Source organism: Furipterus horrens, unplaced genomic scaffold, assembly GCF_987537825.1.
Source record: "Furipterus horrens unplaced genomic scaffold, mFurHor1.1.pri manual_scaffold_17, whole genome shotgun sequence".
Classification (NCBI taxonomy): domain Eukaryota; kingdom Metazoa; phylum Chordata; class Mammalia; order Chiroptera; family Furipteridae; genus Furipterus; species Furipterus horrens.
Genome location: NW_028327187.1, coordinates 111,672,388 through 111,815,037, shown reverse-complemented (window position 1 = coordinate 111,815,037; position 142,650 = coordinate 111,672,388). Strand labels below are relative to the sequence as shown.

General features: G+C 40.0%; 3 protein-coding genes and 2 pseudogenes across 7 annotated transcripts; 3 read left to right on the top strand and 2 right to left on the bottom strand.

Annotated features, from left to right (window-relative positions):
* Positions 1-29,112: 29,112 nt before the first annotated feature.
* On the top strand, positions 29,113-68,209 carry CA5B (carbonic anhydrase 5B). The gene is made up of 9 exons (XM_090263914.1): positions 29,113-29,388; positions 40,881-41,067; positions 51,014-51,211; positions 56,960-57,078; positions 58,107-58,202; positions 58,728-58,790; positions 59,771-59,926; positions 66,060-66,254; positions 67,701-68,209. Exons 2-8 carry the CDS (start codon positions 40,926-40,928, stop codon positions 66,237-66,239), a joined length of 954 nt encoding a protein of 317 aa, XP_090120040.1. The 5' UTR covers positions 29,113-29,388; positions 40,881-40,925; the 3' UTR covers positions 66,240-66,254; positions 67,701-68,209.
* LOC149991843 (serine palmitoyltransferase small subunit A pseudogene) lies at positions 36,267-36,473 on the bottom strand (annotated as a pseudogene).
* Positions 68,210-71,550: 3,341 nt separating the features above from the next.
* Positions 71,551-89,880, top strand: ZRSR2 (zinc finger CCCH-type, RNA binding motif and serine/arginine rich 2). Its single transcript, XM_090264844.1, has 12 exons — positions 71,551-71,601; positions 71,748-71,913; positions 72,213-72,292; positions 74,228-74,312; positions 77,522-77,630; positions 77,839-77,925; positions 80,929-80,967; positions 81,553-81,671; positions 84,802-85,015; positions 87,276-87,331; positions 88,079-88,188; positions 89,365-89,880. Exons 2-12 carry the CDS (start codon positions 71,873-71,875, stop codon positions 89,859-89,861), a joined length of 1,437 nt encoding a protein of 478 aa, XP_090120970.1. The 5' UTR covers positions 71,551-71,601; positions 71,748-71,872; the 3' UTR covers positions 89,862-89,880.
* A 3,049-nt stretch (positions 89,881-92,929) lies between these two features.
* On the bottom strand, positions 92,930-120,850 carry AP1S2 (adaptor related protein complex 1 subunit sigma 2). Of its 5 annotated transcripts, XM_090264660.1 has the most exons (6): positions 120,635-120,848; positions 118,270-118,448; positions 111,475-111,583; positions 110,366-110,503; positions 105,575-105,667; positions 94,076-94,137 (listed from the first exon to the last, which is right to left on the bottom strand). In XM_090264660.1, the coding sequence occupies exons 2-5, from the start codon at positions 118,446-118,448 to the stop codon at positions 105,623-105,625; spliced, it is 471 nt and encodes a 156-aa protein (XP_090120786.1). In that variant the 5' UTR covers positions 120,635-120,848; the 3' UTR covers positions 94,076-94,137; positions 105,575-105,622. The 5 variants fall into 5 exon arrangements, with proteins under 5 accessions (XP_090120785.1, XP_090120786.1, XP_090120787.1 ...); XM_090264659.1 differs by lacking the exon at positions 105,575-105,667 and having other exon boundaries at positions 92,930-94,137; positions 120,635-120,844; XM_090264661.1 differs by lacking the exons at positions 94,076-94,137; positions 105,575-105,667 and adding an exon at positions 96,699-98,109 and having other exon boundaries at positions 120,635-120,849.
* A 7,404-nt stretch (positions 120,851-128,254) lies between these two features.
* On the top strand, positions 128,255-128,665 carry LOC149991839 (glia maturation factor gamma pseudogene; annotated as a pseudogene).
* Positions 128,666-142,650: the final 13,985 nt, after the last annotated feature.

The window sequence follows — 142,650 nt, the reverse complement described above, 5'->3', positions numbered from 1 at the left end:
AATCAAAGCTGATGATATAGAGCAGTGCTATCCGATGGAACATTCTGTGATGATGGAAATGATCTATAGCTGCCCTATGTGATAGGGTAACCAGTAGGCATGGGTGGCTGTTGAGCACTTGCAATGGGGCTAGCTAGTGCTGCTGGGAAATGGGATATTTTATTAACTTAAGTAGCCACATGTGGCTAGTGAGTACATTGGTCAGTGAAGCCATAGAGCAGTAATTAAGAGCTCCCTACCGTGAACTAGGACTGCTGGGTGCTTTCTGTATCCTCCAAGGAGCAACTCACAGGTGCTGTTGTTATCATTACCTTACAATGAGGAAATCAAGGAGATGCTGTTCAAGGAATTGGTGGCAACGGGAGGAGTGGAATAGGTGTCACGTGAACCCTCTCTCCACCACACTGAGCCTCAACTGCTTGTTGGGTCATCATTGGTAAAAATGTAAATTGCAGCAAAACCTCTGAGCTGCTCTGGGTAAGACAAACAGTGGAAAAGAATCTTTGCCTAGTGGGTACTTTCTCTAGAGGCCAACAGAAGCCCCCATAATGGGTCGATGTCAGGGCATTCCTCTCTACTATGCAGCCTCTTTGTGAATCTGGTCCCCAAATTGTGTCTGGCTGCTTGAGAACCATGAGTGCAAAAATTAGGTTGGGTGACCCTGATGTTAAACAGAAAATTTGGAGTTTTAAAGCAACAATGAGAAAAATGTCCACAACGATACTTCTGCAACACTTGAACATCATATCATTTTCCCCTCCTAGTTTGGTTGCTATTTTATCATGTTCACTAACAGCACCTGAGGAAGCTTTTCCACCTCTCCTTCACCTTGGTTGCAAGCACACAGTCAGGGAAAGTTGTATTAGTGGGAAAGGCAGCCAAAAGTTAGCCAATTGGTGGGAACGAGCGCAGTGGAATAGTTGTCACTTGAACCCTCTAGAAATTTCACTATTAAGTAAAATGGACATTTCCTAGGAGGAAGAGCTCACATTACAAACCCCTGCAAACGAAGTTAGACTAGATGAAATTATCCTGGGAAATGTTAGACAAGATAAAATTATCAGGGAAGGAAAAGCCAGTAGATGGATTGTAACAAGGCTGATTATTGGCATCGAAGACCAAAGCCATGTTAGAGACAGAAATTGAATCAGCTTTCCCTTAGCCTTAAACTTCATAAAAATATCAAATGTCTCCCTTTTGCTTTTACTTAATCATCTATGTGAGTAGGATTGAAAGCAGTAAAATGCTGAATTGCAGTGTGAGCCATTCATTTGAAAAGAGAAGAAAATCTTTTACCTTTTGAGTTATGATTTTCCAATGTTTGTTATCTCATTTTAAAAACAATATAAAGGAGCAACAGAAGTTCTGTACAGAAAATACAAAGAAGCAAAACAGAGAAGTACAATATACCCATTATGCTACTGGCATAGATGACCAATGTTAATATATTTAAATAGTTGAAACACACCTTTCTTAGCCTTGGATCTTCTTGTGTGATGCTGCTGTCGTTTTGTCTCATTGTAGCAGCACTAGCAGAACAGGGTGATGTAATGACAATAACGTGGACCTTGTCATCTTTCTTACCCTAATGGGAATGCTGCTGTTCCACAGGACTGGCGAGTCACACTAAATTTGAGGTGTCCTAAGCTAAGTCTCCTTTTATTTCTAGTTTACTAAAAATTTCTTTTATCAATAATTGATGTTGAATTTTTATCAACTGTCTTTTCAGCATCTCTTAATATGATCCTAGAGTTTTTACCACTTAGTACATTATATTAATAAATTTATTTACATTAATCCCTTAGATAGTTATTTTTATGATTTTTATCATGCTTCAAGACTTAATTGCTGCATTTTTCCTTAGGTTTTTAGACTTATTCTCATAGAAGAATATCATGTAGGTCCTTTTCAAGTGCTGATTCTTAAAGTTTATTTTTTCCTGCTCTTATATTACCATCTTGAAAAATGTTATAGAGAATTTCTAACATTGTCTGTTTACAAATACTTAAAAATGCAGAGAAAATACAAAACTCAGAGTTGAAGAATGTGGACCATACACATTTTGGAGGAAGAGTTCTTTCAAAATTTTCATATCCTATATTGTCATTTATTGCAGGTTTCATATTACTTTCTGAGTCCATTTTGGCTATTGACAATTTCCAAGAAAACCACTCATTTCATTAAGATTTTCAGCTATTTTCGTGGACTTTATATATTATTTTCCATAAAATATCTACATTCAGTGCTTATATTCCTTTTATATTTTCTAGTTTGCATGTTTTTTCTCATTTTCCATTATCTTGCCAGAGGTTAATCTAGTTTTGTTGTTTAATCAAAGAACAAGATCTTGACTTTAATTTTCAATTCTTTTTCTTCTGCTTTGTGATTCATCAATCTTATTTACATTTATTAAGCCCTTACCCCTGTTGTCATCATAGTGGTTTTCTTGTTCTTTTCATAACTCTTGAGCTGGCTAATAGGGTTATTTATTTTTAATGTTTCTCAGTTAATAATGGAAAATCCATGACTATTAATTTTCTTTGGAGTACTCTTCAAGCACATGATGTAAGAAGTATAGATGTACAGTGATCTCATTCTTCTTTTCTAAACAATCTATAATTACAGTTTTAATTTTTCTACATTCCAGTATTTGCTTAGGAAAGTATTTGACAATCACAAAAGAAACAGCAGCCCAAAAATGAAATGATTAAAAATACAATTTTTTATAGGTCTGTCAGGTAAATGCAAAGAGAAAAAGCATAACTATAAAGTAAGACATTAACTTAAAATATGAAGACTCTTCTTGAAACACCAATTCAAAAGAACCTATGCACCCCTATGTTCATAGCAGCACTATTTACAGTAGCCAAGTGCTGGAAATGGCCTAAGTGCCCATCAGTGGATGAGTGGGTCAAAAACTGTGGTACATTTACACAATGGAATACTATGCAGCAGAGAGAAAGAAGGAACTCCTGCCATTTGCAACAACATGGATGGAACTGGAGAGAACTGTGCTTAGCGAAATAAGCCAGGCAAAGAAAGAAAAATACCATATGATATCACCTAATACAGGAGAGTAATGAACAACACAAACAAACGAGCAAAATAGAACCAGAGGCATGTAAACAAGGAGCAGACTAACAGTAACAGGGGGAGGGGGGAGGGGAAGGGAGAGAAGGGGGAAAGAAGGGGAAGAGTCTAGTCAAAGGACTGATATGAATGATCCATGGACATGGACAACTAAATGGGGACTGACTATGGGAGAGGGGGGAGGTGGGTTGAGCAGGGGAGAGCAAAGGGGGAAAATGGGACAATTGTAATAGAAAAACAATAAAAAATAAATTTAAAATTAAAAAAATATGAAGACCCTTACACGGTATGGATCACTTCAAACATGCTAAAAATAATTTAACAAAGAACTTGATTGCTCAATAAAATAGGTGGAACACAGAACTAGATACTGTTGTTCTTGCCTCTTCACATACTGTCTTTACTTTCCTATACTTTTCAAAATATTGTATCAATTTAGTCTATTTTCATGCACAATTTTAAGTATTAAACCTCCAGAGAATTTATGTCAAACTTGTTTCATACAATGCTCATTTTAGCAATTCCATGTATTGGAGCCTAATAACATTAGTAACAGTGGTAATGATGGCAAATAAAGCAATTCTCAATCATTCTGAATATGTTATTATCGATTTCCAATGTTCCAAGTTGACAGAACATAAATAAAAGGTTGAGATTACTGTTGCCCTGAGCAATAGGAAACACACCCAGTCTCCTGAGACAGGAAAAAGGAATTGATTTTTCCATGTTTTTTCATACTCCACAATAGTACTGAAAAGCAGTTTCTTGGCATATAACTATTGATTTACTGCTCTGGAGGGTAAGTATGAGATCACCTGAAAACATGTGGGTCATTCTTTTGATTCATGTGAGATGCCTTTTAAACTTCACCAGAGCTGTAAAAGCATGTGGGGATATGTATGCTCCATTTACCATCAATAAAACAAGATGTAGGAAGAACCAATGTTACTTTTAAATTTTAAATTTTGACCCTGATTATTATTTTATTGTTACGTATAGGTATTTCATAAACCTATTAACACCTAAAACTAGTAAATTGTAAAACCATTTCAAATATAAGTTTACTTTGTAAATTTTTTATTGCGTTTCAAGAAATGTATCTAGCTGTGACATTAAAAGAAATCAACTTTCTGCTCAGCAAAAGAAAACATCAGCAAGATGAAAAGGAAACCAACCATATGGGAAAACATATTTGCCAATGATATCACAGACAGGGGACTGATCTCCAAAATATATAAAGAGCTTATACGACTCAACATCAAGAAAACAGACAACCCAATTAAAAAATGGGCAAAGGACCTGAACAAACACTTCTCCAAAGAGGACATACAGAAGGTCCATAGACACATGAAAAAATGCTCCACATCATTAGCCATCAGGGAGATGCAAATAAAAACCACAATGAGATACCACCTTACACCTGTCAGAATGGCCATCATCAACAAATGAACAAGCAACAAGTGCTGGCAAGGATGTGGAGAAACGGGAACCCTACTGCACTGCTGGTGGGAATGCAGACTGGTGCAGCCACTGTGGAGAACAGTATGGAATTACCTCAAAAAACTAAAAATGGAACTGCCTTTTGAACCAGCGATTCCACTGCTAGGATTATACCCGAAAAATCCTAAAACCCTAATTCAAAAGAACTTATGCACCCCTATGTCCATAGCAGCCCTGTTTACAATAGCCAAGTGCTGGAAACAGCCTAAGTGCCCATCTGTAGATGAGTGGATCAAACACTGTGGTACATTTACACAATGGAATACTATGTAGCAGAAAGAAAGAAGGAACTCCTGCCATTTGCGACAACATGGATGGAACTAGAGAGAATTATGCTTAGTGAAATAAGCCAGGCAAAGAAAGAAAAATACCATATGATATCACCTAATACAGGAAACTAAAGAACAACACAAACAAAAGAACTAATAGAACAAAGAGTAGAATAGTAGTCAGTAGGGGGGAGCGGGGAGCGAGAGAAGGGGGATAAGTAAGGGAAGGGTTTAGTCAAAGAACGTATATAAATGACTCATGGACATGGACAACGGGGAGGGATATGATTGCGGGAGAAGGGGTGGGCTGGGTGGGGGGAGCAATGGGGATAAAATGGGACAACTGTAATTGAAAAACTAAAAAATAAAATTAAAAAAATAAAAGAAATCAAACCTTTAATAGCTGAACATGTAAATTTTGTAAGATAAATCTTTGTACTTTTTAAACTAATGCCTCTATTCATTTATTTTCTAAAATAGAGGTTGTAAAATTTTAGATAAATGTTACTCTTCATCATTTAAACTGAAATGAAATTGATATACTATAAAATAAGCAATATCAAGATGTTTATAGTAATTAGTCTAGTACTTTCAGCATAATTAGTAGGTAAAAACATTATTTTACTATCTCTAAATTGTCAGTGTTAAGATTCATGACAAGATAAAATATTGTGTCTATTGTGAAAAATAACTATATTTTAACTCAGTGGTTCTCAATGGGGTTGGGGAAGTGGATTTTTTCTTCCAGAAGACATCTTGGCAACGTCTGGAGACATTTTTGGTTGTCACAAATGGGTGAGGTATGCTACTAGCATCTAATGAATAGAGGCCAGAGTTGCTGCCAAATGGCCTACAAACTTTAGAATCATTTAGGCCTTTGTATGGTACCTTTTTCCTCCTTGTATTTGAGTTAATGGAAATAGCTCATAAAAGGCAGAGCAGGAGATAACAGGGAACCAAATGTATATGTGTGTAAAGTCAAGCATACTGTAAGATTTTAACATCATTTGTTCCATATTCTTATATTAGTAAAATAAACTCATTTATCTTTTTATTAAGATGGCTGTAAGAAAGAATAATTGCCTGGTTGCTGGACTGTCTAACAGCCCATTATTAATAAGCATAAACACATCTAAAACTCACTGTCATTGAATGTTTCTACATTCCTTTGTCCTTCTCCTTGTCATTTACACTGAAGTCATGTCCACATTAAAATCTTCATTACCACCCCAGTGTCTGTGTCAGAGAATTCAAACTCTTGAACCTGTAAGAACTGAAGCTAATTTAGGCTTTTCAGATGCATCCATACTAATGCTGCTGCTCCATCTTCCTCTAAGTCATTCTGCCAGCTAATCCCTGTAAGTGGGCCAGGTCCTACTTACATTCTTTGTGTGTGTTTGTTTTCATACTATTTCCTTAACTTCAGTACTGTGAACTTTTCCCTTTTTTTTTACCTTTAAACATATTAGCCATTGTTACAGGTCTATCTCAATATCACCTCCTTTGAGAAAACTTTCTTTTCTTTTCTTTTTATTATAGATTTGTGTTCGTTTTAAACTTGTCCAATTTACTAACTTTCTATTCTCTCTTTCGCCTGAGTTCCCATAGCATTTTGTTCACATTCATACAAGCATCTGCCCAGGCTCTGTAGCTTCAGCTCCACTGGAGAGGACACTCCAGCGTCATCGCAAGATGTCAATTCAACACGGGAGGAGACAGATGCCGTGTCACTCCCGAGTCGGACTGCACAGCCATTCTCGGCGGTGCAGATGGACACTTAAGAAGCTACACCATCGTCTCTCGAGACGGACGGCTGCCGACGACATACAAGCATGTATTGCTAACATGACTTACTTTTGTATCCTACAAATTTTAAGTTCCTGGAGGGCAGGGACTATATATGGTTCAACTCTGCATTTCTCATGGCCCATGAATATTTGATAATTTAATAAAACTGAATTGACTTATATGAATTATAAACTGGCATTCTAAGAAGCTTAAGACTGGAAATGAAGTATCATGAGGTACATTGCAATTCTTTTTTTACATTCCTAGCCATTATCTTTGATAAACAAGGAATAAGGCTTTGAAATATTTTTGTCTTTACTTTCATACCGTATGCCCTTTTTAAGATGGGGGGGGAAATCTGAAGATACAATATTCAGATGGCTCATCAAATTTTGTAGGTTAATCAAAAGCCGTAACCATTGTGGACTTTGTCTCTTTTTTTCACAAGGTAACATTTTTCTAGTTCAGAGAAAGTTAATCACTACTGTGTGGAAATAAAGATTAATTCACACAAACTGAGTGAGTGTAATCCTGCCAACTTAACATTCCTAAGGTAGGAATTTAAAGGACACTTTCTTAAACAGAATACATGGGTGCTTGTCTGCATGCTTCATCTGGTGCGTGAAGACCAGTACATTAAAATTAGCCCCGTCTAATAAAAGCAAGAGTTTACTGACATTTATTCCTAGACATTTAACTCTCTCCAATGTTGCTTGGTTGTTATACAAAGAGTTTTCTCACAGTTTTGGTAAGACATGATTTTCTTCTAGGCTAAAATTACTGCAATCATGCTCTGTGGAGCAGCATTTGCCATCCTTAATATTCTATTTGGCTGACAGTATCACCCAGTCACGTTTAGCCTCGTCTATAGGTACTTCCCTTGCCAACCTCTATAAAGTGGTGCAGGGGCCATTGGGTCATTATCTTTTACATTAGATGCTGTTGTTTTCATAACAGAATCTTAAACTAACCCTGTTCTGGTCGATATACAAAGCATATGAATTAATCAACATATGAAAGTTATGGCCAGCAATTATGACCTTGATCTTTCTATTGTCTGAAAACCATCAAAAGCTTATAGTAAGAAATGTTTTTGAGGACTGCCTAGAAGACGTGCATGCTTGACCTACATTACTACAAATCTGAAATGTCAGAGAGGTTATTGCAGCCACTCATCCATCCTGCACCCACGACAGACATTGTTACTCTAGTACAGAACTTTCTCTTTCTCAGAGTCCACCACAAAACTTCCACAGGCAGTTATTAAGCCAGTTGACATGTGAGTTGAAACTTAGTTGCTCTCATGGGGAACGGTGATCTAAATGCTGTCCCAAATAAAGCCTGTAATCTCCAAAGAAAAGGAATTTTGGGTGTGCTTTGTGATTGTGGCAATAGTTTGCAGTGAGGGGATCTATATAAAACTCCTAAGGATACTTTGTTTCCTATTTAGTTCACATGTCCCTGGCTGGTTTGGCTCAGTGGATTGAGCGTCGGCCTGCGAGCTAAGTGTCGCTGGTTCGATCTTCCAGTCAGGGCACATCAGAGAAGGAAAACTCTGATTCCAAAAAACCTCCGCTGCCTTGCGGCATACCTCTTCAGGGGAAAGGCTAAGGGAGTAAACCCTGACAGAAAATCAGGAGCCGGAGTCCCTAAGGCGGTTTGACGTTGTAGTCAACACCGGCAACTCCTGCGGCGCACCTGAAGCCAAGCTGTATTGACTCCGTCTTTCCCTTGGACCCTTCAGCTGCGAAGAGAGGGGGGGTCTGCTGCATGGGCAACAGCAGACCCTCCATATCACCCTGCCCAGGCTCTGTAGCTTCAGCTTCACTGGAGAGGACACTCCAGCGTCATCACAAGATGTCGATTCAACACGGGAGGAGACAGATACCGTGTCACTCCCGAGTCGGACTGCACAACCATTCTCGGCGGTGCAGATAGACTCTTAAGAAGCTACACCATCGTCTCTCGAGACGGACGGCTGCCGACCGATTTAGTTCACAGTCTCATGATGGGGAATCAGGATGTGACTAAAAGTCACAAAGGAACTGTGTTTCTCAAAAACAAACGCAGACCTGGTGCGGGGGTATCATGCTAAGTGAAGTAAGTCAGACAGACACAGACAAATAATACAGGATCTCACTTATATGTGGAATCTAAAATAAACTAACAAAAGAAGAAAAAAAAAGAAAACGAATTCATAGACACAGAACAGATTGGTAGGTTGCCAGAGGTAGGGTGAGGGGTGGGGGTGAAATGGGTGAAGGGGGTCAAAAGGTACTTAATTCTAGTTATAAAATAAATGTCATGGGGTGTAACGTACAGCACGGCAACTATAGTTAATTATTCTGTATTATAGATTTGAAAGTTGCTAAGGAATTTAAGCTTACAAATTCCCATCACAAGAAAAAAGAATCTGTAACTATAAATACTGATATATGTTAACTATATTTCACGTGGCGATCATTTTGATATACATACAAGTACTGAATCACTATGGTGTACACCTGAAACTAATGTTACATGTCTATTATACCTCAATTAAAAAAAAAGACTAGCACTTACCGAATCCTTTTCTACCATTAACCAACCCTTCCATACCAACTTCTTTAACTTTCTCATCAATTCTGGTCCCATCCAAACTCAAGTGGGGGGAACTTTAGGCTGTAAGCTCCTTGTGGTTTTCTTTTGTCACTGGGACATAGTACCCCATAAACACAGTTTAAATGAATGAATAGCTAAATGGCTAATGGAACGTGCCCTGCCCCCCCCACCCCGGAGTGCTGGTTCAGAAATTTCTGGACAGAAAAAGAAAAAAAGAGCTGCTAATAACCGCTTCACTTTTTTCTTGTGGACCCAAAATTATAAATGAAGCAAGTAAAGATTAATCTCGGAGCAGGGCGCCATAGACAGAGGTCTAAGTATGGTATTGTTGCCACAGGGCCTAGACAATAGAAGGGCACTAGGTACCTAGGAAGTCATCTTAAGAACACATTAAAAAGTATTGGATGTCGAATGTCTTGCAACTGGATGTCTTTCCAATAAGACAGTCTTGCAGATTTAGAGACTGGTTTGTCAGTTATATTGCATCAATTAACATGTGTTTTCTGTTTTCAAAGGGCATAAGCCTAGGATCACATTACCTGAGTGATTGTACGTATAGGCCTCACTTAATCCTGTCTGCAGCGCTGCCTCCTGAGATTCAGCAGTTTGGCTGAACTAAATGGCTGGGTTGGGGAGAATGGGGTGGTCTGTGGGCTTCACCTTAAAACGGTTTCTCTTTTCAATCCTAGTGGCTTGGACAGAAAGGATCCAGAGGTCTGACAGGGGGGAAACCTGAAATATTTCCCTCAGCCCAAGCTAAGTATAGTGGGCAAAAGGGTTTTGGACAGGTGAGATGTGCCTGGCACACCTTCCTCCAAAGAAGCCCTTTTTTTTTCCCTAATGGGGGACATTGAAAAATTAATACCTGCTTTTTGTCATCTAGTGGTTATGGATTGAATGATGCCTTCTAACCCTGTTGCAAAATCTGTTGCCCCCAGAATACAACAAGGACGCCAGCCTGTTAAACCAAGCACACCGTTGTCCGGAGACCGCCAACTGACCTGGAGTCTGCACGATCCTTCCCCATGTGGGAAGGCCACCCTCCCCTCCACACCCCCACTCTTATTAGGGATTCCTGGACCCAAGGGTAGGTAGGACGACGACCATGTCCAGCTTGAAGCAGCTAGAGGAGCACGAGACCTCCGCCCATTGTCCTTTAGAAGGGGGAATTGTTATTTTTTATTGTTATAAAAAATCTATTAATTCATTTAAAAAAATAATAATATAGGAAAGGGTGAAGCCAGAGAACTTGTATGCATGACCCATGGACATGAACTAAGAGGGGGTGGGATTGCTGCGGGAAGGGGGTTACTGGGCAGAGGGGAGCAAAGGGGGGGGGGAATTGGAACTATTGTAACAATAGAACCAATAAAATATACTTAAAAAAAAAAGGCATTGGAGCGTGCCTACTCCGTGCAACTGCCTAGTACTAAAGGTCAGCTGCACGGTAGGAACACAGTTCCAGTACGTTCCCCGTTATGCTTCCTATCCAGATTCTGCTCATAGCTGTGGTGTTTGGAGATGGTAGAAATATGAAGAAAAGTGAGTTATTAGACGAAGATGTAGGATCCGCAGGCTTGTTCCATTATATAATGGCCGCTGACGTCTAGCTCTGAAACCCGGATGGAAACTCGTGGGCCCTGCCCACTCCTCCGCGGCTTTCCGGGACGAAGCTTCACCAGGGGAGGGAGAGCTAAAGGCGTGGACTTCGTCAGTACGGAACCGAAAGTGAGTGGCCTGAGAACCCAGGGCGGGGCCACAACCAGATGCAGAAAAACGCGCGGGAGCTGAGCTGGTGAGCCTCTGGCCAATGGGTCTTGCCGCGTTATCAGTCGGGATTGGCCAGGACAGAGGAGCATGGAATGCAGGAGCGAAGGAACGCCTTCCGGACCGGACCGGAGGGGCGGGGCCTGGAACCGTGGGAAAGGAGCTCCGGCGACGGCCCTGTCGGTAGGGGCGTGGCCTAGACGTAGCCCGGGGCCGGGACCGGAAAACGTGGGACTAGAAACCTGAAGGGTGTGGCGGCTAATAAAGGCTTGGCAAGGATTGTAGAGATGGTGGGAGGGGTGAACTCCCGAGGGAATAACAAAGTTGTGAAAAGGTTCAGATGAGGGACTTGAACACCGATAGAGAGGCGGTGCTACGGAGTAGCGTACGGGACAAATGACGTAACAGGGAGGGGCGTGGCTGTAGGCGGAAAGGAAGGACGTATCTCGAATGTGAGGGCGCGCCCGTTCCGTGGGGCGTAGCTTTTTCGCTCTCAACGGCGTCACAAGGCTGGTCCAGCTGTAAGGAGAGTTGGACCTAGGCAAAGGGCAGAGGCTTGGAACGACGTAAACAGAGATGTCATTAGGGAGCGCGGCTGGTGCAGGGGGGCTGCGTAACGTGAACCAGCGAAGTGACGTATCCCGGCGTGAGGTGCGTAGCGAGACGCAAAGGGGCGGAGTCAAGATGGCTGCGCGCGTGGGTCTCTTAGTCCGTTAACAAATGCAGGGGTTTGCGCTCCGAGAAAGATTCAGGTAAGGTTTCACGGGGATGTGCAGCGTGGGCAGCAAGGGGGCATGGCCTACCAGAGAGGACAGGGACCTTCTCATATACATGACGACGCTCTGCGATACGCCCCGGAGCCGGGACAGCTGCTGCCGCGTGCTGGTGGGACTTCTGAGTAATAGTGGGGAGGGAGCAGCGATTCGTCTCTTCCCTACTCTCACGCTGTTCTTCCGTTCCTGAGTGTCATCGGACAGCTACACCCCCTTTGTGATCTGTCCATTTAAAAATAGAACATCTGTCCCAAAGAATTTCGGAACTGAGGGGGTTCCAGTTCCAGAAGCGGAGGCATCTCAAGCTGGGACTCCTTCAAACCTGCATTGTTGATCTTTCCCCTGACTGCTAGGGACTATGGAGAGATTCACAGCCACCACCAGGGCGGAAGGTCAGCAGCATAGCTGTGTCATTTGGACAACTCTGAGCCTTCTCTACTTCTCAATTCTTTTTTTCTTTCCTTTTTCTTTTGTACCCCGTCCCGGGAACTGGAGGGGAAGAACCTACAAAATACACACTTTTGTTGGTGCCTATGATTCTTTATGGAGTGAGCTAAAAGCAACTGCTCTGAGGCTACTGGAAATACAGTCAGTGTAGTTCCCGCTTGTTTAATTTTACTAGGAAAGTTTGAGAAATATGGGGAGATATTGAAGTTGTGTACACTTTAATTTGGGTAGGACAGTGAAAAACCACATTGCTTTCTGCTTTCCCTTTTTCCTTTACTTACAATCTGGTCATCTTCACTTTGCTATTTAAAAGTCTTGTTGGAATATGAAGAAAAGTCAGAAATCTCTGATGGAACGCTGGTCCCTATCACAGAATCTGCCCCTGCACATCCCTCAGAAGGGTTACTGTTCTGAGCCTACCTTGGCATATACAGTGAACCGGAGTTCACCCCACCCACCCTCCCTTTCCGGCCCTGCTAAAAAGCTGCACTGTTCTTGAATATTTTGGAAATGAAAACCTTTCAGCTTTCTAGGGCCTTCTCCTTTACTCAAATTGTAAACTCAGTACCAGGACTGAAATTCACCTAAAGGCCAAAATGTGGCAAGGGCTCCATTTCTGTGCCTATGTATACCTACCACACAAAAGGTTACCGCCACTTACAGTTAAAACACAGTAAAAGTTAGGTGAATTTTGGCTGAAGGTGAATATTGGGTAATTCTGATGGAAAGAGGGAAGTGCATTTCATATCATTGGCGACACTGGGGAAGCACACGAACCAGGTTAAGAAATGTATTTTGAAATCACTGGCAACACCAGATTAAGGAACATGCTATCAGAAGAGACGTGGGTGAGATGAAGAAGCTAAGCTTTTCTCAGTCAAGACATGGAAACAACCTCTAGTTTAAACTTGAGAGAATTGCAAGAGGCTGAGTTCCTTAGTATATCATGAGGTCAATGAAGGGTCAATCTCATAAGAATCAAAGAGTTTTTTTTCCAATGTAATTGTAAACTTTAGTCAGTCCTTTTGTTTTTTGCCCTTATATTTGCACGCATATGCCAATTCAAGCACTGAGGCATTTAATAAAAACATGACATGAATTATTTTAAAAAGCTGTTAGAATCTTTTCTGTTTTCACACATTTCTAAGTCTGCAAAACAAATGAGAAATGTGTAAGTAAAATCTAAAGGCATTCATAAATAATCAGTGATAGCAAAGGGCATATAGCACAGAAAGCTCACCTTCCCTGGGATCCATCCAGCCTATGGTCCCGTCTTTATGGACAGATTTAAGGACAGATAGATTGTCCATGAAATTCAGAAATGTAGGCTAGTAGTTCATTGTGTGCTATGTTTGAGGATTAACATTATTTGTGGTTTCACAAGCTTGGGTTATGAGATCCATAGGTAAGTGACCACCTTTTGATAAATTATTACTTTTAAGAATCGTGATTGACTTTAGGCAACAATCCTGACCTTATACAATATAAAACTGTTTTCTAAAGTATCTCTTTTTATGTTCTGGTGTATAATTTTCTTTTTTGAACATTTTTTCTTATTTTAAGAGAGAGGGGAAGGGAGGGAGAAAGAGGGAGAGAAACATCAACGTGTTGTTGCCTCTTGCACACCTCCAACTGGGGACCTGAAGAGGAAAGCCAGATGGCATCTGCCAGGGGGCTTGCATACAAGCCCTACCGTCCGGGTGGCTTGTGACTCAGCCTGCAAGAACTTGCAAACAAGTCTTGCGGATGCCAGCAGCTGCATGCAGCTCCTGGTGGCCAGGTCACAGGCTCCTGAGAACAAAGGGGTCCTAAGGGACAGTGTCTTCTTTCCCATAGTGATTACATCTGAGGTGGAACGGACCCTTGTCACTTATTACCTTGCTTTGTAGTTTTTAGATAAAACGTAGTTTAGTATTGTAGACATAGTAGTTTAAAGTTTAATCTATCCGCAGAAGCTATGTTGCTCCATAATCACGTAAGGAATGTATTCTATACACATACATTCTATTGATTCTATTTTTAGTAACTTTTGTAACCCAATAAAAGGAACGGTTGGACTGCTAGTCTTCGCTGATAGCCTGAGCGAGCTATAGCCCTCCGTTCGTTGCTGATCACTCATTCTGCCTGCTGGAATTGGCTCAGCATCCTCGTTCCACAACTTCACGCAACATCCTGGCGCCCCGAACTGTGACCAGAAGGTAAGAACCGGGAACGGGCGGAACCGAAAAAGGGATTGGCTGCACAGTGGTTCACAAACCTTTCGGGAAAACACAGTGGAGCTATGGGGAACTCCCCATCAGTGAGTGAACAGTAGGTAACCCTTTTGAAATCTCTACTTAAAAGTTCAGGGTTACAGGTAAAGGAGAATGCATTGAAAGACTTGCTTTTGCAGGTCGGGAAGCATTGTTATTGGTTCACTCCTGAGAAGAAGAATCAACTTAATTTAAAGGTGTGGAAGCAAGTTGGGAAAGCGCTCCGGCAAGCACATCAAACTGGAAACCCTATTTCGGCTGACACTTGGGCTGCATTTAATTTAGTCGCTCTTGCCCTGCAGCCTTTCCTATCAGACTCTGAGGCTGGTTCAGAGAGGGGCCATAAGAATCGACCCTCCTCTCAGATCTGCTATCAGCCTACAATGGAAAATAGGAATGAGCAGGGTGTGGCAGCAGCTTCTCCTCTCCCTCTAGAGGGAAATCAGGATGATAGCTCTGTCTCGCTCCTTGATTTTGAAACTGAAAACGAAACTCAACATTTGTATCCTACTTTAAAATTTCCCGATAAAATTCCTGACAAGAATACTCAAATTTTAGCTACCCTTAACAAAATCCTTGAAAAATTATCAGTAGATACTGAGACCAAAAATCCCTCGGGTCCCGTTAATTCTGCGAAGTCCGGGACCCCCACTATTTTCGTTGCACAAGGAGCTCCGTCACCGGCACATACAGCCGTGCCTTCAGCTCCTACTATGGTGTCTTTTACTACCGACAGTCCTTCTGCTTATAGTAACCCATCAGTTGTTTGTTTTTCAAAACCCCCAAATTTAACTAATGTAATGCTTGAAGCGGGGGATAAAACCCTCCCTAGTGGAGTACATGTTGAAGATGCTTCCAATTTCCTATTTCCCATTATTCGGACTCATCATCCCCCAGATCCACAAAGTCCGCAAAGGCTTATTATGGTTGCCCATCAAAATATTGAATTTCGTTTTCTAAAATTACTAAAATCATCTGTTAGCAGTTTTGGACCTAATTCTCCTTATGTTTATGGCTTAATTTCTTCATTCGCTAATGATAATTCGTTATTTCCAGATGATTGGGAAGTTCTTTCTGAATCCTCTCTGGAACCTGCTCAGTATTTACAATTTAAATCATGGTGGTGGGAGGAGGCTGAACGAGTCAGTCGCATTAATGCAGCTCGCCAGCCTCCAGGAGCCACCTTTGAACAGCTAACAGGCACCGGTGCAACTTCTATGGTCACCGATCAGTGCCAATTACCTAATGAAGCCATCATTCAAATAAAAGAAATCTGTCTTTTTGCCTGGCAAAAGCTCCAAAATCCTGGGGAAGTTACTAAATCCTTTGTAAAGATATTTCAAGGGGCTAATGAGCCTTATACTGAATTCCTTGCTAAACTTCATGACGCTATCCGTAAAGCCACTCGTGATATTGATACCCAAAATGTATTACTTCTAACCCTTGGGTATGAGAATGCAAATGAAGACTGTAAATGGTCGCTAGCTCCCGTAAAACAGCAGGGTGGAAAAATTGAGGATTATATTAGGGCGTGCCGGGAAGTCAGCTCTCAGTCCTATAGCATTAACCTGTTAGCTTCGGCTTTAACAGGAAGGTTTCAGAATTCTAAACTTAAATGTTACAGTTGTGGAAAAATTGGTCATATAAGAAAAGAATGCAAAAAAGGGAAAAATGGACAGGGAAAGCAGCCTTCTTTGCCTCCAAGTGTTTGCCAAAGGTGTTATAAGGGACAGCATTGGACTAATGAATGCCGTTCAAAGAAGGATAAACAGGGCAACCCCCTGCCACCCCCCCCTACTTCCGGGTCGGGAAACTGGCAGCCGGGCCCAGCTCGGGGCCCAACACCAAACAATACGAGCCTAATTACTCAGGTCCCTGTCAGCTCGGGACAAACCCATCAGCAGTTGAATTCAAACCCAAATCCAAATTATTAGTTTCTGAGTTACATCATGCTACTAGTTCTAGCGCAGCTTTAAATATACCGGCTCCAGCCACATTTTCCTTGTCTCCTGAGAGAGGAGTTCAGAGAATTCCCACCGGTATTTATGGCCCTATGCCGGCTGGCAGTGTTGGTTTATTAATAGGAAGAAGCAGTCTTACTAGTAAAGGAGTTATAGTTCATCTAGGGGTATTTGATGCTGATTTTACGGGCGAAATTGAGGTTATGATGACAACAGACAAGCCTATTTCCTTTGAGCAAGGCCAGCGCATTGCTCAGTTACTAATCCTTCCTTATATCCCTGGAAAATCAGTGCCTGCCAAACGCACTGGGGGGTTTGGGAGCACTAACAAACAAGCCTTTTGGCACACTCTGATTAATGATCAGAGGCCTCAACTAACTGTGCAGTTTGAAGATGGAACTTCTATTACTGGGTTAGCAGATACTGGAGCTGACGTGTCCATCATAGCTTTAGAACATTGGCCTAAGCACTGGAACACTAATATTATAGAGGCTACCTTTGTGGGTTTGGGCGCTCTTAACAAAATACATCAGAGCACCAAACCTCATTCTTGCTATGGGCCTGAGGGTCAAACGGCAGTTTTGCAGCCTTATATGGCCCCAATAGCTGTTACTTTATGGGGAAGAGATTTATTACAGCAATGGGGTGCTATGTTATCAATACCTACAATCTCTCCCATGACTAAAAATATTATGCTCAATATGGGCTGTAATCCAGTTCTTCCTCAACCGCAGTTACCAGAATTTGACACCAGAACAGGACAGGATCGTTGAGGCTTGGGACATCCTTCCTCTGATACAAATTTATTTTAGGGGCCACTGTTAAGTGTTTCACCCTTCCCCTAAAATGGTTAACAAACAAGCCGGTTTGGGTAGAAAAGTGGCCTCTTACAAGTTTTAAATTAGAAGCACTTCATCAATTAATACGAAAACAGTTAGAACAAAGGCATATTGAGCCAAGCACTAGTCCATGGAACTCTCCTGTCTTTGAATTAAAGAAAAAATCTGGAAAGTGGAGAATGTTAACTGATTTACGAAAAATTAATGAAGTAATTCAGCCTACGGGACCCTTACAGCCAGGATTACCTAATCCTGCCTTGATTCCACAACATTGGCATATTATTGTAATTGATTTGAAAAATTGTTTCTTTACTATTCCTTTACAACCTGAGGATTGTGAGAAGTTTGCTTTTACTATACCTTCTTTGAATAATCAACAGCTTAGTCAAAAATATCAGTGGAAAGTACTTCCTCAAGTAATGCTGAATAGCCCTACAATGTGCTAATATTTTGTTAATCAACCTTTAGAAGAACTCCGAGGTCAATTTCCAGAAGGAATTTGTGTACATTATATGGATGATATTTTATTGGCGCACCCTTCTGAGGCACAATTATTACAAATGTTTAACTTGACTTCTGATTTGTGTGCTAAGTATGGCCTTCAAATTGCTCCAGGAAAAATACAAAAGGAGGAGCCATGGAACTATTTAGGACATCAAATAACTAAAAGTCATACAATACCCCCAAAGGTTAAAATTTGTAAAGACTCTCTTCAAATACTGAATGATTTTCAAAAATTACTGGGCGACATTAGTTGGCTCCGACCTTCTTTAGGAATTCCCACGTATGCTCTTGAAAATCTTTTTTGTACCCTTGAAGGTAATTCTGACCTAAACAGCCTCAGATCATTAACTAAAGAGGCTGAAAAGGAGCTTGAATTAATTGAACAATATTTCCAAGACAGTCAGTTAGATCGTATTCAGCAATTAACTAATCTAAAACTTATTGTTATTCATAGTGCTCATTCCCCTACTGGAGTACTGTGTCAAGAAGAAAATATTATTGAATGGCTATTCTTACTGCACAAATCAACCAAAAGATTGGAAACCTATCTTAATAAAATTGTTCTGTAGGGGCACCAAATATTCCCTGTAAAAAGTTTCAAAGGTTTGCTAAACATGTAAATGTATAGGGGCTTCAGATGTAAAGTAGCACTTGCCAAAAAGCCTTGAAGAAAGGAATGTAGGAAGGAGTGTAGCAACTGGTGATTTACAAGCTAAAAGGACCTCAGCCTCTACCACCTTCCATTTACTTGTGTCTGGTTTATAACATTGGTGAAGGTTGTGCTTTGCAGAATGTCTAGCCCTTGGAAGATAAATTGCTTCACAGGGAGTTCGTCCCTGGCTGAAGAGCTATGCTGCCGTCGAAGATAACCTTTAGCCTTGCGAATTTCTGTTCCTGTTACTGCCAAGACATTCCTGCAGTCCTGCCCAGCCCTCTCTTCCTAAGGCTGTTTCCCGCCGAAGAAGAAACAAAGAGACTGCACCAGTATAAAAACCCAGCGTTTAGACTCCATTGGAGGTTGGAGCATGTTAGAGACCAGCTCAGGGTCTGCCCAACTCCTGGCCATTATTAAAAATCCTTTGCTTAACTTTATACACCGCTGCAGAGTGTTCCATCTCGCCTATGTAGCCGTAACATTTTGGAGGCCCCAGCGAGATGCCTCTGTAAAGCGGTGCTGCGTTCGGTGAGCCCCCGGGGCTTCGTGCGGTCCCGTGTGTCTAGCTGACGTGTGGCAGGACAGCGGCCGCAAGCTCCGGTTGGGAGCAATTCCCTGCGCCTTCAGGAGACGCTCGGGAGCTGCTGGAAGCCCTGACGGCCCAGTCTAGAGTAAGCAAAGGACACCAGACAGCCTCGGCGACAGGTGAGCGGCAACCCATTTGGGCAGCGGACTTGGGCCACTGCCATTGAGACTTGGTCTCTTTTGTCCTCTGGACGCAGAGGTACATATTCCCGAGCAGGGAATTTGTTGAAGCCGGCTCGGCTAGCTTCGTTTGGATTGTATAGAGCTCTTTTGGTTTCGGGTTGTGCTGCCTGTAGCCGACGCTGTTCATCTAATCTCAGAAGCCTAGGCGGGGTTTGGGTGGGTTTGTTTAACCTCTGAGTGAATGTGTGAGTGAATGTTAAGGTTAAAGTTAAAAAGTCATCTCCTCCTTTTGCATGACTCCAAGGACAAGCTCTAGCCTCGCAGGAGGAGAGGCTGAGCTGGCATTTGTTTGGCTTCCTTTGGGAGCTCCCAGCTTGTGTTTGTCTGCGCCTTGAGGAGGAAATTGCTCCTGTGCCTTGTGTTCCAGCTCCTAATTGTAACCCAAATTAAGTGCATCTTTGTAGCAATCACCTGCACCCACAGTTCATGACTGTGCTCTGGAATTTCCCCAAGTTCTGGGGACAAAACCCTTTCATGAACTCTGACACCCTGGTAACATTCTGTAGGTCAGAGTGGCCTGCTTTTGGGGTCAGATAGCCCCCCCTTGGGGGTACTTTAAATCTAAATATTAGAAGTGTAAAAAGGTGTTGCTCGGAGAGCAAAAATGCAACAACAAGCAGAAGGGAGAGGTTTATTGGGGGAAGTAGTGTGCCTTGAGAGAGTGGCTCCAGCTCTGCACTTCTAAGGGAAAAGTGTTTTTTTAAGGGAAAAAAAAAAGGTATTATCTTGCAGATGGCTAGTCAAGGCCAAACAAAGGTGGGTTAGTTTAACATAATGTGTAAACTCGGAGGGCCCCTGACTCCCAGCTCAAATCGCTATCTCTCAGACAACTGCAGGCGCGGGAGAGGGGGGTGGGGAACATGAAAACCAAGGCTATCAATATGGGCAGTGTCACAGAAAAAAAGCCTAGGACCCTCTGTGCTGTCTCCTGCCGCCTAGGAGCCCTGGCCAAAGGAATCAGGCCCCTTAAAAATTTCCCCAGAGAAATTGCCTGCAGCATTTCTTTCCACCCCGGATAACTTCTAGCAATTCAATTTGCATCTGAATACTCCCTGCTAGAGCTGCAAGGAGGGGCAATGTTAAATTTGCTAGCCAAAGGGCTGTCTAATCCCCTTGCTACAGGTTACAGAAACAGCGGGATGTCTGTCTCTCCAACACGGAGGGAAAAAAAAGTGACACTTTTAAAACTCAGGCCGCTCTTCTTCAAATGGTGCAAGCTGCTTCGGTGCCAATCAGCAACACCTCTAAAGCTGTAACTAAAGGGCCCTCAATCTCCTCACTGCTTCAGCAGGGGGAATGTGCCTATATTTTAAGGGAAACTGTTGTTACACATGAATAAAACTAATGTCCATTCTAGACATCCTCTTCAATAGGAAACGAAGAGGAATAATCAGGTGGGCTGCTATAAAAATATAAAAAAGCAAGCATCCTCCTGGTCAGGGAATTGTCCTGGCCAAACAAAAGGTTCCCAATATAAATCCTAAATGGAATAGTAACAGGCCAAATAAAACAATTGAAAAACTTCTCAGGAAAGCTCAAAAGTGTATGTTAGAAACGAGGAGGAGAAGCAGGAACTTCAAAAAGCTGCAGGATATCTCTGCAAATCTAGGAACTTTAAGCTGCCAAATACTAAGTTTAAGTACAGTCCTTCACCGTGTGGAAAAAAACAAGGATTGGAAGCATGTTATGGTTAAATCTGAATGGGTAAAATATATGGAAAGTTTATGAATGTTGCAGAAGGTCTGTGGAAAGTTGTAATGATAAAAAGGAAAATTGTGAAAGTTTTTAAACCTAGGAAAAGGAAACCTCAATTACTTATGGTCTGATTGTATGGTTACTGTACTTTGTATTGGCATTGGCCATATGCTCTAAAAGGAAAATTGAGGTTTCCCAGGGAAATTTAAAACTTCACATAAAAAAAAGGGAACCAGGGAAAGTGTAAGGCATCTAAATGCAAAGGTTTGTTAGAAGTTTATAAAGGTTAAAAAAGAAGTTGTATGGTTTTAATAATAAAAAAGTATAAGACATGGAAATGCAATTTTACTAAATATTAAAAGGACAAGAATTTTCCTTCAGACTGTATATTTTTCTCCCTACCTAATCCTTCCAAAATTTGGCAATTTGAAAAAGTAAGTAATAACATGAGGTTTCTTTGCATAAAACTAAGAAGACCAGTTGTAAATAAAGGTATTGTTAACCAAGACTTTGACTGGAATGACATGCCTGAAGGAGGCATGCTTAGGCTCTGGTTGTTATCAGAAAGCCGTAAGGAACTGGACTTAACTTTTGAAGCTAAGAAAAGCCCATGAGGGAAAGGCCTGACACCTTGGTTGGTTGTGCGGTTCATGGCAGTCTTTCCAGGGAAGGGACGAAGGTTGCTTTCCTGAAAGATGGCTAGAAGGGAACCTTAAGGCACAGTGGAAAATCCAAAGGACTTGGAAAAAGCAGGTGTTTACAGGCAAGGCTGAATGGCAGGTGTGTGACTCAGCTTCTGTGCCCTAATGGGCAGACTAACAGCATGAAGGTTCCTTGTATAAGTTCCAGCAAAGCAGACTTAAAGATCGTGTGTGATCAATCACTGCTCTTGTTGTGTTTATGCAAATAAACTGGCTAAATTAAAATTGGACTTGATACAGTCCCTTTAATAACAAGGAGGGTAATCTTGAGAAAAATCATGACTCAAGGAAAATTACAGTGCTCAGTGGTAGACTAAACTAGTGCAGCTAACTATGTATAAAGTTTATTTTCATTTAAAGTTTGTTTTCATTTGAAAGTTAAACCAGGTTTATAACTTTATCAAAGATGCTTAATTTACAGGCAAGAAGAATGTCAAGTGCCTTGCAACTGGATGTCTTCATAATAAGACAGTCTCTTAAATTTAAAGACCAGTTTGTAAATTATGTTGTGTAAATTAACATGTGTGTTCTTTCTGTTTTCATAGGGCATAAGCCTATGATCTCATTACCTGAGTAATTGTCTGTATGTATAGGCCTCACTTAAGAAGCCCATCTGCATCGCTGCCTCCTAAGACTCAATGGTTTGGCTCAACTAAGTGGTTGGGTTGGTCAAGTATGGGGTGGTCTATAGGCTTCAATTTAAAACTGGTTTTTCTCTTTTCTATCCTAATGGCTTGGACAAAAAGGGCCTAGAGGTCTGAGAGGGGGGAAATCCGAAAATCTTCCCCTCAGCCCTAGCTAAGTATAGTGGGAAGAAGGGTTTTGGACAGGTGTGACATACCCTGCACACCTTCCTCCAAAGAAGCTATTTCTTTTCCTAATGTGGGACATTGAAAAATTAATCCCTGCCTTTTGTTATATCGTGGTTGTAAGTTAAATTATGCCTTTTAACCCTGTTGCCAAATCTGTTGCCCTCAGAATACGACAAGGATGCCACCTTGTCCAACAGTGCCAGCCCTTGGAAACCGAGCATGCTGCTGCCCGGGGACAGCCAACTGACCTGAACTCTGAAAAATCCTTCCCCATGAGGGAGGGCCGCACTCCCCTCCACCCCCACTCTTATTAGAAATTCCTAGACCCAAGGGTAGGTAGGACGACGACCATGTTCAGCTTGAAGCAGCTAGAAGAGCACGAGACCTTCGCCCATTGTCCTCTTATAAAATAAAGTCTTTTAAGTCTAAGGAGGGGAATTATTCAGGGGCTTCAGCCATTCCTTATAAGAAAAGAAAAGAAAAAAAAAACTGGGAATTGGGCTAATTCCTCCTAAATATGCTGCATCATACTAAGAAAAGGGTAAGGCAAAAATAAGTAAAGTGCCATAAAATTTTCTGTCATTTGAATGGAGCTTTTTCTTAGTTGGGCTTTTCCTTAATTGCTGTTAATCTTTGACTAGTTTTCAAAGCTATAAAACTTATTTTAGTCAGTTCCTAGTTGTTAATTTAATGTTTCCATAAGGGTCTGGAAATTCATTTTCCACCATCTTGCTGACATTCCATTTGCTCTTCTTAATAATCATTGAATCTACAATGCATGGCACATAGCAAGTGCTTAACAAATGTCTGCTAAATTGAATTTTAAGTATTTGTTTTAGGTCTGTAAAATATGTTGCTGGCATTTTAATAGGAATTACATTAAATCTATAAATTGCTTTAGGTAATGTGAACATTTTAGTAATGTTAATTCTTCCCACCCATGAACATGGTATATGCTTCCATTTATTTGTATCTTCCTTAATTTCTTTCTTCGGGGTTGTGTAGTTTTCTGAGTGCAGGTCTTTTGCCTCTTTGGTTAAGTTTATCCCTGGACTCTTGTTTTTCTTGTTGCTATAGTAAATGGGATATTTTCCTTTTTTTCTGGTTTCTGTCTCTAATGTTTTATTGTTGGTATATAGAAACGCTTTTAATTTCTGAATAATAACTTTGTGCCCTGCTATTTTGTCAGATTCACTGATTAGGTCAAGTAGTTTTTTTCGTGAAGTCTGTAGGGTTTTCTATGTACACTATCATGTCGTCTGCAAGTGGTAACAGTTTTGTCTTCCTTTCCAATTTGAATGCCTTTTATTTCTTCTTGTTTAATTGCTGTGGTTAAAACTTCCAACACTGTTAAAAAAAGGTAAAAAAGTGGACATCCTTGTCTTGTTCCTAATCTCAGGAGGAATGCTCTCAGTTTTTGTTCATCAAGTATAATGTTGGCCTCAAGTTTCTCGTATATGGCCTTTATTATGTTCAAGTATGCTCCCTCTATTCCCATTTTGCTGAGTGTTTTCATCATAAATGGATGTTGTACTTTATCGAATGCCTTTTCAGCATCTATTAATATAATCATGTGGTTTTGTCTTTCATTTTGTTATGTAGTGTATTACATTTACTAATTTGTGAATATTAAACCATCCTTGCATCCCTGGGATAAATCCCACTTAATCATAATGCATAATCTTTTTAATGTGTTACTGAATCTAGTTTGCCAACATTCTGTTAAGAATTTTATGATTGTGGGAAAAGGGGTGGGCTGGGTGGGGGAGAGCAATGGGGGAAAAATGGGACAACTGTAATTGAAAAACCAAGAAATAAAAAAATAAAAAATAAATAAAAATAAAAAAAAACTTTAGCATCTATGTTCATCAGTAATATTGGCTTGTAGTTCCAGGGCTGGACTTAAAAATTCTTAATAATATAAGGGTTGCATTTTCATGGTCTGTCAGTATTTTACAGTATTCCCTCATTTATCATGGGTATTATGTTCCACACCCTCCCACCCCCCCCCCGCAAAATAGGAACCTTACATGTATTCTACACTCTTAAACCTACGTAATTTTAACAACGTACGTATACAGTACTGCAAAATCCCATGATATAGCGAAAAATCCGCAATAAATATTTTTTAAAATCCCGCGATACAGTGAGGCCACGATAAGTGAACCGCAATATAGAGAGGGACTACTGTATTGTTGAATATAACTGAATTGACTAATCATAATCAAACTGGATTTCTAAGAAGCCTAAAAGTGTTGGGAATGAAGTGTCTTGAGGTACATTACATTTTTTCTCATTCTTAAACAAAAAGATAAAACAGGATCTATCATAAACAAGGCTTTGGAATATTTTTGTCTTCATCCTGATATTTTTTGGTCTATTTTAAGATGAGAAGATCTTAAACTAGGATATTCAAATTGCTCATCAAGTTTCATAGGTTAATTAACAGCCATAACCATTATGAACTGTGGCTTATATTTTACAGGATCACATGTTTTTACTTCAGTGAAAGTTAATCACTATTGCTTGCAAACAAAAATTAGGCAAACTGGGTAAGTATAATCTTGCCAGTGGTATATTCCTAAAGTGGGAATTTAAAGGGCAGTCACTTAAATGGGATATATGTGTGCCTGTGTATGTCTTGCCCTGTGAATGAAGACCAATAAATCATAATGACTTCCATGAAGTAAAATCAAGACTCACCCCAGGTCTTCTGGTATTTCCTCATAGATGTTTAAATATTTACATGAGTTCTTAGATGTTACATAGAAAATTTTTCATATTGTTGGCACACAATGCTTATTTTTCTAAGCTAACACCCTTGCAGCTCAAAAAATCTAGTAGAACTTTTTGGTCTTTAATCACCTAACAGGCTGCCTGTTGTAGTTTACCCCGAAGTGTTTAGCCTTGCCTATACATACTTCGTCTGCCAGCCTTTATGAAGAGGTGACAAGGCATCGGGGCATCGGGCCACTTTTGTTAGATGTTCTCATTTTCATAAAAGAACCTTAAACTACCTTCCTCCTCAAAGCATATAAATGGATCAATGTCTCAAATTTTCCACTCTGAAGTTTTGGTCAGTGACAATGACCTTGTACTCTGTACCACATAGAATTCTCAACACCCTATAATGAGAAATGTCGCTTTTGCACACCTGCATGCAAGGCCTCGGTTCCTACAAATCAGAGATCCCAGATTGGTTGCTGCTCACAGCAGCCACTCGCCCGTCCTGCAGTGTTAATCACAAAACTTCTTCATTCTGAGTGTGGACTCAAGCCTCAAAACTTCCCAGCACAGTTATGCAGGCAGCTCCTGTGAATGAATCAGCATTGAAATAGAAGTTGAAATCTACTTGCCATCCTGGGTGACAATAACGCAATGCTACCCTGGATTCAGCCAGACTATTCAGGACTTGTGTACTTTACTGAGCTGAACAGAAAAGTTTGGATAGTTCATAACATCAATTTGAAGCACTGTGCTTTGTCATTGTAACAATGATTTCCACTGAAGGGAGCTGTATTAATTCCTTATGACACTTATTTTCCACTAGGCTTACACCACCTTTATGAGGGGTCAGGATTTCTCTTGGTACTAAAAGTCAAGAAAAATTGTACTCAAAATAAATAAAAGAAAAGCCCCAGCTTTTATATCTTAGGAACAAAGGAAAACCTTTAAATGATTGTCATTCTCTCAATGGGCATTCAGAAATTTACAGTCAAGTCTCTGGCCCTGCTTTAACAAGGAGATTTCCCTCCATGCTCACAAGAAAAAAACGATCCAGTGGCTTGCCTACTTGTTTATCTTGTCGTTGGCTGCATTATTCTCTTCCTTTTAAGTTCCCCTTTCTTTGATTCCTTCAAATACGCCTTTTATCCTGTATTGCCTATGTTTTCATAAGTTGCATCAAATTATTTGTGAAAAGTAAAGCTGTTGTTAACTACATAAATATTAACAGTAACTTACACAGTATGTATTTGGTCTCATTTCCTGTTATTTTGTAAGGCAAGAAATGAATGTTATTTAAAACATTATATATAAAGGAAGCCAAGTTCTCCAGGTCAGAGCGAGACTAATGAAAGAGTTCTTTCGAAAAGTTCTTTTCTCTGTGTGCCTTCTAGTTTAACATTAGTGAATGTTCCCACTGTCTTCAAGGCGGAAATGGAATAGAGGGTGGGAAGGGAAGAGAAGGGAACTCATAAGTGATTTTAAAATCTTTATTGCTGTCATATGAAGAATTATATGTAGCCAATCTTGCTACTATGGAGGGAAAAAGATATAGCTCTCTACCCAAGTTAAAGGGACATACATCCCATGAAGATTTATTGATAATTTATTGTGTAAGAGGCTGTAGTAAGTACTATAAAACTGGCTTCCTACACTTTCTGGCCAAAGATATTCTGACTCATCAGATCAAGAAGACCTGTGGTTACTGTCAAATGACAAAACAATTTATTACCTACTTCGATGTCCTTTGTTCAAGTAAATACAATCCACGGGTTGAGGGAGTACAGTGCTTCACGATCAGAGGAGCATAGGCGTGAGTTTTGTAGAATATTAGAAGAGGCAACATGGAAATGGGGCAGGATGGGCTAGGTCGGGGATTTCTTTATAAGGCAAGCAGGTCCTATTTTCTAGGGTAAGGTAAGCTGGCTAAAGTTGACTTGGGCAATTGTGATTGGTGTGTGTTAGATCTTGACAGGTGTGTCCCAAAAATGCAGACTGACGTAGGTTTAGATTTGACATGAGCTGGACCACTGGGGCAGCCTCCATTTTGTGTATTCAAATTAAGTTGACCATTACCAAGTCCTTTTCCATGTCTCAGCCCCCTTAATACACCTTCCTTTCTAGTCATTTCTTGTATCAAAACCAAAGTTGGGGCAACTTTAGGCTGTAAGCTCCTCGAGGTTTGTCTTATTTGTCACTGGAATGTAGTACTTGATAAAGATCATTTGAATGAATGAGTGACTGAATGGCCAATGGAGAGAGCAGTTCCCCCAGAAGTGCCCATTTACAGATTTCTGGACAGGAAAGAAACCTGGTTATAATCGCTTCAATTTTTTCTCCCTCTGAACCCAGAGTCGTAAATGGAGGGAGCAAGGATTGCATGGGTACTAGACATATTGGGGTGATCACTTCATAAGTTATATAAATGTCAAATCACTATGTTGTACACCTGGAACTAGTATAACATTGAATGTCAGCTGTTAATTGAAAATATCTTATTTATTTTAAAAATATATGGCCCACCTTAAACAATTGTTTTTGGATCTGATGGTCTGTATACTTAAATGCTAATCTTATAATTGACTACATTATTCTCCTCCCATTTAGTCCCCTTTTCCTTGCCTCCTTCAGTTATTTTATCTAGTAATGTCTATATTTTAGTAAGCTGCGTCAAATCACTGGTGGAGGAAGATGAGGTAGAACTGTGTAAAAATCAACTCAGTAATTTATATAGGGTATATTTGGATCAATTTCTAAGTTAATTTTTCAGGCAAAAATGAATGACAGTTGAAATATTTTATAAATGAGTTAGGGTTCTCAGGGTCAGGGTGTTCTATTGAAACTTATTCTTTTCTCTGTGTTCCTTCTAGTGCAATATTTCCACTGTCTTCAAACCAGAAACGCAATGAGAGTGGGAAGAACAAAGCTAAATGTGCTATCATAAAAGTTTTATTGCTGGCATATGAATAAATAAAAATAACAAATCTTACTGCTAGGGAGGGGGGAAATGTTATCTTTCTACACACGTGAAAAGGGCCAATATTCAATGAAAATTTATCGAGAATTTATTATTTTAAAAAATGTACTAAGTCCCATAAAAGTGGTTTCCTGTTTGCACCCAAAAGCATTCCTACTAATCAACTCAAGGAGACCTGTTTTTGCCAAATACTTTTCCACTTATCAGCCACTTGCCACACCTTCTTTAATATCCTTGTCATCATTATTGTATCTAAAGCAAAGTTGGGACAACTTCAGACTGTAAGCTCCTTGAGGCTCGTCTTATTTGGCAGGGGAGTATGTACTCAATAAATATGAGTTGACTAAATGAAACATTTCTGTACAGGGGTAGAAAAGCTGGTTATAACCTTGTCACATTTGTCATGTGGTCGGTGGAGAGAGTGAGGCCAGCGGAGTAATCTCTGAGCACAAGCTGGGCTGCCACCGGAGCTTCTGTGTGATTGTGTTGTCTTGACAGGCCCAGGACAGCAAGAGCTCATTGAATGCCTAGGAATGTTTATCTGGAGGAACCATCAGGAGATACAGGAGTTTCCTTTACTCCCCTCATTTGCCCGAGGGACTAGAAAGAAGTTTAAAGGATGGAAAAGCTGGCTCGAAGAAATTTGGGTGAAGCGGACATGAAAACTAGGGGGATGGAACATGGGTGCATGGCCTGCCCGGTGTTTGCATTTCCCTCCTGAGCCACCTACTCTCAATATATCGTATTGATATTTGGAAGTGGTAAAAACCCGAGGAAAGTCATTTTTTAGATTAGGCTCTTAAACCTGTGGTTTGACTTCACCCGAGAAAGTGAAGCCAGAGCTCGGTTCTCGGGTAGGAGGGTTTTCTCTAGAGACAAGTTTGCAGGGGGGCGGCGCCCATGCGACATTGAATTACCGCAAGCAAGTCCCGCCAGGGAGGAGGGAGGGCCAGGAGCTGTGGGCGGGAACAGGAGGGGTGGCCCCCCTCAACCCTGCGGAGCTCGGCGGCTGGCCCAGGGAGGGGCGTGGCTGTGGCGAAAGGGGCCTGAACAGGCCAAAGGCAGAGAGGGGCACTGTCTGAAGTGGCGTAGCAAGGGCAGCAAGTAATAATGTGGAGGTGGAGTGACCAGTCGTAGGGGGCGTGGTATAGGGGCAGGGAGCGTGGCCAGGGCAGTGGGACATGGATAGAGGGCGTGGCTCTGATGGCGAAGTTTGCAAGCTGGAGTCCCCGGAGTAAGATTCGTGCTTTTGGGAAACCATTCAGGTAAGGGCCCACGGCCGAGCGGAGCGGGGGCTACAGAGGGGGCTGGCCGACTGGGGAGGGCTGGATACTTCTCACATACCCCAGCACCACCCTGCCAGGTCCTGGAGCTAGGACAGCTGTTTGCGTATATTGCCGGAGTCCCTGCGGGTCGTTCCGTGGTCTAGGTAGCCTGGTAGGGCTCCGCGCTCCCCGCCCTCCGCCTCTGCATCCCTCTTCTTCTATGCGAGTCACCAACCACATGGCTGCACTTCCTGTAGAGTTACTTGCACTTGAAGGGAAAACAGCTGCCCCAGGGAATTTGTGGCGGCGTGGGGACAGTTCCTTAGGGGGACTATTTGCTAAGGCTGGTTGGATGTGAATAACTCAAGAAGCTGTGAAATAGCTGAACACAGCGGTCGGGACTACAGATCTGAGATTGCGGTTCTACAAGCCAAGACGCGGCAAGCTGGGACTGACTTGGGTCAGGGTTGTATTTCTTCCCTCCCCTGACTATGCCACGGTCTGTGGTCGGGTCACCCCCCTGTCGTCCCCCGCAAGGCAGGGGATCAGCGTTACAGCTGTGTCGCCGGGACAAATCTCAGGTTTCTGTGTTTTGCAATTTCTTCTTGCCTTTTTGTTCTCTGTCCTGCCCCAGAATTGGAGGAGAACCAAGGAAATACAAGTGTTGATGGCAATGAGCCTTTCCGGTATTCAGTGTTAAATGCTTCTGCCTTGAGGCTGGTGGCAACCACTTAATATTCATGTAAATGCCCTTCCTTCCCATATATTTTAACTGGGGAAGTTTGAGAGGTACAAAAAGTTAATGTGTACCCCTTAATTTGGATAGAACGTGTTCTCTCCCAGCCACTGAAAACCACACTGCTTTCTGCTTCCCCTGCTTCCATTACTGATAATCTGGTCATCTTTACCCTGCTATTAAAAGTCTTGCTGGAATGTGGGAAGGAGTAACCAGATTTCTCTAGTGAGGGAAGCTGCCTCGAGCCATACTCCTGATCTGCCCCGGTGCATCCCTCAGAATGGTCACTGTTCTTGGATATGTTGGAAATGGGAAACCTTTCAGCTATGTAGAGCCTTCCACTTTTACTAAGGTAATTTTTACATCAGTACAAGGACTGAAATTCACCGGAAGGTCAAGACCAGCAAGGGCTCCATTCTCTGTGCCTGTACACACCTCCCTGGAGCCAGGGAAGAGGATGTGAAAGTTCATGGTTGAATGCAGTGAAGACTGAGTGAATTGTGAGTGAAGGAGCGAACATGAATATTTTAGAAATCTGATGGAAGGAGGATAGGCCACACGAGGGAAGTTAGTTGCAGCACAGTAAACAGTTACTAAAACGTATTTTGAAACCTTTGGCAACCCCAGACTAGAAGCACACTTTCAGAAAAGAAGAGCCTGAGAGGAGGAAGCTGAGTTTTCTCAGTCAAGACAGGGAAAACATAACTTCTAATTTAAATTCAGAGAATGGCAAGAGGCTGAGTTCCTTTCTAAATCAGGAGGTGAGAAAATGAAGGGCTAATCTGAGAAGGATCAAGGAATTTTTTCAATGTAATCATAACCTTTAGTAGATACGTTTTTGCTATCTGTTTTTCATAGTATAATTGGCGTAATTAGGCAGAGTTCAAACTCTTTGTCATTTATAAATGACTTCTTTTGAGGCTTTCAGAATCTTCACTTTTTCATATGTTTCTAGGTCAGCAAAACAGCAGATACGGGATGTGTTAGTAAAATCGAAAGGCATACATAAATAATTAGTGATAGCAAAGTCATATAGTTGTCAGAACACGGAGGCAGCTAGAATGCACACCTGGCCTTTTGGTATATGCTAATCAACCTGGCCCTGGACTTAGCCATTCCCAAAGATATGCTGATGAGTTTAGCAGTTCCCCAAAGATGTGTTGATGGACCGAAACCATTCCCAGGGGAAATGGTAATGAACCTAGCCCCATATGTTAACTAACCTGGTGTGTGGGGGTGTAGGGGGGAGCAATCAGATATAAATGATATACTGAATATGTTGATAAGCAAACTCACCCTCACCAAAATGTGCGGTTGACAAGTATAAAAAAGGTACCTGCAGACGTGCGGGTGGGACTCCTACGGGCCCACGAGGGGGACTGGGGGTCCCCGTCCCCCGCTCCCTATTCCCCTTGCTCCTACGGGCCCTTGAGTTGGTCCGGGAGCTGCCTCTCCCCTTCCCCCACCTCACCCCTTCCCCTCCCCCCTTTTCCCTCAATAAACCCATTGCCTGATCCCACAGTGGTCTCCGGGTGATTTCTCAGAGCAAGGCTGCCCTGACAATAGTATAGAGAACTTAGCACTCCTGGGCCCCATTTAGCCCATGGTTCTGTACAAATTAATATGGATGGAGCCACTTCAAAATGGAGCTGGAACTGTCCTCCCAAAGGAACTGCCTTGCAGATCTCACTCCTCAAACCTTTGGATTGTTAGACCTGGGCAAATAACCTTGGGACTGGGCCTACGGCGTTGTATCTCAAACGACTGCAAAGCTAACAGGAAAGTAGACATGACTACATGACAGAAAATGAAAGACATTCTTTAAAATTAGCACCACTTAGCTTCTCTACGGCTATAGAAATTCCTTCCTTAGTTTATTAACACCCACAGAAATTCCTTCCCTTCCTGCATTGATTCTCCTTTGTAAGTGCCCCTTGCCTTCAGATCCTCATCAGAACACTACTTGGGTTTCTGCCTGAATCAGTGCTTTCTGAATAGCTATTCTTTTAAATCTCAACGAAAACACTTGTTGCCTCTCATGTGGACCTCTTATTTTTAGGTTAACAGTTCCATCTTTACGGACAGACTTAAGGACAAATTTCCTGTGAAATCCAGTAATTTATGGTAGTAGTTTATTGTTATGTATTATGTTTGGTAATGAAACATTATTTGTGGTTTTCCAAGCTTGTATTTTATCAGATCCTGGGTAAGTTTAAATAATCATCTCTATAGCTTTTAATGTAACAGAGAGGATTGGCTTCAGACTTGAGTATAGATAACCTCAGGTATTGTTAGAGATACTGTAGCCCAGCATTAGCTGTATTGAGTTTCTGTTTATTTGGATTTTCCTGGAACTCTCCTCATCCATGACCTCCCATGCTCCATTCCTTTCTTGATTGTCTTTGTTCCTTCTGCATCTCTTGGCCTCCATTTCTTCAGTCTCCCTGTCTACGCCTGTTATTCCTGGGGTGAGGGGGTGTTCCTTCTCTCTCTAGTCTCTCCTGAGCACCAGAGCTGCATTGCCAACTCTTCTACACCTTTTCTCTCAGCTGTACCTTGGGCCTCAGATCCAACATATAGTTAGATGAGGAGGGTCATTTTTCCCTTCCCACCTTGTGCCAGGTTCTGTTTCTCTGATCAGGGATTTATCCTCATTCTACCACCAGCATCATCCAGCTGTAAAATCAGGAAGCCTTCTTCAACTTCTTCCCTTTTCTCTCCTCCAGTTGAGTGCAAAACCTATGTTGTTGTTTTTTACCAAAATGGTGATCTCTTGAATGCAAAGTGCCTTGTCCATCTCTACTACTGTCCAGTTCAGTGTTTCGTAGTCTCCACTTGGGTTATTGGAATTACATTTCAAACTCCCCATGCCCAACTCTGAGCTACTGATTTCCCATCCAAAACCTGTTCCGCCTGCTATTGTCCTCATCTCAGTTCATAGCAACTCTGTTCTTCCAGTTACTTAGGCCAAAAATCTTCCAGTCATCCTTGACTTGTCTCTTTTACATCTTGTGGGCTGTATTTCCAATATGTAGCCAGCACCCAACCACTTCTCACCACCTCCACTGCGACATCCTTAGTTCCAGCCCCTGGATTCTCCTGAATGGTCTCTGTTTCTTTCCTGCCTCCCATCCCATAAATCAGATCATGTCCCTCCTCTGCTCCAAAAACTTCATCATGTCCCCATTTCACTTAGAGCCGTAGCTCCCAACTAAGATGTGATTCCCCTTCTCCAAGGGACATCTGCAATGGCAGGAGATGGTTTTGATTGTCACAGTTGGAAGGAGGGTGCTATTGGCATCTAGTGGGTAGAGACCAGAGATGCTGCTGAATGTCCTACAATACACAGGTCACCTCCACCACCACCCCCCCAAAAAAAACAGTTATCTGGTCAAAAATGTCAACAATGCTGAGGATGAAAAACCTGAATTAGAGAAAGAACTTCTACAGTGGCCTAGACAGCTACTTGATCTGGTGTCCATTGTCTCTCAACCTTATCTCCTACTACCCTCTTCCTGATTGACCCCACTCCTGCCATATTGGCCTCCTTACCATCCCTTTTATGTGCCAGACACACTTCCATGCCTCAGGGTGTTTGCACAGGCAATTCCCTCTGCCTGGCATACCCTTCCTCCTGATAGCCATATAATGAATTCCTTCACCTCCTTCAATCCTTTGCTCAATCTTCACATTCTCAGTAAGGCTTCCCCTGAGCAATTTGTTTAAAAAGCCAACACCCCTTCCCAGTGGCACTCCAAATTCACCTTATTCTGCTCTACTTTTTACTGAACGTACTTTAATAATCTCTACAACTGACTTATGTACTAAATTATTGTTTATTATCTGTCTTTCCCTATGAGAATTTTGTTCTCCAATGAGCCTAGAATGATGTCTGGCATTTAATAGATGTTTGATTGCTGTCTTGATGAATGAAAGAATAAAAGAGGGATGGGGTTGAATGAAGGATGGTTGAAGGAATCACCTCATCACTGGCTTTCCTGGCTCCATTCTTTGCCCACTCCCATCCATCATGCACTATGCTGATGGAGTCATCAGAAACCATTTGTGCTTCCTCTCATCGTCGGCAGCCGTCCGTCTCGAGAGACGATGGTGTAGCTTCTTAAGAGTCTATCTGCACCGCCGAGAATGGCTGTGCAGTCCGACTCGGGAGTGACACGGTATCTGTCTCCTCCCGTGTTGATTCGACATCTTGCGATGACGCTGGAGTGTCCTCTCCAGTGAAGCTGAAGCTACAGAGCCTGGGCAGGGTGATATGGAGGGTCTGCTGTTGCCCATGCAGCAGACCCCCCCTCTCTTCGCAGCTGAAGGGTCCAAGGGAAAGACAGAGTCAATACAGCTTGGCTTCAGGTGCGCCGCAGGAGTTGCCGGTGTTGACTACAACTTCAAACCGCCTTAGGGACTCCGGCTCCGGATTTTCTGTCGGGGTTTACTCCCTTAGCCTTTCCCCTGAAGAGGTATGCCGCAAGGCAGCGGAGGTTTTTTGGAGTCAGAGTTTTCCTTCTCTGATGTGCTTCCTCTCATACACAAGGAATAATATCTAAAAGCCTTCTAGTCTCTTGGAAATTTCTACAAATTAATCTCAAATCCTGATCCATCCCTACTTTCCCTGGGCATCTGCTTGGCCAACACATTAACAGACTTGGAATTATGGGAACTTTAGATACATTTGGATTCATTACCAAAAAAAACAAAAAAACAGGATTTTGTTTTTGTCACAAAGAACAAGGTAGTCTTCAGAGTCAATGTTTCCTGCAGTGAGATCAACAGTATTCATAAGAGACAGACAGAAGTTCAGACTTCCATATCACTACATGTAGCCCAGTACTGCATGGGTTTTGTGGAGGAGGACAACCTAGAAGGTGAGGTTGACATCAGGCTCTCTGGAGCTCTTGTATCCTCCTAGTCCTAGAGAGCTAGTCTAGAAGTGGGCAGGAGACACTTCCTCTGGGTGAGGTGTCATCAGCCACCACCCTTGGCATGGTGTACACACAGCATGATTGCAGAATGCAGAGCAGTCCCCAAGGCATGACCATGGTCTTGGAGTTCAGCCCTAGCCTTCTGCGGCAGCTCAGCCTTGAGTTAGGGCTTTTCTTTTTCTTTCTTTCTTTGAATTTAATGAATTGACATCAAAAAATTAAATCACTTTACATTTAAGGAATAAAAATCTTTTAAAGAACAATACAAAGAGGGAGAGAAAGGATTTTAACCAAGTTTACATTTCTTTTGCTACAGCTTTTAACAATTCACTTCATCACCTTTATTACAATGTTCAAATGCATTTGCAGCACCCATTTCAATCATGAAACTAAACTTAAGGAAGTATATTGTTAATAATGACCCTCACAGGAAACTGATTTACTTTCTATTAAAAACTCTATGGTATATAAGCATTACACAGTAATGCTACTTAATCACCTTTTGTCATAAGAATCATCACCAATGTTTTCTGGGAATTAATTCACATATAAATTAGATATTTAAAAAGTACAATATTCCATATTTTTAACTTTAGCAAGATCTGCCTTTTTCATTGTTAAGAAAAACTTTTGTAATTTTAAAGTGAAGCTATTAGAGTCTAGATAACTAAAACTGTATTCCTGAGTTCAAACTTACAGATAAGTCTTTTGTAAATAGTTCTCAATAAAATATCTTCCCTCCGCATTCCCCTGCCCTAGTGCTTACAAAACTTTGGTCAAGAGTAGAAACATAACCAGGCAGATGTCTATGCCATGCAATAGCAAGAACAGTAAAGCCCAAGTAATGACTTTGGGTTTTAGAAATAGAAGGCAATTAAAATGTACTCAAAGTTACATTAAGAAAAGCTTTCATGGGGTAATATTTAAACAGTCATGAAGGTTAAGAAAATACTGATATCAAAGTACAAATGATTACAATGTTAAAATAGACAAAAACTACTACACAAGAGCCTCTTTTAAAATTAAAGAACACAACAGATGAGTCAGGATTATTTTTCTGTTCTACTCGTGAATTTTAGTCTTTATATTCATCGGGTTGGTTGCATTGACATCAAGTAGTTTCTCATGACATCTGATGAAGTCTCATTTCAACTTCAGAGGGTGCTTCTTTCTTATGCAACCACTTGCATCCGGTCACATCTCGGTCATTGTACAATTTCAAAGTAGTGCAGTATCGCCACGATGTGCTGAGGCATGAAGATGTAGCCTGTGTACAGTGCCATCCCCATGATGGAGACCAGCATGGAATTGAACACAGTCTGTTCCCAGGGCTCTAGCATGTAGCCCGACGTGACCAGCAGGTCCTGGTAGTAGAACCAGGACATTTGTTTGCAGGCCCGCGCCAGCACCATCTCTGCCGTGTGTCTCCTGCATTGCAGTCCAGTGTCAGCCTGTGAGTTAGGGCTTTTCTAATGGCTGTGGAGCTACACCAAGGATCAGTTATCCAGACTGCTCTGGGTGCCATGGTAACAGGTCTGAGGCCCTCATGTGGCCCCTTGTGCAGGGACAAGAGCATGCCCACCCATGTTTACAACTCTCTTGGTGGTCAGGCATGCTGTTGACCTTGTCTTATCACAACATTCTCTTTGAAGGACAGACCAGCAAGTCCCTCCTGTTGAGTATACCTCGTACCTGGCATTGTGTTCCCGGAAATTACTAAGTCTCTTTTTAAATTTAGATTATAAGCAAGAAAGGAATCCTTTTCCACATGTTTGTTCACACACACACACACACCCCCGACACTGGGATTCATTACCGAAAAACCACAAGGTTCTGCATATTGCAACCTCAATTGTCCTCTCTGGCGTTGGCTGCTAAGCACCCGTGCACCACCATGTCCTCATCATCGCTGTCATTACCCCTGTCCATCTCTCTGTCTTTGACCCTGCTGTTAAAATAGACTCTATCCTCTGGCACATGGTTCAGATGTTAACCCCTCCTGACACTTAAAGCCTCTGCCCTCTGTTCTCAATGAATTTTAGTCAGGACTATCATCACATCTGGCTTTCATTAAGAAGTATTTGTTTAATTATGTTAAGTGAAATAAACCATACTCAGAGAAAAAATATTGTATAATCCCACTTATATGAAGTATGTAGAGAAATCAAATATAGAGAGATAGAAAGTAGAATAGTGATTACTGAGTTTGGCGAGTGGGGAGTTGGGAAGAATGAGGAGTTATCTTTTAATGGGTAGAGTTTATATATGGGATGATGAAAAAGTTTGAGGTATATATACTGGTGCTGGATACACAATATTGTGAACATATCTAATGCGACTTAAAAAGTGAAAATGGTAAATATATATATATATTACTATCATTTTAAAAAGGTAACTAAAAAAATAAGTTGTTTGTTTAAATAGTTTTTCCTTGTAGATTGCAAGCTTGTGGGAATAGTGAGAAAACATGATTTTTTCATATTTACCTAGCACAGCGCTTTGGACGAGAGAGTTGCTCATTATTGCTTCAATTTGGGGATGAAAGTCAATAGAAGGTACATTTTGACATATCTGCTCCCTCCAAAAGTGTATACATACAAACCACGTACACAAAACTACTATAAACAGAAGAGATTTTAACTCGGTTTGAAAATTTCAAACCCCTTTCATGAGTGAAGGCGTACTTTAGGCATCACTGCCTTAAAGACCCCAGGAAGGGAGTTAAGCCTACAGGTAAGGAGCCTCCGTGTGGTTCAGGAACTCCCACCAGTGCCCTTTCATATGGTGACTTGCATCTACGCTCCCTGAGGTCAGTGTGTTCACTGGCAAAGTGTTGCGGACAACAGTGCACAGCATGAGGCTGAAAGCTGGCCCCTTGTCACACCCCATTTTACAATACTTGTCCGGGCACATGGAGTAATAACTAACTAATAAGAGTTCTGCCTGGAACCCTCGGTGGTTTCTTTCAAGATCGTAACTGCTTGCTGCCTACGCTGGACACACCTCACCTTTCCCTTGGCTCTGTCCTTCTCCCCTCTAGCTCCGATCTGGTGGGGTCAAGGGCACTGGTACAGGGTACAAGAGCCAGTTTGCAGCCAGTTAATAGCACTGAGGTACATAGAGAGGAGAGGGTGAAATTAGAATGGGTGCCTCCTTTCTCTGCACTCCGGGGGACCCTTGTGTGCTTTTTTATATCTTACTCTCTTGTTGGAAAGACAGTATGGACAATCAAATTCGAGTCTGCAAGTGGCCTATGTCTTCAGTGGCCTCTCAATTTCTCTTTTTGTGCTGTTTGGCAGCTGTCGTCCCCTGGCGTTGCCAAACTGTTGAGAGGCCTCCAGCAGGCCTAAGGCAGAATCTGAGAAGGCACTAACACCTACTGAGAACTGGATTGCTGTGTGGTTCCCTTCCCACACCATTTGCATTGTTTTATTATTCACATACCGTAAAGCTAGCCATTTTGAAGTGTGTAATTCAGGAATATTTAGCGCACTCACAATGTTGTTCAAACACCACCTCGATCTAGTTCCAAAACAATTACATCACCCCAAAAGAAACCCCATACCTATGAGTCAATTGCTCCCCGTTTCCCCCTCCCCCAACTTCTGGTAACCACCATACTGCCTTCTATCTCTAGATTTGCCTTTTCTAAGTATTTCATATGAGGGGAATCATACCATATGTGACCTTTTTTTGTCTGACTTCTGTCACTTGGCATCATGTTTTTGAAGTTCATCCACATTATATAACATGTATCAGGACTTAATTCCTTTTTCTAACCCTTTTTCGTCTTTCATGGCAGCACACAATACACTGCCTCAAGCAAAGGAAATGACAATAAATGTTTGAATGAAAATGGATACTGGCAGAACTCCCATCCCTGTAAGACAGGTTAGGTTCACATTTGGTTAGGTTCCTCTTTCAGACCAGGCAGAACTTTGGAGGTCCTTCAGATATTATAGATAGGGATATGGGACCCTCTTCCTAAAACACAAGCTTTTTTTTTTTTTTTTTTTTAAGATTCTATTTATTTATTTTTAGAGAGAGAGAAGAAAGTCAGAGGAACTTCAATGTGCGAGAGAAACATAGATTGGTTCTCTCTCCCACACCCCCAAGTGGGGACCTGGCCTACAACCCAGGCATGTGCCCTGACCAGGAAGTGAATCAGTGACCTTTGACCTTTCAGTTCGCAGGCCTGCACTAAATCCACTGAGTCATACCAGCCAGGGCTAAACACAGACATTTTAAAGTGTTCACAATATATAAATAAATCTACCGAGAGCATACTAGCAGTTATTTTACTGTTCTCAGTTCTTGAAGTTAGGATGGAGGTCTTTCCTATCACCAAGGTCTTTTCCACCTACTCAGATCATCAAGTAGCCATCATGTGCCAGGCACATGTCTTGGGTACAGCTGTGTCTAATACAGAGATAGTCCCTACCACTGTGGGGCATGGATACTGGGGAGATGGAGTCATAAATTACATTCCTGATGAGGTATTTAATTCAACTGTGAGGAGCTCTGCGACCAAGAATGAGTGCACTGGACTCACCAAGAGAGAGGAGGGGGGCTTCTAGGAAGTGATGTTGGATGTGATTATCAAAGGGTAGATTAACCAGGCACTGAGGGAGTGAGAGTGGTCCAGGGAAGGAGGAACGTCAGATGTTGGAAGAACTAAAGTCCATGTGGCTAGTGTGAAGGTACGAGCGTCAATTGGACATGAGGCTGAGAGGTCAGCAGAGTTAAAACACTCAGCCAGGCAGCCAGACCATACTCATGGATGCTCAAATGATGACCTGAAGACTTGTCTAAATGCATTTCAAGTAATCACTCTAAACACTTTGATATCTATACTAGAGTGAATGTATAACAAGAAAAAAATTGATTTTCATTTTTGAACTTGTTTGCTTACTTGGAACAGGAATAGGAATTTTCAGAAAAACTGAATGAATCAATCAGTCGATACTGGGCAGAGAGCAGGGGAGAAGCATCCAAAGTTAGCATTACCCCATTTTAAGAACACTGCAGTGAATGCCTTGAGAAGCATCATCATCCAAGACTCTTAACTCTGAACACGGGAAGAGGAGAGAGGTCATCAGTGCAGTCATAAATTAACATTCAAATTGAATTTACCTGTAGATTATTTCAGGATTAACCTCCTGCATTTTCCCATTAATGAATGGAAATAGTGTTACACTTAAGAATTGGCACAGTCACAGGTTATATTTCAGCATAGATTTCAAAACCACCCATGACTATTTGGGCAGGATGTACATCTTGGATTGTTTTTTTTTAAACAACGCAGATGCAGATTTTTTTTATTTAGGCTGCCTGGAGGGAGATTTAAACTTTGGTTACTTCTTACATGTATATACCGTGCTGGACAATTTGGATTTCAGGAAGTGAATATCTTTTTTTAATTTCAAGAAAGTGTACTGTAAACAGTCTCTTCATTCCCATAGTTAAAGAAATTTGTTTTTCTGGACCTCTAATATTTGCCAATCTCAAGGGAAAGGCAGGGCACATGAGTCAGTCATCCAAACCCTGCCAATGAGGCAACCAATGAATTTGAGGTAGCAGAGTGTGCAGGCAGGAGCAGAAAGTGGACATGACGGAGCAAGTGAGTGTTGTGCTGGGGTGACTAGTGCGTTTCAGGAACAATCGTGGATAAACTGCTGACTCTCGTTTGGGTCTCCCCCACCCGCACAGTGTATACAGATAGTCTGCATGTGGTTGTCCTGCTTAGAGGTTTCCACATGATCCTCAATCTCTACTATTTACAGCTTTACTTCTCTGTCTTCCTCCCTCTGGGTTATTAGGTTCCTGCAAGTTCTTTGTAAACTGACCAAGACTTCAAGCCAAAGATGGTGGTGATGAGTAGCCTGAGAGTCATTCTTCAAGCCTCGCCATGCAAATCACTGTGGAGAACGTTCCAGATTCTGAGGTCCACGCCAGTGAGGCCCTGCAGCCTCTACACCTGCACTTACAGAACCCGGAACCGAGTCTGTGAGTACACCGCTGCCTCTAAGAGAGCAGGAGGCTTGTGGTTCCTAACAACCACGTGTGTGTGAAGGCTTTGTAGATAGAGTACCAGTGGCATTCCAGGGTGCATTTATATTGACACATAGCACATGTAGTCTAAACTGTACCACGTGGTGATTTGATAGACGTGTACGTTGAAAACGATTACCACAGTGAGATTTCAAAAGTGCTTTACTTGACTGGTTTTAACATATTAAAATGATGTCATGCACATATAGGACAAGGGAGGTATCCCAGTTCCAAGTACTTTGGAACCTGGTCTTCGTTGTTTCTTGTTAGCTTTGTCTTTTTATTCAGGTTGATCCACCAACTGCGAATGATTTCCGTGGATCTGAACGTTCTGGAAAATGCATGTTAATGTTTGCCAGCAGTTCAGAACAGTAACTTCACAGTCTGGAATATTCTTTCCCCAGTTACAAATTGCAGCTACTTCTAGCTGAGCAGCTTGTCAAGTGTGTGTTCTGCTGTAAAGATAGCAGATCAGGTGAGGCAGCAATGGTCTTCACCAAAACCTCCCGCATCTCATCCCCCTGCTGATGTACTAGTCACATCCGTGTCTCTCTGGGCCAGGGATTCTCCACTGTGGCACTACTGACATGAGGTGGGCAGTTCTGTGTAGCTGGGGCTGTCCTCTGCACTGTAGGATGGTGGGTGGCATGCCTCACTGGTTGCCCCCTGAGGGACACAATAACCCTGGTAGAGACCCACTGGGGTGGGAAGAGGACAATGTGTGTGTTGGTGGAGGGAGGAGTTTAATGAAATGGCTAGGTGTATTTTCTATATTTTCCACTTTCACCATGGATCCACGCAGTGTTTTTAAATATTTGCTCCATTCTGAATTCTAGGCTTTTAAAGTTTTCCTCCTAGGCTTTACTCTCTCTGACCCTATATGCATATAAGGAAAGGAATTCATTAGTAATGCTAATCTAGCTAAATCCATTGCCTTGAAACTGCTTCATAAGTACAGTTTTATTGACGGTGTATTTTGTTTCCTCCCACATTGACTGTGTTCTCATTAAAATGAGCTGCCAGAGTTTTAATACATTTCTGGTCATTGGGTGTGGCTTCCTACCAGCAGGCCCACATCCTACCCAAACTGGCTTATTTTCAACACTGGCTCTTTGAGGTGAGGTCTGGGGCTTAAAGTAGAAAAAATAGTCATTTATCCAGTTACTCAGGTTTTTTTCCCTTGTTTTTCATTTCGTCATTTTTATTTACAGGAAGTTAAAAGTCCGATATGCTCATGTCTTTTAGATACTTGGCTTCTTTTAGTATTGACAAAAACCACAAAGTAGTGGCTTGGGGAGGTCGGGGCTACTCTTGATTAATTTTTCACTGCAGATGAAATATACTTATTTGTAAGTTACTGTGACAGTCACCATTCGATTTGGCTTTTGTCATATGATGCCATCTCCCCCTGTTTTCACCCGGGAGAATAGTACGGTCTCTGTTCCCTGGGCCAGTGGGCATGTCTTTTTTCTCACATCCTGGTATAAAAACAATATGCATCGTTTCTGGCAGCTCAGTACCCCAGCAGAAGGCCCATTGTTCGCTGACTTGTGACCAGGAACGACCCAAGAGTGTTGAGGGTTAGCAAAGACACCTGGGAAGTCCTGCTGGTGTCTGTTCTGGTCCTGGGGTTGCTATCCTCACCACCATCTGTCTTATCGTCATGGGCTCAGTGCCTTCCTCGAGTGTTTCACCAGGTGAAGCAGATGGAGCTGCACCAGAGGAGGAGGGTGTGGCAAATTCAGAAAGCAGCATCACACCAGAGCCCTGTGCTTCCTGCCTTGCCTTCACTGCCCTCCCTCCCACCAGGCAGCCCCTGGCCGTAAGCTCAAATTGCTGGTTGCTGTTATCTCAGGTAGCAGACAGTACGTATTGACAGTCCTAACTGTGAGGACTGGTAACATGATAAAATAAAGGGAAAAGCTGTGCACCTGTTACCCTGTATCATCCCGTGAAATTTAGTGGAATTGTCACATGAAAGAAATTTAGGCATCAGATCTTACACCTTGAGAAAATAAATGTAATTATGCTGATTCCTAATTGAATGAAATACAAAGATCATCCTCTAGAATGGAAATGGTACAGATTTGTTATTACTCCAATGACTCTTAACGTCATGATCTCCTTCCTGTTAGAAAGAAGGGAAATATTTCTTTTTTAGGACAACCTCAAATGGAATGGGACTGTATAAAATGTAGCCACTAGCCTCCTGCGTGTATTTACTTGTAAAGATACACTTATTACAATTTTATGGCCACATGTGGCTACCGCTTACCATATTGGGAATGTCTATTGTCAGAGAAGGTTCTGTTTGACAAAAGTTTCTGTTAGAAAATTGTTCTATATTTCTCCAGTTAATGGCGAGGAGCCCAAGTAAAGCCTGGAGAACAATAGTACAGTTCATCCTCAGCCAACATCTTGGATGGTTTCCTGGAGACTGTGACTAACCAGCTTTACCATAGGTTGATTCATATAGTTCAGAGTTAGGTTCCTATGGTATGTATCTGTATATCAATGAGCGTGTGATAAAACTGGTTTCATTATAGGTGAAACTAATTTTATTAATATATTTTATTTAACCTAATATATCTGAAATATTATCACTTTAAAATGAGATGAATATAAGGATTATAAATGAAATATTTTACTTTTTTTTTGCTAAGTCTTCAAGGTCTCTAGGTGTTTTACATTTACAGAACATTTCAATTTAAACTACTCACACTAGGCAAGTGGATAGCATGCTAGACAGTTCAGGAACAGAACACCTACCTAGGAGTAACAGCAGATGAGGGGTACTGTCGGGTTGTCAGGGAAGGGGCTTGAACTGGTAGGATTTTCATAAATGAGAGAGACGTAGACATATATGATCTTATGAATGCAGGAGGTGTTCTGGGGTATACCTGTTTGCCTATTTAGAGAAACTGTGGTTTACAGGTAAGGTTAGAGAGCCTTGTGTCAACTTGTTTGGTTTTTTCTATGAGTAAAATAAGCATTAGGTGCCTCCTTTGTGCCTGGTACCAAGTTTAACCCTGGGCCTGTAGAAAAACTGCAGAACTCAGGCCCTAAGTACTTAGAGTTGACACAGGCCCTGTGAGCAGATAAGTAAATGCACATTGCATGGGGTGTGTTTGGGTGCTAAGGAGAGTGAGAGTGAATGCGGTGTGAGTTCAGCAGAAGGAAAGGTCAGAGCAGTTGGAGAAAATGTCAAGACCACAGTTTGGGAAGATGGAGTAGAGGGGAGTGACAGAGGAGGCAAAGGAGGCATGGTATGAAGTCTTGGGCGAGACAAGCAAGAGATAAATATGGAAGATGTTTAAAGAAAAAATAATGTGATCGGTAGGTTGATATGAAATAAAGATGAAAGGAGAATTCGTCTTCCCCATTAATGTTCTTTATCATCAACATTCAGTCTACCAGTGATACATAACCAGCTCAGTCCTGCTTTGCAGAGCAGCAGGGAGGCAGATAATTACACATATGTGTGTAGGGAAGGACAAATTAATTTCATTCTACCCTTCTGAATTCTTGGCTGAGCTCTCCACCCCATAACAAAAGACAGACTAATCAAAGAAAAACAAACAGAATTTTAATAACAGGGGTACCAGGCCAGAAAAGAAAAAGAAAAAAATATTTTGGGAACAGCTTAACATACAAAATGGTTTTATATAAAACATCAACTGTCTTGTATATTTTGATAAGCTGCAGTACCAGCTTCATTTATAATGCAGTTTGTGGCATTGGAAAAAAAGGATTCTGTGATTATTGAAGTGACGTATATTATATATGTAAAGAGAAGATAAATATTAAAAACATTTCCTTTAAGAAAAACAAAAACATGGATACCTCCTGTATACATGGGACAGACCCAGAAAAACTGAGTAACTCCTCAAAATGACCCAAGCCACCATCTTGCTCAGGCCAAACATTCTCAGTAGTCCTCTCAAACTCTGGGTATTTATAGTACAAATGTCCTCTTGCCATACCTGTTTCTTCTTATACTCTTACGGATATGCCACTGTGGCACCCCTCAGCAGCTTAACTACTGAATACTTATCATGAGAACAGATGAGATGTCATCCTGACAACGTTTACATCACTCATATCAATCAAAACAACTTTACTTATAAAAACCACTTCAGACTTCCAGCCAAGATGGAGGCCTAGACAGACACGCTGTGCCTCCCTCCACAACTAAGAAGCAGTACAACTACTGCAAAACTAGAGACAACCAGAAGTTCCAGAAAGTTGAGCTGCGTGGAAGTCCAACAAAAAAAGATATAAAGAAGAAATACTCATCCAGACAGGTAGGAAGGTGTGGAGCTGGGGCAGAGAGGATGCAGTGCGGTGGTGGCAACAGCACTGGTGGCAGTGGCAGGCCAGCGGAAAGAGCAGTCACACATTTTAAAAAGTAGAGAGGGACACCTGGGGAGCACTCCCAGCACCAGATCAGCCCATGCAGCTCACGGTCCCAGCACCAGGGAAAATAAAGCCTCATTGCTTCTGACTGTGCAAACCAGTGGGGGTTGGGGTGGAAGACGAAACTGCCGGTCTCTCAGCAGAGTCCACTTGTTTAAAGGGCCCCCATGGTCTTAGAACATCCGCAGACCCACCCACTCTGGGAACAATGGCCAGGGCAACAGCTAGAGAGGCACTAGTCCCATACGGAAGTGGGAGAAGTCCCTGGAAAAGGGGCGAGTGCTGAGCAAGTGGCATTGTTCCCTCTCAGACCCCTCCCCCACATACAGTGCCACAAGGTGGTGAAACGGGTCACCCATACTGATGAATACCTAAGGCTCCACTCCTTTAACGTAATAGGTGCAACAGCTTTACCTAAAACACAGAGGCAAACACAGGAGCCTATCAAGATGAGGAGACAGAGAAGTATGGCTGAAAAGAGGGAACAGAGCAAGGTTCTAGTGGGAGAACTAACTGACGAGGAGATAACTAACCTCACAGATGACGAGACAGACAATCTAACAGATGTAGAGTTCAAAACACTGGTGATAAAGATGCTCACAGGGTTGACAGATGTGCTTAAGTACGGCAAATGCATAAGAGAAGAAGGGAAGGCTATGCTAAGTGAAACGAAGGAAAATCCACACAAAACCAATGGTGAAGGGAAGAAAACTGGGTTTCAAATCAGTGATTTGGAACATAAGGAAGAAAGAAACAGTCAACCAGTACAGAATGAGACAAGAATTGGAAAAAATGAGGAGAGGCTTACGAACCTCTTGGACAACTTTAAATGTGCCAACATCTGAATCATAGGGGTGCCAGAAGGAGAAGAGGAAGAACAAGAAATTGAAAGCTTATGTGAAAAAAATAATGAAGGAAAACTTCCTAAATTTGGTGAAGGAAATAGACATACAAGTCCAGGAAGCACAGAGAATCCCAAACAAGCTAAACCCAAAGAGGACCACACCAAGACACATCATCATTAAAATGCTAAAGGTGAAAGATAAAGAGAGAATCTTAAAAGCAGCAAGAGAAAAGCAGAGAGCTACCTACAAATGGTACCTATAAGACTATCACCTGATTTCTCAAAAGAAACTTTGCAGGCAGGAAGATACTGGCAAGAAGTATTCAATGTGATGAAAAACAAGGACCTACAACCAGGACTGTTCTATCCAGCAAAGCTATCATTTAGAATGGAAGGGAAGATGAAGTGCTTCCCAGACAAGGTAAAGCTAAAGGAGTTCATCATCACCAAGCCATTATTATATAAAATGTTAAGGGGACTTATTTAAGAGAAAGAAGACCAACATTGTGAACATTAAAATGACAACAAACTCACAGCTATCAACAACTGAATCTAAAGAATGAAAACAAAATCCAATTAAGAAAACCAGAACAGGAACAGAATCATAGGTATGGGGATCATTTGGAGAGTTATCAGCTGGGAGGGGGGAGAAGGAGAAATGGGGAAATGGTACAGGAATTAAGAAGCATAATCAGTTGGTGCAAAATAGACAGGGGGAAGTTAAGAATAATATAGGAAAGGGTGAAGCCAAAGAATTTCTATGCATGACCCATGGGCATGAACTAAGGGGGATGGGATTGCTGGAGGGAAGGGGGGTACTGGGCAGAAGGGAGCAAAGGAAAGAAAAAATTGGGACTACTGTGACAACATAATCAATAAAATATACTTTAAAAAAAACCACTTCATTCTTACATCAAAACAACTTCACTCTTAAAAACAACTTCAATGTTCATAATAAACAAGTAGGTTTTAAATCATATCAAACTGATACACAAGAAGTATGAATTCTCAAGTCCCCAGCCACAAGTCTGAATATCTCAGATGGGAAGATGTAAAGACTCTTTGTGCCAGGCATATATAAAACTGAAATAGGGCTGTTCTAGGTGTTTAAAAAAATCACAAAATCAAATAGAGCTTTTTATCACAACAATAGTAGTTCAATACTAAAATTAAAGGGCATGTATCAAATAAGGCACTATAAGACAATAAAAAAGGAGGAAGATATGGCTCCTGCCTGCAAAGAATTTGCAATCTAATCCAATTATAGTATGAGTATATTGTACAAATTCATATACATTTTCCATTTTAGATTTCTGAAAGAGTTCGTGTTCTTCAGAAGTTCTTTCATATGAAGGGAGAAAACCCAAAACATTAGTTTCAGACCTCTCTAGAGATCAAAGTACTGCATTATATTAAAAAGTAGAAAGAAAAGGATAAATACTCCGAGTTTGCCTTTGCTTTTAGGTCTAGACCAAGATTTCTCCATTTCGGCATTGTTATCATCTGGGGCCAGATAATCTACACATTATGGGATGTTTAGTTGCATCCCTGGTCTCCACTCACTAGATGTCAGTAGCGTACTCCTCCATCTATAACAACCGAAAAATGTCTCTAGACATTGTTAAATGTCCCCTGGGGGTATAATCCCTCTGTTGAGAACCACTGGCCTAGAAACATCCTGGAGAGCTTTATGTCTGTACTGCTGGGGCACTTTTGCCCAAAAAGACAAGATTGAGATCTTGCACTTCCAGCTTTGGCATCTACCTCAGAAAGAAGAATGTTTCCTCTGTAAGAGTAAACCGGAGGCAAGTTTCTGGTTTGTTTGTTTTCTGTTGTTGTTGTTGAAACAGAAATGTCAGGGACCCTGCCATACACAGGGGGGTTTGACTGGAGAGCAGCTGCCTTGTCACTCTCTCAAATCCTTAGACTCATTCTTAGCAGTGGGGTGAAGTACAGAAGGTCGTCAGTAATGATTTCTCTCAGTCGTATTTCTTCTAGTTCTGTTGGTCTTAGTTCTACCCACCTACGATGCTTCTAAAGGGCAGAGAACTGTAACACCCTAAATTATACACGTGGGTGCAAGCCATCATGCATGGAGTCTGAACAGATCTGTCTGTGTTATGAGGAAGTCTGGTGAGATTTATCAGGCACTTGGCACAAAGACTGTTACCAAATGAAAGGGTAACATTGAGCACTCATCAAAGCTCAATGAAGCGCAAACCAGGAGTTTGCAACAGGGAAAATAAGGTTTATTTAAGGAAATGGCACCCAGACCAGAGACACAGGTGAGTAATGCCCAAAGACATGGCTCCCCGGTGCCTTGCATGAGGACTGATTGATTATATACAGGTAAACCTATGAATCGTGGTGACTAAGGGAGTTTGGGTCGTGGGCTTTCCTGATTGGTTGGGGCCAGAGAAGGAGTAGTGATCATTGTATCAGGTCCTGATGTCAGCCATGGCGTCGTTTTGCCCAGTTTTGTGAAGGTGTGCTTGCTAGGGACGTTCTGTTTGTGTGGGCCTGGAGCTGAAACCCAACTGAGGTCAAGATGTTATCTTTCATTTGAAACTGCTCCCTAATCAGCAGACCTGCGGTTTTGTTACTAAGACCATTTGATACTAACCAGAACCTGGTGTTCTAAGGACTTAATGATTAAGGGAGTGGGTGTGCAGTAGGTCATTAGACTGGACAAACTTAGCTTGAATTAAGGGGAAAGTCATATTAAAGAAATGAAGTTCCTGTGCAACTACAATACCGTGCGCTTGAATCTTTGATAGAAAAATCAGCATCAGTGGGGTCATCGGTGGCCATGTGGGACAGACTGTGCATATACACCTTAATATATAATGTCCATAGCTACTCATGTTATGAACAGAACTCTAGGAACCTTAGCAATGATAATATTCTACCTGCGTTTTGCAGAATGGCTGCCTAATCCTCAAAGCTTGCTTCCATAAGAGGCGAATTCAGCATGCATTCTTAAACAGGACCATAGAATTCCTCCAGTGGCATTCATCTCTGACAGACTTCCCTGTTGTGACTCAAGAAGTATTTCAGTCTACTTAAGGGCTTAAGTATGTCTATGTCCCCCATTTTCTTCTCTCTTCTGTATGATATGACAGTGTAGGAGAGGAAAAATAAGTTTTACTCTACCCTTCTAGGCTCTGAACTGAGACCCACCTCCCTCCCCTAATAAAAGACAGATTAACAAAAGAAAAACAAACAGAAATTTAACAACATGGATAACTCCTGTGTACATGGGAGTAACTCCCCAAAATGGCCTAAGCCAGCACCTAAAATACCATCTTCAACTAAAGACAAAAGAAGATGCTGGGGCAGGGGTCTAAGTAAGTGGGGTGACTAGGGTAAAGCTGTTATTAGATTTAGTTTAGTGCCTTCTCCACTGTTAAGAGTTTCTAGAGATTTAGTCATCCTTCTTTTCCTGGTACAGAGAGGGAGACACCCTTATAAGTGGAGATTTCCTTATAAATATTAATGTTTCTTACAAAAGGGTATCCTACTCAGTTTTCAGAGCTTCTTATTTGTCAGCTGTTGTTTAAAAATAATCAGTGTAAAACAATCCTTATGCTAAAGAAATATTGGGATGGCTCATTTTGCTCCCCATCGACAAGGCTCCCAAACCCTGAACATCTTATATATCTTAAACTACTTTTTCTCCTGCTACATCAGTATCTTTCTTAATTTCTCCAAAACACTAGAGTGTGCTCCAGTCTCAGCTGGAAGCGAATAATATTACATTGTGGTGTAAGGAATCCAGAAATCTTCATAACAGGAAGCAAAATTACTGGATGCATGCTATGCAAGCCTTTATTTCTACTACCCAACCAATTAAAACCTTATTCTTGGTTGAACATTTGCTTTCCAAAAATTATTTCTCTTCTTTCTATATTTACTTTGTTGAAAATAAGTGCATTATTGAAAATATCATTCATATGCCCCTGTGTTTAAAACTAGTTTAACAGTCTGTTTTCTGTATCTATGAGTCTGTCTCTATTTTGTAAACAAACCAAACAAACAAACAAAAAAAACAACCTCATAGACACAGACAACAGGATGGTGATTACCAGAGGGAAAGGGGTGGAGGAAGTAGAAGAGGGTAAAGGGGGGATAAATGGTGATGGAAGGAGACTTGACTTGGGGTGGTGAGCACAGTAGAATATACAGATGATGTGTTATAGAGTTGTACCCCTGAAACCTATATAATTTTATTTACCAATGTCACCCCAATAAATTAAATATATTAAAAAAAATAAAATGGGCATCCCCCCCAAAAGAAACTAGTTTAGCAGGTGAGGCCCACAAAATTCTTAATCCTAATAATCTCCATGCATTTTTCCTGTTATTACAGGACTAGGTAGCATTTGGTTTACGTGGAATATAAAGGTCGACTGGGAGGCTCCCGTTTGACAAGACAGCAGAGGCTGCTCCTCTGCACAGGGTTCTCTGACCTTCCTGTGTTGATGTCCTTGGCTTTCGTCAGTCCATGAAGCCCCTAAGCGACTAAGTCATGAGACTCCCAGTTTCCATTAGCCTCGACAAGCTGTCCACAAACAGAACTCCCTCATGTGTAATCACAGATAAGGGACATCCTGATGACAGTCCTGATGTGCTTTCTTCTAGTGCACCCACTATGGGAGAGAACGGACCTGGTCCCGGGAGGCGAGCGCCAGTCACCCATCAACATCCGATGGAGGGACAGCGTCTACGATCCTGACTTAAAACCGCTCACCATCTCTTATGATCCGACCACCTGCCTACACATCTGGAATAATGGATACTCTTTCCTTGTGGAATTTGAAGATTCTACAGATAAATCAGGTGAGAGCCAGACTGATAGTCTTATCTGGAGTTAAAGGCATAGTTTCATGTTGGCACGGGCCACATCACACTGCCTCCGTGGAAGCATAGACCTTTTTTGTTAACAATGATGAGACACATTGGACTTATTTTTTCAATGTATGAAAATAGTCCCTTCTAGTTTTATGCACATTTTCTTCTAGTGTAGGTAGTATTTTTATTAATAAATATACATACCTCTAAGTATAGATTCATAATTGATATAGAAGAGAGGGTGTGAAATAAAAGCTATGTCCAAAATTTATTTTGTATGTGTTTATGAATATGTACTAATTTTCTCTGTTTGCTGACTTTACAAGACACTTTTATGTTAAATAATAATGCTTTTTAATCAGATTTAACTGATCAGATTTCAATACCTTTGAAATGGTGAAAAAATATTCATATGTGCATGAGGTTATAGTTTTTTTTTTTTTTTTAGAGAGAGACAGCAGAAGGGAGGGAGAAATAGAGGGAGAGAAATATCAATCAGTTGTCTGTTATACGTGCTCCAACCACAGACCAACCCTGCCGCCTAGGCATACGCCATATGGGGAATTGAACCAGCAACCTTTTGCTTTGTTGGAAAATGCCCAACTAACTGAGCCACACCAGTCAGGGCAAGGTTATAGTCCTAACTACTTGTTAGTATATTAAAAAAATGGAAACTCACCTTCTTTTAATTTTGTTAATTAAGTAATGTTATCTAGTTTAAAAGAAACTATTTTAAAAGGTATTTTAAAATTCAAACCTTTTTCCCTCCAAGCCAGATAGAAACTAATCTGAACAATTTCAAAGTTTACCTGAAACTTTAGAATGTGATGAATTCTGTGCAGGTTTCTTTTTCCTTTTTCTTTTTTTCAAGTCAAATTTGATGGTATCGAATAGTCATAAGTAGACTGAAATAATTATTAGTTGAAGTAGTGTATCTTAAGTCATAAAGAGAGGTGTTTAACCAGTGGCAATTTTGCTACCTCTTCTTCCCCAGGGACTGGGGACACTTGGCAATGTCTGTAAGCATTTCAGTTGTCATAACTGGAGGGTGGTGATGTGACTGGCATGTAGTGGGGCAAGGCCAGGAATGCTGCTGAAGATCCTACAGTGGACAGGACAGTGTTCATGAAGAGTTAGCCAACCTCAAATATCAGTAGAGCTGAGATTGGGAAGTGCTGCTTTAAAGGAAATTAATTTCCTCTTATAAACATGAGGAAATGAGTCCATGGAAGTGTTCATGAGTGACGGGTACAGCAGCCCCTCTCTATATTGCGGTTCACTTATCGCGGCCTCACTGTATCGTGGTGTAAATTAAAGTATAAATGGAGATGTTCACTCCTGTGTTTATCCTGGCTCTAGGATTCTCAACCATATCTTGGTTTTCCTTGCATTTTTGTAGTGATGTTCTGGTACCTACACATGGCCCTGTGGCCCAACTACAAAGAGACTGATCCTCTGATGGGATTCCTCTCTCTGGTTCTCTTCCCTCTGACATACTTCTCTACTGTGTTTCGGAAAGTGTCTGAGTCTCTCCTCAAGTGTTTAGGTATCTCCATGTTATTACCCATTTATCACCCATTTTCTTCTTTCTCCTTCACGGTAGGACGTGATCTCAAAACCATAAACATCTTATTTATATTTCTCAAACTAGAAATTCCTCCTTTTTCTCCAGATTTATCACTTCCTTAATTTTTCTAAACCCTAGCGTTTGCCCTCATCTCAACTGGAAGCCTATAATATTACATTTTGTGTAAGGTTTCCAGAAATCTTCAAAACAGCAAGCTAAAGTCCTGTGTTCCGGGTGACCATCTTGCACTATGATGAGCTCTACTTGTCTTCCTTAAAGCTCTACCATTACTCCTGCCAGAGCTAGACTAATGGACAGGCTCAATGTACAGAATACCAGCTCTCATGTGTTCACTGTGGATGCATAGCAATCCTCTCAATTAATCAGTCTCAATCCCAGTTAGGTCCTTAGCAACCTTCTTTGTTCTGAGCATTCTAAATGGTGTTCAGCCTTCTAATGACCCTGACAGTCTAGGGAGTGTTGCCAATATATTATTGCTTTGTTGGGTTAGAAATCTTAGGAAGTTGTTTAATGGGTTTCTTAATCTAGTAAGTTAATCCCAGGATCACTCAAGGTAAATAGCTTTTTGTTTTTTTAGTCATGTTTTTTCTCATTTGAACAATAGATCCAATTATTTTTATCCACCGATTCACATGGGCAATCTCTTCATGGAAACACAAGTGATCAACATTTTCCTCATAATAGCTCTCTACATACCTCCAAACACAACAAAGTAAGTCATTCCTTAATCTTACCTTCTCTAGGTGAGTTAGTGTCACATTCTTCTTACAAAATGCAAGAAAAATTGTGGAGAAGTTACTAATTCTCCACTTGTTAGGAAGGACCAAAATAGGTAACTCTTTTTCACTGTGCTTTAGTAATTATTTTCTTTAAGATACCACTAATCTTTCATAAGTACCTAACTCTCTTCTTCTTTCTTTTTCCATATTTCAGTGACTGCCTCCTATCTCCTGCTTATTCTTCACTGCTATTTCTCCATGCTGTTTCAAAATAATCAATAGCATTCAAAGAGGAAAAAAACAATGAATGAACATAAAAATAAAGAAAAATAAAAGAAAGCAAAGACATCCTAGAGAGGAAGAAAGGCAAGAAACAACGCTAATGCTAGAAAAGAAAGGATCTAATAAATATTAATGTCTATAAATTTCCCTCCAGAAAGGAGGAAATGCTGCTACAGTGTGCTTTACAAAGAACTGAGAATAAAGTGTGTAAAGGAAGGAGCTGGAGAAGGTATGTGACAGAAACAAAACATGCCAAATCTCATGGGATGCAGCAAAAGCAGTGCTTAGAGGGAAATTTATAGATGAAAATGCCTATATTGGAGAAGAGTTTTCTGAAATCAGTAACCAAACCTCTACCTTAAGAAACGAAAAAGAAAAGCAAGCAGAAAGAAGGTGAAAAGAGCAGAAATCAGTGAACTCAAAATTGACAAACATTTAGCCAGGTAAACAATGGGGCAAAAGTAAGAAAAGACTCAAATTACTAAAATCAGGGAAGAAAGAGGGACATCACGACCAGTCTTACAGAAATTAAAAGGATAAGAGAAGGTATGTGAGCATCTCATACCACCGTCCTCTGCTGGGTACTGTTTTGATACTTGGCTCCCCTGAATAGGACACAGTTACTGATTTTAATGAGTGCATATGAGGTTAGCAAAATATCATAGGAAAGGGTACTGAATTATGCCTGGGCTGAGTCCCATGGATGACTCCTATAAATGATCACATCCTCTGAAATTATTTCCATCATCAATATTACCAGGCACTGGAGAGGAGAGATGAGTCCTTTTGTTCCCCTAAGGATGTTTCCTGCCTCATCTGGCTTCCCTTACTTTACACGTTTGGGAGCAGTACCAATGAACCTACTAAGAATGCTTTCACAAACATTTTAAGTTCCCCTTCCCTATTTTTGGTCCTGCATCTACTTTTTTTAGAAAAAAAAAAAAAAACAATGTGATATTTTTTAGTAAATTTATAGAGTGGTGCAACTATGAGTACAATTCCATTTTAGAGCATTTCCATTGTCCCCAAAAGTTTCATGCCTGTTCCTGAATCTCCTTCTGTTTGTATGGGGCTTGTATATTACCTTTCCCTTCACCATCCTTTTCTGCGCTAGCTCCCTCACCTCCACACTAAAAGCAAAAGAAGGGAGGGAACATAACACAGGCTGCCTACCTGACACTATGCTGGGGGTTTTATATATGTTATATAATTTTTCACAAGTTTAATCTCCTCTCATCTCAGAGCACAGAAAGAACAAAATATCAACAACCTCAAATAAATAAGTATATAATTATTTGACATATCTTATGACTGCTCTGCTTTCTAATTCCCTATCTTCGGTCTCCCTTCTCTGCCCCGTTTCTTGTTGACTGTACTTGCCCCTCTCATCCATGCATCTGCCCTGCCTGACCTCACCCTTTTCCTTGCTTTTGCTGAGATTACCAGGGATGTTTCAACTAATAAGGCCAACAGATGCTTTACAGTCTATTCCTTTATTTCCTGGTTTCACCGAGGATTTTCTATAAGTCAGGCACCGTGTCAGGTGCTCAGAAGAGGAAGAGGAAGAAGGGATGGTTTTGCCTTTAAGGAACTTACAACGGGGTGGGGAGGCAACTTGTGGGACAGTCTCTCCTGTACCCACCTATTGTCACCCAGTGGGGGTGTGTGCCCAACGTGGTTAAAGCATCTCATTCTCAACTTAAGCTGGAAGTATAGATTTTTATGTGAAATCGTCCAGATTTAAATGTTGGTAACAAATGTAAAAAATGTCTTTAGTGTTATGTGGGTGAATCCAAATACACCTGACGACCAGTTCTGACCCCTTCCCTTGAAGCCAACCTTTGGTGACATCTCCTCTGTCTTGCTCATCATCTTTGGAGGAGACACACAGTAAGTGTCCAGGAAATGTTGCCCAGTGTGTTTCTGGGGATAGGATAGAAAAGGTGGCCCTCTGCTCTGCCCTGGTCACTTAACTTGGGACCAGAACTTCAATTTAATTCAACAGATTAGATTGATTATTTGCCTAATTCATGCTCACAATATGGAGCTGGCACAGAAAAATAAGAATTTAGGGGAGTTATTTTATTTTATATCAGTATACTTTAGTACCATCCTCCTATTAATTTAGTGAATCATGTAGTAGTATGTTCTGCACCTCACCCATCCCCCAAAGAAAAGTAGTCATTGGTGTCTTTGCTCACTTATTACAAAATTCCTTATTTTTAAAGAGGAAGTTGGGTGAGATATTTTCAAAAGCCAGTGCAATACATGGCAGACCACTGAATGACACATCCAGTCTATCTGGTCCTTGGGAATCCCTGTACTCAGTCATTCACATGCATAAAATTCAGCGAACGGTGCAATGTACTCTAAAGGTCATTCAGATCGATGAGATGGATGGTTTTCATGTTGCTGTATTGATTTAACCTTGGACAGACATCACCAGGGTCTGCTTAGTTGAAAGAAATGAGGAACTAATATGCTTTAGGAAATTCAAGCAAAAGAAAAAAAATCAGCACCACCCAAAGCCTGAAGAAGGGTGACTTGAAAAACTCATATGCAGATATTTTCCCTATTCTGTTAAGTATTGATTTCACTACTTCCTGAAAACTTTAGTCTCAACAAAAGAGACATGACGCACATTGTTCACTCCGTCCAAAGGGAGATGGGTGATCATTTGAACTTGCAAATATCCTATTCCATTTCAATGAAAGAGAAACAGTTGTATCTACAAAAATGGAAAAGCAAAGTATCAGTGCATACAAAATAAATAGAATATCTTCTGTCCCCGTATTTCAGTTCTGTCAGATTTGGATGGAGAACTATGCTGAGAGAAATATGCATTTTACTATACCCACAAAAAACTGGTTACAGGAAATGTAGAATGTAAAAATAAGTCAAGAATTAGCCTTTGACAATTGTATGTAGCTTCGAGTGTAGTTAAGTCTCAGTGTCATTCAGAGTGCAGGTCTCCCCCTTCCACATGTACTAACTGCGTGGCAATCAAGTTTGTAAGCACTTGAATAGAATACAGTGTGCCCCATTTAAGACAGTTCATATAGAAGGTTCTGCCACAGATTCGGCCTTTCCCCCTATCTTCCATGGCGTCAAAAACTGTCTCCTAAATTTGTTGATGTGCCATTTCAGTGATCAAGGGAGGACCCCTGGAAGATAACTACCGATTGAAGCAGTTCCATTTTCACTGGGGGGCCATCGATGCTTGGGGGTCCGAGCATACTGTGGACAGCAAATGTTACCCAGCAGAGGTATGTTGAAAAGTATGGGAACAGTGACAGCTGCACAGAAGTGGGGATAGTTCTGAGTTTCTAGTGTGAAGAAATTATCAGGAAGAATCAGGTGATTCCTAGAAATCTAAATAGCTCTCTCAGGGGTTTATCACATTATTCCCAGTTATGATAACTGCCCTCATCTCAAATAATATAGCAGAAATGAACCTTAAGGTTCCAACATGGAATTCTTTCAGAAGTCTAAGCTAAGGTCCAATCATAGGGTAAGGGAAAAATCCAGGCAACAGTGCAGGGCCGCCAGGTCCAAATAATCCAAGCGAGAGATGGTGGGAACCTAAGTGAAGGCTGCAACAATAGAAATAGAGAAAAAGAGCAAGATTTAGTAAGCATTTCTGAAATAAGAGCGACAGGACTTGAGGCGGTATCCTGTTTAGGAGAGGAGAAAAAAGGACAGGAAGGTTATCATGACCTCAAGGGTCTTACTTGGGAGATTGGGTAATGAAGCATTCACGAATAATGGATGAGGAATAATTTGTAGTGAAATATAGGGAGCCCATAAGCACAGAGAATTTCTTCTAACAGCTTTCCCCATAATTTAGTTTTAAGTGTTACCTTAAAAAGAAACACATTTCAACTGGTTCTCCCTCAAAGAAATGCCTTCAACTCCTGTATAATTTGCATAGGGAGAATCAATTTCTCTCCTTCATACATACACAAAAGGTTTGGGATATGAGTGTTCCATGCAAATCAGGATGGGAATGGACAAATGTTGCTACCTCACTGAAATGTTACTCACTCTGCTACATATAATTTATTTTTCTCCTCAAATAAATGTCTCCATTCCAACATAATAATTTTTGCTGCTGCATGCATTTCTTCTTGTTCTTTACTTCTATCTCGTTTTGAACCACACTGTCATATGCTTTTCCCGGTGGCTTCATTTTGGGTGAGGAAACGCGTTCAAATATTGTCTGTTGAATAAGGCTGTCTGTTTTGGAGCGAGCCTATGTGGTCACGTGTCAAACCATCCTTTAATGATGTTTCAGCTGCACCTAGTGCATTGGAATGCAGTCAAATTTGAAAACTTTGAGGATGCAGCGCTGGAAGAAAATGGCTTGGCAGTGATAGGAGTATTTTTAAAGGTAAAAACAATTACTACCTTTAAGTGATGTATAGTATTCTAGGATGAAAAGATAGAACGTTGCAATCCTAAATTCTAAGAATATTGAGATAAAAATGAATAATGGTTAAAATATAAGATTATTATGAAAACATTTTAAGTGGTATAAAAATGCACAGTCCAATGGTGTAGTCACAGCCACATGTGACCATTGAGCATTCAAAATGTGGTTACTTTGTGGAGCAATTTTTAATTTTAATGGATTCAAGTTTCAGTTGAAGAACTGATAGTTCAGTGGAGGGGCACTGTCTCCTATAGGCATGCTGACCCACCCTGTCAGCACCCAGCATGCTCATTTGTTCTGCATCTAATTTCATTCAGTGATGTTTATGACATTCTACATTACCAGTTTAAGTGCAGATTAAGTAGTGTGGTTGGTTGGTTTTTATGTAATAACCAGGTGGTTAATTTTAATTCACATTCTGTTACAGTTTCAAAAGTGAGATGCCAATTGTTTTTAAAATTTTCTCCATTGCTTCTTCTTTAGTTAGGGAAACACCATACAGAGCTACAGAAATTGGTGGATACGTTGCCATCAATTAAGCATAAGGTAATATTTTTTTCCAAAATCATTTGAAATATATTTTATGCTTCGATCTCAGAGTGGAAATACTAACAAGGCCCTTTGAATTCAGAAATATAAGTAACCTCAGTGTAATTCAGGTTCTCTTTGAAAGTTCCCTGGATGACAACTTGCCATTTATGGTACTTGTGTGTTGAGAATACTTCTGGCCCTACGACACCTTTCAGGGGATAGAAGGGTTTCCATTGGTGGACACTGGCCAGTCTGATTTTGTCGCCATGCCACTGAGCACTCTGGGAGTTGGGAACATAATGGGATCCCCTCCTCTGCTCCTGACACCTGCTTCTTCTCAGTCCTTGTAGAAATATTCAGAGCAGCCTTGTTGACTTTAGCTACCCTCCCTCAGGCATGAAGCAGAGAAAAGTTGGACTGAAACTTGGCTTGTCCACCTTTAAAGAACAATTACCTGTATCCTTCAGGATGGGTCCCTTTGTCCAGCCCCAAGATCAATTGTTCAATGTTCTGAATACCAAAGGCGCTGCTCCCTGAAAGTCCATATATTCTCTTTCTCTTTACCTCTGCCTCCCTCTCCATCTCCTCCTTTTTCCTTCTCTCTCTCCCTCCCTTTTAGTCCAGGATCCTGGCTGCTTCTCATTTGCATTGCATTTGAGAAAGAATGAGGATTCTATGAGTCTCTTGAAAAAGGAAGGCTCCTTATTTATGCATCAGCCACCTCCTAATGCCTCCCAACCACCCGCTAGAAACTCACTAGAATGGAAGAAGAAAATGGCTTCTGCTGTGTTCCCACTGAGGAGTGTCACAAATGCACAGTTCATTGCACAAACAAGGCTTGGACCTGATTCAGTCCTAAGGTGCCCAGAGGGCCTAAGGAGCATCTGTGGTCCACTGCTGGTCCCCAGACACTCCTAGAATCATTGCCTTGTTGTCCGACTCCTGAGTGGTCTTCACCATGAAATGATGACTTTACGACCCCTTCCCTTGGCCAGGACGCCCTGGTGGAATTTGGATCATTCGACCCTGCCTGCCTGATGCCCACCTGCCCGGATTACTGGACCTACTCTGGATCCCTGACTACCCCACCTCTCTCTGAGTCTGTCACCTGGATCATTAAGAAGCAGCCTGTAGAGGTTGATCAAAACCAGGTACATTCTTTCCACGTTTCCACATAATGAAATTTTAGCCTGCCCCTTCACAACAAGGCTGGGTTCAGACTTTGGAATCAGTTTTTAGCACCTTCTAATGCTTCTACATTTGTGTTAAAATGTGCTCACTTTTTCTCTAATTTGGGTATGAATTAGGAAATGCTTCAAATTAATCAAAGAGAGAAGTTAAAACTTACAAAACAAACTTTGTACTCCCGTATTTGACAATGGTATGTGTTTTATGCATTGTGTATTTTATATATAAATATGAATTTAAACAAGATACTTTTAAAGGGAAGAATGAAAGCTAGAAATGGATGTGCTCAAAACCATCTAAGTTTCTTAAGGTAACTTTGCTCTGGAATTTCAGGATAAAGACAGAATCCAATAATGTCTATCTGGGAATCTTATTTCAAGTTGGTTCTGAATTTGCAATTTATTTTTTTGTTTAGAAACTAAGTTTAATTGGTGATTATTATGTCAATACACAAAATCATGTTTAGTTCATAATATAAGTGAACTACAATAATACTTGCTTATGCTTGCTTTATGTGATTTTTAAATTAATTACAACACATTTTTAGAAGAACAGAAGCTTCCAAAATCTTTTTTTATGAAGACCGGATAACTGATACCAATGTATATCAAAGATTGGCCAAAAAAAGTAAACTACAGACTGATATCTCTGACAAATGCTTTTTAATTTTATTTATTTATTTATTTTTAGAGAGAGGGAAAGGGAGAGAGAAAGAGAGGGAGAGAAACATCACTGTGTGGTTGCCTCCTGAGCGCCTCCAATTGGGGACTTGGCCCACAACCCAGACACGTGCCCTGACTGGGAATCGAACCAGTGACCCTTTGGTTTGGAGGCCAGCGCTCAATCCACTGAGCCACACCAGCTAGGGCCGAATAATATGTTTTTTAAAAAGCTAAAATAACATATTAGAAACAGAATATTGCAGTAGAACCTCAGTTCTCAAACCTAAGTCATTCTGGGAAACTATCTGAGAAGTGATATCCAAAAACTGAATCTCCTTTGTTTGTTGCCGGAGAGGTGTGTGACTGATCTTCAGATATCAGCATGAAAGGGTTGTCAGGTAGAGAATCAAGACCCGAAGTTTTGCTAGACAACTGGACATTGTTTCCATGAACAGCTTGGTCAAAAACTGAATTGTTCAAGGACCAAGGCATTTGAGAACCAAGGTTTGTCTATATATATTTCATGCAAGTACCATTTATTTTAGTAATGCTAGGATAATTTATTAAGAATTATATTAATATAATTTATCATATCAATGATTATAAACAGAAAAATTATATAACCACTTCCATAAATTCTTAAAAGGCATCAGCAAAATTCATCATCCATTTTTTTAAATTTTCAATAAAGAAGAAATATATGGAGATTTCCCCAACTTGATAAGAGATTGACCTCAGTTCTCCAGTAAATAATTACTATCTTAGCCTTTATATTAAATTATATTCTAGAAGTATTCAATATAATTAGACTCAAAAAGAAAAAATTAATTAGATAAACAATAAAAAGCTACTACAAAAATAATATAATTCAACAATTAATAAAGTACAATATTAAGTTAGAGAAACCAATACATTTAACATATATAAATCACAGTCAGTTAAAAGGTAAAATGATATAAGGATATAATGGAAGAATAAATACTACTTATAATGGAAATAAAAATATAAAATACTTTAGTATAAGCTTAACAAGAAAAGTTAACAAGAAAATTTTAAACAATTCTGAGAGACAATAAAAGATGAATGAATACAATTTATAACATGTGATTGAATAAGGAAAACATCATAAACACATCTTTGATGTCAATTCTCTTTTAGTGTTATTCTCCATAAAATTAATGTAGTGCCAATAAATATACCAATAGGATTTTTAAATAAATATGCTACTTTTAACCTCACATGGAACAATAAATAAGAATAGCCAGGGAAAATTCTAAAAGAGAAAATAAGAGATGATTAGATCCACAGTTATAAAGCCTCAATAATGTGTGGTAGTGTCACACAAATAGATATCAATCAAGGGAAGAAAATAATGAACTCGGAAATATGTCCAAATACATATAAAAATTTAGTTTATGATAAAGATAGCATCTCCACTGAGGGGGGCTGGGAATCAGATTGTTCAGTAAGTGATGTTGGGGAACAAGTAAGCAGATATTTAGGGGGAAAGGGGTGTGATCCACCATTCAAACCTTACACAAGAATATATCCCAGATATATTAAATGTTAAAAATATCACCATAAAACTACTAACATGAGCATAGGAAAATCTTTTCATACAGCTATACGTGGCGGGGGAAATTTACAAACTCTACCCGTCTAGGTTCTTGGCTGAAATTCACCCCCTAACCCCCTGTAATAAAAGACAAATTAACAGAATGAAAAAAAAAAGTTTAATAGCATGGCTAACTACTGTATACGTGGGAAAGACTCGGGAAAATTAAGTAACTCCATGAAGTGGCCCAAGCCTCCACTTTAAATAGCATCCCCAGCTAAAGACAAAGGAAGTTGGTGGGAGTCAGTTACCAGAGGCGACCAGGAAGAGAAGAAAACAAGGGCAAGGTTGTCGTGCTGATATAAGTCCTCCTCTTTCTTTGATAAGAGTTTCTAGAGATTTAGAGTCACCTCCTCTTCCTGGTACAGAGAGGGAGACACCCTTACAAACAGACATTTCCCTTATACATGTAAGTGTCTCTTATAAAAGGATAGCTTTTACTCAATTTTCAGAGCTTCTCCTGTGTCTGCTGTTTCTTAAAAGTAATCAGCTTATGCTAATCTTTATGTCAGGGGCATATTTTGGGGTCACAAATTCTGCTCCCCTTTGCCTCCAAATGGCAGAAGCTTTTCTAACTATATATCAAAACCAGAAGTCATAAAGAAAGCAACTGGTAAAATGGACTGCATTTTTAAAAATTCTGTGTGACAAAACCCATATAAACAAATGGCAAAATACAGATCCTGACTGTCCATAAACCTGGGCTTGGTGGCCTGTACATTTAATCTGCTATTATCCTTCATATTTAAAAACTGATGTAACACTGAGAAATAAATAAATAAAATGAATAAACCGTAGAGTCACTTAGAGGACTTTAGAAATACAATTACAGGCTTTCGGTCAACATGGAGGTGTAGGCAAACATGGTTTGCCTCCTCAAACGACAACAGTGTTAGGGCCAGAGACCCCGTGTTGCCCACCCCAAAACCTGCCATCTGTGTCAGGACTTGCAAACCAGGCTATGGTCAGTGGTCACTGTGTTCTTGGGAACTGTGGCCTGCAGTCTCACAGGCCCCGAGCCAACACCTGCGCTCAAACAAAGAGGGTCTGCGTCACCAGCCTTGCACCCAGTCACGAAGTTCCCTACTATCCAAAGCAACGGAGGCACAGCTGCCAGCATCCTGCTGAGTATCAGTTTACCTCTCCCTTGAGCATTTACCAGAAACAATCTCCTGCACTTTCTGTTCCCGAAGCAACTATCCCTAACCAGAGGACATTGTTGTTTCACCTACATCCTGGACTCTGGAGCTGACCGGCAGGATGACGCAGCCCCCTGGGGGTCTGCTCCATACCCTTGGTGCTGCAGTCCACTCGGACTCAGCCGCCTGCCTGAACATCCCACAATAAAGGCTTTGAACTGGTCCATCCAACTCCTCCCTTCTTCTGGGCACAAGCCTAACACACAGCAAAAATGACACTAAACTACAAAATACCTATTACCCAGAACTGTCAGAAAATTGAGCTGTATGGAAGTTCAACAACTAAGGAATTGAAGAAGTCACATTCACTCAGATGGGTAGGACAGTGGAGATGTGGAGATGCAGAGACACAGAACAGGGTGGTCCCACATTCATTTGTGGTGGATCAAAATCAGGGAGGATATCTCCAGAGTGAAGGATCCCAGCCCCACACCAGACGGACCAGCCCAGGGTTCCAGTGCCAGGAAGATAAGTCTCCATAACTTCTGGCTGTAAAAACCAGTGGGGGTTAAGTCAGCAGGAGAACCTGAGGGATTCTCAGGTGTCTCCTCTCAAAGGGCCTGCAGCAGACTTAGGACTTAAGCAGACTCACTCCCTATGGGCTTCAGCACCAGAGCAGCAGCTTTTAGGGCACCAGTGGCATATGGAGAGAAACTGAACTGTCTGGCATCGAGGCAAGTGTGGGTGGACAGCTTCCTCCCAGACAAAACTCCAGAGACCAGGCAGTGACCATTGTCCCCTTTCTGAGCCCTCCCCCACATAGATCTACAGAGCAGCAACAGCGTATCAAAGACACCATCAACCTGGTTCACATGGATTGTCCCACCCTGGTGATTACCTAAGGCTCTGCCCCATCCAACTTCCAGGTGCACTTTTCTACAATAGGGCACACTGCTAAGACAGGGAGTCAAAGCAGCTCTACCTAATACATAGAAACAAACACAGGGATGCTACCAAAGTAAGAGACAAAGAAACATGGCCCAAATGAAAGAAAAGAACAAAATTCCATAAAATAAATAAACAAAATGGAGATAAGCAATCTATCAGACACAGAGTTCAAAACATTGATTGCTAGGATGCTCAAAGAACTCAGTGGGTACTACAACAGCATTAAAAAGACTCAGGCAGAAATGAAGTCTACACTAAGTGAAATAAAGAAAAATTTACAGGGAATCAACAGTGGAGTGTATGAAGCCAAGAATCAAGTCAATGATTTGGAACAGAAGGAAGAAAAAATATTCAATCAGAGCAGCAAGAAGAAAAAAGAATCCAAACAAATGAGGATAGGGTAAGGAGCCTCTGTGTTAACTTCAAGTGTACCAACATTTGAATAATAGGGGTTCCAGGAGAGGAAGAGAAAGAGCAATAAATTGAAAACTTACTTGAAAAGTTAATGAAAGAAAACTTCCCTAATTTGGTGAAGGAAATAGAGAAGTCCAGGAAGCACAGAGAGTTTCAAACAAGATGGACTCAATGAGGACCACACCAAGACACATCATAATTAAAATGCCAAAGGTGAAAGATAGAGAATCTTAAAGCAGCAAGAGAAAAGCAGAGAGTTACCTACAAAGCAGTGCCTATAAGACTCTCAGCTGATTTCTCAAAAGAAACTTTGCAGGCAAGAAGGGACTGGCAAGAAGTATTCAATGTGATGAAAAGCAAGGACTTACAACCAAGATTACTCTATCCAGCAAAGCTCTCATTTAGATGGAAGGGCAGATAAAGTGCTTCCCAGACAAGGTAAAGCTAATGGAGTTCATCATCACCAAGCCATTATTACATGAAATGTTAAAGGGACTTATTTAAGAAAAGGAAGGTCAAAACTATGAAAATTAAACTGGCAATAAAATCACAACTGTCAACAACTGAATCTAAAAAATAAAAACAAGACAAACTAAGCCAACAACCAGAACAGGAACAGAATCATAGGTGTGGGGATCATTTGGAGGGTTATCAGCTGGGAGGGGAAAGGGGAGAATGGGGGAAAAGGTACAAGGGTTAAAAAGCATAATCGTAGGTACAGAATAGACAAGGGGAGGTAAAGTACAGTATAGAAAATGAAGAAGCGAAAGAACTTATATGCATGACCCATGGACATGAACTAAGGTGGAGTATTGCCAGTGGGAATGTGGGGTACAGAGTGGGGGGGGCAAAAGGTGGAATAATTGGGACAACTGTAATAGCATAATCAATGAAATAAAATTTTAAAAAAGAATTCAGTTGAAATTGAAAAAACATTTTTGGTGCTTTTACTCTATGCACCAGGCCTTTCCTTTTTCATTCTGTGTGCTGCTGTTTTGCCCATTTCAAGATGAAGTTCCTGGAATCAAAGATGAAGTAACTCATTCTTGGCAAATGGCTAATGTAGGGGACAGGGCCTTTGACCCCCAGTCCTTGGGTCCCAAGTGCCCGACTGGCTTCACCACCGCCTGCTGCTCTCTTCCCCACACAAGACATCTTCCTCCTTGTCCAGCGGTGAAGGCATTCCTGCCCAGAAATCAGTTCTTCTGTGTCCAATTTGAGAGGAATGGTTCAGAGTTGTAAAAATGAAAGTAATTTGTTCATGCAGGCAAGGTGTTTTTCCACTGAAATTACTTACGCTTTCTGTTTCTGTTTCTAGCTTGAGCAATTTCGGACCCTCCTTTTCACCTCCAAGGGGGAGAAAGAGAAAAGAATGGTGGACAACTTCCGCCCCCTTCAGCCCCTCATGAACCGCACGGTCCGCTCATCCTTCCGTCATGATTACGTGCTCAATATACAAATGAAACCCAAGCCAACGACCAGCGAAGCGAGCCCCTAAGATGCCCATATCTAGGTGTTTTGCATTAATACATACTAGCTTTGATAAAAATTGTTGCCTAAGACTATTCTAAACACCTGCATTTAATACTAATTATAGGCGTGCATTTCTTGGTATGGCAGTGCTCCTTCAGTCTTCTATTGATAATGATGTTTATCACTGAAGTAGCAGCAAGAGACACAAGTTTCTCCTAGAGCAACCTGACATTTTTGAGCTGTCTTTTTATATTTATCAATTAGGGGTTATGTAGAGTTATAAGTAGGGATGATAATCAAAATATTTAGCCAGTGCTAAGTCACAGACACTAACCATCCAAAATGCAGGCCTCTCAGAAATAGCTGCAGGGCCCATTCTGGTACTTCCTGGTTGAACATTGGCCATGGTTTCAGGTACATTTTATTTCAAAACAGGATGAGTTTTATAAGGCCTTCCCAATGAGCATATTTGCCCTGATCTTTAGTTATCTTACTAGTAATTGAAAAACCAAAAAATAAAAGGAAAAAAAAATGGGAGTAAACTAGTACATGATATGCTTCCTTACCTAATATCAATTTATGATATAGAACAAATATTTTGCAATCCTAGGAAAACAAGGATTTACTGATATCTGAGGATCGGATATCTTACTTAAAGGCTTGATCGTATAGAGAGCATATGCAGTGTAGAACATTTTAAAGAAAATGCTTGAAGTGCCTAGAACTTAGAACTCTTTCATGATATATTTACAGAAGTATTTTTCAAATGACTAGTAATATAATCTATAGTTTTAGTATTATTTTGCATTATTTGTACATTGTTTCATAGACTATGCTAATATTTTCCACAATGACAGAACTGTCTTGGCTTCCGTTTAAAACTGTCTAAACCTTATTTTATTCCATTAGTTGAGGTTCTGTGCAAGGCAGGTGATCAAAATAAATCTCCCAATTTATACAGTGTCTTAGAAGACTTTTGCTATAGTAGTAGGGGAAGAAACTTGTCAGGCAGGCTAAAATCTAGATAATTCTACATATTCTGTGGAATCCACACCACTGTTGCCCTTGCTTGTAAATATCTTGGAATATTGCTAATTGCCAAAAGCCTGTATTCAGCCCCTATATGGCATTAACCGACAGTATTCCTTTCATTAATATGCTAGTCATCTCATCAGCAAGATAGGTTGGATAAATACATCGTATAGTTAACACTACTGAGCCATACACTGAACAAGGTTAAGATGGTAGGTTTTTTGCTATGTGTATTTTACCACAATTAAAAATTTAAAATAATTCAATAGGAATAAAGGATAGAGTTGGAGTTGTATGTGTAAGTTTAAGGGGATATTTCTGCCCTGAAGGGGTTTAGAAGAGGGGTAAAGGCATTTGCTTCTAGGGTACGTGCCTTTTCTGGGAAAGAGAAGCAAGTATACCCTTGGAAATGAATACAATTCTTTTTTCTTTTTTAATTTTTATTTATCTTTAGAGGCGGGCAGAAGAAGAGAGAAAGACAGGGAGAGAACCATTGATGTGAGAGAGATGCACTCTAACTGGGACCAAATCCTCAACCCAGGCACACACCCTGACTGGGAACCAATCCAGCAGCCCCTTGCCCTGCAGTGCTATGCCCAACCAAGCGAGTCATGCTGGCCAGGGCTAAATACAATCCTTAAAGAGATAAATGTGGGGGGAAAAGTTTATGTTAACTTAATTGATCTATTTCAAACTATAGTTATCTTTAAAGGGTGAACATACAAGATATGCATTATTTTTCTCACACAAGTTTTTCTCCTAGGCCTCTTGCAAACCCTTAATGCAAAATTCTATTGCAGTGAGTTTCCAAACTGGAGTGAGAAGCAATGTACAGAATTCCCAACTTATCCTTATATCTTAGAGATACGAAGGATGTACAATTGACCCTTGAACAACACAGTTTGAAATGTATGGGTCTACTTATACATGAATTTTTTCAATAAATACATACAGTACTGTAAATGTGTTTTCTCTACCTTATTATTTTCTTGACATTTTATTTTCTCTAGTTTACTTCATAATAAGAATGCAGTATATAATATACAAAAATATATTAACTGTTTATGTTATCAGGGCTTCTAGTGCACATTAGGCTATTAGTAGTTAAGTTTTGGGGGAGTCAAAAGTTATACACAGATTTTTGACTGCGCAGGTGCCCCAACCCTGCATTGTTAAAAGGTTAATTGTCAAGGGTTCGGCAAAAGTAGGTTTACAGTTGTTTGTATGGAAAATAATACAGTAATTAATAAATAGTAATACAAGAATAAACTCTGTGTTTCATGTACTCACAACTGTAAATCTATTTTTGCCCCACTTGTATTTATAGTGTTTCTCAGTTTGCCACTCCTGATTTACTTACACCTCTTGTTCTAGTGTAATTATTAACAGCACCCTCTTTCATTCTCAACCATGTCCTGGTTTGCATACTAAGTTCTTGGTCACCCTCCCTGCAGAGGTTATGGAAACTTCCTTGGGGTTGTGGTTTCATGCATGCCTTAGCCATCCACCCCCCAAAGGGATAATATAGATTCCCTGGCTACTGATACACCCTAGCAAGACAACTTTCTATGTCCTTTATGCCTCCAAAAGTGTTTTCCTTGTCCCTTCATAGACCTGAAGGGAGAAAATAGGCTTGAGATCTGTTGAAGGGCTTGAAAAAGAATTTTGCTTAAATTGCTGCTCATCTTTATTGAATAATACTAGATTAATAAAAACAATTGCTTTATAATATGTGTTAATGACTTTTTCTTGCTGTTAGTTGTTTTGAGTATGGAAGATGTCTGTAAAATTAGTGAGACATCCTTTAACTGTAGATCAGAAAGTGACTAGAAAACTCATGAGGAATTTACTAGAGAAGTAGGAATGGAAAGAACCACCTGCTCCTCCTCAGCTCACCTTGTTAGGTGAAACCAGGGGACGATCTGCTGACATTACCAACAGAGCAATCTGCCAGCCCCTTTCTCCTTTCCCAGGGCTAGATGGTTTACAGTAATGTTGGCTATTCTAAAACCAGGCATGCACCTCAAAAAGGTTTAGGAAGATGTCTTTCTGGGAGACACATTCGTTGGCATGATATTAGCAAAAATACAGTAGTGTAACCACTTTAGCTATTTTTCTGGGTCATTAGAAGAATCAACATTATTTACTTGATATCTATTCTAATTAATGTTTTACTCTTCTTAATTCAACTTTGTTGGTTAAGTTCTTTCATGTAAGATTTTATTGAACAAAATGGATAGTTTATTTAAGTGAATATGCTCTAATTTAATTACTGCATATAAACAATACCAGCTACATTACAGGTTAATAGTAATGCACTCTTGTATTTATGAACTGAGTGTTTGTGCACCACACACCCCCATCTAAAATTCATTTATTGAAATCCTAACCCCCAAGGTGATAATGGTATTAGGAGGTAGAACCTTTGGGAGGTGATTAAGTCATGAGGGTGGAGCACTCATGATGGAGAGTCAGTGTCCTTATAAAGGAGACCTCAGAGAGTTTTTTTTCACTCCTTGCACCATGTGGGGACAGAGCGAGAAGATAGCTGTCTATCAGCAAGGAGGCGCTTAGCAGACACTGTATCTCTTGGCACCTTGATCTTAGACTTCCCAGTTAGAACCGTGAGAAATAAATTGTGGTTCTTTATAAACCACCAGTCTTTGGTATATTGTTATGGCAGCCAGAACTGACTAAGACGTTGTCAGTATATAGACATTTTTATTCCTGTTTTGTGAATTCAACCATTCCTCAGAAATGTAGTAATTTGGTTTGGGTTCTAAGTGGGGACATCAACTCTGCCACCACTCATTCTCAAACCACCAACGACTGTGTTGCTTTGACCTTACCACTAGACAAAAGAATCAAGTAATAAAAACTGTCGCTAGATAGTTCTTTTCTCCAAAAAAACCTTTTAATCAGATTTTACAGGTCAATATTTTTTCATATGAATATGCATTCATAAGTACTTTTATCTTAAGTTTATTTTAAGTTATAACTGTAATCTTGGAAAATATAAGGCTCTTGGCATAGCAATGAGGATTGGACAGACTCGAGAGCCCATTTTATGTATTTGAATAACTCTAATAGTGAAATTAATAGTAGGTAAGGAATGAAATATTCTTTCCTGAGGATTTCTGCATTGACCAGTGAATGAATCCTAATACCATTGCCCTACTAGAGCAAGAAATCTAATTGAGAGTCCAGACCTGGCATTTAGAAAGTAGACATTTTTTCTTGCTAACCTTTTATGCTTGCAGTAAACAAAAATACATTTATGGATTATTCTTTGGTCACTTTATAATAACTAAGACTTCGGTAACAGCATTATCTACTATATCATTTATATAAGTAAAATATTTTCTTTTTTAGATAATCAGGTATTTCCTGCTGACAATATAAAATGAAAATTTATGCATTTTCTCATAGGAGAGGCATAAACTGAAATATACATGAAACAGAATCCACGGGTGATTTGTGCAGCTACATTCTGTGCCACTCAGGGCATTCTCTAGTTTGGGAATATAACTGCGAAGTTTATACCTTCAAGGAGTTTAAGATTTGGCACAAGAAGCAGAATTTTGAAAGCAACGAAGTGCAATATAGTGTGATACGTGTTATGAAAGGTGAAATACCTAGGCTGGGAGCTCAGGCAAGGTGAATACCTAACCCATTCTTGAGGGGCTCAGGAAGTCTTCACAATGATGATATAACAACGAATGTGTCAGAGACAGTAGCTACTGCCAGACACTATGCCAACATGAAGCATCCCTTTGGGAACTATTGTTACTCTCTCAATTTTACAGATGAGCAAAGTGGGGGCTGTACATTAAGAAATTTACTCAAGATCAGAGAGCCACAGCTTGAGTTTTCTAGTCTATCCAAGTCCAAAGTCTATGTTTCTAGTTACTGATGTACTGAGCTGAACATACCAACTTGCAGGTGTGTTACTCCAAGTAGCTCTGTAAGGGGGGAGGAAGGCCAGGCTTTAGGCAGAGTTTGGGCTTCTGTTGAATGATTCCAAGGAGGAACTTGGGGAAGCAGGGGCAGTTCAGTAATCGGGTAGCTCAATAATCTTGATTTGAAGCAGAGAACAAAGCTAGACCAGGAAGTTAAGTTCATTTGAAGAACCGACAGTTGTGAACGGAAGAGGTTGAGACTGAGCCTTTGTCTGAGGCTCTGATAGGTGGAATCGTGGAAGGAGGCGGAGCCTAGCGAAGTCGGGCCCGGAAGCAAGGGGAGCTGCTATAGGTGCAGTGAGGCGTTGCGAATGGAGGATGAGGGAAAGAGGAGTGTGAATTTAACCTCCTGGCTACCAGACGTTCCTCTGTGGTGTAGAGAGCACTGGGGATAAGGTACTGCGGAAGCGCTACGAGGGAAGAAGTACTTCCAGGGCGGGTTACAGATTTTCGAGAAGGAGACGTTTATTTGTGCCGGGTTTCTGCAGACGAGCCCCCTACGGAAACCTCTCGTTTTGTGTCTTTGGTCTTTCTGCGGACAGGTACTCTGCCCCGCCCTTCCGAGAGACTGCGCCTGCGTACAGCGGCGCCTCCGATTGCTCACAGCTGCACTCTCGTAAGCCCGCCTTTTCCGGCCTGCTCTTGTGGGCGTGGTGGCGCTGTCAAGATGGCGGCGCCCGAGTCGGTGATGTTGCCGGAGAAACTGAGGTAAATTGAGCTGAGGGAGGTGAGCAGGCAGGATGGAAAAGGGACCTAAGCCAAACAAACGAGCCACCGCGGCAGCTCGATCCCCACCCGGGACGCAATCCGAACTATCACGGACGTCCATGGGCTCAGGGAGTCAGGGAGACCTGCTTTCCGGGCGCGCAAGTGCGAGGGTTGGTTAATACTTGTTCTGTAATCAAAACACTGTAGCGATTTCCTGTTACTGGGCGCTGATGAGAGCGGAGCTCAGGCAGGCAGCGCTGCAGGGGCGGCCACTTACGCCGGATGTCTCCTTTTTCCAGCCACAAAAAACACAGGGCCGCCCTGAAGAAGGAGAAACGAAAGAAACGACGTCAGGAGCTCGCCCGACTGAGGGACTCAGGTAACCGACTCCTCCTGTTTTCTGTGTATGAAATGGTTTTCCCCAACTCCCGTCCTAACTTGCGCCAATGTGAGAAGTCCGCCAGTTACTGTATCTGGTAAGAATCCGTGTGACTACTGTCTCCTAAGTAAAGTTATGTTAGACGCATGTCGGGAGCGATGTTGCCATCCCAAAGGGGGAGAAAGGCATGATGCCTCGTCACCCACTGATTGTAAGTATTTATGAACTATCTAATATTACAGGTGCAGGCATCACGAATCACAGCAGCTAGTACAGCCCTTGCACATAGTAAGTATTCGGTGAACACTTTTCTTTGTGAAACCAGCAGGAGTTGAGGACTTTAGACATTTGCAAGCTTCTGTCAAACTTGAGTAATCAGACACCCCTTGTAGACTTTATTATTAATACGCTATTGAAGCATAAGCATAAAGCTAGTTATGAAACGGTTACTTAACTATAAAACAATGCATTTACAAACTACAAAAGCAAGTGAAATTACATATCCGGTAAAAATCAAATCTACATCAATATGGTGTTACAGATGTTGGCAGACAGATGCTCACAGCATGAACACGGTACTGACGGGAGTTTGACTTGCTCCTCCTACTACTATTGCCGTGTGGCTATTTACCACTTTTTAAAATTTTCTGTCAAAATGCTTCATCTGTACTGGCCATGGGGTCACTTGTCCTTCACATGACACGATCTAACATTTATATATTGAGCCTGCCTGTTTAATAGAATGAAATTAGTACTACTAACTTAGTTATAAAATTAGATAGTAGTTATCAATGCAGATGGAAGCGCTGAAGTCACCCTGGAGTAATGCGCTATAATAATTGCTATCTAGATTATCCGGAATATGCTTATTAAGTTATCCTGACAATTCTTGAAGTCCACAGACCATGACCTCAAGTATCAGGATTCTCAGGCCTTGACAAACGTAGCGATAAAGGTTTTATTTACCATTGGAGATGCCTAGTAATTATTTTAGTGGCAATGCTTAAAGATATTTAGAATGGAAGGAGCAGTGAGTTTAACTGCAGCCTTTGTTAGCATCTCCTTTTTTTTTTTTTCATTCAAAACTGGTCCAGTAGAGACAGGATAAAGCATTGGGGATAAAAGAAAAAACAGGGTACATTGGAGTTATTGATGCTCTTAGTGATCCCCTCACCCCCTTAAAGTTCTCAACTACCTTTGTCAATTAACCTGTTTTCTTCTAACACTTTAAACCTCTATTTTCTTTCTGTTTTAAATTCTATAACTTTTGTTTATATTGCATTGATTTTTTTTTTCCCCTTTGACTTTGTGAAGTGTGTTCGGAGTGAGCCTTGTGGAAAGGCAGGTGTATCATGTCCTTTGGCAGTTTGGTCAGTTGAAGGATGCAAATCACAGGTCTGTTCAGGATTATATTAATGGTAGGACTTGTCTCTGGATTACTGCTCCACTTCTGTCCACTCCAACTTCATAGTTCTGTACTTAGTCGTTCTTCATGAATACTGTAGCCTAGCAAACTGCTGTTCATTGTAGAACACATTGGATAGGTAAACATTACCCAGAAGGCTAGAATACAGAGATATTCTAAAGAACTGCTATAAGAGCGAATTGACAAATAATTGGTAGAAACTTCTGGAATATCAACCTTTAATTACAGGTAGTCTCTAGTAGGCCAAGTTCTACTTAAACTGAAATGAGCTGCCCTGTCAGCAAGTTGTAAAACTCGTGGGATTCCATATATAGTGGCATGTATCACCAACTACCAGTATTGTTCTTTTTGGTGCTCACTGACATTGTACCCGATTCGGGCAGTTGGAGCCTTTTAGAAAGTCTTTAAAACAGGATCATACCACAAATGTACCTGTTATTTTTCCCTGAAGTATTGACTAAGGTTTTGTAATACTTAGATAGTTTAATAAATCATTTAAATTCCCTCAGAACTCTCACAGAAGAAGGAGGAGGAAGAGGAGGAAACTATTATTGAACAGCAACTAGAAGAAGAGAAGTTGTTGGAGATACAGAGGTCAGCACTGACTGAAGCACTTTCTCGTGAAGCCAGTTATTTGATTTGAATATTAGGTCTTTAGTAATGAATATGGGTCTTCTTTATAAAATCTTGTCCAAAATAGGACTTAGAAAATACCTTGGATAAACTATTTCAGTTTCTAGCTGAAAGGCTAAAACTAGATGTTCCCTTTTTTTTTTTAAAGTGGAAATATTTTTCATTGATTTTGCTAATTCATAAATGTTTTTGAAAAAAATCCAAAGAATTAAGAAGTGCAAAAAGTGAAAGGGGTTTAATGAATTCAACACACTCAAATATAGTCACTGTTAAGAATGTAAAAAAGTGTAGTGGCAATGCTTAAAGATATTTAGAATGGAAGGAGCAGTGAGTTTAACTGCAGCCTTTGTTAGCATCTCCTTTTTTTTTCATTCAAAACTGGTCCACTAGAGACAGGATAAAGCAATGGGGATAAAAGGAAAAACAGGGTAGATTGGAGTTATTGATGCTCTTAGTGATCCCCTCACCCCCTTAAAGTTCTCAACTACCTTTGTCAATTAACCTGTACTGTGCATATTATTTCTGTAATAGGATGGTGTACATATGTTTCTATAAATTGCTTTTTTTGATAAATATATAGGCCATTATTTCATTGTTGATGCAGAGATTTAATTCAACCATTTCAATGGCAAAATAGTATCCATTGTATAGATGTAGCATAATTCCTCATACATAATTTATAGTTTACTTACGGACATTTAGGTTACTATTAAGTAACACTGTGTCACTAATTAATTTACATTCAGGGTTTTTACTCTTATATAAAAAGTTGCAGTGGCCATCCATGACTATGTATCCTTGGTAACTGTCCTATTATTTCCTTAGGAAAATGCCTAGAAATGAAATGGTTGGTGTCAGATAACTACATGTACAGTAGACGGACAGGTAGGAAGGGCATCCCAGTTTGTAGTCTGCAGCTCTTGAACAGTGAATCAAGGTGCTCATGTCCCTATTCCTTCACTCACACAAGGTATTATCAATTTTATAAACTCCTATAGTCAAAAGTTTCCAATGTACATTTCTTCATTAGTAGAGAGAACTGTCTCCTTATGTACTTTATTACCTGTTTGTAGATTGCTCAAGTCTTCCATCATCCTCTTTGGGGATTTTTTTTTTTGTTTTTTAAGTTTATTGTAACAATCTTATCACTTGATTAAGGACATTACTTCTTTATCTGTTACATGTGTCATGTATATTGTTTCTAGTTTGTCCTCAGGCCTAACTTGGCTTATAGCATTAATTACCACAACTTGATTTTCATGTCATCAGCTTTCATCATGGTATCTGGCCTTGCTGTATGGCTTAAAAAGGCCTCCCCTACCCTAAGATAAAAGAAATAGTCTGTGTTTTTTTTTAAATAATTTATTTGTTTGTTTGTTTACTTATTTTTTTATTTTTAGAGAGAGGGGAAAGGAGAAAGAGAGGGAGAGAAACATCACTGTGTGGTTGTCTCTCACTCGCGCCCCCAACTGGGGACCTGACGTGCAACCTAGTCATGTGCCCTGACTGGGAATTGAACCAGCGACACTTGGCTCGCAGGCCGACGCTCAATCCACTGAGCCACAGCAGCCAGGGCGCTCTCTCAGTATTTTTTACAGGGTAGTTTTTAGTTTTTATTTTTTTAAGTTAAACTCAATAATGGGAATGTGCTTAATGCTACTCACTTATGCACTTAAAAATGGTAAATTTTATAGTATGTATATTTTGCCATAATAAGAAATACAATTTTTAAAGAGGAAACTTTATAGACACTCTAGCTATTCAGTGTGTTCACTGGAAATGTTGCTCCTTTTAATTAACTTATCTACCTAAGCACATAAATAGCTGAAATTATCAAAATGCCAAAAAGAAAAAAATGTAATAGTGATTGGGAACATGGAATGGATTCCAATCCCGGCCCTGCTACTTACTAGCTATGTTCAAGTTGCTTAATCTCTCTAGGCTTCAATTTTCTTGCCTTAAATATGGAGATAAGCCAATCATAGCACCTACCTTGTAGATTCAGGTGAATTAGAGGAGGTGGTGGGTGCACAGTGCTTAACATAGTGTTAGCAGACAGGAGGTGCTTTGATAACTCCAGTTCTTATTATTATAGATTTCTGTTATGATGAGTTACACAACTGACCCATTGAACAATGTGACGGTTGGGGGCACCGACTGCCTGCACCATCTCAAATTCATGTATAACTTTTGACATTTGCAATATGCTAGTCTCTACCATGACTAAAACATGTGTTCCTAGAATCTGCAGTTGGAAATGGAATATATTTTCCCCATAGAGTATTTGAAATTGTGGTTAGGTCTCCAGGCTAGGCATAAAATCTTATTTAACTCCTAATGTTACTGAAGAGATACAGAACAATTTCTTATACTTCATTTTCATTTGCAGATTCAGTGAGAAAATGCAACCTAGGGTCTAAACATCCAATTGGCTAATAAACTTTTGAAATGTCACCCATCTTTAAACTAGAACCTTGAGGTATTAGAGATCCAGGACACCATTGTCAGATATCATCACTCTTTATAATTGGTCATTTTTAAGAAATGAACTAGACACCTGCGGGTTTATTGTTATAGCTTCTTGTCATCTTAGAATTTGTAGCTTTCTTTACTTTAAAGACAAGGTGACGATGTAGTTTTATTTTTCTTCTTTCAGCAGTTTTAGTGCTTAGGGCAAACCACAGGAGTCTCTTAAGTGTATAAATAGCAGTCCAAAGGTTTATGGCAGAAGATGCCAGTTTTTCCTAGTGCTGCAATCTTGTAATTGACATTTTAAAAATGCACAGAATAGAAGGGCAATAATTTATGAATGTGAAAAGCTAGATGTGGCTTTGAAACTTGGTACTCACTTTATTGGCACCTAAATATCACTGTGGTCAACCTACAGGGAATATTGTAGCGTCTCCGTTGTAGGTAAAAGATGTCAGATACGAAATGTAGAAGTAGTGATTTTAAGCTATTGCCCTTTGGGAAGATAGTTGCTGAAATGTAGTGCTTTTCTAAGATCATTACTCATATCTTCTGACCCTCTTACTCCCACTTAGCTGCTTTATAGAATACGTCTTTCATCATAGTTTAGTCATTCCCCAACATGTCATTTTTACTATTGTGTTTATGTGCATTTGTAGATTTAATTCCCATCTCATTTGAATCCATTATCACATGAATAGGCAAAAGTTACATGAGGAATGGTTGCTGCGGGAGCAGAAGGCACAAGAAGACTTCAGAATAAAGAAGGAAAGGGAAGAGGCAGCTAGAAAACGGCATGAAGAACAGGAGGTACAGTCTTAATCAGATAACCAGTTAACTACCTAGTTAACCAAAACTCATTAAGAGTTATGTATCTTGAACTTTAAAAAAATGGGCATCATCGATTTTACCCATGTTGTTGAAGTTTTTCACTTATTTGCCCTGTATGTTAAATGTTTTAAAGAGCCTGAAAAAAATATTACTTTTCCTTCTTTTTTTTTTTTTGCCCCCTGTAAAGAGAAAGTTAAAGGAAGAATGGGAAGAACAGCAGAGAAAAGAGAAAGAAGAGGAGGCGCAGAAGCTACAGGAGAAGAGAGAAAGAGAGGTGATTCCTGTCACAGGAGGATAAACGCACTGCATATCCTCTTAGCGAGCAGATGTGGCAAGTGATGGGGCTGAAGAATAAGCTGTAGGCATTGCAGGCCTTGGGCTGTTTTGTTTTTTTTTTGGTCTAGAGAGAGTCATGTTTTTAGGCAAGTATGCACTAGAGTTCCCTTCTGGTGCTCTTCATGTGTGCAGTGGTGGACCTTAAATTAAGGGTTTTATTCAGCTTTGCCCATCTTACCCTTTATACCAAGGATTGGCAAAGTGTTCCTGTAAAGGGCCAGAGCGTAAACATTTTACACAGACTCTGTTGCAAACACCCAGCTCTGCCACTGTGCGGTGAAAGTCGTCATGGATAATCTAAATGAATGGTCGTTGCTGTGTTCCAATAAAACGTCAGTCTTTTCTTTACAAAAACAGGCAGCTGGCCTCTGCTTTACACTCTGTGCTCCTCTCGAGCAAATGGTGTTTTTCTGAGGTTCTGTTGTGTATGGGTGGACCTAGAGAATAATATTTTGTATAGTTTCCACATTTATTTAATTTGTGAGAGTTAACTTCTCATGACCTGTCAGCAGGAGTTAGTTGATTGAAAGAAATCAGGGACTCTAATATTGAGGAATTAGGAGAGTTTTTTTGTTGTTAAATCTCGACTTCCTTTCCAGCTTGGGCTATAACAAAATTGTAGCTAACACATAGTTCCTCGTTTAAGGTTATGTGTACGTATGTCCTATACCGTCAGCATTCTTTTTGAAGATTGGTTTGGTATATTTGTTGCTGTTCCCTAACAAGGTATTTATTTCAAACATATCACAGCTCATATTTCCTTGACTCATTCATCAAGATGTATCTTTTCTTTATATTACTGAGTTTGAATAGTGTGAAATTGGGTAGTTAAGCATTTTTTCATGGGGAAAGAGACATTTACTTACATCCTAGTCATGATGGGGTAGATGCAGTCTCTATGATCTTTGTTTTTTATGTTTTAGGCTATCAGTGAATTCTAGTGCAAGTTTTTCAAACACCCTTATTTGAGCACTGCTTTCCAGATAAGGCAAGACCACGCTAGGTGTATAGGGGCAGGACAGTTGTTTGGAGCTTGTCGTTTTCAATAAAGAGTAATTAGTTCCCATATTAGCAGTAGAATGTTCTTCAATTGAGGTCTTTCTGGCATTAGATAAAAGCTAAGGCTTTTGTTTCAAAGGAGGTCTGATGAGACATTAAGGAGAAGTGGATGAAATGAAGTAGATTTTAAGCTTGTATAAAGGGATATGCAATTCCTTTATACATCTAGCACATGTTTCTGCTATGTGCTAGATGCTTCTCTAGTAGTAGGAGATACAGCATCAAAAAAGACAGTCCCTGCTGCCATTGAATTCGTTTTCTAAAGGGGAGAGCCAGATGATAAGTAAGCCAAAAGGCTGGTTTAAGTGCTATAAGATCATGTCGAGTGCTATAAAGAAAGAAAGCAGCGTCAAGTGATGCAGCGACTGGGGTAGGGAAGTACTTATTTAGTTTGTCGGGTAAAGGAAGACTTCTCTGAAGAGCTGATGTATGTGAGCTGACATCTGAGTGCAGATATCTCAGCGAGAAAAAGGGGTCCAGGTGGAGGGAAGAGGCCTGAGCATGGAGCTGAAAGAAGGTCGTGGTGCCTTAATCCTAGAGACTGAAGAAGAAAATGGCAGGGGAGGATATCATGGTGGGCAGGACCAGATCACGTAAGGCCTCCTGGATTGGAAAGAGGAATTTGGATTCTATGTTAAATGTAATGGGAAGCCACTGAAGGGTTTTTAACCAGGGAGCCACTTCATCTAATTTATATTTTTACCTTTAACAGATCATTCTGATTTTTAGGAAGCTGGGGGATTGAGTGGGGGAGGGGGGGCGTGGTGTCTAAGGAGGCAAGAGTGAAAATAGGTGACCGTTTAAAAGGCAGCTGTTCCAGCTAGGACGTGGTGTTTTGAATGAGGGTAGAGCCTAATACAGAGAAGCACATAGATTTTGGGTGTATTTAGGCAGAGTTAACAGGACTCTTAACTGGTAAAGTGAATGCATGGGGAGGGAATAGAAAGGGAGAGGAGTTCAAGTCATACACTTGGAGGTTTTTAGTTTGAACTGAAACAGGGCATTTAAAAGGGTGAGTAGTAGGGAAGAAGTAGTTTTCATTTGAGCATTTAAGTTACCCAGGACCCTTACCTGACCATGTAGCGTTATCAAGTAAGCAGCTAGACAGACAAATCTTTTATGTAATACTTTAAGCGGCTAGGGAAGAGAAGTCTGTTGACCATAATTCCAAAACTCGTTTAAATGCCAGTGAGATCAAATCTACTGGCACATGGCAGGACTTCCTTTGCCTTATCAAAAAGTTTGAGATTTTTCCATCATCCTTATTACTACTATTCGTGTCATATTTTAGCATCTGTTAAATTTTTATGGTGTTTCCACTAGCATTATGGTTTTTTGTTTTAATGTTTTATTTTCTGAGAGAAGGGAAGGGAAGGAGAAGGAGAGAAACATCAATGTACAAGAAAAACATCAATCAGTTGCCTCTCACACACCCCCAACCTGGGACCTGGCCTGCAACCCAGGCATGTGCCCTGACTGGGAATTGAACCAGTGACTTTTTACTTTGTGGGACAATGACCAGTGCACTGAGCCACGCCAGTCAGGGCTAGCATTGTGTTTTACAATATTTATAATACCTCATCTTACAAACTAGAACATGATATCTATGTTCAAATATACTAAATGTGATTGTTACTTTCATAAGATGATATTTTCAGTATTTTATATTCTGAGCCCTAGATATTCTGGTAGAATAAAAACTCAACTGTACATCCTTTGAAATCTTTTCAGATCTATGCTATAGAAAGCAAATTATAAACTGAGCTGTTTGTATATGTGGGTTGTTAAAAATTGTTACACATGAGATTCTTAACCAGAGGAACCAGATGTGACTTACCTGACTTCCAGGTGTTCATTAGTCCTATGTTTGCACCATTTGTAGGAGGCTGTGCAGAAGATGCTGGAGCAGGCCGAAAATGAGGTATTTTCACAACCTTTCATTAAGAACTTGAGACTGATGAGCATCTCTTTAACAACAATAGTTCCAGCAATGTTAATTTTGCAGTTGACTATTTAGATCACATCTGAAATATCTGGGGTCACATTTGCGGCTGTGTGGTTTATGCAACAACAAGAGCCACAAAAGTTATCAATGAACAAAAGCAAATGGTACCGAATCCCCCCTGTGGGCTGTACTTGTTTATAGTCCTTAAGGTACAGATGGACCATTTAACCTGCTTCAGAGTAACCTTGATTTCTCTCAGTGGTGGTTCACTAAAGTCTTTCGACCCTTCTCAGAATGGACGGGCAAAGGGAAGCCCTGGTGACTGCTCCTGGTCGCCATAGTGATGCCTGATAATGAGCAAGGACTTGAGAGCCAAGAGAGACACTCAACTCGTGTCTCAACACAGTTGTTTGTAAAGTCTCAATTGCACATTACAACTAAAGTGCGTATATTCTCAAAAGAACCTGCCTTTTTTTTGACCAAGATATATGAATACATTTTAAACATTTAATTCTTCGTGGATTTTTACGCCACCAGTAAAGTTACGGTTATTTTCAACAGTTGGAAAGTGCTGCCACGTGGCAAAACCCAGAACCTCCCACAGACTTAAGGATAATGGAGAAAGATCGAGCTAATTGTCCATTCTACAGTAAAACAGGGGCTTGCAGATTCGGAGAAAGGTAATTGATTTGTCTTATCATGGCCGAATGAAGTGCCTCAAAATGCTGAGATCTCGGAGTTCTGTTTTTGGGGGTGGCTTGGGCTTGGGTTTGAGGTGTTCACAGTCAGGTGTCTGCTGTGTTCTTGCTGCTTCTCCAGATCTCTGGCTTCCTGTCCTCTGCTCCCTGCATACCCCTCACCCACAGCCTGTCTCGGGTAGAGGAGGGCTTCCTTTGCAGTCTTTCCACAGCTTTGTTCAGACCTTTTGCTTTTTGTTTTCTTCCTGTGCCTGCATTATTCCACGTGGGACAACTTGGATAGGGAAACCATCTATTTCAAGAGACTGGAACAGCCTGGCTTTATTTTTTGAATGGCAAACACTGTGCACAAAAGAGGGTTTTAAAAATTGGCATGCCTGAAGGGATAGCTGTGAAAGACAGGATCCAAGCGAGTGGAAGGAAAGTATTCTGATTTATTCTCAGTCAGCTCCGACACAGGAATAGATGCCAGGTTAAAAAACATGCTTTAGTGGTGTCACTTTGGGAAAGTTACTTAAGCTCTCTGTGCCTTAGTTCGCTCCTGTTCAGAATGGGGATTAAAAATAGTACCTCCTTATAAAGGGGTTGTGTGGCTGAAATGACTGAATACAGGGAAAGCAGGTAGAACAGTGCCTGGCAAATGGCAAGGACTCTCAGAGTGGTTTTGTTTTCGTTACCCTCATTCTCTGAGACGCTCTTGTTCCCTGCTCCTTTTGCATTGGTGTTTCTGAAACAAGACATTCATGTGGAAAACTAAGCGTTGAGGTCCTTACTCATTTAGCAAATATTTATTTATACTTACTATATGCCAGGCAGTGGTGATTTTAATAATTTGGCCTGTTTATGAATGAATAACTCAAGTTAGGTAAATAATTTATAATGGTGAATGAATCCATCTGAGGCAAAACCTAATTATTGCTGTGCATTCCGCAGAAACAAAGATCTAATCATAACTTAGTGTCCTGTTAATTCCAAAAAGGGATATGAATAGGCAATTTAATACATATTCAGTGAGAAACTGTATGTTGTCTCTTGTGCTTATCTTATTTATAAAATTATCCATGCTGTAAGTTCATTTTTTTCTTTGAAAATATGAACCTTCTCTTTCTCTTCTATTTCTTTTTAAATTTAAACCTTAATACCATTTTACATTTTTTAAGAACAGTGGCCCTTGACCCTACATGCACATTAGAATCAGCTAGAAAGCTTTAAAAAAATAATACGTCCTACCTCAAATTGAGTAAATCAGAGTCTCTAAGACTTGGGCAACCTTAGTTTTGAAATGTCCTCAGGTATTTTTAGGGTGCCCCAGGACAGAGAATCCCTAGTGTAGGGGATATAACTCCTTTTATATTTTATAGTAGAATTATATATGCCCAGAAGGTCTGTGAAGGGATTTATAGGACCTAGTCAATAGTGAAAGCTTCCTCATGAGGAACTGGGGACTAATGAAACTTTATTTCCCTTTGTACTTTTATAAATGTATGGTCAATTTCATTGAGAAATAGTAATGATTGATGTAAAACACCTCCCCACAAAAGGAAAAAAGAACAGTGAATTACCTTTGGAAGACTAGAGACTCAATCTGAGTTCACATTTGTGTGGGTAGTTGAACCAGATTGCATTTGCGGGATTCCTCATTGTTGATATATCTCTACCATTTCCTTGAATTTTAAGATTTGTGGTCATCTGATTCTGGATTCACCTTCTCAGCTGGCTTCAGTAGGAGCTATAGGGCGGGCCTTGAGTATACATACTCAGATTGTATGGCCTATCTCCAGGCCAAGGGGGGATTTTTCCCTGGACAGGGACTTTGGCTCTGTTTCAGAACTCACAAGCGCTCATTTGACACCCTGGGAACTTAGAGTCAAGTTCATTCAGATGTAATAAGTCCGTGAGTAGTGTGTTAACTTTGTTAAATTGGTTTCTTGTCTAATTCTGCATGTGCTTCATACTTGTAAAATTCTGATTCACTGCGAACACAGCCAGCCAGGTTGAATCCTCGCTCTTTGCACTGTGGGAGAAGGTGGATCTCATCACAAGGTCCCTGACAATAATCCAGGAGGTCCTTTGAAAAAAGAAAATGTCACATTAATGAACACTGCACATTTCTGAGCTGGGCACAGTGGGTGCAGGACATACTGTGTGCAGATATCTCACTAGGTGTACAGATACATATTACAGACATGAAAAGTGAGTATGAGTTAACCATTTAGTTATTTCAGGGCCATTTTTTCCAGCACATGCCTAGTTCTTCAACCTTTTTTTTTTTTTTTTTCTAAAATTTCTTTCTTCATCAATTTTTAAACTAGAAACTGAATCAAAATTTTCATGGTTTGGAATCTTGAACTACATACTCTCCCTATTTTATTTTAGGAGAAGGAGTAAATAAGAAAATAAACTCATATGAAAGATTTCTTAAAAATTACTCGGGTATGGCCTGGTCCATTTTACGCTATGAAAAGAAAATCGTTCTTCATACTGGTTAGCCTCGTTCAATTAAATAAAAATTAAGTACATTTACCATATAATGAACAGGCCGTAGTAGACTGTAGGTTAACTCAGATCTCTTGGATCCTCTCTTAGCTACCAGCCACATGACGTGGGTAAGTGTGCTTCTCTAGGCGTTAGCTTCCTTCTTTGCAAAGTCGGGGGAAATATTAGCCCCAACTGCCCTAACAGGTTGCAAGGATCAGAGGAAGAAAATGTAAAAATGCCATGAAAACTATGAAATGTTATACATGCATGAGACTGAAATACTCCATTCGCTGAAAACCCTTAGGTTACCCTGTTCTCTAAGCCTTGCGTTAGTTGAGGATTGTATAGAAGCAGGATTGCATTGTTGTCCCAAGTCCCACATAGGGTATCTGAACGGCAAATGAAGTTGGAAATAATTTCCATCTTCACATTTTAATGAGAGTCAATATATTGGTCATTCTTAGAACAGTTTTCTTAAGTGTTGAAATTTGATGTCTGAATCGGTTTTATTATTTTACGGTTTAGTTGAAACTGCCAGGTTACTCAAGTCTCTATCTCCAAAGTTAAAGCAAGCTCTTTATGTGTGACTTCTAACAATTGGACTACTGAACTTAAACTTGTCCTTCATACACAGGTGTTCACGTAAGCACAATTTCCCAACATCGAGCCCCACCCTGCTCATTAGAAGCATGTTCACAACGTTCGGAATGGAGCAGTGCAGACGGGACGACTACGACCCCGACGCCAGCCTGGAGTACAGCGAAGAGGAGACCTACCAGCAGTTCCTAGACTTCTATGAGGACGTGCTCCCTGAGTTCAAGAATGTGGGCAGGGTGATCCAGTTCAAGGTGGGCACGCACGGTGTGCAGAGGGGATGGCTTCACTTCCTACTGAAGTACCTGATGGGACGAGAGAGCAAGGGCTGTCCACCTGGATGTGGGCGTGTGCGATGGCACAGGGCCTGGCCCAGTGTCGGCCGCCCAGCCACTCGTGAATGTAACTTCCTTCTCTTGGTAGAGGTACTGCATGAACTCATGTACTAGCATGAACGTTCCTGGGTGCCGGGGACTAGATGGGAAAGGCTCTTTGATCTCGTCAGTGGCTTTGTGGTGAATTCTCTTCCAGCCGGTGAATTCTCTGCAGAAGATCCCTACAGATAGCCGGCCCAGCATTCAGTTAGTTAGAGGCCACCTAGGATGGAGAATGCCTTCCCTCCGTCCATCTGTCTGTCTGTAGTGGGTCTCATCTGGAGCTGCAGTGTACAGTGTCAGCACCACTCCACTTACTGAGTTTCTTCTTACATTGTTGCATTATGTTGAAAGCACTACCCCAGGTGCATGGTCTTTCTTTTGGAACTATCCTAGGGATCTTGATTCCCCTTTCTTACATTGCTTTTATTCATTGGATAATTTCAGTACTGAACATAGTATTCCCAAGGTGCAGCATACAGGATGTAAAAGGCGTTCAGATCGCATAGAATTATTCTAACACATTCCTTAAGGCAAGACTAAAGTCAGATGCAATAGCCACCGCTCATGTGACCCAGTAGTTGATTCCTATGACAATGAAGCCTCCTACTTTGTGATTTGATCAGATCCAATCCCGCATGATTATTTTATGTTCGGGCAGGGAAAATGTCCCATAATTTGGAAAAAGATAGGAATAATGTGTTTTTTCTGCTCGTTGGAAATGACAGTTGGAACAGCCAAGAGCAGAGCAACTACTAACCAGCAAGTCATGAAATTCAAGGTTATGCTTCTTTCTACTGTTTTCAAGGTTTTTAAAATTCTTTAAAAGATTTCTTTCCCCTTTGCCTTTTTTCTCTGTTGCATATGCCTTCTATCTTCACACTGCTTCTCAGCACAACCAATAAACACTAAAGTATAAGTGCCTGGCCACATACAACATGGTGCCATGTTAGTGCGGTTTGGTGAGGCCTGCGTTCTGGAACATGTCACCTTACTTCTCCATAGCTTCTCGTCATCCTAAAAGTAAGGGGATTGGACAACATCAGTGGTTTCCCTCACAGGGTCCCTACATTAGACCCCTTTCATGAATTTAATGGTGGAGCCACTTTCAAAACTCCAGACCGGTTAGTGAGACGTTATTCACACCTATCAGGTAAAGAATTATAAATTCTCTTAATACCAGGAGTGGGCAAGGACGTGTGAGTTAGTAAAACCACTTCAGAGGGCAGTAGTTTGTCAGGACCTGGTGAAGTCGTAGACCTACAAGTCTGCATGTGGTCACGCGCGCTGGAGAAATCTGAACATCCACAGACAATTGTTCCACAGGGCTGGCTGCGGCACTGGTTGTTGATGAAACATTAGAAGCACCTTGGATATCTGTCATTAGGAGCAGACAAATAAATTTGGTAATTTGATATATCCAGTATACAGGAGTTAAAATGAGTCATTAAGTTTATGGGATTGCATCTTGAAAAAAGAATGTGGTATAAATACTAGGTATGTAAAATTTCAAAATGTACAAAGCAATGCTATACATTGTCAACATATATACATATTTCTTTGCATATGTATGCATAAAAAAGTATACCCATCTATGCAGAGTAGACATATATTTATGTGTATGTATATTTTGTGTGTATGTGTGGCTGTAGATGTGTGTGTGTGTGTGTGTGAAGTGTATTTATGTTTGGAATGTGAAGGATACACCCAACTTTAGGATGTAGTGCTCATGTATGTGATGGAGGAGGGACAGTAAGATGGAAGAGCTTCAATTGGATCTTTAATGTTTTACATATTTAAACATTCTCAGTCAAAAAGGTAAAAGGTTAGTTTTAAATTTGGGTGGTATATGGATGGGCTGATTTCTGTTCTCTGTATTTTTATTCATATGTGAAACATTTCATATCTATGGAGGGGGGAGGATCTGAATGAAGAGGGAGAAGATAATTGGGGTCTGCAGTACTGCTATGTGCTGAAGTATACCTTAAATAGGAGAGTGGGGTAGTACCTCAATTTTAGACTCTTTGATTGATAACTGCTTTTGGTACTTTGACCTGAAGAAGCTGCATTTGATGACTGACGGGCTTCTTTTCCTTAGTTGTTGTTGTTCTTAATGATGGAATTCTTCATTCCTCCTTAGGTCAGCTGCAACTTGGAACCTCATCTGAGGGGCAATGTGTATGTTCAGTATCAGTCGTAAGTATTCGGAACATAAATGTCTTCACATTTTGTCACAGGATAGTGTTGTGATCATGTTGAGGTCTGGGATTGTTTCCACTGAATTTATAGCTTTCATATGCACGATATTTTTTAAAATATACATATTAAGAGCTGATATAGAAATATGAAGGGATTTGAAAATAATACATTTGGATTTCATTCTTTGTATAAGTACATAGTTTTGAATCTTATAATGTAGGGTTGTTTTTTTTCCTACTTAATATGATTTTAATAATTCAAATACAAACTGAAAGAGATAGCTAGAATAGAGAACAGAGAAGTATAAATCAGGAATTGAAGCTCCAAGTAAGCTTAGTGTGCAGTTAATGTACCACTTCTGCTTGTTCTGCTTTTTGCCTGGGCTGCACCTTGGCTAATGGGTTAAATGAACTATCGTAATAAGAATAGCAATCTTAGCTGAGAAACAACGGGCTCTGACAATGGAAACCATTTCTGCATTTTTAATGGTCCAGTCTTTTGATTTAGGCAGTTTTGACTCAAGCCAATTTCCATGCATCAGAACCTCTCAGAGGGTTAGTAAAAAGAGTTCCTAAATTGTGAGCTTCAGGAACTCAAATGTTCTAATGAGTACTCTTTCAGTAGTACAAAAGCAGTGAGCTTGGTGATCCTACAATCACCTGATTAAAGCATTAATTAACAACAGGATTAATCGACATGTTAGAGTGTTACTGTAAAGTGTGTCCTTTAATTTGTGACTTAAAGGGAAGAAGAATGCCAAGCGGCCCTTTCTCTGTTTAACGGACGATGGTATGCAGGACGGCAGCTCCAGTGCGAATTCTGCCCGGTGACCCGGTGGAAAATGGCAATTTGTGGTAAAATGCAACATGATGATTTTCCCCCGGTTGTTCTACACTTAGATAAAAGGACATTTTTGTGAAAAAAACAAACAATCTTTTAAAGGAGTGAAGCGTAGCTTTTACCTCATGGAGTAGTTGAACCAAGATCATTATATAAAGGATGTCACATTTTAGATCTGTGACAGACCTTGTGGGTTTCTTTACACATGAGACGATGGAGGCCACAATGTATTGGTGGCAGTGGGAGCTAGAATTGAGTCTTTTCATCCTCAGTCCTCGGCTCTGTATCTGACCCTTTAGGAAGCCTGGGAAGTTTCAGAGCTTCTTGCTGTTCATTGGCTCCCCTCACTTGAGCTACACTGTATGTTGTTTTCCCCATCTTTATCCCTAATGAACCTTTGGTCCTCTTTGTCACCTAAAACATTACCTATAACCTTCCCTGTCTGACCTGAAGTACGTGCTTTTTTTGTGCAGTAGGTTGGTTCTGGCCGTTGGATGTGGTGAGGGTGCATTGAGTCAGACTGACGCATCAGCGGTGGCCCCGAATCAGGAAATGAGTCAGGCCTTTGAATATCCAGCGATTTTGAGGGCCTCGTTCCTTTTTGATCTCTGTCGGCTGGGCTCAGCCAAAGCGTATTGCTGAGCTACCTGTTAGCAAAGAGATGGAGCTGTCCATGCCTTAGGGGGGCACGTCTCTGACCCTTTATTTGGCTTTACACTTGCCTGCTTAACACGTCTTATTTAAAAATCTGTAATTTATAAAGTTGAATCTTTGGCAGCCTGTTCTTAATGGATGCTGTCACTTAAAACCATGTATTTAAGAGAGAGAAAAAAAAAAAAAGAATTTGGAATTCCTTGCTTTGGAAAACCAAAAGAACAATTACACCTTAAGTTTAGGCTTGGGGACTGAAAGAAATTGAACTGTTTTCTTTACAAAGACAGCGACTTTTTTCAGTTCCTGGCAATCCAGTGCTTCTGAGAGTGACTGACCCCCCCAAAGCAGGAAACTATTTCACTTGTTTTTTTTGTTTGTTTGTTTTTGTTTTTTCAAAATAACGGCTTGGTTATTTTTTGTAGTAACCAATGACGTTGAACGTTTTTTCAGGACCTTTTTATTGGCCATTTGCGTATCTTCTTTGGAGAGATGTCTGTGCCAGCAATAAATGCTGTTTCCTCCCCGTGCCATTGCAGGTTTGTTTGAAATACAACAGTGCCCAAGAGGAAAACACTGCAACTTCCTTCACGTGTTCAGAAACCCCAACAATGAATTTTGGGAAGCTAACAGGGACATCTACCTGTCTCCAGATCGGTCTGGCTCTTCCTTTGGTAAGCACTCAGAGAGGAGAGAGTACTATGGCAGGTCCAGGAGGAGAAGAAGCCCCAGCCCATCCCGTTCCTACAAAAGGAACGGGGAATCTGAGAGGAAAAGGAGAAGTAGCTACCGGGAGAAGAAATCTCACAAACACACGACAAAAAGCCATGAAAGGCACAGTTCACGAAGTAGAGAAAGGAAAAGGGACCGCAGCCGGGACCGGGGCAGCCTGAGCCGAAGTCGCCGAAGTCGGAGCCGGACCCGGAGCCGGACCCGGAGCCGGACCCGGAGCCCGACACCCACTAGGTCCAGGAGCCGTGGAAGGAGAAGGTCAGGAAGTAGAGACAGAACTATTCATAGTCCCAAATCCAAATAAAGTTTTTGTTTTGAAACGATTGAATATCTTATTTATTATAGCTGCTGTGTACCTGGATAGAGGGCTCTGAGCTTAAATGGATTAGCAAGTCTGGCAGAACCCTATGTCATCTGCGAGTCTTAAAAATACTCCTATTCTCTGATAATTTATGTGCTTCTTTTAGAAAACCTAAAGTGTATAAATAACATGAATGTTACTTGTAATCCTAACCCTTAAAGATAACCAGTTACATCCTGACCGGTGTGGCTCAGTTGGTTGGGCGTCCTCTTGCAAACTGAAAGGTTGCCAGGGCGCATGCCTAGGTTGTGGGCCTGGTCCCAGGTAGGGGCGCACAAGAGGCAACCGATCTATGTTTCTCCCACATCAATATTTCTCTTCCTCTCATTCTCCCTCCCTTCCACACTCTCAAAAAAAAAAAATTACCAGTAACACTGGAGCATTACTTTTGGTTTTTTTTCTTTACCTATGGGTGTGTGCCTTTTTTTTTTTACACAGAAAGGTCTGCAGTTGAATATGCTTTTTCTCACACAGAATAGTCATATTTCCTCAAACCCTATTAATGTTATTCTTGCTCATTGCATAGTGTGGATCTATTAATTTATTCAACCATATCCCTCTTGTTGGATTTTAAATTATTTTAACCCTCACACTATTAAAGAATCCTGTGCTATAAACAAACAATCCTGTGGTGGATTTCCTTACTCTCATACATTTCTGATCATATTTCCTTAGAATAAATTATGTCAATAGATAAAAATACTGAGGTATTTCCAAATTGCCCCCAAGAAAAACTACAAAAAAAAATTATCAATAATAACTTTTGCTATCCCTACACCCCACGTTACTTTTCTCTTTGCCAACTTGGTAAATTTTGTGTGTTTTAACTTCGTTTCTGTATGCATTGGCTAAGTCAAACACTTTTTCTCTATTTATGGCCATTACATTTGGGTTTTTGTCCTTTATTAGTAATCTACTGTATTTTTCTACATGCAATAGCTGAACAACTTTTTTACTTTAAAATTTGGTTTTAAAGTAGCAAAGGGTAGTCCATTTTCCCCTCTCCCTCCTTACCTCATATTTGCAGTCCTGCTCAGCTAGAGGTTTCCCATTAGGGTGTTCATTTTTTTTATAATGTATTGCAGAGTTCTTTATATACAGGTCATTGCTACTGAATAGGCCTAGTGTGACAGCAATTCTGATTTATTTTTTTAAAGAAGTCGTTAAGAGAACATTCTATTTAAAAAGCTTAAGGTAAAATAGTTCTTATATTTCAAATCATAAAAAATGCTGTCATGCTTCCTCATAAATCTTTAATTTTCTTCCTGACCTTTCCATTGACATATTAGGGATCTTGAATTTCAGAGTATGCAATTTGGCAACTTGAGATTTGGAAATAAAGATTTAAAGGTACACAAAATAGTAAAGTTATCTGAAATAGGAGTACAGATTTCTTCAAGATGGGAATTTCTGAGTGATATCTGTTGAAAATTAGTCCTTTAATTAGTAGCCTATAAAAGGAAGTATGTGGCCCAGAATACATTTTACTTTAAAAATGGATTTGTTCCAGGCTTTAAATGCCCTAAAATGACTAAAAATTTTCTGTAATTACCTACAGGATTCACTAATGCCAAATAATTATCACTAAATTCAGTATTTTTTTTAAGTATATTTTATTGATTATACTGTTATAATTGTCCCAATTTTGCCCCTTTGCCCCCTTCCACCTAGTACCTCCTTTCCCTCCAGCAGTTCCCGCCTTACTTCATGCCCATGGGTCATACATGTAAATTCTTCAGGTTTTCCCTTTCCTCTATTATTCTTAACTTCCTCTATTTTGTATCAACCGATTATGCTTCTTAGTCCCTGCACCATTTCCCCATTTCTCCCCCTTTCCCCTCCCAGCTGATAACCCTCCAAATGATCCCCATACCTGATTCTGTTCCCATTCTGGTGTGCTTAGTTGGGTTTTGTTTTTATTTTTTAGATTCAGTTGTTGATAGTTGTGAGTTTGTTATCATTTTAGTGTTCATAGTTTTGATCTTCTTAAATTAAAAGTTCCTTTGACATTTCATATAATAATGGCTTGGTGACAATGACCTCCTTTAGCTTCACCTTGTCTGGAAAGCACTTCATCTGCCCTTCCATTCTAACTGATAGCTTTGCTGGATAGAGTAATCTTGGTTGCACTCAATATTTTTCGATACTTTCCTAAATACAGCCAAGTTATTCAAAGCTGAATATGTAGCGTAGTAGATTGTGGAGGGGAAAATGTCATGGAGGAGAAAGACCAGCTTGTGCTCAAGGTTACGATGATACTGGTGGCTTTCCCAAGCGTTAACGGGCAGTGAGCTATGGAGGGAAGGATGCAGCAGTTTTTAAACCACTGACTGGTTCATTATCCTGATAAATGTCCACCTTGAACTTCAATTTATTGATGTTTTTAAACTTACAACCTGATTACTACTTATGGCTCAAAAATTCCAACTCTACATTGCCCGCAGCCCATAGGCCTGTTCTCAGTGAGTCAAGAACAGTGTGTTGGAGGCTCTTTAAATCTTTTTTTTTTTTTCTCAGCAGACTAGCAACTTCATTTGATGGTAGTTGTTTCCTCCTCCTTAAATATAACACTTCCCATCTGTAGTTAACAGGAGGCCCCTTAACTAAGTTTTGATTTGTTGATGAGACACGAGTCGGCCAAACCAGTCCAATGGATGACTGTGCTGGCACCTCCGGTTCATGGCGGGGCGGGGAGGGGACCCACTTGATTTGGAATACCTTTGATGACCTGCAGTAGAGTTGCTCATTCAGAAAGAGTAGAGAAGTCAAGTGCATCAGGTTTTAAAAGCAGCATTTATTGATTGAAAATAAATGTGTAGATAAGCTCTCAGCATGGAATCCACATTATTTTTTAAGGAACTTGAATTATGTGTGTGCTTTTAACAACCACCACATTCAAATGGAGTTGAATTTTCAACATGTTACTGAAGAAGAAACAAAGTTAAACTTTTTCCTTTAGCAGCTCTCCATAGTTTGACAAGCTTTTGGAAAGAGATAAAAACACACTACAGTGGTGTACACTGAACATTTATTACAACTAATTGGCGATAAGACAATGCACACGTGGCCTGAATATTGGTCACAGTCACAACAAAGCTTAATCCAGCCCAGCAGGTAAAAACGAAAGTGTAAACTGTGAAGACATGTTTACGTATGGAGTATGTATAAAAGTGACATTGAGACAGCTTTTAAAAATATAGGGCCCGCTATGCCACTTTACCTCATTCAGCTCTCACTTTTATATGAAAGGTGGTATTTTTTAAAATAAGATTTCCCATAATTAGAGAATGCCATGGAAGGGCAGGAAGCTGCAGCTAGTTTGCAGCACTTCTAAGTGGAGGGAAGCAAGAGGGGTGAGCAAAGTAAATCTGGTTGCAACAAGCACCCCGAGAGGGAACATTAGTGCTTTAAACGACTTAGTCAATGCTTTGTGAAGAGAGGAACACATTTCCCGTAAGACTGTCATGAAGAATTCCTGGTAAATCAACATTTCCATTTTGTTTGGGGGCATCAGAAACAATCCAGAAAAGTGGCTGAATGATTATGACCACAAAAATGTTATCTTAGGAGTCAAATGTGACTTGGCCTCAAAAATAACATATTATGAAAACAGTCAATCTCTGTTCTTCATCCCAGGTTTGGAATGCCGAAGAAATAATTTTCAACGTAAAACAGCGTAATTCCAATTTAGTCATGTGTATTCCCTTTGTTTCCAGGAAGGGTCTTTGGTATAAATTTGGTTTTTGAAGTTCCAACAGTGAAATTTTTATTCATCTGATATGTGATATGTTAATTCCCTTTCTCATATACACTGAAGTGTACTAGTCTTCGCCAAAGACAGTATTTAATAAATGTATATTTGCCTGATTGCCATATTCGTAGATATAATCAGATTAAGAGAAACAGACCTATATACCCTAAAATATCCAGGTACCCTTTTTTTCTGTTATCACTCGAATTCATATTTAAGTCTCCTAAGTTATGAATTGGTTAACCAGAGTTCCCTTTAAAAAAAAAAATAAAAAGACTGTGTAGGCCTGAATGAAGCAGCTTAGCAAAACAGTAATACTGACAAGACATCATCTTACACCATTAGCTAACATGGACATGAAGGCAGTGACCATCTACAGTGTGTAAAATGCCACAAGAAGTCATCGACAAGGGAGGAGAGTTATGTCAGTCCAATCTCTTCAAGAACACTACGTGGGGTTTCGGCTTCCTGTGGAGGGAAAATGTGAGACTCTGGTAAGCAGATCTGGGGTGGCTTGAGAGGATGAAACTGACACAGAAGGATGCGCAAGTTTCAGAGAAAAAGCAGTTTAGTGGCGCGGGTGCATTCTACTGAGAGCCAGTGGTTATTTAGGGTTTTGTATGGAAGCCACAGGGTGTTTTCAGCATGCATTACGTATCTGTTGATACTGACCAACGTGCTGGACACTTGCTGTAACACAAAAAGCAGTCAAACCCAGAGGCAATTTAAGAACTCACGGCTACCAAATAAATCTACAGGAAAGGTTATTTTAGTGTTAAAATTCAAAACCTCTGCTAAATAAAAAACAGGGAAAACCCCTAGTTCTCCCGATTCTGCACATAATTTTGGTTTCCATGCTTTTGAGGGGTCACATGTATTTATAGAAATGTCTTCCTCTGAGTTTTAACTCAGTTTTTGACTTGTGTCCCCAGAAGCAAGACTTCAGAAACTCACCTCCCTTAGACCTTCCCAGGGCAACCAATGGCTCCAGTGGAGGCAACATACATAAAGAATGCTCTGAGATGAGATAGTTTTGTCCTATGTAACAACCGATACTAATTTTAAACATCAAAGGAAGACAAAGCAGGCATGCATCTAGAAAAAAATTACTTAAAAACTTCCCAAACGGCCTGATTTTGCACTTCACAAAATAAAAAGGGACCAACTATATCAAATTCAGGTACTACTAGCAACAAGTTTGTAATTAAAAGGCATAGTATATTTTAATGGAGGAAAACAATATAATCTTTAGTATCCAATAAATTAACTTACTTTTGCATCCTGATTGTGGTAAAGCACAGAACAAGGGGAAAAAATATATATTAAACCAGAAATCCATATATTAGATTCAGTTGTATGTAAAACACTCAAACTCTATTGTCTGCTTCCTCATTGGGAAAACAAGGATCATAGTACTTACCTTCACGTGTATAGATTAAGCAACAAGGCTTACAGAAAGTGCTCAAAATCTGTTAGCTGATAGCATTACACAGTTGAAATCTAAATGAAGGTAGTAACGAAGTAGAATGAAGTACCATAAGCTATATAAAGTGTATAGAATGACCTTTTAGTAACTTTTACATTAATGAAAATGGGTAAAAATAAGCTTTGCTAACATGGTATTTTTTATAAAGAAGTCTTGCCCCCCCGCCCCCGGCCCTCGCTGCCCTCCTTGGCCCCCGCCCCTAATTGAACCTCAACCTAGCCAGAGTACAGATCGAAATGAATGTGGAAGATGAGAAAACAAGTTCAACATCGCACAAGATTACAATCAGCCAAGTACAGAATGGAGGGACTTTTACAGCACAGGCGATGCAACAACAAAAAAGGGCAAGGGTTGGAGAGAGTTGTTCAAAATGAAGACTTAAGAGACATCGGCTAGATACAATGTGAGGCTTGTTTGGAATCTGGTTCTGACAAACCAATTCTAAAGATAACATTTTTCAGATTATGAGATGCAGTCACTGCTGCATTGAGGCAGGCTGTTTTTCAGACATTTGTGAAAAATGGAACCAAATTACTGTTAATCTCATGGGGCATGGTACTTCTCTTTAAATATGAAATGACCGGATGCCTAGGGCTTGCTCTAAAATACGCAAAATGGGGTGGTGGTGGCTGATGAAGTAAGTACAATAATAAAGAGTATTGAGCTGATGGTTAATGAAGCTGAGTGATGTATATACATGAGGACGCAGTCTATCTGTATTGTCTCAGTTTTCATGATATAATTCTTAAAGAAACTCTAATGGACATGATGTAACACTCCCAAGAGTGATATAAGCCAGTCTTTCATTTTTAGTGTCTGGCCTTAAACATTAAATACACTGAACCACATACATAGTTAAACAACTTGAAAATAATTCCTTTTCATTTAATGTCACTTTGTAAAATGTAATACAACTTTAAGGTACTAATTAAAAGGTTGCCTACATCAAATTCTATACATTGAAGTCTTAAGCTTACCCATGTAAAAACGTCCCCATTCCTACTCCCTGAAGCTGATCAGATTTCTCCTATGTGCTCACTGCGTGCAATCTCATATTGCATTTCTTGATGAGAACCATGTTGCTTATCAAATATGTATTATTTAAAATATTTTTCTTTTTACAAAGGCCTACAGTTATTTACATTTTATTCCTTTGACCTTTGTAGAGATAGTACATTAGTTTTTTCAAATTGTGTTTAAAATGTTTATTTTCACATGTTCATACTGAAATTGTAGCTCAAAATTACTACCGAAGAGTCAAATTCACAAAAACATAGTAAGTAGAATGGTGGTTACCCAGGGCTGGGGGAAGAGGGAAATGGAGAGTTGTTTTAATGGGCAGAGTTTCAGTTTTGCAAGATGAAAAGTTTCTGGAGATTTATCACAACAATGCGAATATGCTTAACACTTAAAAATGGTTATGCTGGTAAATTCTGTTCTGTGTTTTTTACCACGATTAAAAAAAAATTATCTGGAAAACCAAAATGTAAAAATACATTATCAAAAGGAATGGAGAAGAAAAAGTCATTCACATGAGACAAAGTACATGCAATATTTTTATTTTAGACATGCAAGGAAAGCTGTTTCAGAATCTACTAATTCAAAGCAAGCAGCTGTATACAGAAAACAAAAGAAGCAACATCTTGTTACAACAGCTCAACACAAGCATCCAGAGCAAACAGGCATGAGACAATGCATATTTATGCAGCATTAAAACCAAGTAAATAATGTATTGCAGGGCAGGGAGAGGGACGGAAGGAAAAGATGGAAATGAAAGACCAATGTTTCCCAACGCTTTCGATGTATAATGCTCAATTTCTCACTTGATAGCCCATCCAGGTGCCATGGTAAGAACGCTAAATGATCTGCACGCCTGCCTAATACACATTTTCACAGGTCTTCTTTCAGTGCTAAACCAATTTAAGCATCTTTTGAATTTATCGTTTAATGACAGCTTACTTAACTCGGGCTTTAAACTCTCTAGGTATAAACAATGACTTATTCAGTACTTTCCTTTTATAATAAAGTATGTTGCATGTTTTATTCAAGGTATACACACTAATGATCAATATTAAAGGTTTTACTATTCAGGAATATAAAACCATAGTTAACAAGTCATTAAGTATTTTAAATGAAGACTATATGATAAAACCATAACCAGTAAAATATAAGTATTTAAACTTATTCAAATTTGACTATATAAACTCAGTATTAATACTTTGAAAGGGTTACTTACTATTAGATGTTGCAGATGAGATTTTATGACAGCTTTCTAATAGTTCTTAAAGGGATTGTTAGGTATTATATAGTAAAAATGTGATTTAATAAATGAGGCATTACAAATTTCTTAAAAACTGTGAATGTTTTACCTTAAATAATGTAATTGTACAGATTTTACTTGTATTTCCAAATACACTTTTATGTGATACATTAAAACACATTAGCTCACATAGACTATAATATAGTCATACTAAATATAGTTTTTTCCCCAACAGTTGAAGACCAAACCACACTATATATTATGGCACTGCTTATTTAGACCTAGCATTTCAGCTGTATTTTCTTTGGTAAACAATATAACAATTGCTAGGTTTTCCATTACAAGATTAATCACAAATGGTTCACAGGTGACATGGATGTGTTTAAGATGAAATATTACGAAAACATTCATAGGTCATATTTTTCAAGAAGAAATTAAGCCAGCTGCAAGTAGGAGTAAGCTATATTAAGATAACATATAGAATGAAAATAAAATAGAAAAGAGGTATAAGAACAGGAAAAAATTACAATTGTAAAGGTATTGGTTCTGAAACGTTCTATTATTATAAGATGGTCACCAAGCTGAGGATATTTTCTTTCATAAGTATATCAGCTCTCTATTTCCTCTGTGAGAGTCTGCATACACGTCGAGTAGTCATTTAGTACACTGGGACATTAAAATATTCATGACGTGGCTACAAAAGAAATGCATATGTTCTTACACACAGTATACAAACTCACAATCAGATTTCTAGGTCTAGTGCACAGTAAAGAAAACTTAGACGCAACTTAAATTTTTGGTTTTGTTCTTTGGTTATGGCTGAATATTTCAACTTCTAAACAATGCCCAGGAGTTCAAATTCATTTTATTAACTCTGCTATATATAAAGGAAATCAAAACAGCCTACATCCTAGAGAATCCTACAATATTTTCAGTGTAAGTCACCTGGTCAATGCTGAGTTAACTGAAAATTCAAGTAGAATACTCCCTCCCACCAGTAAGGTCAAGTTCATCCGGATTTTATTACACTAAGTCAGATAATTTAATCCCTTAATGAAAATCATTACATCCTAAAATGACCATAAACTCTTTTACAGGATTTTAAAGGAAAATCTTTCCTAAGAAAAAGTGAAAAAGTAGTCAGCCATCTGGTATTTTAAGTAGCAACAGACGCTTTTAGCGGTTCGCTTAGCTTAAACACACAAACACACACACACACACCCCTCCAAAATCTATGCCTTTGAGACTAGGGATATATTACTTATTAAATAATCCCTTTAAAAACTCTCCAAACAGATTTGTTAAATGTCTATGCCTACAAATGTATCCGAAAAGATGTTTCTCACATCATCGAGGTAACCTGAGGTGAGGTTTTAAACTGACCTTAGAGTGTCCGGAGACGAATTTCTAGGGACTCCGAGAATCTCCTGAAACTAGAGGCAAAATTATGTGCAGATTTTCCTGAGAAGAGGACCCATGGCCCTTCAGACTCATTGGGGTAATAACCCAAACCAAAAGGCTTGTGGCTCAAAAAAAAAAAAAAGTTTAAAACTGCTCACTTGAGAGCTTTAAATATATCCTCATTTTAGTATTTATTCAACTTGGCACTTTAAAATGATAGACTACAAAGTCATGTAAACTGTTCCAATAAAATAAATAACTGATCCTTATAAAATAACCGTTAAACACAAAAGTATCCAGAGAGAAAAGCCACTTAAATTTTACTCTTCAGGTAATTCCTAAACAGTTTAAAGAGATAGTAATTGCCTTTTCCCCCCACTCAAAATAGATTATAGGGAATGAAGCAGCAAGTTAAAATAATTATAATAAATTAAACCCCCAAATGCTTCATTTTCTTCCTGAAGCTCTCATTTCTCCCTGGGAATTCTGTATCTGTGTCAATGGCATTAGTGAGTCACAGTATTTAATAATACTTCTTGTCAATGAAACTCTTTTAAGTATTTTCTGTGTAAAAAGTAAATATATTATGAGTCATTACAAGAGCAAAATTCCCTAATAGCAGTTAAATGAAATAATTGGGACTATCCCTTGGGATTTAATGTTATAATTAAGACTACTCAGATAACACTAAACTATAAATAATAAACTCGACAAACTTAGAATTACAAACTGAGTTATATATCCTACTACATTTTGATGCATGTCAGTACTCCAGCACGTATTCTAGTATGCTTTCTTACACCCCATGAAACTCTTGCTGTGATACACATTCATTCTGTTTTCTGGAGAGAGAACAAGAAAAGTTTAAGTCTGTCAAATAGCCTTTCACCTATATAATACCAATTCTTTGAGCATTTACATCATAGCTCTTAATCCTTTTATTTTCTCTTAATTTTATACCATAAAAAGCACATGCCCATTAAAAAAACTTTTCCAAACAGGGCTGAGTACACAGCCATTCATCCCCAGAGGAAACTTACTATGAAAGAGAACAAATAATTCTATAGGAACGTTTCTCAAAGGTGGTAGACCTTTCACTACCTTTAGGAAACAGTTGATGATAAACCCAATTATTTTTTAAAGCCAGTGATCCAGATTATTGTACTTAAACACGAAATTTGCATTCACCAATTGTGAAGAATAGTCTTCATGGAGAGAAAACACTTTATTGGAAAAACATCCTTTGAGAAAAGAAACCCTAAAAAATAAATGTATTCTTTTACTACTTTTAAGTTGCTATATATATATATATATATATATATATATATATATATATATATATATTAAAGATTTTACTTGTTTTTATAGAGATGGGAAGAGAGGAAGGGAGGGAGAGGAACATGGATTGCCTCTTACACGCCCCCAACCAGCAACCTGGCCTACAACGCAGGCATGTGTCCTAACCAGGAATCGAACCATCAACCTTTTGGTTTATGGGATGATGCTCCAACCAACTGAGCCACACAGGCCAGGGCTAAGATTGATTTTTAACTAAATGATGCATATATATATGCCCTGGCTGGTTTAGCTCAGTGGATTGAGCGTCGGCCTGCGAGCTAAGTGTCGCTGGTTCGATCTTCCAGTCAGGGCACATCAGCGAAGGAAAACTCTGACTCCAAAAAACCTCCGCTGCCTTGCGGCATACCTCTTCAGGGGAAAGGCTAAGGGAGTAAACCCCGACAGAAAATCCGGAGCCGGAGTCCCTAAGGCGGTTTGACGTTGTAGTCAACACCGGCAACTCCTGCGGCGCACCTGAAGCCAAGCTGTATTGACTCCGTCTTTCCCTTGGACCCTTCAGCTGCGAAGAGAGGGGGGGTCTGCTGCATGGGCAACAGCAGACCCTCCATATCACCCTGCCCAGGCTCTGTAGCTTCAGCGTCATCGCAAGATGTCGATTCAACACGGGAGGAGACAGATACCATGTCACTCCCGAGTCGGACTGCACAGCCATTCTCGGCGGTGCAGATAGACTCTTAAGAAGCTACACCATCGTCTCTCGAGACGGACGGCTGCCGACGACGATGCACATAGTTACCCAAGGATTAAACATAACTCCAGTGTTCTGGGCCCTTGACCACCAGTACCTCTTAAAAATCATGGAATAATATAATTATATTTAGAATTGAGGAAGATGATAGTAAACTGTCTCATAACATACAAGGGGTCTTGTGCAGAACTCGGCCTGCTATCTTCTACTACCCAGCAAACTGAGTTTTTTTATACACTAAAACATCAGTGATGTAGATTATGTGGAAATATGGGCCAGAATGAAAACAGAAAAATATTTTAAACCCAATTATATTGCAAAAATACAAATCACAAGGTTCCCTTAGTACAGATCCTTGAAGACCTATTTTTTTGAATAAAGATTAGGCATGAATTATTTTCAATCTGAAATGGGTCTTCAATCCTGGGCAATCCTTTTGCTCATCATTGATTTGTTCCCCATTAAGTTTCTTCGAAACCCCTCAACATTTCCCCCAAGCTTTCTACCTCTTTCTCTTCTCCTCAGTTCCCAGCAGCTCTCCACTAGCTCATGTAGCTTCTCAGAGTCAAGAAAATGACAACATTGTCACTTCCACTTGCTCAACTCACAAGGAAAAAAAACAATCTATAGCTTTCCCACATTATCTCAAGAAAGGAGGAAAAATTCATCTTGCTCAAGACCAGTACTTGATTCCATTCCCATTCACCCTCCCAATATACTTTTCCTTGTATTTTATTACTGTTTTTCATCACTCTCTGCATTTGCTCCTTCTCCTTAGTATACTTATATTCAACTTTCCTCCATACTGAAAATAATCTTATCCTCACCCCCTACAAAAAGGACCAGATGTAGTGAGAAGTGTAGGATAACAAACATTTTGGAGAATTAAGTTACACCTGTTCTCAAAATCACCCATGTTCCTTAAAAAAGACAAACTCATTACCTTAAAAATTCCCAGACATTCACCATACAAGGCTGATGATACAAAATGATCTGGGAAAACTACAATGAAAACTGGTAAGCTAGTAATTATCTGAAGGCTTAAGTCTTGTTGAAATTAGAATTGCTTATATAAACCAGTGGTATTAGATCCAAAATTGAAAACCTAGTCTCTGATTTCCTCTTTCTAGTACACAATGTAGTCAGAGAAAATAATTCACACTTAATAAAAAATAAGTGTAATTTGAAGTTACAGCTCTACTCCACTTTTTCTTGCAAAGGGGCTTCATTTATTCCTTGCATTATAAAGTAGTATCCTTTGTCCTTCATGTTCTAGAATACAGTGGTCCTTCTGATTACTCCTCACTGAATTCTGTGGCCACGTTCTTACTCTTAACTCTGGAACTCTATTCCCTGTGCTGAAGACCAAAGGGTCAAAAGCCAGAGATTATACAAACTCACTGAGATCTATTTTTAGCAACGAATAAAAATAAGAATTGAAAGCACTTTATAAGTCCCTTTTAGATGACAGGGCTCACGGCATCAGTGTTATTTCACAATCAGTTGTGAGGCACTAGGAAAGTGACTTTTTTACATTAAATTAGTAACGAGAGGCAAGAGCAATAATTGCTCCAGATGGTGTCTAAAATGATAAAGAGCACACAAATGCTTCACTTTACATGCTGAAACTTTCTTTTTTAGCAAAATCTACTCATAAGTTTTACCTAATAGAGCAATACAACGTATACTCTTCCATTCACACAGTACTGTCATTAAAAAAATAATTTAGAAAAATTTATACTTGAAAATGTACTTATAATATATGCTTATTTTACACTTCTAGAAAAGGAGGGGTATCCTCAAACATTTTCAGAGTTAATACCATTAAGTTAATGTCCGGCTTCTAAATCTTTTCTTCTCTTTTATTTAAATAAATATTTATTTTCAGATGGAAGGAAGGAGAGAAACAGTGACTGATTGCCTCTCGCATGCCCCCAACCAGAGACCTGGCCCGCAACCCAGGCATGTGTCCTGATTCGAACCCATGACCTTTTGGTTTGTGGGATGATGCCCAATCCACTAAGCCACACCAGTCAAAGCTGGCTGCTAAGTTTTTTCTCACTTGACATACCTTGAGTATCTTTTCCATATCATTACATAGAAACCGATCTCTTTTCTTTTACAGAAAGGTATTTGCTTCGATCTTCCATCTGGATCATAACTTGAAATGCCCTAAATTTAATCAGAATTTTCCAAACAAATGACTTCTTGAAATCACTGAATTTTAAATATTTAAATTCTAAATACCTTTAATGAGTAAATTCTTTAAGGCTAATTGGGTACCCCCCCATCCCCCCAAAAATCCCAACAACAGAAAAGCATATGCAATAAGTCTGTATATGCAAATTCGGATCATTTAAACTATTCCTCCTTTAAGAAATTATCAAATCCCTAAGGTGGTTGGGGACATGAACAGAAAAGTTAAGTGTTCTAACTGCCTGGAGGGTAGGGTATTCAATTCTGTTTCCTGGTAAAAACTCAATTACCTTAATAGATGTTAACAGATTTGGTGGTTGCTGAGGAAATTAAATTATATAGTGACATCCCACAAGCTTTGTTGTGGGTTATGTGCTGAAGTCAACCATAGATTATCTCCCCAGGCACCAGTTACCGAGTAAAGGTAATTTTGGTGACTCAGAAGTGATTTTTCCAGAAATTTATGTGTTCCGAAGGATATTTGTCCTCCTTTCCTAATATCTGGGTTTTTTTCTTTTCCTCTCCTACCCTTTGATTCATTTCCATCTAGTCATTGATACTCTGGATTATATACAGGGTGAGGCAAAAGTAGGTTTACTGTTCTGAGTACACAAAACAATTTATTATATTATTACTTATTAATTAGTGTATTATTTTCCATACAAACAACTTGTAAACCTGCTTTTGCCCCACCCTGAATTATATTGAAAAGATGTAGCAGTCTTCAATGTACATGCACTCTATAAATGGAATCTTTATATATTCCATGGTATTAAATTAAACCAGGGTTTCTCAGTCTTAGCACTATTGACACTCGAGGCTGGATAATTCCTCGATCTGGGACGGTCCTTGTCACTGGGCGCCAGTAGCACCCCTCGGCCAGCTGTGACAATCAAAAACGTATCCAGACATTGCCACGTGTCCCCCCCTGAGGAGGCACAATTGCCCCTGCCAGCCCAGTTGAGAACAAATGAGTTAATCTAATTATCTCTGGTTGATGGGTAAGATTATGTTCTATTGTGCTTGCCTGTATTTGTTAATTTTCCTATAATGGGAATTTTTATTTTTTAAAAAAGTCAACAGAAGAAACAATTGAAGAAAATAAAAAAGAATGTGTCAGTAGGGCAAAAAAGAACTCAAACCCTAAAATTTTTCAGAAAGTACTTTGTAAAGAAAAAACTCGTCACCAACAGCTAGTTGGGCTCATGCAAGCAACTTAGTAAATCAGGGTCAGCATGGAAAGAAAGGAGGAGTAGAATAGAAAATGTGAGACTGCAAAACAAGAAATAAGGATAGATTATTAAACAAGTTTTTCTGGTTTATGTGTATGTAACTATTATGATATAAAACGTATTTAATGATTACAACCTGAAAACCAGTGACCAAAGACATTGGCTAAATTGTTACTTATTAAATGTAAAGTGGGAGGCAAGATTTGTTCTCCTTCTGTTTTTTTCTGTATCTGCCCTTCTGTATTTTCCATTTCAAGCATCAGTGTAGCCAAACCTCACTTATCCAGATTTTGATCTAGCAGACCCCCATCAAGTTTACCTAAAAAATAAATAAATATGCTGGCATAAACTACAGCCTGGTGAACTTTTAACACAATTTAAAAGAAAAAAGTTTAGGCTTAAAGGTTTTAACATAAACTGGTCATTGCAAAGGAATTATAGGAGTTTGTCTAAGAGTATTTACATCAAAATACTTTTTCCTGTTAAATGATATTGTATATATTTGAAAGCACTTGTTTTAAAACAATGTAAGAGTCTTGAGTTTGACTAGTATGCCCAAATATTTTTAATTAGAAGATTTTAATTAAAAAACCAAAACTTATTAAGACATGTTATTAAATACTTGAAGAAGTACTTTTAAAATAATTTTAAATTACAAAAGATGTATTATTTAAAGAAATCACTTTTTCTCCTAAGACTCTTACCTTTCCATTTTTTAATGCAGTCCAACAGATTACTACTTCTACAAAGATACTGCACAGTATCTTTGCAGTATGTAAAGATACTTACATAGTATGTAAGATAGATCATGTAGCCCTAGAACTAAAAGAAATCAGTTTTAGCAGCAGAAATTTTCCACAGAGCATCACTTTGTAGAAGAGGCAGACTAACAACTGCAAACCCAGTAAATCTATTCATAAAGTGGATCATATTGAAGCAGAAGTAAACTCATGAATGTAACGCTTGCTTCTGGCACCTCACTTCCTTTCATTTGTAAGGTTGCTTTAGCGAGAAACAGCAGCAATAGCACACAAACCTCAAAGGAAAACACCCTCAAATTTCAAAACGATGCTATTAGTATGAAAAAGAAAGGTTGACACATCTCAAAAAGCACTGGTCAACGCGGTCATGCATCTACCACTGAAGGTTAAAGCCCAAAGCCCTGCAGTTAACTGTTTGATCTTCATGAAATCAAGCAAGGACTTGGTATCATCTCACGTGCAACAGTCTTTGCATAACACCCCGTTTTATCCATGCCACAAAATGGTAAATTTAGTAGTTACCAATAAATAAGTTGGGGGTCAAAAGGAATAGTCTTAAACTGCTCTTTATCATAAGATATCCTCAGACAAACCTCCCCATTCTTCATTCTGGCTCTATAAAATTAAAGAGCAGAGAAAAACTGTTAAGTGCCTTACTTTACAAAGAAAATGCACGCTATATTCCTTTGCTGTTATATATGTTTATAAAATAAATCCAACTGTATCACTCGCCCTCTCACCCCCCCTAAAAAGTCTAGCTGAAAATAGGTATTTAATTGGGGCAGGCAGGGCGGGGGGAGAATGTTCCACGTACGGCAAAGAATGTCAATTTAGTAAACTCAGCATGTTGCACTTTTAATTTTTTAAGAATCAAGTTAAGTACCAGTGGCATGTTAATAAAACATGTTTTTAAATTAAAACAAACATTAAAAATTGGATAATGGAAGATTTTTTCTGGGCTTTACCCCCAAATCTAATTATGTATTCATACAACCGAATACCAAAAGGAATAAACAGGCTTCAATCTAGAAATTGTCAAAAACTAAAACCCTTGTTCATTGAACAAGTAAAATAAAAGATATCTTTACTTAATCACATTGTCTGATATTTTAGAGATTACTGAGTACACATTTATGTGAAGGTCTCATTTCCAGCTATAATATGCTAATAGAAAATTGACTTTATCCACTATTGTCTGCCTTGTTTGCTGATGAAATGAAGGACTACCTAAAGAAAACAAAGGGCTACCTAAACAAACCATATGACATTTACACAAATCGGGTCAAAGGGAAACTTTAAAGAAATTGTTCTTAAGAAAATGAACATTCTTAAGCATAGAAATGTACACTTTACAAATTTTAAAAGGACTAAAACCAAAATCATTTTGTGATTTGCATGTATCTTTAAGCCAACAGATACTTTCATTATAAACTCAAAGCCATCTTTGGTGTATAGAAATAATTAATTCAAGCAACAAAAAAATACCACTGAAAAGAAAAATCACAATACAGTGGACCGCTGAACAATTCAGTGTGTGGGCGGTGGTGGCAGGGCCACCATGCGCTCAAAAATCCAAGTGTTACTTTTTACTCCCCCAAAACTTAAATTGTCTCTCAAGTATCCTCGGGGAATTTGTTCCAAGATTCCCTGTGGATACTAAAATCCGAGGATGCCCAAGTCCCTACATAAAATTATGTGGAGATCAATGCATACAGTCAGCCCTCTGCATCTACGGACTCCCAACTAGAGGGTCGGAAACAGTACAGGTGTTTATGGGAGAAAAAAAAAAATCTGCATGTAAGTGGAGCCACACAGTTCAAACCTGTGTTCAGAGTACATGAAAAACTAGGTAAAAATTAATTAATTAGAACTTTTACAAATTTAAGGCTGCATTTAGATAAGTGTCTTTATAGATACATTTACAATTTTGTAAGCAAAATCATTTCATGACATAGACCAAGTGAATACTTACCCCAAATTATAAGACCAGAAAAGTTACTATAGATCTAGGTATTTTGATAAATCCAACAAGAAATTATTTGAAATATATGATTTGTATCTATATATCCAATTTAAAAAGTTCAACTATTGATAATTTAGAAAATGAAAATTTCCAATCCCAAAAGTAAAAGACGGCTATCAGCCTTAGGAAATCTATTCTGCTTAATACAGAGGGACCTCCAGGAGGATTATAATTATTTTACTATATTACTGAGAAACAGAGAAGTTGGTATCTAAAAAAGAATATTTAAAATATACATACCAAGACAATACAGAAATGGGGGGTTGGGGAGAACGACGAGAGCACAGTGTTTAAGATTTCATACAGCTCTGGAGTCTAGGAGACCTGGGTTTGGAATCCTGGTTTTGCCAAACACCACCCAGGACCAGTCGCTGGACCCTCACCGAGCCTCTACTTCATTTGTTACAAAGGTTCTCATGATACTTTCTCCAGGCATCCTGAGGGTTAGCAAGGATGCCTCATATCTAAGTGCTCAATAAGCATTAGTTATCATCATAATTCTCTTTCTTTGTCACGGTGTCCACACAAATACTTTTTTTTTTTTTTAGCAGTTTGTGGAATGCCTTTTTCTCATCTTATTCCATCATCTATTATATGAACGAAATATGCAAATATTCTTCCAGAGATGTAAACATGTATCCTGTTATCAACATATAAATGAATCCATTTTAGGAAACAAGCGTCTTGTCAACCCTAGATTTCATGTGACAGTATGTTGGTGAATAACTGAATAACAGGTTAACCTGTTAACCTAAAGCCTTACTGCCCCATACAGACTAGCTTGGCTTCATAAAGCCCATCCTTAATCTGCAACATATTATAACTCACTCTAAATTCATAAATGAACCAGCCACCTTCTGCCTTCCCAAGAACAGAATAGCTAAATTAAGAAAAATGGCTCACTCAGATCACAGAACAGAAAATGTTTTAAAGGTACTATCTTTTGGTTTATGTACAGAACAATGTAAAGGTATTCACTGATGAGAAATAGGGCCAAAGCTCTCTTCTAAAGACAAGGAACTCTTATTAATGGTCAATTTTTTTTAAACTAGTGTGAGATGAGATAAGAGTCATAGACATCCTATGATTCTCTCTCCATTCCCACTTTCCCAGTTAATGATATAAAAATTCTACTTCAAAAAGGGAGACATTACTTACTAATATAATACTTCAACAGGGGGGATACACACACACACACACAGACTCACAAATAAATATGAACCTGTAATAACTTTTTTATCCCCTAGTATATTAAATACTCACAATACATGCTATAAAGTAAACTTAGCATGTTTGTCATACTGGAAAATCTAGTGATTTCCCAATAGTTTTTTCTTTTCTTTTTAATCCTCACCTGAGGATACTTTTTCATTGTTTTTAGAGAGAGGAAGGGAGAGAGACATTGATGTGAGAGACCAGGAACCAAACCCACAACCCAGGTATGTGCCCTGACCAGAAGTTTAAACGGCAACCTTTGGCTTTGCAGGATGATGTCCTATCAGAAGCCATACCAGCGAGGGCTCCCAGTAAAGTTTAAAAAACAATCCAGAAATAAGGAGATATCAGTACACTAAACATAACTCTCCAGAAAAAAAAAAAAAAAAAACATTAAAATTAAAAGTTTAGCTTCAATAACTTTAGAAACGTTTTAAGGCAAATATAATTAATCAGAAAATGAACTTGGAGGAAATACCAGGATGTGGTATAACAGACTATAGTTCCATACTAATGAAATACAAAAGTGATCAAGGGAAGGGACAAATATGGAAAATTCCCAATTCTTGGTTCTGGTTTTGACCTAATTTTTACAAAAGCCTGATTAGTTAATAGCAAAACGAGGAGCTGCTAACTTTAAAACCAACATTACAAGAGCAGACTATGAGCTTGTAGTCAGCATATCTGATGTTAAAAAAACACTCTCCCCAATGACATGTTTGCCATCAGTTAATAAACCACTGTAGCAAACTGTACACATGTGGAAGGAAGAGGGGCCTTATAAGCTCATTTCACTGCTGAACAGCGAAATGGCATTAGGGCAGCAAACAAAATGCTTTACTTTTGCAGGTACTTAACCACTGCCTTGGTAACTCAAGATCGCTACATGTACACGCATTGCCTCATAGTTTATATATGTACGGCCCAGATGCTGTCATCCCAGCTTTGAGCAATCCCCACACCTGATCCAGTCAGTGAAGAATGCAGAGGGATTACAGAGAGCTCCTACCTCTCCCTATAGAGGCCAATGGTTAAGAAGTTATAATGGAGAAAAAGAGGTTTTACTCTTGTTCCCTTAGTTCACATTTCCGTTACAACAGAAGTGCTAAGAAATTGGATTTAAACAAAACAAAATACCCATACATACAGAGAACAGTTGATGACTGCCAAAGGGGAGCGATTTAAAGCTCCCTTTAATAAAATAAAAAAGCAATTACTGTCATGAAAACATACTACATTTTTTATATTGACTAGTCCCTTCTTCTTAGGCTATAAACTTTGATTAAAACTACAATTATCACTAAAGCATAATTCAACGTGTTATCTGAGTCCTTAAGTTTTTAGGAAAAGGTAGCCTTATCTATGCAACTGTAAGCCTCAGAAATCAAAGGTACAGAAGCATCAAATATACAATTAACCCAGAAGAACTGTAGAAGTTAGACAGGGAAAGGGGTTTATTAATGGCTCTGGTGATGCCAAGGGAAGAATGTGGTCAGTCATTTGACAGAACATAGTTTGTTACCTAAGATCAAGGAAAAGTAAAAATATTTTTTTTTAGTTAGTTTTTATAACACAAAACTAGAGGGTTCTACAAAAAGTATAATTAGAATACTATCATTTGCTTGGCTAATTTGCACTTAATGGACATGAGGTGAAAATATGAAATTTGGAATGAAAATGCCATAATCTCGGTCAACTCCCGATTATCTACATTAATGAGAAAACAGGTTATTGTAAATAATCCAGAACAATGAACGGAGTTCTCAAAAAACTGTTCACTTTTGCTGAATCCTTTCCCTTTTTAAAGTCGTCTGTCCTCTAAAGGTTTAGACTCTAGTGTTTTGGGGTCCAAAATGGACCATTAATAAGATAGGCCATCTTCAAAGTACATGATCCATCCATAGATAATGGAGTTGACGTGACGGACACACATTCCAATTAATAAACTGCACACACTGACACTACATGCCAAGCATGCTTCAGAGTAGTTTCTGGAACTGTAAGAATGAGGACGATGACTGACACTTCCCAAGAAGAGCAAAAACATGCTGGTGTCTACAGAACTCTAAGCTTACCTCCTGCAGCAGATCAGCCTGCTCAATTGCTTTAAGGACATTTTTCTTGGATGTTTCCTGAACTTCCCCTCCCAAAAGAAACTCATCCAAAATAAAATAAGCCTTCTCAAAATTAAAGATGATATCAAGTTCACACACCTGAAAAACAAACAAAAATAATACTAATAAAAAGCAAAAGGTACTTAGCAACTATCAGGCAGTGAATACAATCTGACCAGATTAGAGAATTTAGATGTAGATTTAGAATCCATCTAAATTCTTTCTAAAAATGGCAGTCTTGCTAACTAAGCATCATTGATTTAGTCAGCTTAATTTTCAAATCTCAAGCACTTGAAAACACAATGCCTTCACGCTAAGTAAGACCCAATTCTGCAAGCTCCCAACATGGGCAACTTTCCTACTCATAAAAACCAATCTTTTAAAATATCTATTTCCTGGGTAATGTGATTATAACTGCCAACAAAATCTAAATTCTTCACTGAGCACTTCTAGAAAATTACTCTTTGCAGTTGGACTCCTTTCTATTCCACTACTTTAAACCTCATTCTCACCACCATAATTAAATGAGTAGGTCTGCAGGGTCAAGCAATTTTGGCAGGTACAGTGATCCCTCACTTATCCCGGCTATTACGTTCTAGTCCCCCCCGCAATAGGTGAAAATCCGCGAAGTAGGAACCTTACATTTATTTCAGTATTTATATCTATTTTTAAGGCTTTATAAGCCCTTCCCACACACTTAGAAACCGTTCCCAGTCCCTTATTAACCTTCCCCACTCCCTTATTAACCTTTTCCACACTTTTATAAACACTACTTATGTTCTTAAACATATTCTACACTCTTAAACCTATGCAACTTTAGCAACATACGTAAACAGCACCGCAAAATCCCATGATACAGTGAGGCCGGGATAAGTGAACTGCGATATAGAGAGGGACTACTGTAACTGATTGACTAGGCACGCTGACAAGAAAGTCATTCTTTCCCTCTCCCACAGTTAATTTCAAATAGTCAGAATCTCCAAGACAATCAAATAATAAACTTGTTATAGAAAAAATAAAAAAATAAAAAAACTATGGCATTTAATTCCCTAAAACGAAATACTACTCACACTGCCAAAATACTTGTCAAGTAATTCCACGTAACGATGAATTATTTCCAGGGTAATTAGTTCATTGTCCTGATCTTCAATAGCACAGCAAAAATACAGACTAGCATATCTGAAACAAAAAACAAAGGAGAAAAAAGTTTTACCCTATAATCATGGTTCCTTAAATATATTTTCATATCCTATTGTGAAAGACACCATGTTTACACAACTGATTTCCTCTTTCACAACAGTACATACTATTTTTCTCCTAGATTACAAAAGCAATATATGTATAGGAGAAATTTAGAAAAGTATAGGCAAGCAAAAACGAGAAAAAATAAAAATCATTCGATCATACATCTAGAAAGAGTAGCTATTTTACTCATCTTCTTTTCTGGCTCCTTTCTATGTAAATTCTAAAACATAACTGACCCAGGTTGTTATGAAGTTTACTTAATTAAAATAAAATGCACTGTATGGCTAATTCAAACTACAAGTAAAAAAAGAAGAAAATAAACTCTCCAACCAGAGGAATTATCGAAGGGATTGTCAACATGAAGTCAATATTCTGGAATGTTTTACTGAAGTGTAATATACACACAAAGAACACAAGTCATAAATGTACAGCTCAATGAGTTTTCAAAGTGAACCTACCTGTGTAGCAGCAAAGCAGATTAAGAAACATTACTGAACCCCTGAAACTCATCTCCTAGCGTCTCCAGGTTACAACCACCCACCCCCACAGGTATCTTTTCTAAAAGCATAAAATTACTGTTTTTTAAAAGGAGGTTCCTAGGACTGTGGAATAAACCCCAAGAAAAACAACAGTGCACATTATCACAGAAGTCAGAGAAAGAGAACAGAAGAAACAGACTTCTCAAAATTTCCAAGATCTACTCTGTTGAACTGAAGTTTAGGTTATTCATCCTTGAAGAAGGAATAAGGTTGGAAAACTCCTATCTTCCTCCAAATTCGGATTTTAGCACATGGTGATACTTAACCCAAGAAAGCCGAAACTTATTAATATACAAGTCTTCAAATCGTAACAAATGATGACCAAGTCCTTAGAGGTTCTAAAAAAGCATTTTTAAATGGCTTAAGTTTAAGGCTTTTGAAAAAATAAATAAAAACCTAAGACATTTAAACAAATTTCATTTGAGATTGTAATTTTCACTGAGCATTTAAGTGATTTTTAGAAAACGGGCAATTACTGCTCATAGCATTAATGTCAAACATTATAGAAATGCACACAATCTCAAGTCAATGAATTCTTGTTTTTCAATGAGAATAACTACTATTTACATAACAATCTACTTATTTCAACATTATCAGAAACATTTGATCTTTCCAATAGCAAGCACCATCATCCTTGATTACAGAAGACAAAAAGAAAAAAAAGAAAAAAAGATAGAGGCCTGCCAAATGGTTGTACTAGGACAAGAAATCTGCTCTTCAGACCTTCAGTCCAGTCCTTCCCATCTACCACACCGACATCCCTTGTCATACATAGCATGACTTTTTGTCATGCCCATTCTACCTGACTTCTACATTTAGTAAGTTATTTAAAATGGTGGGTCTCCTGCAGTCTTAAGAGAGGAGGTGTTGGGGATTAACAGGGCACCACCTCCAACTTGGTTAGAAAGAGCTTCTTCTCCCCCCCCCACACCCACTTGTTTTTGTTTATCTGTTTAAAAAGGCAATGGAATATGACAACTCTCCGTCCTCCCAAACCCATGCTCACCAAAGAGTTTTGAATTTGGGGAAATTGATACAAATAACATGGTACAATGCCCTGAATTAAGAAAACTAAAGACTAAAGGGACTGACATTAAAAACGGTAGGTTAAAAACCAGACATGGCTAACATGAATAGAGAGCTAAATGATTCCACTAGAAAGAATTTACTAATAGTTTCGGGTAAAACTCCTTTTAAGATTTTTTTTCTTCCTTTTTTTCACTTAAATCATTTACTTTCTAACCTTAAGAATATACCAGTTCTTTGCCCCTGCCCCAAGAGGATGCAAAAATTAACAGTGTAAGTGGAATATTTACATTAATACAATGTAAGTATTTGGCCAAAAGGAATTTTAAAACTAAATTTCATCTGGTAATACCCTACAGCTACCAATACGTTGACATTAGATAGGAATTTAAAACAAAACAAATCCAATCTGATCAAATCCACAATTAACTGAAATCTTCATTTTATTCAGTTGTGAATAAAATAGGAGCCATTGTTTTATATAATGTACTAAATGGTTTCAACTTCAGAAATGATCTGCCTAGTTTGTGCAAAACAAGAAGTTTCCTTCTGTTAACAGGATGTGAGCCTTTGAAACTTAGTTCTTTTTCATTTGTCATAATTTCCAAATAAAATAAACAGCTCCACCTCCCTATGTAACTGTGTCTTCCTTGAAGTCATCAAATAGCCACGTACAGACATAATCTTTGGAACATTCTACAGTTTCAGAAGGTATTTAAAGACTCAGGAATACATATTAGCTATTTTTGCTTCTTCCTTTTGTCTTGTTTGCTTCAATACATCCATTGCATCAACTGGACTCAATGAAAAGATTTTTTTCAATGTTACTATTAAGCAATCTAATGCTTGCACCATCCTTGCTCCTTATCCGCTGCACCGCCTCTTTACTTACAAATATACAGCACTTAAACATTAGCCCAAGGTCCTCAATTACATAAATCATTTGGAAATTTAAATAGCACCAGTACTGGTGTGTCTAAACACCAACTACTAATTTTTTTTAAAAAAAAGGCAACACATATCTAAATGTTTGCTCTTGCTCAGAATGGAAAAAGAGCCATCAAATGAAATGAATTCTTCATTGTAGGTGAACATCTAGTTATCAGGATTATAAGGTACCTCTTTCCAGAAAGCTTAGGGAAGAAACAGAAGCATAATAACAGGTAAAATACGAGGCTGAGTCCTCGTATTTTACCATTTTAACCCTAACAACCCTTCCAGAGAGACATCATTACTACTTGCATTTAGGAGACCCAGGCTTAACTGAGGAACCTCCCCAGGAACAACAATTTGACTCCAGGGCCCAAGATTTCAATTAAAAACTACAGCCAGGAACTGTATTAAATAAAGTAGTCCTGCACCTGGCAGAAATTAAAACATATTAAAAGCAATATTTTAACAGGTTTGCACCGGGAGATAAAAACCGTTATACTGATTTAGTAAAAGATTACCAAGAGAACCTGAAGTGTACTCCCTATTTTTAGAAATGGCTTTTAACACTTGAATAATGAGTTCATTTTGTTCTCTTAGTGCATATTTGTAAGTCTAAATCCGAGGTAAAATTAATAGTAGACTAGTAAGAAGAAAGGTATGTTTGGTTATTTTTAGCAGAGCGGATTAAGGCTTACTCTAATTACTGGCACTCTGAGAACATCTGAAAGTGCCTGTTCTCATATTCAAAACACATGACTTCCCCACAGTCAGCTAAATATCAGCTGATGGTGGGTGACTGTAACTAAACTGCTCTCAATACCCACGGAGTCATTAAAAATTCTTTTGTTAGTAAAGAGAATCATTACAGTACTTTGACACATTCTCAAGTTAGTAATTTGGAGATTGCATGGGGTTTTCAATTTTAAGACTGCAGTCCAGTGCCTCTCCCATAACATGCTGCACAAAATAGGAATAAACAAAAAAGCATGCAGGGTTCTGTCTTCAAAGAATTTAGAGAAGAGGAAACAAAGGCCACATGACACGTTGCAAGTCACAAAACTAGCTAATGGCACAAGCGGAATACAACTCAAGTCCCCAGACTTTCAGTATCTTTTTTGCAGCCATACTAATTTCATCCTTACTCCCTTCCCGCCACTCCCTCCGGTGAGGGGGAATTGGTTTGCAGAAGGTCAGGAGGGAGCAAAGTGGGTGAGACAGCTTGTGGAAGAGGGACGGTCACGTGCTGATCCAGGACAAAAGTGCTAGTTCAGATTTCTCAGGAGCTAGGCAGTTAATTTTTTGGCTCAAAGGGTCTTCTCTTCCAGCTGCACCAGGGATAAATAATCACCGGTTTCTACCCACAAATAAATAAGTCTTTAGTACAACAGGTGAGGTAGGTGTTCAGTATGAAATGGGGGAATGCATAGAAAGACCGATTAAACTCTAACTTTTGTATGTGCATTTGATCTCAATAAAGCCGTTTTTATTTAAGTTAACCTTTGATTTATAGGAGCTTCATGCAAGTATCAGTCAGGTTACATTACCCTTTATAACCTTTAAAAGAAAGCAGTGGCCCAGCATGGGTGGGCTGAATGCTGCACGTAGGAACACCAACTTGGGCTTTTTATCCTTCTGCTTAATGGGCCATTTCCTTCTGCTGCAGGCATCTCCATTCCTGGGATTCATTTCCTTGCTGGTCTTTTTGTTCTCCACACGGGGGACTCCTTCCCCTATCTAGCAATATGCTTAAGTCTCTCATATCGGTTTTTAAATCCTGTCCCCCACTCCTAACGTCTATGGGTGACCACCTCTTCTGTCCTTCAGGGCAAAGCTCCCCAATCTACACTTGCTGTTTGAATGTCTCCATCTCTTCATCATATTTCTTTGAGAATTCTGTCTCTACTATTCCACCGAAAATGTTCCCACAAAGGGTATTTTATGAAATGTTCACTAGAAAATCTAATAGATTCTTTCTTCACTTTATTTGGACTTTATGTAACATTTGCCACCGGTGACACTCTCCTCTTCCCCTGTATGCTTACCTTCTCCCCTTTTTCTTCCGGCTCAAATGCTGGTGATTTAACACATTATGCGTAACTTCCCCCCAGACTTCCATGCCTGTGTCTGCCCCAAGAGACCTAGGCATCTCCAAGTGGAAGTCACACACGCATCTCCACGTCAACTTGCCTACCACCTCACCATTCAGCCTGCCAGGGGAACCAGAAATGTAGAATCCCTCCGTTCCTCCCCTTCTCTTGCTGCCCTCCCCTCTTCCTGCAGTGACCAAGTCATAAAATTTACCTGGGTAAAGGCTCTTCCCACCTGCTGAGCACACAGCAAGATGTCGTCCTTCAGGAACTCATCATAATGAGATCTCCTAACGGAGCCAGCAGGTTCCAGTCTCAGGCCCTTCCCTACCCATTCTCCAATTACAAGGATCTGTTAAGGGAAATCTGCTCTTTTTTTCACCCGTTTAAATCCTTTGTTTCCAAGCTTAAGATCTGAGATGTAGCTCCTATGTCAGTTACTAACTAGCATATGACCTTGGACAAGTCACTTCTTCCAAATTCTTCTTTTTTTTTAAAATAAAATTCAAGTTTGACCAACAGTAGTGACTTCAAACTCAGGAACCATCTCCTATGCTGAGGGTAGAAACCAAATGAGCAGGGTTACAGGCAGGATTCCAGTCTTTATTTCACAAGAGCACCCCCACTTCCAACTTGTTTCATTTAAGGTTCTATTCTTGAGGCAAAAAGCATATTTTTAAAAATCACTTAAAAAGTAATATAAAGTTACATACCAACTTTACCTCAATTACAAAAAAAAAAAAAAAAATCACTTAAATCACTTACCTAGATATTTTAAGACATCTCCCAGCTCTAAAATTCTATGATTTTTTTTCCCCACAAGTACTAAACCAAATCACCCAAAAATGACTAAATCCACTTTATTGGAATTCTTTTAAAATTCTCAGAGTCCTATATCCTCCATTACTTCCTCTGCCGTTTCTCCCACAAAATAAACCATCCACACTTGGAGTGGAATACAGGAAAGAAGACATAAAACCCCCATTTCTCTGCAACCTTCCTGGCAGCCATATTGTTACTTCCCTACATAGCTCCCATAGAATAGGATTTTTCACCTGCAGAAACCCTCGTATGTTAAAAACAGCAAATCATTCCTAAGGATACAGAAATGGGAAAAACAAAGTAATTATATATTTTTTAAAGTATTTATTTATTTTTAGAGAGGGGGGAGGGAGAAAGAAAGGGAGAGAAACAGGGATTGGTTGCCTGCCGCACGGCCCCAACTAGGGACCTCGTCCACAACCCAGGCATGTATCCTGACTGGGAATCGAACCTGCAACCTTCTAGTCTGCAGGCCAGTGCTCAATCCACTGAGCCACACCAGCCAGGGCTATATTTCTTTTAACATGATTAGAATGATCTTGAGAAATTTATTTTAAAGTATTAAAATTTTCAGATACTAATAAAAATACATTGCATTTTTTTAGAAAGCTAAGTATTCATAAAAAAAATTTAAATCTATCCTTGACAAAATTATCAGATCTAATCACACCACCACCACAGCAACAAGTGTAAATCAAATTAATACACACTACTGACAGATCCTGTATATACACAAAAATTTTGAACATTTATATCACACAAATGGTCTATGTATTCAAGGTGTTTATAAGTGAATAGGATTCTAAAAGTCACATAAATGGCTTGTCAATTGTCAGTTTTTATAGATTTTGGGGGAGAAAGGGGGTAAACACTTGTCTAAATTCAGTTACTCACGCAATTTAAAATACTAATCCTACTTCCCCCTGGCAAAAGGATGAATTTTGAATTTTTCTAAAAAGATGATTAAGCCATTAATTATATAATTAGTTGTAAAACAACTTCCCCGATTTTATCATGAAGCCTGGGTAATCAATCAAAACAAGTTATTTAAAAAATACAAAGCTTTAACTTTAACCTAAAACATTTTTCATGTAAAGCTCTGTTAATCATTACCTATAAACGTTATCTCTTTAAAAAGTCTGCAATTCCCACATTACAAATGACCAAACATTTCATTCTGCTATTTCACCTTTCTGAAAAATAAAAATTATACCTCTTGTAAACAATCTTCAGATCTCGCCACTCAAGAAAGCTGCACATTTTAGGTTTCCGTGCTAAAACAGTTTGAACAAGTTCCCTTGTGATCTTTTTCTTCTCTTTGTCTGACAGCGGGACATACCATTTCTGCAGTCGAAGCTTTCCCTGACGACTAAAAAGCAACATAAACTGCATCTGTTAAGAGAAATAGAATCAAAATCACATGCAATGCTTCAATACAATAAAGTTAGGATGAAGATGACATGTTTCACAGAGAAGCTTTGGGGGGCAGTGCCTGTAAATGACACATGATGAGTAGTCATCATTATTTCTGTGCCAGTTAAAATAGCAGGGAATACTTGTAGAATGATCTTCCCAGCAGATGCAAATCTTGCCGCCCCACCCAGTTCCATGTAAGTTTGGAGTCGGCAGAACAAAAAGAAAAACAGGCATTAAGTTAAAAGTAAAAAATTTCCAGGTTAAAAGACAACTCTTGCACTGTAAGAAACTATTGTCTGTCTGTGCTATACATTCCACACTCTCTATGTGCATCAAAGAAGAATTGTTAACATTATCTGGTTTAGGTGCATTTGAAAGAAAAAGGAGACCTGCTGTTTTTCACCCTGAGGCTGTTCTTGTCCCAGGATGAACTAACTACTGGTAGAGAGGCTGCAATCACTTAGAATGCTTTCTTCAGTTTATGCTTACATATTTTATTTTACTTAATTACAGTTTGCATTCAATATTATTTTCATGCTTACATATTTGAAGCCAAGGATCTAAAATATTAACCAAAAAAAATCCCAGAAATGCACATTTTTCTAAATAAAATCCTAATTTTTAAGTATCTTATCTCACTTTTAAAAAATTCCAACACAAATATGCACACAATAAAGTGGTAATGTATTATGAAAGACAATATAAACCTTTAAAAAGCCAAAATAAGAGTTACACACATTCAGAGTCATTACACAAAAAACTTCACTTAAAATTTTAAAAAATACCATTTACAGATGAGTGGATGCTGAATTCTAGTGTATTTTACAATTATACTATTTTGTATATATTTATTTGGAACCTGCAGATCTACTGATTACATGTTTAATTTTCAAGAAAAGCTTCTTATAATTCAACTGGTCTTCAGTGCAAACACATAAGCATTGTTTCTACGAAGCTAATTTAAATACGGGATTCAGATAGGTATTTTTTTCTTTTAACTATAGTTCCTTTAATAGTGTTACTGCAAGCAAGATTCCAGCCTGATTCTTAATACTCACCACACCATCTTGAATTTGAACATGGGATAGAATTTACACAAGCAATTTAGAATAAAATGGGCCCTAAATTTCGCTAAAAAAAAACAAACAAAAAAAAACATTGCCACTTCTTGTACTATTCCAAACAGGCATCAGCAAGATACTTAAGACATGGCTAATGCGGCAATTTAAAGCTGGCTTACGATACCTTACTTAAAACACTTCACTGGCACAGAATTAACGAACAATATTCCTGGTATCTGAAGTGCCTCCTATACAAAGTCCTGTGAAGTCAGCGGCATCCGAAGTGGACAGCGAGTAAAGCATCAACTGGACAACGTTTAATGCGAGCTCGTTACTACAACTTGGAAAAGAATAGAGCCGTATTCCAGGATCTCGGTGCCCAGGAGGAGTGGGGTTTGCTTTCGAAGGGAGTGTGGGCTTTAAGGCTCTCTGTAGCAGGGTCCTCCTATATCCCCCTCTCTACCACTTTATAAGATGAGCAAATAATTCACTCTGTAAAATAAATGATGTGCCAGCATGGGACGAAGAGCACCGCACAAGTATTCTCTCCTTCTTGTTAAAAACGATGCTTTGATTTTACCGCCAATCACAGGGCACCTCAATTCCTCGAGACTAGTATTAAAAACGACGGGCTCGGCCACGGAGCGCGCTCGGGGCCAGCGGTCCTCCGTCCGGCAGCCTCCGATGCCTCTCCACTGCCCCACGGGGCCGCACTCCATCACTGATCCAGCCCCGGCGAGGTGACAGGCAAGGATTGGGGCAGACAATGGCATCCACGGCCGCGCAGGGGGCGCCAAGGGTACTCGGCCGCCGCCACCCCCGGCTGCGGGCCCCCCTCCCGAAAATGCCCCACAAAACTTGAGGGGATCCGCGGACCACAGGTGCCGCGGGACCGCCCCGGCGTCCGGGGCTGTGCCCCCCGCATCTCGGGGCGCGGACAGCGAAAGAAGTGAGTTGCCGGGCGCCGCGCCCCACTGGCGGGCCAGGCGGACACGGGATGGGGTGGGGTCGCTGGGACGCGCGCGGGGCGGCTGGGGGCGCGCCCAACCCTTCCACCCCGCTGCCGACTCCCCGCGCCCCAGCGCTTCCCTCGGGACTTACGGCGGCCGCGGGCCGCGGGCGCGGCGGTGCTTGGCCGGGGGCTGCTGAGGTTGAGGGGAAGCCCCTGTCGCAGCGCCGAGAAGGAGAAGCCGTGTTGCTTGTGGGGAGGGGACCCGCTTAGTGGAGGGAAGGATTAGGCGGCTAGGGGAGGGCGAGCCGACAGACCCCGCCCCGGGGGCCGGGCGGAGGAGGAGCCGGGGCTGCGGCTAGCGCAGGGGCGGGCCAGGCGACGCGCGGGAAGCGACTCTGCTGTCGCCAACAGTACCCGAGACAGCACAGCTGACCGCACAGCCCAAGGCAGCCGATTGGCCGGCTCTCCCCACAGAGGGGTGGTCTGGACCGGAAGCCAGGCCACGTGAGCCGGAAGCGGCCACTGCTGGAACCCGCGAGCCTGCGCACTCCTGTGTGTGCCTTCGGGATACGCGCGTGGGGCTGTCCCGGCGACTCGGTGGCGGGGAGACAGGGTTCTCTGGTGTCCTTTGTCGACCCCACTATGTGGGGTCAGCAAGATCTGGACCGCGAAGAGACTACTTGGAGCTCCGACAACTCCCCAAGCCCCAAGAGGGTGGGGCGGGGAGGCGTGACAGCCGGTGACGATAATGAGGGGAGGAGTGCTGCAACTCTGGGGAAAACAAGTCAGCTCTGTCGTGGAGCTCGTGCACGCGTTCGCAGGGCCTTGTGCAATTACTGTGGCTCTAAACTGCGGAATCCGGCTCCTCCTCCCCATCCCACTGCTACATTCCCAGACACCGTTCACCCCAAGCTGTACAAGTGTCTGCCCTGGGCTTTCCTCTCCCATCCTCAGTGCTGTGGACCTGATGACACCGTCCGTTCCCTGCTGAAAAGCCCAGGCAGCACCTCATCTTCGAGATCCCACTTTCTATACACAGAGACGCCCCCTTCCCCTAGCCACCCGGGTTCCAGTTTAGCCTTGCCGACGACCTGTTCTGCATGGCATGCCCTTCTTCTCAAATGTCACATCTCTTAGGAAGCCTCACCCAAAACGCCCCTAAGAATGAATCCTTTCACCTACCTACGTGCCCATTAAGCCTCTGTTTAGCACATCTTGAATTTTATTCATTTTCCATCCCGACCTAGTTCACTGCATGGCATATAACAACTAATAAATGTGAGTTGACTGATAAGCACTATAAAATGATAGATTTGTTAAGAACCTTAGTGCTGAGCATCATGCCTGGCACAGAATGGATGTCCACATTTTTTTGAATGAAAGAATGCATGAATCATCTAATTCGACTCATCCTTTACAGATGAGGAAAAAGGAACCCCACGGGATTAACTGGCCTTGTTTGAACAGACACGGGTTTCTCATGCCGAATGCTATTCATTACCCCTCACCTCGGTTCTTACAAAGGAAGCTGGAAAATCGCTTTTGTTTAGCTATGCCCTTTTTGCAGAGGTTCCCAAACATAGTCGCCAGAATTTTCTAATGGTCCAAAGTGAAAAAGAATTGTTAACTTCTTCAAGAAGCTAAATTTAATCAATCTAAAGGAATCCTCTATTAGGGACTCTGTTCTTTTGTGTGTTTAAGATAGTATACAATAGGGATTTTAATGCTCTTATTTGGCAAAATAAAAATGTATACGACCTTCTCTTTTAAGCACTATTATGTTGCTTGGAAAATTTCCTACTAACATGTATAATTAATGTATACTGGCATATTAAAGAGGTGGCCCACTCCAAGCACAGGGCTGGCTTTCTGTAGGTCTTTAGGTTCCCTGCCCAAATTTCTCTCTTACTACACAAAACAGATGCCATGCCAGGAAAACTCGCCCTCTGAATCCACACTGCTTTTTCCTTTTTCAGTACCAAACACATATTCTGAAGGTTCCTCAGATAATCACCTCCAAGTTTAAACTCATTGGTTATATCCTTAATGTTGGTCTGTTGTTCTGAAAATAAGGATGGGAGACTTGCTGACGACATATTGGCAGTCTCTGGTGTTCCCAGCCAAGAAGAGGTGGGGGTTGGAGGTAGAGAGGGAAAGGAATTATGGGAAAAATAATTAGCAGCTGAAAGCAGCTATTACATAATCTTGGCTGCTTATTAATTTAGCAGAAGGAATGGCTTATTAAATTCTAATAGCAACAGCACAAATGCAAACAACCTAGCAATTAACAGCGCAGAGCCCATTATTTTGTTAGTATGGTGTCTTCTTTTGGCAAGTGTATAGGAACCAAATTTATAGAAGCAGATGGTCTTTTTCAGTAGATTATACATGGTTTATTCCTCAGTCTTAGTATTAAGTGCTAATTGCACATTCACCATGAAAGACAAAAGAAGCTATTACTGTCTTTGTTAGTAATTAATCACTTGACTTTGATTCCTACCATTTTTAAATTGTGGGCTTTGTTATATACGTGTTTCTTCTCACCTAGTATGTTCTTCTGTTATGTTAAAAGGGTACCTTTTTCAATCTTCTGCTTTTGTTATCTGGATGGTCCTAGTTTCCTGATTGTTAATGATGGTACAAAAACTATTTTTTATGAAAAGTTGAAAATCAGGTTTTGTACTTCTTTCTTTTTTTTTTTTGTACAAGAGACACTTATTACATAACCATTTTTTTCATGGAACAAGAACATGTAATTTCTTGCTGCAAGGCTGCCTGATGTTCCTAGTTTCAATGGCCAGGTAGGTAAAGGAAAATCCAACAAAGTCAGAAGAGAGAACAGATTTGTAGGAAAGGTAACCTTGTTCCATGTGTAGAGAAGGGGAAGAATTGAAGTATATTTGGTTAACTTGCCTTCTATTTAATTTTTATTGAGATATAATTGACATGTAACAATATATTAGTTTCAGATGTATAACGTAATGATTTTATATATATATATATATATATATCTCAAAATGACCACCACAATAAGTTTAGCTATCATTACTTTTTTCTTAAAATTTAAAAGGTGCCTAACTTTCATTTATGCTAAATGCAAGAGGTAAGGATGAAATAGAGTCTACCTTCTAACTGTAAAATGTTGAGATTTTTTATGTAATCTTTTTTAAGTTTTCAAAAATGGTTTCAGTTTCCTGTTAAATGTATAATGGCCATATGCTTTTATCTCCTTTCCCTTTCAAAATGCCATTAAATGAAAAAAAGAGAAATGTTTAAAGTATGTATCTACAAGGTCAAGAAGAAAGGGGACATTAGTATGAGGATCTCAACAAGGATGTCAGGGTACCCTGTCGTTCGTCATTAAACATTGACAATTTAAGTAAAAATTGTAATATGTAAAATATGGAGAAGCAGAAGTGAGGAGATGTTGAAATATTATTGCTAAATCTTCACACACTAACAGTAAGAAAACAGATAACATCTAACATAAATCAAGAAATACAATTTTAAGTGTATTCTTAGGTACCAGGAAGTAAATTCCAGAAGCAATAATGACTTTTTCCAGGGACTGAATCTTGAGGTAGGATGTGATAAAAGTTATCATTGCATTTGATTTTACTGCAGGTTTTACTTAATTAAAAAAAAATTGTTATAAAGTAGATAAAAACCCTTCGGTTAGTGCTAACACAGTAGTATGAACTCGTACAGAGTTCCTTTATCTAGTTTATGCTGTATTATTTAGAAATTATTAAATAAAACGCCTTGTAATGGAATTCAGTGCTGAATCAGTGTAGATCCCAGTAAGTGTAAAAAAAAGATGCTTAGAGTTTGTGAATTTGCATCTCCAAAGATAAAGTTGTTCCTAAGAGAAAAGTGGCCTGAAATAATGAGGAGTTATTTACCAAAGCATTTCAAAGAGAGAGTTGTCACTGCCACAGTCCTCAACAATGAGCTAAAGAGAAATGTGAAACATACTCTTTCTTGAAGCCTGTTCCTATAGCTTTGAATAAAATGCAGGAAAAGTGATTCGTCCCTTTTAATATTGAGTTAAGAGCAGTGATTCTCATCCTGGACGATTTTGACTCACTCCCACCCCCAGGGGACACTTGGCAGTGTCTGGAGACATTTTGATTGTCACAATGGGGAAGAGGAGAGGGTCAGTGATGCTGCTGCAATGTACAGGATGGCTCCACTTCAAAGAGTTATCTAACCCAAAATGTCAAAACACTGAGTAGGTTAACATGCAATAACTGAAGTTTTTTTATAGACATTTCAAAAACTGGAACACGCACTATCTTCATGTAAGTTTTTTTTCTCTCTTAGAGGAGTTGGAGGCATTATTCTTGGTATAGGTAAGATCAACTGCCGAAAAGACTGGCCACATACATAAGGCAGTCAGTATTCTTTAACAGTAACTAGAACAAACTATTCAAATGGGATTTGTTTCAGTGGCCCCAGAATATTAGTAGAAGTCACTTTAGAATCTGAATTCATGAGATGACTGTTTCATCCATTCATTCCTTTAGCATAAGTTTATTTTGTATCTATTCTGTGCTGGGCACTCTAGAAGGTAACAGTTACAGAAATGAGTAAGAGGTTGACTCTGTCCTGAAGCTCCAAAACCATATCCCCTGACAGAGAATTCCAAGGCTTTGGAGACAAACCTTGGGTGGTCAGAGGCAATCCTCAATCAAACATGTGAATGTATTTTTTTTTTTTTTTTAGGAAACCCCAAAACATACTTCATAAACCCTTAGACATCTGGGAGTGACAGCTCTAAGAACTGTTTGCCCTAATGATCTCCCAGGTTCTTAGCAATCTTTTCATTCTATGAGTTTTCTACAGCACTCTCAATTCACAGCAATTAAGAGAGAGAGTTGATGTATTTTCAACAAAACGATTATAGATAGTATTCTTTTGACCTGGTCCCTGAAATGAAATGTTTCGGCAGTAATCTAACTCAACTAACCCAGTGCTTCTAGGATATTCTCTAGAGAACTTGTGAAAACGCAGATTGCTGGGCCTCATACCCATAGTTTCTGATTCAACAGGTCTGAGGTGAGGCTTGAGAACTGCATTTCTAACAAGTTCCCAGGTGCTGCTGATGCTACTGGTCCAACCACACTTTAAGAACCACTTCTTTATACAAAAAAAAAAAAAAGCAAAAAAATGCTATAAACTCTAACTGGAAAGTTCTCTCTCAAAGCCAGCAATTGTGATATAATTTTCCCAGACAAAAGATCTAAAGGTAACTTGAGATCTGAATATTTTTTATAGCTGACCTCATTAAGTCTGATAACATTAGGAGAGTAATACTCACAGTTATGTGAACCTGAAGCTAAATCTTTATGCACAACCCAGAGTGGTTCTAAGCTAGAAATTAGAGTACTTAGAGAAACCTGAAGTTTGCACCATAAAAATTAGATACTCACTTGAATATCACTAATGTAAAAATATTTTCCAACTACTCAGGCCAAATAGGAATCACCTCTGAAATATTTTGTCAGCAATTACAGACATGAGGTAGAAGGAAGACGGTTTAAAGGGAACAGGTAGACAGAATCAGTATCCCTGGAGATATTGGCAGCAACCCAATGCGGTAATCAAAAATCTGCCCTTTCTCTTCCTTGGCACACAGCTTAGATCCTGTTCCTCAAGCCGCCCCTGCATATATTTTAAATATAACAAATATAATTTTAAAGGTCATTTCATTCAAAAACGTTGCTTTACCGATGAGGAAATTAAGCCTCCGAGAAGTTAAATTGTTCAAGGTCATACCATGTAGTTAGTGGCAGATGAGAAGCTAAGACCCCTATGTTCTGTCTATCTAGGTCATGTGTTTCCCACCACCGCGCACTCTGTATTGCCCATAGACTACTGGGCCCTGTCTCATTACTTCTTGAGCTTTATTAGTTTTTTCTGCCCCTCCTCCTACTGTAGCATGTAAAGTATTCTTCTTCTCATCCCCCTTAATATTGCGCTATATCAGTCCAACAAACTAGACTATCTCAGCTCCTTCTCTCCCCCTAATCCCATTTAGTTCCTTCTGCACATGGCCACCTGAGTGTTTTTTTTTTTTCCTCTAAAGCATATATCCAGTAGAGAGATTAGATCCTTTGCTTAAAACGCTCCCATTTTTTTATTACTTCATTCAGGAACTCTGGGCCAGGCACTCACTGGGTACCGAGGATAAAATGGAGAATGACCCAGACATGGACCTTTCCACCAGGTTCGTATGGTATGATTGGGGTGAGGAGCGCAGTTTACACTCAGCGGTTGGAATATAGTGGAGTGTTTCAAAGGAGGAAGGCCAGAGTGCTGCGAACACAGAGTCTTGGTGTTAGTGAAGGGTGGTGGGGTCAAGGAAGTTTTCCTGGAGTATACTGCTTTTAGGCCAAGATTGAAAAAGAGAAAAAGTGGGAGTCAGCCCAGAGTAGACAGGGCCAGATAATTCCGCACATGTGCAAAGATGAATAGATGAGTGCATTACTGTCTTAGGGGCCTAAGTAGAAGGTCAAAGTGGCCAAGTACTCCTGGGTAGCGATGAGTCTGTAAAGGATAAGCAGACCATATATGCAGGGCATTTTAAACAAGATCAAAACATTTGGGCTTTATATAAGGATATTGGGAGACATTGAGAGATTTTAAGCAAAGGTGGTGCCATTATCAGATTTGAGTATTGGAGTTTCAGAAAGTTTGCTCTGGGTGAAATGTGGTTAATTGTAGTCGGAATTTAGTTGTAGATAAAGTAAACCATTGTATCTGATACAAACAGAAGCAGCCTAAAAGTGATTGAAAGAGCTGGAAGAGAGAAATCCAGGATGAGTTTCCAGGAAAAACTTTCCAGAATAGCACTGCAGCACTTGACTGCCAAGGTACTGCTGTGCCTGCCATTATCAGCAAGCTGGAATATTAAGTAACTGCTCCCATAACTGCTGGCTTCAGCCCTGTGCTTACTCTGTTGTGATCGAGAAATCAGGAAGCTGCTGCCAGCAAAATGGATGCCATGGGTCTTGCCTCTGTGGCCAGTGACTGAACACTGGATTTCCTCTCCAACTGACACTGAAAGCCAAATGCTTCCATAATCATACCTGCCCGCAGAAATAGCAGAGGCAAGGGCCCCTGTTCATGTTATCATTCCTCTTTTTCCAATCTTATATGAGTTCTTGGGAATCTACATCCAGAAGCCTGACTAAGGAATGTACTTTTTATTTTCTAGAAGAAGCACTGCAAGGAGACTGAAATGGATATTGACCAAGCAGATTCACAATGTCCACTGCAGAGGCCAAGATTGGTGGCCAGAAGACCAATTGAGACACTGTTGAATAATTCACATGAGGAGTGAAGGTAGTTTGAGAAAGAAGTAAAGAAAAGGAGGTAGATTTGAGACCGTTTAGGAGATCGGATTGATTGATGCAGGCTGCTTTGATGTGGGAGCAAAGGGAATGAGTGTAATGCCAAAGGTGATACTAGGGGATTCCCTGAGAAATGGAACCCAGAAAAAAAGGCAGACTGGTGGAGAAATGATGAACTCATTTTTCAGCCTTCAAACAAGGTATCTGTGGGGCCTTCAAATGCACAGGAAGAGTTGTCAACACAAGTTCGAAGGCTCAGGAGTCAGGCTAAGACTGCAGCTAGAGGTTTGTGAGTCATCAGCATAGAATTGGTAAATAAAGCTGAGCAGGAGGATGAGATCACTCTACAAGAATGTATGCGACAATAATACTTTTTTTAAAGTACCGTTGAAAACTGAACTATGGCCATCCCTCCCCAGTGAAGGTGGACAAAGACCGACAGATGGTGGTGCTGGAGGAAGAATTTCAGAACATTTCTCCAGAGGAACTAAAAATGGAGTTGCCAGAGAGACAGCCAAGGTTCGTGGTTTATAGCTACAAGTATGTGCATGCAGACGGCCGAGTATCCTACCCCTTGTGTTTCATCTTCTCCAGTCCTGTGGGCTGCAAGCCGGAACAACAGATGATGTATGCAGGGAGTGAAAACAGGCTGGTACAAACGGCAGAGCTCACAAAGGTGTCTGAAATCCGCACCACTGATGACCTCACCGAGGCCTGGCTCCAAGAGAAGTTGTCTTTTTTTCGTTGACCTCTGGGCTGGGGAATCTGAATTCCTGATGTCTGAGTCTCCAGAGGAACTGGGGACTCATATTCCTAGGACCTGAACATCTGAGACCCTGAAGAAATTAAAATGCTACAGCTACAGAAAAAGAAAACTGAACTATAAGATGGCTCCCATCACATTCTCCATCTGATGTTACTCCCATGATTATGTTAGATTAGCAGGCCAAAGGGAATTTGCAGATATGATTAAGATTACTAATCAGCTGACCTTAAAATAGAGATTATCCAAGTGGGCCTAACTTAATCATATGGAACTCTTTAAAAGAAGATAGTTGTCTCGCGCTAGTAGAAGAAATCAGAGATATTTGAAGCATAAGAGGGATACAGTGAGAAGGGTTTCTTCATTGGTGAGATGCATGTGGAAGGACCTGAGAGTAGCCTCTAGAAGGTCAGAATGAACCCAGCTGACAGCCAACAAAAAAACCAAAAACAGGCACCTCAGTCCTATAACCACAAGGAAGTGAATTCTGCCAACAATCTAAATGAGCTTGGAAGAGGACTCTGATCTAAATGAGAAACAGCCTCAGCTAATCCATGACTGGACTCTTAACCCACAGAAGCTGAGAGATGTTGGATATTGTTTGAAACTTCCAAGTTTGTATTAATTTGTTACACTTTAATAGACCACTTATACAAATACCCAGGACACAACTCAGGAATTCTAACTTTTAGGGGCAGGCCGGGGGAAAGCCTCCAAAGAAGACCAAGAAGGAGTGGTCAAAAGTACGGGAGGAGATCCACAAGTATGTAGAAACATGAAGCTAAAGGAAGAGCTTCTGATAAGAAGAGAGTTATCAAATGTGCCGAATATTGCTGAGAATTCAAGTTGAAACAGAAAGGGCTCGCTGGATTCAAAAAAGCCTTCTGAGTGAAGTGATGTGTAGAAATACTGCCACATATGGAAGAGAAAATGGGAAGCGAGAAGTGAACACAACTCTTTCAGAAGGTTGTATTTAAGGAGCAAAAAATAGAGAGGTAACTGAAGAGGGGGTCATAACATCAAATTAGAGATGTTGTTGCTTAAGGAGGGAAAGATATGCTAATCGGTAGAAGTCAGTAGAGAGCAAGAGGTTAACAATATGGGGGAAAGAAGTAAATACTGAGTACTACAGGGGTGCTGAGTAGTGTGGAGGTAGTGCAAGCCTGAGACTAATAAGAGAGGGGGCAGTTTTTTCCATTTTGCTCAGAGCAATGAATGGTAGGAGAGGAAGAAAGGATGCAGGTAAGCAGTAGTTTGGTGGTAGGGAAGCAGCTTCTTCCTTGCTGACATAGAAGAGGAGGTAAGATTATCTGCTGGGTATGAAGAGGGAGGTGGAGATGGGCTGAGACGTATGAAGCAGGTTTCTATTAGAGACCTTGGAGAACTGGGCAGAGGCTTCTGGAGCAATATGAAAGGACAACTGACGGCACAGAGAGTACACTGGAGATGAGAACGGGGTCTGGGTCATTCTATACTAAGTTGCACTGATGGCGGGTTAAGGTTTGCCAGGTGGTCGAGATAGAAGGAGAGACTGAACTGATGAAGCATGGGATTCAAGCCAGGCAAGGAAAGTGGTGACAATGGAAGTAGGGAGGGCCCGGGATGGTATGGCTCAGAGGATGGATGGAGCCCTGGACTGTGAACCAAAGAGTCACTGGTTCGATTCCCAGTCAGGGCACATGCCTGGGTTGCAGGCCAGGCCACCAGGTTGGGGTGCATGAGAGGCAACCACACACTGATGTTTCTCTCCCTCTCTTTCTCTCTCCCTTCCCCTCTCTCTAAAAACAAATAAATGAAATCTTTTTTAAAAAAGAAATGAAAATGGGGAGGGAGACTCTGGATGGCAAGAGAGCAAAAAGAGATGAAGTAATGTGGTCGAGGGAGAGGAATACCTTACATCTACTAAGGCCAGATTATAATTAGAGCAAGGGAATGAGATGCCTGGAAGCACTGGAAGATGAATCAGTGAATGCATTGTTTCAAAGGTATGCTCCAAGTAAGGGAGAAATTGGTGGCCAAGTGGAAAGGAGCTGAAGGCCACTGGAGCAGAGATAGGCAAGGAAGGAACTCGCTTGAGTGTTGAGTAGTGAGTCATCTATGTGGATGTCAAAGTCATTCAGGATGATAGCAGGACCTAATGGAAAAGGTGACAGGAATCCAGTTGCTAAAGGCTCCAAAGGACAGGGAGTGGTATATAATGGCAACAGGAGGAGTAGGGTGTGATTTAAAAAAAACAAGCTTGGGCTATAATTCACATGTCGCACAGTTCACCCATTTATAGTGTACAATTCAGTGGCTTTTAGTATATTCAGAGTCATGTGACCATCACTGCAATCAATTTCAGAACATTCTCATCACTGTAAAAAATACCCCACGCTACTTAACCATCGTCACCCTAATTTCCCATCCCTCCCCAGCCCCTGGCCATTCCTTTTAAAAAGAAGCATACAATATGTGATCCTTTGTGTCTGGCTTCCTTCACTTAGCATAGTGTTTTCAACCTTTATCCAAGTTGTAGCACGCAATGGAATTTCACTTCAGAGCATGATTTTAATGGATGGAAAGAGCCTCAAAAGAGCTTAGGGGGAGGATGCAAGGCAAACACTTCCCTTGGACACTGAGTCAGCTCTGGTCATTAACATTCAACGCTGAAATTGTCGTAAGTACCTCTTTCTCTTAGGAGTATCTAAAGCAAGTCAATATTAAATGCTAATGCATGCTTCGTCCTTCCCCACCCCCAGCAGTAAATATAACTGAAAGCCTTGTTTAATTACAGAAACTGAGTCACTCGTTGTTTCATGTAAACTACTCGCCTAAGAAGCACATTCATCTTGTAGTGGAGATAATGAGCAAAACTGGCAATGCCTTAATAAGCTCTAAATTAAGCATACATAATGGACAAAATATAAGAATCAGCAGAAAAAAATTTTTTTTCTACTTATTGATCATTAGTGCTAATGAGAACAGCAGCAAGCGACTTTGTTCCTGTTCACTTAGAAAGTATAAAAACAAGGTAAGCAAGCAATTAGGAAGTTAATGTGAGGATTCGGTTTTCATCCCGATAATGGAATAGTTTATTTCCTAACCTACTGACTTTAGAAGCCCTGGATGGCTTCATCTTTTCTGGTCTTTGGCTGATTTCCAACTACATTAGTAACAGAAACTGACAATGGGAGCAGGGCTTACTAAAAACAATAAAACTAAATGAATGCATCTACCTGCAGGAAATTTCCATTACAAATAAGCAGGAGGGACTATTGTCTGTACGAAGGGACCAGAACCCCTTATTAATACCAGTGTAGGAAGTAATCCAAGAAACTGAATGTGCCGATGAGAAGGGTAAGCCTCTCTGAGGAGCTCGGCTTGTAAAAGACACATTAAAAGCTGGGAGGAAGGAGATAGCAATCAGAGACTCAAACCATAAGAACAGCACAGACCTGTAACACTAACGGGAGAAGGACTAGCAAGAGGGAACTGTGACCTGCTGAAGGGTATTTGAATTTGAAGGTTCACTGAGGCAGTGCAATTGTTTTGTTTGCCCAGTATCCGTTACTCCTTCTAAATTCAGTACCCCCATTCCTTGGGGAAACTGTCTCCCCCTACACCATGACCCTCACTGCCACTCCAAGTATGCAAACTAAAAGAACGCAAGTCTTCAGGTTTGGACAAACCATACCCAAGAATACGAAAACATTTTCCAGGGCTTTGTAACATATCTCCTGCAATCTATGGGAAACAGAAGTGCTTCCTGAAGACAGAAGATGAGCAAATTGTCTTTAGTTTTCAAAAATGGGGAGAAGGTAAAGGATGCAAATGTTAATGGGAATTTCAATATTAATTCTTAATTTAAAATATTATATGGGCAGTGTGTGAGCTCCCAGAAACAGAAAAGGTGATCCCTAAAGAAACCAGCATGGATTTACTAAGAAGACAGCCTGACAGATAGGCCTTGGTTACTTTTGTGGTTTGTTTATTACACTAGTAGATCGAAGGAATCCTGTGGACAGCATTTTCTTTATTTTCCACAAGGCATTTTTCAAAAAATTTCATGGTATCCTTGCAGAAAAGATGGAGAAACTAGATAGATGATAAGATAATTTAACAGCATAACCATTCTATCATAAGGATGCTGATTAATGGATCTATCTTTATCAAATCTGGCAAATTTTGTCAAAAGTCAGAGCTATTTTTCTAGCAAGGTCCTTTTTAAGTACCTGGATACGGACTGAGTGGATTTGGTTATCAGTGTATGGACAAGAAGCTGGGAGGGAGTATGAATAAAGCAGATGACAAAGCAGGTTCCAAACTGGCATTTGGCCCAGGGATGATGTACCAGCCAGTATCTTTTGGAATAAGGCAGGATAAATGTGTAAATAAATGCATTAATGGTCATCTCTATTAAAATGAAATTTAAGTAGGGGAAGTTTGAGTGTTCTATCCTTGGGACCAAAGTTAAAAATATAGGAAGAACTTACTAAATAGCAACATGTAGAAAAGAAAATGGGAAATTTAGTGGCCTAAAGCCAGTTAAGGGCTAAGAGTGTGACGAGGCTACAAAAGAAATGGAAAAAACTAAATAAAACACCCAAAGGAATCTTGGGCTGTTTAAATAGAAATATATTATTCTGATTATTCTTTGCTTTTGGTAATCAATCTTACTATACTTTGATTTATTCTGTTCAATTCTGGGAAACATACTTCATATTTCAACTTTAACTCCTTCATAGGAGTTATATCATACAGTGCTATAAATCATGACATATGAGCAACAGCCACAATGAATGAGGATTGTTAGCTCAGGGAATAAAATATTTAGGGATAAAAGGATGGCTCTCTTACAGCATTGAAAAAGGCGGGATATAAGACAGAATTCTGGCTAGTTCAAGAGGAAAACAAGGATCAGTGGATGAAAGTTACAGAGTGGTAGATTTCAGATAAAATATAAACAAGTACTAATAATTAAGAATCTAGTATAGAAGTAGGTGAACTCCCAGTTGTTGGAAGTGTCAAAACAAATGAACATGGCAGAGTGGACTTCTTTGCTACATGAAGGTATTGGCACTCAAAACCTTAAGGCTTCTTTCAATTCAGGGATCCTGAAAAGCCCACTTTAAGTCAGCCTGTGTGTGTGCGTGTGTGTGTCTGTGTGTGTGTGTGTGTGTGTGTATGTGTTGTGTGTGTTGGTGTTGTTGCTCTCCACCCTAAACAGAAGTAAAATGTTTTCTGAGTTATATGTCAGAAATCTAGAATAGTTGGGCACAAGTGGGATAGGGGGCCAGATAGAATTTCCTTTGGCTCTCCTCCATAATGGCTAAACACAAGCACTCAGCAAAGGAGCACTTTTCCTGAAGCTTCTCTGTATTTCTCATGAAGATGCTTTCTTTATTTTATACCCTCATTTATAGTCATGATTTACCTTTGCATTGAGGTGACACCTCTTAAATAAAAGTATTTCCTTCGACTGCTTTCTTTTTGTTTGTGGATATCTCCTCACTTAAGAGTGAAGAATCATGCATTTTTACTACTAAAAATGCTGAACCTCCATACTGTGATTTCCATCACATCAAGTAAAAATACTTTCCTAATTCTCATTCCATTCTCTCTCCAACAGGACTTCGTTTTGAAAGGTATTTGATATTTGCCACAAAAGCCTGAAAGAGTTTTTTAGAGTCCCAGACAAAGAAGTATGTCCTTCAGCTCAGGCCAACTCAGGCTTTAAATCTTCTCTTTTCTGCATACCTTAACCAGCTTACTTAATCTTTCAGAACCTCAATATCCTCATCTATTGAATGAAGTTAGTAATATGTATATTTCAGAAAGTTCTCTGGAAGATGAAATAAAAGTGTGCCAAGGACCATAATGCTTACTACATAGTAGGTATACAATGGAATGTGAATATTATTAACTCCTCACATGGAAACTTTCGACAATTCTTAGCTCTCCTTAAAGTATGTGCGTGTTCCATGTGGTTGAGTTGACCCCAACTCCTGGCGACTCTATAAATGAGTGCTGTCCAGAATGTCCTGTCCTCGCCAGCCTGCCCAGCTCCTGTAGACTCCTGCCTATGGTTTCTTTTACGAAATCAAACCATCTCATATTTGGTCCTCTTTTCCTCTGCCTTCCATTTTCCCCCAGCATTATTGTGTTTTCCAAAGAACCCTTCTTTCTTATGATGTGCCCAAAGGAAGACAACTTCAGGTCTGTCACCTTTGCCCCCAAGAGTGTTTCAGGTTTAATTTGCTGGAGGACCCACTTATTTGTCTTTCTGGCAGTCCAGAGTATCCATAGAGTTCTCCTCCAACAACATATTTCAAATAAATCAATGTTTTTCTTATCAGCCTTCTTCACTATCCAACTTTTATTCTGTACATAGTAATTGGGAATATGAGGGTGTGGGGGATCAGACTTGGTCTCTAATGACACATCTTTGCTCTTGATCTTTCCAAATTCCTTCTTTGCTGCCCTTCTGAGTCTCAGCCTTCTCTTGATTTCTTGGCTGCAGTCTACATTTGAATTCATGACTGAACCGAGATAAGCAAAATCTCTAGCAATTTTGATATCTTCATTTTCAAAGTAGTATATTTCTTCTGTATAGTTCTTTAATTATGATTTTTGTCTTTTTGACAAATGCTGTCCTGCTCTGGCACTTTCTTCTTTCACTTTCATCGGAAGTTGTTTCAGCCCTGGCTGGTGTGGCTCAGTGGATTGAGCACTGGCCTGTGAACCAAAGGGTCACTGGTTTGTTTCCCAGTCAGGGCACATGCCTGGGTTGCGGGCCAGGTCCCCAGTTGGGGACATGTGAGAGGCAACCACACATTGATGTTTCTCTCCATCCCTTTCTCCCTCCCTTCCTCTCTTTCTAAAAATAAATAAAATCATAAAAAAAGAAGTTGTTTTAAATCATTGCCACTTTCTGCAGTAAGATGATGTCCTCTGTATACCTTAAGTTATTATTGATATTTCTACCACCAATTTTTACTCTCTTTCCTCTGAGCCTAACCCAGCTTTTCATATATGTTCTGAGTACAGATTAAACAAATAGGGAGATAAAATGCACACTTTTCTAACACTTTTGCTTGTAAGAAAACGTTCTGCATCTCCATATTCTGCCTGGGCAGTGGCTTGCTCTCCACAGTACAAGTTATGCATCAGGGCAATCAAGCGGTGAGGAACAATCATTTATTTCAGAGAAACCTGTGCCTTTTCGTGATTCATGCACTCAAAGGTTTTAGTGTAGTCTATAAAACAGACTACAATTTAATTTCTTAACACTATAATATTTCCATTTAAAATACTTAGTGCCAGTTGTCCATTTCTTTCCCTAATCTAATCAGTCAACTACAGTTAAAATGTCCCAACTTCATAATTATTTATGGGTTTGTTAACAATGAAACGGCATGATAGTAACCAAGTTCAAGGCATGTGTTTATCACTAACCTAGACTTTTCTACTACCTGGTCGGTGCCTACGTCTGAAGCTAAAGTTTTCCCAAAATGCCTGAAGAAAATCAGGTACAGGATTCCTGCCTCTGTAGCCTGCCCCAACCATGCCCAGTGCCCTGATCGTTTCCTTCCTGTACTTGGCAGAAATTGGCCTCCTCTATTTGATTTGAAGTCATGAATCTGAATCACAGTAAGTGGTACACTCTGCTTAATGAATCAGTAGGACAGAGAAAAGAACAGATTCGAATACATGCTGGGTTGGTTGGTTGACCAGCCTTTCCCTGAACAAGCGTTGTGCTCCAACCTATGCTAAAACAGGGAGGCTTTTGTATAGTAACAATTCCCTCGCCAGTAGTTCTGTCTGTGAACCTAAGATGCATAGTCTACATTCTTGATTGATTTTAATCTGACTTGGCAGCTTTCTTAAGTATTGTGGCCATCTACAAGCAGAAATAATGAGGGCTTTGTATAAGCAGTGTAGTTGCTGGACTCTCTGCCTCATTTCCCGTTTCTCTCTTCTTGACCTCATGCCCCATCACTGTCAATGTCAAACTGCATGGTGGTCCTTCAGGGTCAGGCTCTTGGCCCTTGCTCAGGAGGTGATAAGCCCAAGAAGTAAGGGGAAAGGGAGTAAAGGACAGATAAATGATAAACAAATAATCAGATGATGGTGCTATCCTCTCCTCTGCATCTGGGGCTCCAGCCTCAGGATATTAAAGTCCCTTGAATGAGCTATGTTCTCTCCCACCTCAGTGACTTTGAACACCCTTGGAAACCTTCCTGAGCTTTCAGAAAATAACCTTTTCACCCCTTTAGTGAGGGCTCTCCTATGACTTATTGTCTGTTCACTCCTAGTAGTTCAGAAGCTGCTTACAAGCAGGGACCATGTCTTTTTATTTTCTGTAGCTCAGAGACTTTACAAATGCCTTTCATGTAAAGATTACTCAATAACTCTTGGTTGACTGGCTGAGTGGGTCAGAAGAGCTGAAAGCCAATCTTGATTTATTATATAAATAATACTGAACCCCTGTGATATCCCAGGGGAACCATACAATCACATAACACATAAACACATGACTCTGTCAGATAGTGAGATGTGCCAAGAGGTGAGGAGAAGGGAGTGACAGTGGAGGGCATGAAATGAGTAGGTAAATAGGTCAGGAGGTGTTAAATAGCAAGAGAGAGAAATTGCAGGGAGGGGCCACAGGAGTTGCTATTTCAATCAGAGTGGTCAGGGAAAGCCTCCTTGAAAAGTGTTATTTGAGCACAGATCAGAAGAGAGGAAATGAATCAGAAGAACCTGAGGAATCAGCCTTCTGGGCAGAGAGAGAACAGAGTGCCAAATCTCAGAACTTGATGGGAGTAAGTGTGGCATATTTGATGTAAGGAATTGCAAGGAAACTAGCATGGCTGAAGTAAAGTGAATGAAGAGGAAAGTGTGAGAGGTGAGATTTTTTAAAAGAAAGAAAAAGAAAAAACAGATAAAAGATGCAGCATTGATTGGCTCTAATTGCTAGGGTTTGGACCCATGTGAATATGATAAACCATCAGAGAAAACTTACAACTGAGCCCCCGAATTCCTGTGGTTGAAAAGTAGGAGGAAAACCAGAGGAATGGAAGGTGATGAAGGAGGAGGGCTCCTAAGTCTGAAAAAGGAGACAAGACTAAAAGTAACGGTCTAATATACTTCATGTTCTTCCCAGCTAACCAATGACCACAATATTCAAAGAATAAAATGTAAACACCCATGCAGGAAATTATTGAACTGTAGGAGCTAGGATGGTGGGACCACAAGAACATCACATCAGTCATCAGATTTCCTTTTACTTACATCTTCACTAATGGCGTTAGGCTGGTTGATCAAAATAATGTGGTACAAGTAGTACACAGACATTTCTGCAAGGCCTTTGACAAGATCTTGGTAGCCTTGTGGGAAAAATGAATAGATCTGATCTGATCTGAATGGTCACCCTGGTAGATAGATTGCTTTGTTCTTTTTTTATTACTGTTTTTTTTTTTTTTTGTAGTGAAGTACAGAATATAAAATTTAGCATTTTAACAATTTAAAAGTGTATTATACAACTCAGTGGTATGAAGTATATTCCCAGTGTTGCACAACCATCACCACTAACTAGTTTTTTTAAATATTTTATTGATTATGCTATTACAGTTGTCCCAATTTTTCCCCCTTTGTCCCCCTCCGCCCAGCACCCCCACTCGCTCTGGCAATCCCCACACCATTGTTCATGTCCATGGGTCACGCGTGTAAGCTCTTTGGCTACTCCATTTCCTATACTGTACTTTACATTCCCATGGCTATTCTGTGGCTACCTATTCTTACTTCTTAATCCCCTCACCTCTTCACCATTCCCCCTTCCCCCTCCCATCTGGCAACCATCAAAATGTTCTCTGTATCCATGATTCTGTCTCGGTTCTTCTTCTTTGCTTAGTTTGGTTTTTAGATTCAATTGTTAATAGATATGTATTTTTTGCCATTTTATTGTTCATAGTTTTGATCTTCTTTTTCTTAACATTTCATATAATAACGGTTTGGTGATGATGAACTTCTTTAGTTTTTTCTTGTCTGGGAAGCTCTTTACCTGCCTTCCATTCTAAATGATACCTTTGCTAGGTCCCTGCTTTTCATGACTTTGAATATTTCTTGCCAATCTTTTCTAGCCTGCAAAGTTACTTTTGAGAAATCAGCTGACAGTCTTATGGGAACTCCCCTGTAGATAACTAATAGCTTTTCTCTTACTGCTTTTAAGATTTTCTCTTTAATGTTAACCTTTGGCATTTTAATTATGATGTGTCTTGGAGCGGGCTTGTTTGCATCCATCTTGTTTGGGATTCTCTGTGCTTCCTGGACTTGCATGACTATTTCCTTCACCAAATTAGGGAAGTTTTTTTCATTATTTTTCAAATAGATTTCCAATTTCTTGCTCTTTCTCCTCTTCTGGTGCCCCTTGATGCAAATGTTGGATCAGTTGAAGTTATCCCAGAGACTGCTTGCACTATCCTTGTCCCCCCCCACCTTTGGATTCTTTTTTTTTTTTTCTTGTTCTTATTGGTTGCTTTATGCTTCCTTATGTTTCAAATCATTAATTTGCTTCTTGGCTTCATCCACTCTACTGTTTTTCTCCCTGTAAATTGTTCTTTATTTCAATTAGTATATCCTTCATTTCTGACTAGATTTTGTTTTTATGCTGATGAAGTCCTCACTAAGTTCCTTGAGCACCCTTATAACCAGCAGTGTTTTGAACTCTGCATCTGATAGATTGCTTATCTCCATTTAGTTTAGTTTTTTTTTTCTTGAGTTTTGATCTGTACTTTTATTTGGGCCATGTTTCTTTGTCTCTTCATTTTGGCAGCCTCCCTGTGTTTGTTTCTGTTCATTAGGTAGAGCTTCTATGACTCCCTGTCTTGGTAGCATGGCCTAATGTAGCAGGTGTCCTCTAGGGTCCAGTGGCACAGCTTCCCCTATTACCTAAACTGGGTACTTGAGGTGCACCCTTCATGTGGGCTGAGTACACCCTCCTCTTGTAGTTGAGCCTTGAGTACTGTTGGCAGGTCAATGGGAGGGATTTACCCAGGTGAAATCAGTTGCAAGGACTGGCTGTGACCAGTGACCACCAACCTCTACCCTCTGTGGAGGATCAGCTGTGCAAGGACATGGTGGTGGTGCTCTGACATGATCTGTAGCTACCCACTGGGTATAGAGGCTCTAGGGTTTCCTGGGTGGTGCAGGCCAAGGTCAGCCCCTACCTGTGTTCTGCCTGGGGCCACCCTGTCTGAGCTATAAAACAATTTGAAGTGACTGCTATTTGTGCTGAGCTTGGAGATTCCCAGGCGAAGCCAAGCTGTGAACCTAGACTGGCTGTTGCTAGTGCCAGGCCTGGGGCAACTTAGCAAGAGTTATGGGGGCTGGGGACTCACTGAGGCCAGCTGTTGCTTGTTTGAAAGGATTTAGAAAATTGTGAAGCGTGAGCCAAGACCAACCATTTATATGGAAAAGCCACTGTTAAAGCTTGGGTGGGCCTGTAAGCTGGCTGGGACAGAGTCTTGGGGGATCTCCTGGGTGGAGCAAACGGTGTTAGCCAGGTTGATGGAGTCTCAGATATGGCACCCACTTGCCAGTTCTGTGGCTGGGTTCAGGAAGGGTCACAAAAAGGAACAGTGACCTCTGCCCACCTTTCTGTCTGGGAGAAAACTGTCCCGCAGCTCCTGCCTTGACGTCAGACACTTCAATTCTTCCTTGTGTGCCACTGGTGCCTTTGAAGCTGCTACCCCGGTGCTGGAGCTCAGAGGGAGTGGATCTGAGTAAGTCCGTGTGTGGGTTCTTTAAGAGGAACTGCTTGGGACTCCAGAATTTTCTTCCACTGACTCAATCCTCACTGGTTTTTGCAGCCAGAAGTTGTGGGGGCTCATCTTCCTGGCACTGGAACCCTGGGGTGGGGGCCTGGTGTGGGGCTGGGACTCCTCGTTCCCAAGGTATTCCTCCCAAATTTTATCCAGCACACGTGATGTGGGACCAGTGCGACCAGCGCGTTTCATGTCTGCATCTCTCCTACCGGTCAGGATGGATGTGTTTCTTTAATTCCATAGTTGTCAGACTTCCATTCAACTCGATTTCTGATGGTTCTGCGTGATGGTTGTTCTATAAGTTAGTTGTAATTTTGGTGTGGTTCTGTGAGGAGGCGAACCTGAAATTATATCCCAAGAGGTGATCAGGAGTCATTTGGCAGCTTCCCCAGGCCTTGCAGGGACTGCTTGACTTGGCCTGGAATGATGACCATATACAGCAGGAGACATTAGCTTCTGCACACGCTCCTCCCTCGGCTATGTGGTTTTCCAATGTAACCTTACTCTGGCTTTTCTACTCTCCTCTTCAACTTTTAAGGACCCTTGTGATTACATCAGACTCACCAAATAATCCAGGACAAGCTCTCTATTTTAAAGTCAGCTGATTAGCAACCTTAATTCCCCTTTTCCATGTAATATAACTTATTCACAGGTTCCGGGAATTAGGACATGGGCATCTTCAGTGGCCCATTTTTCTGCCTACCATACCTTATACCTTCCTTGTTCTCTCCAGGGCTTGAAAGAATCCCCAAACTGCTAAGAAGGAACCAGAGATGGAATTATGGCAGCTTTATCATCCCACTGTTTCCTTTCATTGCAGATAACCTGATCCAGGGCTTCTGCAGTCTTTGAGTATAAGCCTTATGACCACCTAGTCACTGGCTATTCCAGCTCAGCCAGATGACTTGCCAATAACCCCAGGGAAGATGTATCCCCTCCCCTCTCATGAACCCTTCTGTCTTTCCAAGACCACAGCAGTAGGTCAAGTGGTGTTTACCTCACATTAAGTGCCAGCAATTTAATCCCAGGGCAGGGGCAAATATTACGCACAGCACATAATGAAGGGACAAGGCAGGTTTATTGAGGGATCTTAGAGGAGAACCAATGACATGTACAACAGACAATGGCATACATATATTGTATATGCCACCGCCCAACGCTTCTCTTTCCATAGAGAAGTATTTGGGGGCAGGGCACACTTGAAAGCACCAAGTGTTTGTTCCAGTAGAAAGACTCTGTTCCTCTGTACTTATAGAGAAGTTGAGAGGGGCAGGAGGCACCCAGTTAAGAGTGCATCATCAGGAATTAGGACTTGGATTAATGGTCAGTGGAATGACCTTGCTGAGGTGCGGATCGTCCTAAACTGGAACTTGCACACAGCAGTCACCCTTCTTGGCTGAACATTTTGAAGTCCTTCCTATGGGCTTGTTTCTAGGCTCCCTGAGGGGGGGCACAGCCCATTCAGCAGACTGTCTGTCTCTCTTGAGATGGCAAACTGATTAAATTTTCAGATGACACCCAAATGATAAGTATGTATACAAAATTCAGAACCAGGATTTGGAAATATTGAGGCAAGCCTGTAAGATGAGTAAACCTAACAGATGACGTTTATTCGTGATTTTCTTCTTCTTTTTCTTTTCTTTTCTTTTCTTTCTTTGCAAGTATGTCTAAATATTCTAACATCAGTGGGTGAGATGGGTCACCCATGGAAAAAACTCAGAGATTTTCTAGTTAACATATATATAAATCTGAGATTAATTTTAAGGACTTGGTTTTTCATTCAAATACTAACAAAAGCTAGAAAGAATAAATGCCTGCTAAAGAAAAATCAGCATGAAAATAGCTACTAGAGCTCTTAACAGAACCCAAAGGCTACCCAAGTAGCCTACCAAGGAGTGCACTAAAAGTGCCTGAATTTATTTCCAACATCCTATAATAGATGAATGTTAAAATTTCAATAATATGTCTCCTAAATCAGCACAGTCAAAAACCACTGGTTACCAAACTTTTTGCTTGATGTACTAGTATATCTCCTTCACTCTTAAGAGCAGTTTTCATTAAGAACGTTCCACTCTAGTTACCATACATAATGGAATTAATGAATGGAGTTTGTATATGTGGGTGGGAGTGGAGATAGAAGAAGTACTATTTAGATACCAAAGCAGAAACTCTATTATTCTAGAGTCAACTTCCCCACCATAAAATTATTAAAACCTCAAAGTCGTTATATACTATTTTTGTCT

Excerpts from the sequence above, each read along its gene's own strand:
- CA5B (XM_090263914.1), top strand. The coding sequence starts at position 40,926 with ATGGTGGTGATGAGTAGCCTGAGAGTCATTCTTCAAGCCTCGCCATGC. Across the intron at positions 58,791-59,770 it reads TGCCATCAATTAAGCATAAG|GACGCCCTGGTGGAATTTGG; the intron begins GTAATATTTTTT and ends TCCCTTGGCCAG. Across the intron at positions 59,927-66,059 it reads TAGAGGTTGATCAAAACCAG|CTTGAGCAATTTCGGACCCT; the intron begins GTACATTCTTTC and ends TTCTGTTTCTAG.
- ZRSR2 (XM_090264844.1), top strand. The coding sequence starts at position 71,873 with ATGGCGGCGCCCGAGTCGGTGATGTTGCCGGAGAAACTGAG. Across the intron at positions 74,313-77,521 it reads AAGTTGTTGGAGATACAGAG|GCAAAAGTTACATGAGGAAT; the intron begins GTCAGCACTGAC and ends TCACATGAATAG. Across the intron at positions 88,189-89,364 it reads GTGGAAAATGGCAATTTGTG|GTTTGTTTGAAATACAACAG; the intron begins GTAAAATGCAAC and ends GTGCCATTGCAG.
- AP1S2 (XM_090264659.1), bottom strand. The coding sequence starts at position 118,448 with ATGCAGTTTATGTTGCTTTTTAGTCGTCAGGGAAAGCTTCGACTGCAG. Across the intron at positions 111,584-118,269 it reads CTGAAGATTGTTTACAAGAG|ATATGCTAGTCTGTATTTTT; the intron begins GTATAATTTTTA and ends TTTTTGTTTCAG. Across the intron at positions 94,138-110,365 it reads AGGCTGATCTGCTGCAGGAG|GAAGCCGAAACCCCACGTAG; the intron begins GTAAGCTTAGAG and ends TTCCCTCCACAG.